Source organism: Musca vetustissima, unplaced genomic scaffold, assembly GCF_032173495.1.
Source record: "Musca vetustissima isolate MV318-11 ecotype Yass unplaced genomic scaffold, APGP_CSIRO_Mvet_v1 utg19218, whole genome shotgun sequence".
NCBI lineage: Eukaryota > Metazoa > Arthropoda > Insecta > Diptera > Muscidae > Musca > Musca vetustissima.
This window is the reverse complement of record NW_026874573.1, coordinates 39663-162309: the sequence shown is the minus strand read 5'-3', so window position 1 is coordinate 162309 and position 122647 is coordinate 39663. Positions and strand designations below refer to the sequence as shown.

The 122647-nt window shown below is 35.6% G+C and overlaps 1 protein-coding gene across 1 annotated transcript; it reads right to left on the bottom strand.

Annotated features, from left to right (window-relative positions):
* Positions 1–4742: 4742 nt before the first annotated feature.
* Positions 4743–53741, bottom strand: LOC133334593 (chloride channel protein 2). Its single transcript, XM_061542911.1, has 10 exons — positions 53409–53741; positions 18403–18510; positions 16047–16212; positions 15857–15985; positions 11635–11768; positions 11351–11507; positions 11072–11282; positions 6410–6511; positions 5976–6210; positions 4743–5915 (listed from the first exon to the last, which is right to left on the bottom strand). The coding sequence occupies exons 1-10, from the start codon at positions 53739–53741 to the stop codon at positions 4743–4745; spliced, it is 2748 nt and encodes a 915-aa protein (XP_061398895.1).
* Positions 53742–122647: the final 68906 nt, after the last annotated feature.

Below are 122647 nucleotides of genomic sequence, written 5' to 3'. Positions count from 1 at the left end.
GCCTCGAGTCCAACATCAAATAAAAGGAGCTTAAATGATAATTTATTAGCGGGACCAATTTTACAACAGGATATTGTTTTACAAGTGCTGAAATGGAGATTTTTTAGATACGTCTTCAACGCCGATGTGACAAAAATGTACCGGCAAATCTTGCTGGACCCCAATCAAACTCAATATCAAAGGATCTTATCAGACTTTTTTGCTACGATAGTCCTGGCGTGGGAGCTCAAAAAACCTCCGTGTCATTGGTCAACTTTTGTAGGAAATAGAATATCTGAGATTTTAGACAATGTGGGGAATGAAAGTTGGAATCACATCCCAATGAATTGAATAGTCACCAGCTGTGGTGGCATGGCCCGCAATGGTTAAAATTACCGAAAGCCAGGTGGCCACTAAAGGAAGTTAATGAAGAAACTAATCTAGAAGCAAAAACTGTAAAAATTCTGGCGATTAACATCGATGAAGATCCCTTGCAGAATTTTTCCTCTCTATCAAAACTTTATCGCACATATGCATATGCTTTGAGATTTTGGCGGAATGCCGGTGGAAATAGGCGACATCATCAAGTTTCTTCGTTGGAGCTTACCGCAGAGGAGATTCAAAACGGAAAACGAGCCGCTATTATACGAACCCAGAAATTCTATTTTCCCGATGAGTACGACATATTACAAAAGCGGGCTCGAATATCACCAAACAGTTCTCTGCTGACTTTAAACCCTTTTCTAGATACAAAAGGCATTTTGCGCGCAAATGGTAGACTCGTACAATCGCCGGCACTAACCTACAATGAGCGTCATCCTATTATTCTACCATATAATGCGAAGTTGGCTCAGTTGCTTGTTGAATTTTCACATAAAGTCACCCTACACGGTGGAAACCAGTTACTAACACGCATATTGAGGTCTGAATTCTGGATATTCAGATTAAAACCGTTGATCAAAAAGGTTGTCAACAACTGTAAGCCGTGTATATTGTACAAAAGTCATGCTCAAAAGCAGATAATGGCATCTCTGCCACCAGAAAGGACCATGTTATCACGGCCATTTACCACAACAGGGGTCGATTTCGCTGGACCATTCAACATAAAAAACTTTACTGGAAGAGCTTGTTTGATCACCAAAGGATATGTGTGCGTCTTCGTTTGTTTCGCTACCAAGGCTATACACTTGGAAGCAACTAGCGATTTATCAACTCAGTCGTTCCTAGCAGCATTCTCTCGATTTATTGGTCGACGAGGATGCCCATCATGCATATACTCGGATAATGGGACTAACTTCGTTGGAGCCGCAGAAATCTTGAAAAAGGATAGACTCAATTTTCTAAAAACATTACAAAATTCGGTTATCCACCAAAATATGCAACATAATCTCGCTTGGAAATTCATTCCTCCTGGCGCTCCACATATGGGCGGCCTCTGGGAGGCAGGTGTGAAATCCTTTAAAACTCATTTGCGCAAATCTGTTCCGAAAATGAACTTCACTTTTGAGGAACTTTGTACTATTTTAATACGCATTGAAGCATGCCTGAATTCCAGACCCCTCAGTCCTGCTAGTGAGGACCCTAACGATCTATCCCCATTAACACCGGGTCACTTTTTGATTGGCACGCCAATTCTTGCTCCACCTGAACCTGATTTGTCAGACAGCGATATAAACTTTGCTAACCGTTGGAAACGACTCAAGATTATTTCCCAAAATTTTTGCCAGAGATGGAAGTTAGAGTATCTTAGGGAATTACACCGTAGAACTAAATGGAAATATCAGAAGGACAATTTAAAACAAGGAGATTTGATAGTCATTAAAGACGACCGACTGCCTCCCAATGAGTGGAAACTGGGAAGAATAGAGAAAACATACCAGGGGGTAGACACCAATGTTAGAGTGGTAGATATCCGTACTACTGGAGGAACAGTGACTCGACCCATAACAAAAGTCGTCAAATTATTTTCTGACTAACTAGTCAGACCCCTTATTTGCAGAAATCTTGGTACTCGCCTCTCCCTCTTTTCAGATATGGCAGCCTACTTGGAAGAACCCAACATGGAAGTTAACCACCGAGCCCCAAGACCAGCCCAACCACGATCCCGCTCACCGAATCGCCAACACCAGCCTTCAAGAAGCCGGTCTTCGTATCGCCCCCATCGAATTGATCGCCAAGAACATCCCAGCTATTGGCAGCGAGCCTGTGGTCTTTGCCAAGAGGACCATGCCATCAGCTCATGTCAAAGATTCCTGAGCCTCTCACCCCAACAACGTTACGAGACTGTAGAGAGACGGAGCTACTGTAGAAATTGTTTAGCCAGGAGCCATTTGGCGCCGGACTGCTCATCCCTCGCAACCTGTCGCAAATGTAACGTCCGACATCACACGCTCCTTCACGATGCCCCACAGATAGAGGACCCCCAGCCACCTATGCTTGATGTGATTACCAAGTTTACCTGGGATTTGGTTTTTGTACCTACGGCTATGGTACGTGTGATGGGCACTGGCATGGAGACGTATGCCACCCTCAGATCCCTAATAAACCAAGCATCAGTGATGTCCAGGATATCATACTCGTCCTTTAGAAGACTTGGTTTGAGATCCTTCCTGCACAAGGAGCGCAGATTCACAACCTTTAAAATCATGGGGCGAAACACTAACGATACGTGGGCTTTAAAGGTGAATGCTCTCATCACGAATGAGCTCCCTTACCGGCCGTATGATGACCCCATTATCGAAGACCCAGCCCATGATATTCCTAGCAACCGACTGGCTGATGTGGACCCCAGAGGCAATACCCCAATAGAAATTGAGCTTGGTGGCGATACTTACTCAGCATTAAGGCGTGAAGGTAGATTATTTACTGGTCTTGGGGACGTCTATGCCTACGAGACTGCGGTGGGCTTTGTGCTATCTGGGCCAATTAAAAACATGCCAAGAGCTTGAGCGGAGATTTCAACACTGTGTCACTGTGGGGGGGAGAATGTATGGTCTCGGACCATATTCTTTAAAAAATATCAAGGGAAAACTTTTGTTCCCCACTGTTCCGTTTACCGAAAGTATGTTTTCTGGTTAGCGGTTTGCAACGGTGTATATATGTACACATAATATACATACATACATCAGCAACTGCTCTCATTACTTCTCGTTGCCTTCCAATATATTGGAAAACATAAGCAGGGCTTATAAGCGATTGTTGCAACGAAGTAAGTCTAGTCTTTTACCGGTGTTCTAAGCGTCCGTTCTCCCCGCAGTGACAAAATACAAACAATAATTAAACCACACAAATTCAAAAAACACAAATTGTTAAAAACATACAAAACACACAAATTGTTAAAAACATACAAAACACAAATATTGTTAAAAACACACAAAACACAAATTGTTAAAACCATACAAAACACACAAATTGTTAAAAACATACAAAACACACAAATTGTTAAAAACATACAAAACACAAATATTGTTAAAAACACACAAAACACAAATTGTTAAAAACACACAAAACGCAAATTGTTAAAAACATAAATTGAACAAACACCCAAGTTGTTAAAACACATACACACATACAATTACACAACATTACTGAATTACATATACTTACCTTGTAATTAAAAACATAAATAATATAAATAATTAAAAAAGGTTAAAATCCTTATATATATATTTTTTTGCACACCCCTCGTTGGCCTAAAATTTATTTTAACCTAAAACTAAACCTAAAAGAAATTGCACGTACCCCCCTTGAATTACAACATTACAATCCCTATAACCTATTGTACATTGTACATACCCCTTGGGAAAAAGGTATGTCAATAAACAAAGGGAATGTCGCGGAAATTGGTACTGCAGGTCCCATTACAACATTACAACCCATTGTACATACCCCCTTGAATTACAACATTACCTATAACCTATTGTACATACCACATTGAATTACATCAACAACAAATACACTACATAAAAATTAAAAATAACACTTGATTTTTTAAAAATATGTTTTCAATGTCCTTCCAAAGGCGTGGATTTTTTTAAATATTTATTCAAGGTCCTTCCATAGGCGTGGATTTTTTTAAAATATATTTTCAAGGTCCTTCCATAGGCGTGGATTTTTTAAAAATATGTTTTCAAGGTCCTTCCATAGGCGTGGATTTTTTAAAAATATGTTTTCAAGGTCCTTCCATAGGCGTGGATTTTTTAAAAATATGTTTTCAAGGTCCTTCCATAGGCGTGGATTTTTTAAAAATATGTTTTCAAGGTCCTTCCATAGGCGTGGATTTTTTAAAAATATGTTTTCAAGGTCCTTCCATAGGCGTGGATTTTTTAAAAATATGTTTTCAAGGTCCTTCCATAGGCGTGGATTTTTTTTTTTTAAATATTTGTTCAAGATCCTTCCATAGGCGTGGATTTTTTTTAAATATTTTTTCAACACCCCAACACAGGTGTGTTTTTTCAACAATAAGTCTAAGTCGGAATAAGTATATTTAGACTACCTGTCTGGGATAAAGGAGCGGTAGGACCACAGGGGATTTTTTTTTTTGGGAAAGAGGGGAGTCGAATTTTAGTGACCATGCTTCAGTTCGAATCGTGAAAGAGTTTTAAAAATGTATTACCATATTTGCATCCTCCTCAGATTGAGGTTTGTTTTGTGCATTCTTTTTGTTCGTAAATACCATGCAGAGACAAAAATTACAACAACAAAAAAAATAATTACAAAAACAACAATAGAGGTTAGGACACAAACACCAATAACAATAACAATTATTCAAACCCCATGCCAAACAAACCAACAAAAATTAAAACTTCATCACTCACCAATTGAACTTTTTTCGAGATACCCGGTGTACTGGGCGCCCTCTGGACAGTCGGTGTACCCGGTGTCATATCACCCGTACTAGCCGCCGCAGATATTGAACCCGGCTCCTGGCCATCACCGCTCGGCTGAACATCTTGTAAGGTGGTAGATTTCTTGAAAATGGTCTCGAACGCATTACGGATGCGCTGTTCGGCACCGGTTATTGTGGAATATGGCGTTATGCTAGGACTATTCAATGAGGTAGGTGTAAAGGCTTTAAGATTAAATGAGTTTGTCTTTTTGAGGATGGATTTGCGAGGCTGGAGGGTATTGTTGAGGGTTTCCTGCTTCTTCTTGGGCGGTAACATTTCATCGTTGGCAATTTGACGTAGGCTCAAAATATCGGGAGCGGGCAGAACTTCGAAACGTGACGGGCGGCGCATGCGCTGTTCGGCTTCTTGCTTTTTACGTTCCTCTTCGCGTATCCGCTCTTCGGCTTCTTTTTTCCATTTCTGGGCCACTTCCATACGCTTCTCACGGCCGATGTGTTTCTCAATCATTTTGATCAGTTCGTAACGCTGTACCGACCCGAGCAGGATCATATTTTCGGGACTATCGACCAGCGGCAGGGAACGCAGAGTCTTATTACTCTTCAGTACTTCTTTGAGACGCTGATAGGTGATGCCTTGCCAAATGTATTTGACATCGCGTACCATAAAGTCCTCCACATAGATGCTATACATACCCGAACTTGAGGGCAACAGATCGGGTAGATATGGCAACTTCTTGATAAGTATAATACTATCATACATAGAGGGCTGGAGTAGGGCTGCTATCGCATTGGCAATCAGTACAGCTATCATCACCGGCACCACATGCGTAATCTGGCCAGTCATTTCGAAGACAATCACCGCCACGGAGACGGTGTGAGTGACAGCTCCCGAAAATGCGGCAGCACCTACAACAGCATAACCGCCGGGATTGATGGGTGAGAGGCGGCCACCATAGCGCACCCCGTTGGGGAACCACAAATGCATGCTTTCACCTATCAAACGGCCCAAACCGGCACCAATTTTGAAAACGGGTATGAAGATACCCGAGGGTACGGGTATTGTGGAGGCAATAATGGAGAAGACGAACTGGAAGAGAAAGAATTTTTTAAATTTTTGAAATTCTGATTTTAATTCCGGAGAACTTACCGTAAATATAACATAGCATGTCAGATTGATAAATACATTGGTGTAGGGTGTCACCCAATGGGTAACAATGGCGGCCTGTTCCACGGTCAAATCATCGCGTGACCAGGTAAAGTTACTAAACAGCTGGGTGACCTGTTCATGGGTACCCAATTCACCGGCAATAAACTGGCCCGTGCCCAAGGGGAAGGAAATCGTCGATACCAACAAAGCCAAGAAGCCAGGATACAAAAAGCGACTGGAAAGAAAAAGCAAATGAAGAAGTCAGTACTGATTTTTTATAGAAAAATATTTTTATAAATCCACACCTCTGGAAGGATGTGGAAAAATATGTTAATAAAAACCACGCCCCAAATAAAATAATTTTAAAAACCCATGCCTACGGAAGGACCCTATTAAAATAAATTTTAAAAAATCTCCGCGGTGTAGATACTTACTTCTTTTGGAGGAACTTGTTCATTTTCTTATTCGAGCGCATAAACAGGACGTATCTTCGATGTACCCAGACATAAGCAGCACCACCAAGACCGCAAACTACCCTAAAATACAAAAGAAAATAAAATATGTTAGAACAGTTCGGTGGGGTTGGTTTTTATCAAACAGATTTAAAGCTTGTCTGAATAGTGTTCTCTGTAAGAAATCTCATATTCAGCCGAGCTGAATAGAGATTTCTATAAGAAATTTCATATTCTGCCGAACTGAATAGAATTTTCTATAAGAAATCACATATTCAGCCTGGCTGAATAGAGTTTTCTATAGGAAATCTCATATTCAGCCTGGCTGAATAGAGTTTTCTATAGGAAATCTCATATTCAGTCTGGCTGAATAGAGTTTTCTATAAGAAATCTCATATTCAGCCTGGCTGAATAGAGTTTTCTATAGGAAATCTCATATTCAGCCTGGCTGAATAGAGTTTTCTATAGGAAATCTCATATTCAGCCTGGCTGAATAGAGTTTTCTATAGGAAATCTCATATTCAGCCTGGCTGAATAGAGTTCTCTATAGGAAATCTCATATTCAGCCTGGCTGAATAGAGTTTTCTATAGGAAATCTCATATTCAGCCTGGCTGAATAGAGTTTTCTATAGGAAATCTCATATTCAGCCTGGCTGAATAGAGTTTTCTATAGGAAATCTCATATTCAGCCTGGCTGAATAGAGTTCTCTATAGGAAATCTCATATTCAGCCTGGCTGAATAGAGTTTTCTATAGGAAATCTCATATTCAGCCTGGCTGAATAGAGTTTTCTATAGGAAATCTCATATTCAGCCTGGCTGAATAGTGTCTTCTATAGGAAATCTCATATTCAGCCAGGCAGAATAGTGTCTTCTATAGGAGATCTCATATTAAGCCAGGATGAATAGAGTTTTCTATAGGAAATCTCATATTCTGCCTAGCTGAATAGAGTTTTCTATAAGAAATCTCATATTCAGCCTAGCTGAATAGAGTTTCTATAAGAAATCTCATATTCAGCCTAGCTGAATAGAGTTTTCTGTAAGAAATATCATATTCAGCTTAGCTGTATAAAGATTTTTGTAAGAAATATAATATTCAGCCTAGCTGAATAGAAATCTGATATGCAGCCTAGGAAATCTCATATTCAGCCTGGCTGAATAGAGTTTTCTATAGGAAATCTCATGTTCAGCCAGGCTGAATAGAGTTTTCTGTCGGAAATCTCTTATTCAGCCAGGCTGAATAGCGTTTTCTGTAGGAAATCTCCCATTCAGCCATGCTGAATAGCGTTTTCTGTAGGGAATCTCTTATTCAGCCAGGCTGAATAGCGTTTTCTGTAGGAAATCTCACATTCAGCCAGGCTGAATAAAGTTTTCTATAGGAAATCTCATATTCAGCCTGGCTGAATAGAGTTTTCTATAGGAAATCTCATATTCAGCCTGGCTGAAAAGAGTTTTCTATAGGAAATCTCATATTCAGCCTGGCTGAATAGTGTCTTCTATAGGAAATCTCATATTCAGCCTGGCTGAATAGTGTCTTCTATAGGAAATCTCATATTCAGCCAAGCAGAATAGAGTTTTCTATAGGAAATCTCATATTCTGCCTAGCTGAATAGAGTTTTCTATAAGAAATCTCATATTCAGCCTAGCTGAATAGAGTTTTCTATAAGAAATCTCATATTCAGCCTAGCTGAATAGAGTTTTCTGTAAGAAATCTCATATTCAGCTTAGCTGTATAAAGATTTTTGTAAGAAATATAATATTCAGCCTAGCTGAATAGAAATCTGATATGCAGCCTAGGAAATCTCATATTCAGCCTGGCTGAATAGAGTTTTCTATAGGAAATCTCATGTTCAGCCATGCTGAATAGCGTTCTCTGTAGGAAATCTCTTATTCAGCCAGGCTGAATAGCGTTTTCTGTAGGGAATCTCTTATTCAGCCAGGCTGAATAGCGTTTTCTGTAGGAAATCTCACATTCAGCCAGGCTGAATAAAGTTTTCTATAGGAAATCTCATATTCAGCCTGGCTGAATAGAGTTTTCTATAGGAAATCTCATATTCAGCCTGGCTGAATAGAGTTTTCTATAGGAAATCTCATATTCAGCCTGGCTGAATAGAGTTTTCTATAGGAAATCTCATATTCAGCCTGGCTGAATAGAGTTTTCTATAGGAAATCTCATATTCAGCCTGGCTGAATAGTGTCTTCTATAGGAAATCTCATATTCAGCCAGGCTGAATAGCGTTTTCTGTAGGAAATCTTACATTCAGCCAGGCTGAATAGCGTTTTCTGTAGGAAATCTTACATTCAGCCAGGCTGAATAAAGTTTTCTATAGGAAATCTCATATTCAGCCTGGCTGAATAGAGTTTTCTATAGGAAATCTCATATTCAGCCTGGCTGAATAGAGTTTTCTATAGGAAATCTCATGTTCAGCCAGGCTGAATAGCGTTTTCTGTAGGAAATCTCCCATTCAGCCATGCTGAATAGCGTTTTCTGTAGGAAATCTCTTATTCAGCCAGGCTGAATAGCGTTCTCTGTAGGAAATCTCATATTCAGCCTGGCTGAATAGAGTTTTCTATAGGAAATCTCATATCCAGCCTGGCTGAATAGTGTCTTCTATAGGAAATCTCATATTCAGCCAGGCTGAATAGTGTCTTGTATAGGAAATCTCATATTCAGCCTGGCTGAATAGAGTTTTCTATAGGAAATCTCATATTCAGCCTGGCTGAATAGAGTTTTCTATAGGAAATCTCATATTCAGCCTGGCTGAATAGAGTTTTCTATAGGAAATCTCATATTCAGCCTGGCTGAATAGTGTCTTCTATAGGAAATCTCATATTCAGCCAGGCAGAATAGTGTCTTCTATAGGAGATCTCATATTCAGCCAGGATGAATAGAGTTTTCTATAGGAAATCTCATATTCTGCCTAGCTGAATAGAGTTTTCTATAAGAAATCTCATATTCAGCCTAGCTGAATAGAGTTTTCTATAAGAAATCTCATATTCAGCCCAGCTGAATAGAGTTTTCTGTAAGAAATCTCATATTCAGCCCAGCTGAATAGAGTTTTCTGTAAGAAATCTCATATTCAGCTTAGCTGTATAAAGATTTTTGTAAGAAATATAATATTCAGCCTAGCTGAATAGAAATCTGATATGCAGCCTAGGAAATCTCATATTCAGCCTGGCTGAATAGAGTTTTCTATAGGAAATCTCATGTTCAGCCAGGCTGAATAGAGTTTTCTGTAGGAAATCTCTTATTCAGCCAGGCTGAATAGCGTTTTCTGTAGGAAATCTCCCATTCAGCCATGCTGAATAGCGTTTTCTGTAGGAAATCTCTTATTCAGCCAGGCTGAAAAGCGTTCTCTGTAGGAAATCTCTTATTCAGCCAGGCTGAATAGCGTTTTCTGTAGGAAATCTCACATTCAGCCAGGCTGAATAAAGTTTTCTATAGGAAATATCATATTCAGCCTAGCTGAATAGAGTTTTCTATAAGAAATCTCATATTCAGCCCAGCTGAATAGAGTTTTCTGTAAGAAATCTCATATTCAGCCCAGCTGAATAGAGTTTTCTGTAAGAAATCTCATATTCAGCTTAGCTGTATAAAGATTTTTGTAAGAAATATAATATTCAGCCTAGCTGAATAGAAATCTGATATGCAGCCTAGGAAATCTCATATTCAGCCTGGCTGAATAGAGTTTTCTATAGGAAATCTCATGTTCAGCCAGGCTGAATAGAGTTTTCTGTAGGAAATCTCTTATTCAGCCAGGCTGAATAGCGTTTTCTGTAGGAAATCTCCCATTCAGCCATGCTGAATAGCGTTTTCTGTAGGAAATCTCTTATTCAGCCAGGCTGAATAGCGTTCTCTGTAGGAAATCTCTTATTCAGCCAGGCTGAATAGCGTTTTCTGTAGGAAATCTCACATTCAGCCAGGCTGAATAAAGTTTTCTATAGGAAATATCATATTCAGCCTAGCTGAATAGAGTTTTCTATAAGAAATCTCATATTCAGCCCAGCTGAATAGAGTTTTCTGTAAGAAATCTCATATTCAGCTTAGCTGTATAAAGATTTTTGTAAGAAATATAATATTCAGCCTAGCTGAATAGAAATCTGATATGCAGCCTAGGAAATCTCATATTCAGCCTGGCTGAATAGAGTTTTCTATAGGAAATCTCATGTTCAGCCAGGCTGAATAGAGTTTTCTGTAGGAAATCTCTTATTCAGCCAGGCTGAATAGCGTTTTCTGTAGGAAATCTCCCATTCAGCCATGCTGAATAGCGTTTTCTGTAGGAAATCTCTTATTCAGCCAGGCTGAATAGCGTTCTCTGTAGGAAATCTCTTATTCAGCCAGGCTGAATAGCGTTTTCTGTAGGAAATCTCACATTCAGCCAGGCTGAATAAAGTTTTCTATAGGAAATATCATATTCAGCCGGTCTGAATAGAGTTTTCTGTAGGAAATATCATATTCAGCCAGGCTGAATAGAGTTTTCTAGATGAAATATGCTATACAGCCCATCTGAATAGTGAATACTATAGAAAATCTCACATTTATTATTTATTTTAATTATTTAGCCCATTGGAATAGAGATTTTTATAAGAATTTTTTTATGCAGCCTTGCTGAATATCTAAAAAGTTGTGTATCCTTTAAACTTACCCCATCAAGGCAAACACAAATAATTCCTGAGGATCAAATGGAAATTCCGTAGTGAAATTTGTTAAGAACACAGCCCGCACAGTATCGGCATTCTGGAACCATACGGCCAATAGACGAAACACTGTAGCACCACAAACGGCCGCAAAAAAGCCACGCCAATAGTTACGCACCGCAAAATACGTTGTTGTTACTTCTATACTAAATAATACACCTGCAGGAACGAAGAGCGAACATGAAATTTCATAATTTTAATTAAAACAGAAAAGTTCGTATACTTACCGCCAACTGGCGCCGCAAAACACGCACCCACACCCACTGCACAGGCAGCGGCCAACATTTCCGAATTGCGGGACTCATTTTCATAGATACCTTGGAATGATGTTACTAGCTTACTTAATAATTGTGCTACAATACTTGCTATATGTACGAATGGACCCTAGAGGGATACAGATGCGGATTCGGATAATGAAACGAAATAAAAATAGAGAAAATTAAAAAGTGATGTTGGCAACCCTGTCGTTCGTTTGTGCGCTTTGTTGTATTTTGACAATTTTAATACTTACTTCCTTTCCTAATGGCATACCACTGCCCAAAGTTGCCGTTAAACCAACAATTTTGGCCACTAATGTCTTAAAGGTTAAATATTCTTTTAGGGCCACCCCTCGTAGAATGGTTTTCATTTCGGGTATACCGGAACCTTAAAGATATAGGGGATAATATATTGTTTGTTGTGGTGGGTTTAATACAATTTTTTTATAATTGAAAAAGTTCAAAATTAATTTTAGGTTAGTTAGTAGGGTGGAAAGACAGAGGGGATGATAGATAATTTTAAATGTGACTTAAGTTTTTGACCAATTTTGGATTCTAAATCGATTACGTTTATCTGTTTTTGGCTCGAATCTCAGTTATAGCTCGTTTTTAGGCCTAGGTTTTTAATTGAAATAGAAGTTTTTTTAAATGACAAAATATACCTCGTGACCTAATAAACCTTTTTGATATGGTCAACCTCGGTTCGCTCCTAGACTTAAAACTTGTTCATTCATTCATTTAGTTTCATACTTCTATTAAGTTCAATCGTATATTTCGACGAATTCGGTCAATGAACGGGAAGATCGAATTTAGTACCGAAAGAATAGAACCTGGTACCGTTCGTTCCTTTTGCAGAATATTTATTTTGAACCAGTTCGTCAGTTGACAGGCTATCAATCTGTATTACACACTTATGTTCGGACCGGGGAAATTTCCCAGCGTTGAGTCAAATTAAGCCGCAGGCTCCACTCCTAAGCTACCATAACCATTCCTTGGGAACTGAAAAATTTGTTTTCCCGACTAGCGACAGAGAGAGCCATACAAGTAGCTCAATACCACTCGGCCATCGGCTGCCACCCCAGTTATATATGTTTTCTGCTTTGGGAGCAACATATGCGAAATACTTGTTCCGGATTCCTTTGGGCCGTGCCGGGATCGAACAAAACTCCGGACCGTGTTTTTGTTCGATTTGCCAGAACATCATTCACCACAGGTCGGTAAAATGTAATGGGTGCAGGGAGTGTGTGAACTTTAGGAATTGTTCCGAGTTAGCCCGGTTGCTAGACTACAGCGAGTCTTCGTCATCTTTTTCGTCGGATTACGGAACTCCACCACAGTCTCCTCAACAGCAACCCAATATGCAGCATTTAACACCGCACGTTGCTGTCCCTACTCCTGATAGTGCATTGTTTCTGCAATTTAATTGCAACAGTCTTCGAAGAAAAATATACGATATTGTGGACTTCATGAACTTGGCCGCGGCGGTGCAGGTAACCAATCTCAATGAAAATTGTAGCCTACAGCGTTGTGATGGTTACAAAGTTCTGAGGAAGGATCGCACCAGATGTGGAGGTTGGGCCTATATCACTTGAGCCTGACTTTAGTGAACCATACATTAGAGTCGTCGCTAGATCTTAACTTCCAAGTAGAAGCAGTTTGTCTTGCAAATGAGCGTGATGAGCTCCGACGATCTAACCTAGCAGATCCCAGGATCAGGGAAATTTTGTTGGAGGTCAGCAGATAAGTCATCAGGGATCAGGGAAATTATGTTGGAGGCAGCAGATAAGTCAGCGGAGCAAAAGCGGAATAGATGGTTGGAGCACCAAAAGAATTGCAACATCGGTACCGGTGTAAGTAAACTGTGGGCAAGGGTTACGTCGCTCTCGAACCCTGGCAAGAAGGATGATAGGACCTCAGTAACATTTAACGATGCAACTGAGACTGACCCAAAGAGATGCGCCAGTTATTTTAGCCGACAGTTTGTCCCTGACGTTGGGCCCTGACGGAATATCTATGTATATGCTGAAACAGCTGGACGAGCGTCAACGTGGCGTAGGGGAACAAACCAAATCCCCCTAATGTTGACGACCCCCGCAAACGTATAAAGAACCACGACCTGAGAATTTGCACTTGGAATGCAGGATAACTTTAACTGGTACAATGTCAGCAGTTAAAGTAGGAAAGGACCTCTCGGAAACCTTCAATACTGAACGAGGATTCTGGCAGGGTGACACTTTGTCGTGTGATCTTTTTAACATCCTGCTGGAAAAGGACCTCGGACCAAAGATAGAATTTAAGAAGTACAGCTTCGAGGTAGTTAAGTATTTTATATGCCTTGGTACCGCCATAAATAAAACTAATGACATGAGTTTTGAAATTCGGAGAAGGATAGTGATGGCCAACAAATGTTATTATGGTCTAAATAAACAGTTTAGAAACAAGGCCACCTCCCGCCAGACCAAACTCACACTCTACAAGACGCTGATATTACCCGTGCTGTTGTATGGATCTGAAGCATGGGTACTTGCACAAGTAGATGAGACAGCTCTTGGAGGGTTTGAGAGAAAAATTCTACGGATGATCTATGGGCCGATTTGCGTCGATGCTGAATATCGCCGTCGAATGAGTCATGAGCTATACCATATATTCTCGGACATTGACATAGTCAGGCGGATCGAGCTGCAGCGACAACGTTGGCTAGGCCATCTTGAATGGATTAAGATGTCTCAGCTCAAAAAAGCATATAAAAGCCAGCAGAAGGGGAAGGCCACGAATCCGATGGAAAGATCAAGTAGAAGACAACATCTCGGAAAATTGTCTTTCAAATTGGATGAGATGCGCACAAGACCGACGCACCTGGAAATCTTTTTTAAGTTCGGCTTATGGAACAATCGTTCTGTCATAAGCCAGCTAAGTAAGTAAGTAAGCCCATATATTATGGACTGGTAACCACGAGCTTTATAATTTGTACGCCGACATCGACATAGTCAATCGTATTGAGCTGCAGCGATTACGGTGGCTAGGCCATGTTGTGCGAACGAATGAGAATGCCCCAGCTCAAAAGGCAGCCTACTGATGGCTAGGTGGAAAGATCAAGTAGAAGACAACATCTTGGAACGTGGTCTTTCAAATTGGAGGAGATGCGCACAAGACCGACGCGCTTGTCTCAGCTCAAAAAAGCATATAAAAGCCAGCAGAAGGGGAAGGCCACGAATCCGATGGAAAGATCAAGTAGAAGACAACATCTCGGAAAATTGTCTTTCAAATTGGATGAGATGCGCACAAGACCGACGCACCTGGAAATCTTTTTTAAGTTCGGCTTATGGAACAACCGTTCTGTCATAAGCCAGCTAAGTAAGTAAGTAAGCCCATATATTATGGACTGGTAACCACGAGCTTTATAATTTGTACGCCGACATCGACATAGTCAATCGTATTGAGCTGCAGCGATTACGGTGGCTAGGCCATGTTGTGCGAACGAATGAGAATGCCCCAGCTCAAAAGGCAGCCTACTGATGGCTAGGTGGAAAGATCAAGTAGAAGACAACATCTTGGAACGTGGTCTTTCAAATTGGAGGAGATGCGCACAAGACCGACGCGCTTGGAAATCTTTTGTAAGCTCGGCTTATGGAACAACCGTTCTGTAACAAGTCAGCTAAGTAAGTAATAAAGGTATTGTCTATTCCACATTTTGTCACTTTTGTTAGTATCAGAACACGTCATGCATTTTTTCTATTAGAGGGATCTTCGAATTATTCATTTATGGCAACTCTGAGTCACAGAGGTTTGTTAGTGGGAGAGAATTTCATTCAGTTCTTTCAATAGTGTTAGTAAAAATTACAATAATTTATGTGTGTGTGAGCAACAAACCATTAAAGTAAAGTAAGTAAGTAAAAAAATTTACAAGATCTTATAATAAAAATTTTGAAAAAAATGGTTTTGAAAATAAAAATTGAATAAAGAATTACAACAATTTATGATAAAAATTGCAAAGTTTTATGAAAAAATAAAAAAATTATAAGAAATCATAAAAAAAATTGACAATTTTATGAATATTTACTTTAATTTCAAAAAATTACAATATTTAAAATTAAATTTGGATATAATTTTGAAAATAAAATTGGTTGACTACTGAATGGATTTTTATACTGCGAATTAAATATTTACTTAGCTGTACTTTAATGAAATGTTGGCAGATTAGAGAATGTTATTGATTTTCATATACAACAGTGGAACATGGTTTTAATAAATTTAGATGAGAGAAATATTTTTTGAAGAAGTAGGTGAGTATATTATAAAAAATGTTTCAGGGGTTCAAAATGTAGGTTGTTATAAGCACATATAAGTAAAATTTTCTATAACTCGTCTATGTCCCCATAAACCGATGTTATCTGTTCGGGACAATGGTGGTTCGAGTTGTGAATGTTCCAAAGCATAAAACATAAAAATTAAATTTATCCAACAAAAAAACCTTACCTATACTCTGCGGTGCTATCAGATGTACAAAACCCGCCGAGAAGAGAATCAAACAAACGGGTAATGAGACCCAGGCAAAATACTGGGCAATCGGTTGAGATGTTAGATCTCGATATAACCAAACGCGAGCTAAAACAAAATAATCCAAATGAGAAGGAAGAAGAAAATTAAAAATGCCTGTAAAACTTACCATTTGTACATATCGATATACCCTTGTCCATAATATAGGATAGTAGGGCCATTATAATACCCAGCAGGGCTAAAAATACCCAATCTTCGCCAAGGCGGGCAAATGTGTGTTTCCATATCCATGATGAGACTTTAAATGCACGTGACTCACGTTTTCCTAGGAGTTCCTGTAAATATTTCCCAGGACTGCTGCTTTATAATCAATTTGTTTTGGTAGAGTAGGGGTACATGGGTTCTAATTTAAGAGGGAGAATGGGGGAGTTAAGAGGGGAGGGTACTCGAAAAGGCAATGCAATTTAAGGGAGGCACAGTGATTCATGTGGTTGAATTTTTTTGCACAGAAACTGAGGTTGGATTCTTTTCTATAGAAAAAGTAGACTTCAGGAACTGAGGTCGAATTTTTTCTATAGAAAAAAAATAGCACCACAGGAATTGAGGTCGAATTTTTTTTCTATAGAAAAAAAGCAGGAACTGAGGTCGAAGTTTTACACCTCAGAAACTGAGGTCGGATTTTTTTTCTATAGGAAAAAAGAACACCTCAGAAACTGAGGTCAGATTTTTTTCTATAGGAAAAAAGTACACCTCAGAAACTGAGGTCGGATTTTTTTTCTATAGGAAAAAAGTACACCTCAAGAACTGAGGTCGGATTTTTTTTCTATAGGAAAAAAGAACATCTCAGAAACTGAGGTCGGATTTTTTTTTCTATAGGAAAAAAGTACACCTCAGAAACTGAGGTCGAATTTTTTTCTATAGAAAAAAATAGCACCTCAGGAACTGAGGTTGGATTTTTTTCTATAGAAAAAAATAGCACCTCAGGAACTGAGGTTGGATTTTTTTCTATAGAAAAAAATAGCACCTCAGAAACTGAGGTCGGATTTTTTTCTATAGAAAAAAGTACACCTCAGAAACTGAGGTCGGATTTTTTCCTATAGAAAAAAATAGCACCTAAGGAACTGAGGTCGGATTTTTTTCGATAGAAAAAAGTACACCTTAGGAACTGAGGTCGGATTTTTTTTCTATAGAAAAAAGTACACCTTAGGAACTGAGGTCGGATTTTTTTCTATAGGAAAAAAGTACGCCTCAGGAACTGAGGTCGGATTTTTTTCTATAGCAAAAAAGTACACCTCAGAAACCGAGGTCGAATTTTTTTCTATAGAAAAAAATAGCACCTCAGAAACTGAGGTCGAATTTTTTTCTATAGAAAAAAATAGCACCTCAGAAACTGAGGTCGAATTTTTTTCTATAGAAAAAAATAGCACCTCAGAAACTGAGGTCGAATTTTTTTCTATAGAAAAATAGCACCTCAGAAACTGAGGTCGAATTTTTTTCTATAGAAAAAAATAGCACCTCAGAAACTGAGGTCGAATTTTTTTCTATAGAAAAAATAGCACCTCAGGTACTGAGGTCGGATTGTTTTCTATAAAAAAAAGTACACCTCAAGAAATGAGGTTGGATTTTTTTCTATAGAAAAAAATAGCACCTCAGGAACTGAGGTCGAATTTTTTTCTATAGAAAAAAATAGCACCTAAGGAACTGAGGTCGGATTTTTTTCTATAAAAAAATTCCCTCACAAACTGAGGTCGATTTTTTTTCTATATAGAAAAAATAGATCAGAAACTGAGTCGGACTCAGTTCCTGAGTTGCTATTTTTTTTTCTATAGAAAAAAAATAGCAACTCAGGAAACCGATGTCGAATTTTTTCTTTAGAAAAAAAATAGCCCCTCAGGAACTGAGGTCGGATTTTTTTCTATACATAAAATAACAACTCAGGAACTGAGGTTGATTTTGTTCTATAGAAAAAATACTTCGGAGGCTTATGTCGATTTTTTTTTTCTGTAGAAAAAAATACCTCAGTAACTGAGTCGATTTTTTTTCTATGGAGATTCACTGTGCTTCGTCTATGCCAATAAATGATCGATATGATTTTCAAAAATTATTTTTAGAATATCAACGCGTTTCAGTTTAAAATTAAATGGTCGGGAAAACCACTTAAAATTTTTGGCACAATGTTTTTAAACTAAATTTTAACAAAAGCAACTACAACAAAATTTAAAAACAAATCTAAAATTACAACAACTACGTCACAAAATACAAATTTCAATGTCTTTTTTGTGATTCTTATTTCTACTTTGTTTAGCTGCCATTCTTTTTTTTTTGTGAGGTTGAGGTTCTAGGAATGTTAATTAGAAGGTTTCATTGGTTTACCTTAAAAATATGTTTCTCATATTGTAATTAGTTGTTGTTAAGCAGCATGTTTGCTCATGCATATTAGTTGGGTGTATTTTGTTGTAAATTTACAAAGAATTATTTTGCTGTCAATTCTTTTTTTTTCTTTTGAATCTGTTCTGCAAACTTACCTTATTCCTCTGTTTGTCCTCCAACTTTCGTCGTTTCTGCAGTAGCTTGAGTTTTCTGGCTTCATCTTTGGCAAATTCTCCTAAATCTTTGGTATAGCGACCATACATCTAAAGGAAATGAAGAGAAGAAGAAGAAGAAGAGAATTTGGAATTAATATTGTTTGTAAATAAAGAAATTGTTTTGGGATATTGGATCGTATGATTGATAATAATCCATTGATAGTAGTTATACGCACCCATGTTTAAAATGTAGAATTTGCTGGAGCATGATTTTTGTTTGGGGAATAAAATGCAGAATATTTGCAAATGAATCGATATTTTTTAATAGATAAAAGAAAAATGTGAAACTTTAGAGACTACAATGTTCTTCGTATAAAAAATTGTAAACTAAATATCTTACAGATTTTTTTTATGAAAAATTATAAACTTAGCAAACAAGATGTTCTTTATATAAAGCTAAGACCCAAATATTTTATAATAAAAATTAGAAGGAATTCAGGAACTAGTTGCTTTTGAAATATTAGACCTTATGGCCGGAGAGATATTAATCTAAAGAAAAAAAGTTCGACGTCAGGTTAAACTTCAAAATTTGAAACGTTATTAGAAGGAAAATAAAATGCACACATTGAAAACTTTTCCGGATCATGTATTCCATACCATAATACACAAAATTTGTTACTTTTCTCACAAGAGTTTTGGTCCATTTGATTCGTGGCTTCTAGAGCGACTAGAAAATCGGACACAAAAAATTTGACCTAAATATCATTTGATCGCCACCAAATTCTATAGATGCCGTCTTCGATAAAATTTCGTAACAATTAGTATGATATTTGTGACCTCTAGTGTAGAAATGGGAATACTAAACAATATCGGAACACATAGATCCCCATAGAAGAAAAGATATACAATTTCGTAAAAATTGCTCCTGTGCATTGTTTACAAATTGTAATGGACAGATGAACGAATCGACTTAGATAATCGAGATATGACGGTAGGTATACTAGGTCTATAACCATTATTTTGTGGCATTGCAGACTTAGGAAGCCACACAAACCTATAATTTGATTTGAATAATTTGAATAGAAACATGAGTGTTGAAAAGAAATCACTAGAGATTTTACCACTAAAAAAGGAATGATTTTCAGAAATATGGAAATCTACAATTCACTAGGGCCTAGGAAAAAATTAAAAGGATACGTCTTCTAGGGAAATATTTCTATTCCCAAGAATAATTCCTCGAAGTATAAATATGTTATCGGACTTCAGTTTCACAGTTTATATTGATCGATACTTTGGGAAATTTTTCATAAATAAAAAGTAGATTTTTCAAAAAAAAAAAAAAAAAAAAAAAACAGTAAGGAAAGTAGTAAAGTCGGACGGGGCCGACTATATGATACCCTTCACCACTGTGGGTATATTAAACAGATGAATCCTAACAGACGTCGCATTATTGAAGAACCATTAACATGAAATTAAACATGTCATTCTGCAACCTATATCGAAATATAGGTTACACTTATTTCAGTACGGTTTTTGCATTCGGCCACATTTTGAGTTCTTTATTTACTTATAAATCCAAATTTACTTATAAATCCAAAATCGGACGAAAATATATATGGGAGCTATATCTAAATCTGAACCGATTTTCACGAAATTTAACACACATCGTTCTAGACTTAGTTCAGTATGCTATGCGAAATTTCGTGCAAATCGAAGGATATATAGGGACATTGTTGCACCATTTACATAAAATCGGACGAAAATATATATGGGAGCTATATCTAAATCTGAACCTATTTTCACGAAATTTAACACACATCATTCTGGACCTAATTCAGTACGTTATGCCAAATTTCGTGCAAATCGAAAGATATATAGCGACTTTGGTGCACCATTTACATGAAATTGGACGAAACTATATATGGGAGCTATATCTAAATCTGGACCGATTTTCTCGAAACTTGGCAGACATCTCTCTAGGCTTAATTCAGTACGTTATGCCAAATTTCGTGCAAATCGAAAGATATATAGGGACTTTGGTGCACCATTTACATGAAATCGGACGAAACTATATATGGAAGCTATATCTAAATCTGGACCGATTTTCACGAAACTTGGCAGACATAATTCTAGACCTAAATGATTAGGCTGTACCAAATTTCGTGCAAATCGAAAGATATATAGGGACTGTTTACATTAAATCGGTTAAATATATATATGGGAGCTATATCTAAATCTGAACCGATTTTTCCCAATTTCAATAGGGTTCGTCCTTGGGCCGAATAAGTGACCTATGCCAAATTTCATCCAATTCGGATCATAAATGCGACCTGTACTTTGTTTACAATTTAACATGCACAGACAGACAGACAGACGGACGGACATGCATAAATGGACTTAGAAAGTGATTCTATGCATATTCTCAAAAGGAACCATGTGTCTATCTCGTTTCCTTTTGCCTGTTACAAACATATGCACAAAGACATAATACCCTGTACCACAGTGTGGTGAAGGGTATAGAAAGATTTGGGATAATTATCTAAATTCTCATTTTCCAAAAATTTTAACTATTTTGAGATGTTAGAATTTGTAATGAAAACTCTGGGATTAAGTTAATCAATTAAAACCCTTAAATTCTCTTTATATAAAAAAATAGATTCTGCGAGATCCAATTTAATTCTAGAAAAAAAAGATATAATGGGTATGGATTTTATTTATGGGATGCGAAGAGTCTGATTTTTTTTTTTGTATAAATACAAAATTGATACCTTTACGTCTTTGTATTCTTGGTGGTAAAGTTTGAGACCTTAATGAACTGTGGAATTTCTTCGATAGAAAATGGAGAAAATCATAGAAAAAACAATTTTCTTCTACGAAGAGGACATCGATGTCAAGAGAAAATTCAGTAGGAACAGGTAACCCATTGTTTTTTTACGCTCCACCTTAGTATGGAGGGTATATTAATTTTGTCATTCCGTTTGTAACTCATTGAAATATTAATTTCCGACCCTGTAAAGTATATATTCTTCATCAGGGTAAAATTCTAACACGATCTAGCATTGTCCGTCCATCTGTTATAATCACGCTATCTTCTGAAGGAATTGAGATAGATCGCCAAAATTTTACATAGAGTCGTCTTTTGTCTGCAGGCAGGTTCGAGATGCAAGTTCGAAGATGGGCTATATCGGTCCACGTTTAGGCATAGCCCCCATATTTTGGGGTTCTTGAGCACGCTTTTCAACCGACTTTTTTCAACTGAAATTTGGTACATTGGGTACCAAATGTCACCACTAAAAATTATAAATATCGGTCCACTTTTACTGGTAGCCTCCATATAACGGTACACCCCATTTACGGTATTTTGGGGGGTTTTAGCGCGTTTTTAAACCGCTTAAATTTGGTACAATGGGTTCTTATTGGGTACCAAATTTATATATAAATATAGGCCCCTTTTTTCGGGTAGCCCCCATATAAGACACCCTCAATTTTCGTTAATTTGGGATTCTTGGGCGCGTTTTTCAACCGAATTCGCTGGAATTTGGTATTTTGTAGTCGCATATAGTAAGAAATCTTCCTACCAAAAATGATTAATATAAATGGGTAGTTCGGATTAAAATAGTTATATTAAAATAGTTAGCTGATTAGTTCTGTGTGTAGTGGTTGTCCCCATATAGGCGTATTCTACCATAGTATAGAAGATAATCGTTACTCGAAATTGTCAGTTTTACCCTAAGACGAATTCTAAGACGATTTAGCCACCGGTTGTAATCATTCCGCTTTCTAAGGAAATCGTGGTAAAAAAAAGTCGAACCTGACGATAATGAAATATATCGGTCAGCATTTAGGCATCTCACCCATATAATTATACTTCCTGAAGGAAAAAATTGAGACACAAGGCAAAAATATTGGAAAATATAGGAAAAATGCATTTTTTTCGAATAGGTGAGATTTCAGAAACAAATGATCTTACACAACCACACCCGCAAAACAAAAAAAAAAAAAAAAAACCAGTAAGGAAAGTAGTAAAGTCGGACGGGGCCGACTATATGATACCCTTCACCACTATGGGTATATTAAACAGGACTATTAGCATGAAATTGGATGAAATAAAATATGTGAAATTTATCTAAATATGAATCTACGTAGATCTATCCATAAAGTATGTAAATCGACTTCAAACAAATATAAATGGGTCATCCGTTGGGCTATGTCTGTACTTCTAGAAAACGCAACTACATAATTCTATACTCAATTTTGTATGTTGTGCAAAATTTGGCGTCAAACTGACTAACATGAGGAGTTTGATGCCCAATTTACTTGAAATCGGGCGAAAATATATATGGAAGCTCTATCCAAATATTAAGCGATTTCAAACAAACTTGTCACAGGATAGGTTACACTAATTTCAGAACGTATTGTTCCTATTGGTTCTTGGTGCGTCAATTACTTAAAATCAATCTATAATAAAAGGGAGCTATATCTAAATCTGGACCGATTTTCACGAAACAACGCAGATATCACTCTAGGCTCAATTCAGTACGTTATGCCAAATTTTGTGCAAAACGAAAGATATATAGGGACTTTGATGCACCATTTACATGAAATCGGACGAAACTATATGTGGGAGCTATATAGAAATCTGGACTGATTTACTCGAAACATGGCAGACATCACTCTAGGCTCAATTCAGTACGTTATGCCAAATTTCGTGCAAATCGAAGGATATATAGGGACTTTGGTGCACCATTTACATGAAATCGGACGAAACTATATGTGGGAGCTATATAGAAATCTGGACTGATTTACTCGAAACATGGCAGACATCACTCTAGGCTCAATTCAGTACGTTATGCCAAATTTCGTGCAAATCGAAGGATATATAGGGACTTTGGTGCACCATTTACATGAAATCGGACGAAACTATATATGGGAGCTATATGTAAATCTTGACCTATTTTCACGAAACTTGGCAGACATCATTCTAGACCTAAATGATTAGGCTGTACCAAATTTCGTGCAAATCAAAAGATATATAGGGACTTTGGGGCACCATTTACATGAAATCGGACGAAACTATATATGGGAGATATATCTAAATCAGGACCGATTTTCATGAAACTTGGCAGACATCATTCTGGGCTCAGTTAAGTACGTTATGCCAAATTTCGTGCAAATCGAAGGATATATAGGGACTTTGGTGCACCATTTACATGTAATCGGACGAAACTATATATGGGAGCTATATCAAAATCTGGACCGATTTTCTCGAAACTTGGCAGACATCATTCTAGGCTCAATTCAGTACGTTATACCAAATTTCGTGCAAATCGAAAGATATATAGGGACTTTAGGGCACCATTTACATGAAATCGGACGAAACTCTATATGGGAGCTATATCTAAATCTGGATCGATTTTCACGAAAATTGGCAGACATCATTATAGGCCTAAATGACTAGCCTGTACCAAATTTCGTGCAAATCGAAAGATATATAGGGACCGTTTACATTAAATCGGTTAAATATATATATATATGGGAGCTATATCTAAATCCGAACCGATTTTTCCCAATTTCAATAGGGTTCGTCCTTGGGCCGAATAAGTGACCTATGCCAAATTTCATCCAATTCGGATCATAAATGCGACCTGTACTTTGTTTACAATTTAACATGGACAGACAGACAGACAGACGGACGGACGGACATGCATAAATCGACTTAGAAAGTGATTCTATGCATATTCTCAAAAGGAACCATGGGTCTATCTCGATTATTTTTGCCTGTTACAAACATATGCACAAAGACATAATACCCTGTACCACAGTGTGGTGAAGGGTATAAAAAAGAAAAAACGGGTAAACACGAATACTTGCGGAATTCTTTCTTTGCTTGGATAGAAATAATTTGTATTGAGACATATAGGGCTAAGCATATTTCTCTACGATAATATTTGAAAAGGGTCTGGAATGTGCGATATGATAATTTGAACAATGTAAGACTCCCGATTCCTTTACTATCTTAGAAAATAGAGGCAAGCTCGATATAATGTGTAGGTATTGCACATGGTAATTTTTAATAGTCTGAACCATTAAGTATGACCTATAATGAATATTTACTACAATTTATACCTTGAAGAAAAATTAATTTTTTTTCATTACTAGATATGTGACTCTAATTCGGATGAAGCATTTGAAATGATGAAGAAGGTAGCGCAATTGCATCAAATGAGTTATTCAGCTCGTATACAGAAAGAGTCCTATAAATGAAAACTAAGATTTTATGACCTAAACATTTTCATTTTAAATTGTTTCAAATCGCAGTTGTGAGAAAAGTTTCCTCATATTAAACATTCATTCCAACCCACATCCCATCAAGCGTTCACCTGCCATGACTTTCCATCACCAATACAAAACCAACAAGTGAAAAAGCGTTAAGTTCGGCCGGGCCGAACTTTGGATACCCTCCACCATAGTTATACTGACAGATACATGCAATGAAAATATAGGGAACATACCAAAAAGTGGGCACATACCGATAATACCGATTTATGTAAACCATTATGTACATTAAATACAAACTTCGGCAATTTTTAATGGGGATTTTTCCTAAAATCTGTATGATCCAAAAAGTGGACTGATATTTATAACGCATTGTAGAGTATGAAATCCTCAAACTACTGTAATTTAGATTACAAAGTTATATGAGGCTATGCCTAAAGAGGGACCAATATTGATTACATAGTGTAGGAAATAGTGAATATTTGGGGATATCATCATATGAGGGCTATGCCTAATTAATGACCGGTATATGCCAATTTTGAACCAAATATTTTAATTGTTTATCTCAATTCTTTCCTTCAGGAGGTATCACGATATTGAGGATATGCCTAAATGTCTGCCGATATATTTCATTATCATCATGTTTGAGTTTTTTTTTATCACAATATCTTTAGAAGGCGGAATGCTTACAACAGATGGCTAAATAGTCTTTGTAGGGTAAAAATTGACTATTCCCCGTAACGACTAACCAACCGCAACACACGGAACAAATCAGTAAACTATTTTAATATAAAAAAGGGGGTTATATGGGGACTACCCCTAAAAAGCGGTGAATATTAATAATTTTTGGTGGGGAGATTTGTTACCATATACGACTACAAATTACCAAATTTCAGCGAATTCGGTTGAAAAACGCGCTCAAGAACCTCAAAATATCGAAAATCGGGGGTACCCTTATATGGGGGCTACCCGAAAAAATTGACCTATATTTATAATTTTTTGTGAAGAGATTTGCTACCCAATAAGAACTCAAATTACTAAATTACAGTCAATTAGGTGAAAAAATCCGGTCAAAACCCCCAAAAAACTGGAAATTGGGAGGTACCCTTATATGGGGGCTAACAGAAAAAGTGGACCTATATTTATAATTTTTAGAGGGGAAATTTGGTACCCAATAAGAACCCCATGTACCAAATTTCAGCGAATTCGGTTGAAAACCGCGCTCAAGATCCCTAAAATACCGAATATTGGGGGGTACACTTATATGGGGGCTACCCGAAAAAATTGACCTATATTTATAATTTTTAGTACAAAGATTTGCTACCCAATAAGAATTCAAAGTACCGAATTTCAGCCAATTCGGTGAAAAAATACGGTCAGAACCCCCCAAAAACTGGATATGGGGAGGTACCCTTATATGGGGGCTACCAGAAAAAGTGGACCTATATATATAATTTTTAGTAGGGATATTTGGTACCCAATAAGAACCCAATGTACCAAATTTCAGCTAATTCGGTTGAAAAACGCGCTCAAAATACCGAAAATTAGGAGGTACCGTTATATGGGGGCTACCAGAAAAAGTGGACCTACACTAATAATTTTTTGTGGAGGCATTTAGTACCCAATAAGAACCCAATGTACCAAATTTCAGCGAATTCGGTTGAAAAACACGCTTAAGAACTTCAAAATACCGAAAAATGGGAGGTACCCTTATATGGGAGCTATGCCTAAACGTGGACCGATATAGCCCATCATCGAACTTGACCTGCCTGCAGACAAAAGACGACTCTATGCAAAATTTTGGGGCTCTATCTCAATTCGTTTAGACGCTAGAGTGATTACAACATACAGACGGACATGCTTAGATCGTCATAGAATTTTACGCTGATCAAGAATATATATACTTTATAGGGTCGGAAATGATTATTTCGATGCGTTACAAACGGAAAAACAAAACTAATATACCCTCCATACTATGGTGGAGGGTATAAAAAAAAACTATTTTTTAAGAAATTAATAGATGGATGGACGGATAGTTTAATGACATTGATGCTGCTAATGATGTCGTCATAGCTACTGTTGTTGTTATGAATTTTGTTGTTGTTGTAACGTTTGCCAAATAATATTTTCGCTAGACAATTTTCATTTCGAAAATTGCATTAAATTGCTAATTTGTTTTTCTATTTTTAACGAAAGGCGACAAATGAACAAAAAAAAAAACACTAACAACAAAAATATAAACACAAATAATATTAAGAAAATATTGAAATAGGTGGTGGTGGTGGCGGATGATGATGGTGATTGAACAAAAGATGAAGACAGAGACAACAATAAATACATAAGTTTTTATTTATATTTGCACTATTATATTTTTGTACACAAATAACAAAAACAACAAAACAAAACAAAAAATTTATATACTAAATAATGTTTGCATTGCTCTGTGTGCACTTGTTCAATGTATTATTATTATTTTTTTGGATCGGAATGGTTCTGTCTGCTGGCTAAGTGTCTGTATAAATAAGAAATGTATATTTCTAGCTAGCTCGAGTACATGTGTGAAAATGTGACGAATGGACATTTTTATACCCTTCACCACACTGTGGTACAGGGTATTATGTCTTTGTGCATATGTTTGTAACAGGCAAAAATAATCGAGATAGACCCATGGTTCCCTTTGAGAATATACATAGAATCACTTTCTAAGTCGATTTATGCATGTCCGTCCGGCCGTCCGTCTGTCCGTCCGTCTGTCTGTCCATGTTAAATTGTAAACAAAGCACAAGTCGCATTTATGATCCGAATTGGATGAAATTTGGCATAGGTCACTTATTCGGCCCAAGGACGAACCCTATTGAAATTGGGAAAAATCGGTTCAGATTTAGATATAGCTCCAATATATATATTTAACCGATTTAATGTAAACGGTCCCTTTATATCTTTCGATTTGCACGAAATTTGGTACAGCCTAATCATTTAGGTCTAGAATGATGTCTGCCAAGTTTCGTAAAAATCGGTCCAGATTTAGATATAGCTCCCATATATAGTTTCGTCCGATTTCATGTAAATGGTGCCCCAAAGTCCCTATATATCTTTTGATTTGCACGAAATTTGGCATAACGTACTGAATTAAGCCTAGAGTGATGTCTGCCAAGTTTCGAGAAAATCGGTCCAGATTTAGATATAGCTCCTATATATAGTTTCGTCCGATTTCATGTAAATGGTGCCCCAAAGTCGTTATATATCTTTCGATTTGCACGAAATTTGGTACAGCCTAATCATTTAGGTCTAGAATGATGTCTGCCAAGTTTCGTAAAAATCGGTCCAGATTTAGATATAGCTCCCATATATAGTTTCGTCCGATTTCATGTAAATGGTGCACCAAATTCGCTATATATCTTTCGATTTGCACGAAATTGGGCATAACGTACTGAATTGAGTCTAGAATGATGTCTACAAAGTTTCGAGAAAATCGGTCCAGATTTAGATATAGCTCCCATATATAGTTTCGTCCGATTTCATGTAAATGGTGCACCAAAATCCCTATATATATTTCGATTTGCACGAAATTCGGCATAACGTACTGAGTTGAGCCTAGAGTGATGTCTGCCAAGTTTTGAGAAAATCGGTCCAGATTTAGATACAGCTCCCATATATAGTTTCGTCCGATTTTATGTAAATGGTGCGCCAAAGTCCCTATATATCCTTCGATTTGCACGAAATTTGGCATATCGTAATGAATTACGTCTAGAATGATGTGTGTTAAGTTTACTGAAAATCGGCCCAGATGTAGATATAGCTCCCATATATAATTTTGTCCGATTTAATGTAAATGTTGCACCAAAGTCCCTATATATATTTCGATTTGCACAAAATATGGTATTGCGTAATGAATAAGGTCTAGAATTATGTGTGTTAAGTTTCGTGAAAATCGGTTCAGATTTAGATATAGCTCCTATATATTTTTTCTTCCGAGTGTGTGTAAATTGTGCACTAAAGACCCAAAGTTTGTCTGATTTCCACACAATTGGTACAATGAACTGTAGTTACTATAATACATTTCCTTTACATTGCTTTATATAATTTTGTCCCATTGTAAGAAGCAACCCTATATCTGACCAAATGAAAACTTTAGTGTAGGTTACAGAATGACATGTTTATGGATCCATTTTCATGTTAATGGTCCTTCAAAAATTCGACGTCTGTTATGATTCTTCTGTTGAATATACCCAAAGTGGTGAAGGGTATCATATAGTCGGCCCGTCCGACTTTACTGCTTTCCTTACTGGTTTTTTTTTTTTGGATCGGAATGGTTCTGTCTGCTGGCTAAGTGTCTGTATAAATAAGAAATGTATATTTCTAGCTAGCTCGAGTACATGTGTGAAAATGTGACGAAGCAACATCTTCAATAATCAATAATTTGTTTGAATACAATGGCAAATGTGTTGGAATTGTTGTTTGTTTTTTTACGGAGGAAAATATTGGAAAGTGAATCTTTTGACTAGAATTATTAAACATTTTAGAATGTATATGGTTGTATAGAAATGGTTTATTGAACTTATTTAGGTAAGGCCTAAAATTTATTAAGTTGTTCCATAAGTTTTTTCCCTATTCATACCGATTTGAATATCCCATATTGATCAAATGCCTATGTACCGCTGTCTTGGGAATGTTAGTGCCATCCACTATCTCACGCACACTATATTGCGGATTTTCAGCGAGCACAGTCCTGATAAGTTCCGCATCCGTCGTTACTGGTCGGCCGCTGCGAATCAAAATTGCCGGCTCTAAATTTCTTAAACCAAATGCGGACGGTACTGATGATCGTAGTACCACTCCCGTAAACGGTGCAAATTTCGTCTGGAGTGTCTTTTGCATTATTGCCTTTTTTTTAAGCAATGGAGTATAGCATGCCGTAAGTGCTTCTTTTGGTTCTCCATATTGAACGGGGCAGAAAAAAATTTAAAAAAGGCTTTGTCACCGACGAAACGTACTTTGAAAGAGTCTGGAACGACGGAAACCGATGCCATAAACAACTAAGAGATAAGCCTGCATGTTTATATAAGCATAGCCAGTCAGACCAATTTATAGCGTGGCTCGGAAGAAACTTATGGGACAACCTAATAAAATCATCTGCATGGCTCTTGCTTTTCGGAAAATTTTTGTACTAAAATGAAATTCCAAAATAGAGCGAAAAATTTTATAATAAAAAAACATTGAATTTATAAACGTCTCAGAATAGATAATCTGAATGCAATGTAAATCTGTATATGGGCTGAAATGTAGATACTGTTCACGTAGCCTGAGGTCTTCTGAGCTGAATGTCGATTTGAAGGCCTGTGAGTTTTTAGACACATTGAAGGCCAGGGACAAAGAGTCTTTACAGTCGATCTGATAACCGAGTCGTTTTTTTGAAAGTGGCTTTAATCTATCTTAGGTTCTGATACAAATCTTGGGTTTCTAGAAAAGTTTAAAACACTTAATACGTTATGTATTTTATAGTGTCTAAGGGCACAAAGCAAAAACTAAATTGATACAACTTAAGGGGACCCCCCATTCTCGAGTCAAGTCAAAATCTCAAGAACTCTTGAAGACATAGCCGATTTATTGTGTCAGCATCAAGTGACGGCTAAAGGGCTTCTCAAACTTTAAACGCGTTTTTCTCTTTTGTGAATGGCGGGCACGATTACTCAAAAACTAATAACCCAATCGATTCCAAATTTTTACACGTTTTTCTGTGAGTATATAGCTATCGCATGAACTAGGATAAAGCTAATCGGTGAAGATCTTCCTTATTTTTGAACTTGGGTTTTGGTCAAAAATCGGCGATTTTCCAAAAATATGTTTTCAAAGGTCCGCCATTTCGTTAATTTAAGAGCGAAGTCAATAATCCTAGTTCATACGAGAGCCAGACATGTACTCTTTCTAACACCGTTGGAATTTTCGGATTCCGATGTTCCAGTGGGGAGTTATCATGCCCGCCATCAAAAATAAGGACTTTTCTTTAATTACAAAAAAAACAACAACAATATATATGTTCCTTAAGGGGGGGTTCCCTAAACAAAACTTTTGAAACAAATTTTACCCAAGCCTTTAAATATGTCAATATAAGACAACGTGCAAAAAACAAGACTAAATTTCATCTGAAATTCATTTTCCAGGATGTCTTAATAATCCAAACGATGTCCGGAAAGTATTTTGGAATCTATGAACTGAAGAAGAGTTTGTTATGAAAAGAATATACAAAACTTTTTCTATATAAGGCCTGTAGGCTCATTTAACACTTTACTGCATTTCTTTAAGATTAGATTGAAATATTTCCATAAGAGCCTTTTATAAAAACAAGAAACCACTAGACGGGACTTTTCTATTTTAAATACTGCGAGTTTCACTTGAAATCGGGTAGAATTCCATGCTCTACGATGCCTCATGTTGGGCGCCAAATGTCTAGCTAAGATAAAAACCCATTACAAGAAAACCTTAGCATTATGCTTAATATCAAAATTTCAGCAAACGAAAATGTTTAAGTTCTCCTCCATGTTGGGCGCCAAAAATTCCAGAAATGACAAACAATGTTGGGGAAACATCAGCGATAAAACGTCAATATGAGAGTTAAGAAAATTGTATTGTTGATATGATGTTTTGTTTTTATACCCTTCACCCCACTGTGGTACAGGGTAATATGTATTTTTGTAACAAGCAAAATGAAACGAGATAGATCCATGAGAATAAGCATAGAGTCGATTTATGCATGTCCGTTCGTCTGTTGATGTTAAATTGTAAACAAAGTACAGGTCGCATTTATCGATTTGGATGCAATTTGGCACAGCTCATTTATTTGGCCCAACGGCGAATGGTGTGTGCCAAGTTTCGTGGAAATCGGTTCAGATGTAGATATAGCTCTCATATATATATTTTCATCCGATTTAATGTAAATGGTGAACGAAATTTCCTATATATATTTCGATTTGCACAAAATTTTATATAGTCTAGAATGATATGTTCCAAGGTTCGTGGAAATCAGTTCAGATGTAGATATAGCTCTCATATATATTATCGTCCGATTTAATGTAAATTGTGAACCAAATTCCCTATATATATTTCGATTTGCACAAAATTTTATATAGCGCACTGAATTAAGTCTAGAATGATGTGTGTTAAGTTTCGTGAATATCGGTTCAGTTTTCGTCCGATTTAAGGTAAATGGTGCGCCAAAGTCCCTAAATGCCTTTCGTTCAATTTCATGTCAATATTCTTTCGAAAAGGCGACGACTGTTAGGAGACTATGAAGAATATACCCAAAGTGGTGAAAGGTGTCCTTACTGTTTTTTCCTGGTGCTATGTTGGGCGCCAAATATCTAGAAATCGTCCGATTTATAGTAAATTGTGAACCAAATTCCCTATATATATTTCGATTTGCACAAAATTTTATATAGCGCAATGAATTAAGTCTAGAATGATGTGTGTTAAGTTTCGTGAATATCGGTTCAGTTTTCGTCCGATTTAAGCTAAATGGTGCGCCAAAGTCCCTAAATGTCTTTCGTTCAATTTCATGTCAATATTCTTTCGAAAAGGCGACGACTGTTAGGAGACTATGAAGAATATACCCAAAGTGGTGAAAGGTGTCCTTACTGTTTTTTCCTGGTGCTATGTTGGGCGCCAAATATCTAGAAAATAAAATAGTACTAGTATTGAAACTTAGTGCTCTATAAATATAAGAATTTATTCGTAACGTTTCGATCTACCATCATTCTCCAGAAATTCATTTCATAGAGTTCGAAGTGGCTCGGTTTATTTAGTTCCATAGTTCTTCAATCGTTCATTGGGACACGTTCATTAGTTTGACCAAGGAACGGGAAGATCTAGATAAATGAAATTAACTAGTACCGATCGTTCCGTTGACGGAATAGTTCATTTGAATTAGTTTGAATTTATATTTAAAAATAAAAAAAAAAATATTTAGCATAAAAAAATATTTTGCTACACGCCAAATAAAGAAAAATGCCTAGAGTGAGCGTTCGTACGCTGTTGCATATTTCAAAATTTATAAAAAATTACATAGAATCACATGAGACAAGGTAAAAGGGGTTCAAAGGTTTTTTTCTAATTCTCCAGCAGAAATAAAAACACCTCTTGAAACTTCCATATGTTGGGCGCCAAATATCCAAGAATATATTTCGGCATAGAAAATTATTAAAAACAACATTCAGCTTCTAATATTTCGATAGTGAAAACTATTTATATAATAAACATCAGAAAATATATATTTAAATTATTTTGGAAAATGCTGAACAGAAGAATGAAATAATTTTTGCCAGAAAAACAATAAATGTTGTTGGGCGCCATGTTAAGAACAATCAGATTAATATAAGTTAGTGCTGATCAAGAGGCAATGTAAGAAAAAAAATCACACGGCAGGAGAGAAGAGAAATTCCAGGAGAGAAGAGCAATTCCATAGGGCTTCATCTAATTCAAAAGAGTTTAAATTCTATATGACGTTGGGCGCCGAATGCTAAAGTTGATTGGAGGAAGAAAATGTTTGAATCAAAAACTGACCCCTTACCATGGGATCGGATAAACATGTATTAATACCACCACTCAAGTGTGTAAATACCAAGGAATCTAATCTATGAAAGGAGATATTTCCATTTCTTGTTTTATCTTGATTAAATAAAAAATAATTAGATTGACCATTTGACAAATCTGGCGTGAGAAAATATACGAAGAACTCCTGAGAGATTTTAAAACAGAAAAAAAAATTAGAAAGACTAAAATTTTCGTAAAAAATCATTTATATTTTACGTTGGGCGCCAAATAAAAGCGCTATAATATTTGTTACTGAATTTATTAGCTCTTATGATTTTATTCTTTAATCAGAAATATCATAATAAAATAAAGAATTCGATATACAGTCGAAATCGTTTATAACTACAACGATGTATTGGTTATAATTACTCATCCAAAAGTCCCGGGAACAGTTCTGCCCTTAATTTGATATCCTTTAAAACGACATAGCTCTTATATCGATCAATTTCGCCGGTCCCTTGAAATAAGAGATTACGACTATAAAATAGTCTAAAATTCAGCATTAGATAAGAAACATAAGCTGCTGCTTCACGTTGGGCGCCAATTACAAGAAGATTATTTTATATTTTTTTTCTTTGAAAATGATTCAAAATTGAAAAGATTTTTTTTTTTAATTTGAGATAATGTGAAATGCTTTTATTGCTAAACAGCTGATTTTGTAGAATCGAGAGAGTAACATTTCATATTACTCTCTAAAAATATGTTAGTGAGCAATTGAAACACAATATGGATATTTGATCTAAGAGAACATTGAACCAGAATTGGAAAAAATATATTATTTAAATATATTTCTTATATGTTGTTTTTTTTTAATGCATTCATGATTTATTATTTCAAAAAAAAAAATATATATATATATATATTGTGAATACATTTTGGCATTGTTCCGGATCTTTACAATGCAGGCCGCCAGACGAAATATTTTTTTTTGTTGTTGTTGACGAATCTCAGAGACTTTGCCTGCTGCTGAAAAATTGTCGTCTTTACAAACAAATTGTCCTAGGCAGATTTGTGGACAGACAGCCCGAAAAGACGACAGCAATGGCAGTGACATACAAATCCAAGAAGAAGATATACAAGAGAGAAAAAATAATAAATTTGCAAAAACAAAAAATAAATCTCATAGAACCGAAGCGATTGCCAACATTGTAGGCCAAGATCAATATAGACGCATATGTTTCTTAAAATATGCAGCAGCTACATACAACATGAATGGATGTGTGAGTATGGGTAATTTGGTGTAGATGATCGAAAATGATTAATGAAAGCTCAAGGACGTGTATTACAATTTATAGAAAGGGAAATAATGTGAATTTAATTTTAATTATATCCTCCACCAAAAAGTGTCCTTCCGTTTGTAGCTCCTTTAAATATTCACCGGAAACCCCGAAAAGTACTAATATATTTGTACTCGATCAAAATAAAATTCTATTCTATTCTATTTGGCTACCTCAGTCTGTCTGTTGAGTTCGCAATAGTTAAAATATAGTCTGTGTGGGACTGAGGAGCTGTAGAGAGGTCCGTATAGGTATTAATGAGCTCTATAGAGGTCCTTATAGGTACTGAGGAGATCTAGAGAGGTCCGTATAGGTATTAAGGAGCTCTGTAGAGGTACGAGTTGATATTAAGGTGCTCTGTAGAGGTCCGTTGTGGTATTAAAAAGCTATAAAGAGGCCTGCGTAGGTGTTACACTGAGGTCCGTCGAGGTACAGAGAAAATCTATACAGGTCCGTGTCGGTATTTATATGCTCTATAAGTTCCGAATAGTTACCTATAGAGGTCCGTTTAAGTCTTGAGGAACTCTATAGGGTCCCCTTCAGATAATGCGGAGGTCTGTAGATGCCCGTGTAGGTATTAAGGAGCTATATAGAGGTTCGTTCCGGTATTAAGGAGACCTATAGAGGTTCGTGTAGCTGTTGAATAGGTCCCTCTAGTCACTGAGGAGCACTATAGAGACACGTGTTGGTCCTAAGAAAGTAAATAGAGGTCCTTACAAATACTGAGGTCCTCTATAGAGGTCCGTGTTGTTATAAAGGAGCTCTACAGTGGTCTGTGTAGGTATTAAGCGTCTCTATAGAGGTCTTTATAGGAGCTACATATATAGGGGCCCCTGAGGAGTTCTATAGAGCTCCCTGTCGGTATTAAGACGTTCTATAGAGATCCGTGTCGGTATTAAGATGTTCTATAGAAGTCTTTATAGATACCGAGGTGCTCCAAAGAAGTCTGTGGTGTGGTAGGTATTAAGGAGTTCTATATAGGTCCGTGTCGGTATTAAGATGCTCTATAGAGGTCCGTCCAGTTACTTAGGAGCCCTATAGAGGTCCGTTTAAGTCTTGAGGAACCCCATAAAGGTCCTTATAGATACTGAGTAGGTCTGTAGATCTCCTTGTAGCCATATATAGAGGTTCATGTCGTTATTAAGGAGCTCTAAAAAGTTTCGCATAGCTATTAAGGATACTCCTCTTGTTTCGTATAGGTCCTGAGGAACTACTTAGAGTTCCTTATAAATACTCAGGACCTCTATAGAACCATATCGGTATTAAGTTGCCTAATGAGGTCCTTATAGATACTGAAGAGGTCTATAGAGGCACAGTTTTAAGGAGGTCCGTCTAGTTACTGAGGAGCTCTATAGAGGACAGTGTAGGTCCTGAAGAACTAAATAAAGGTCCCTATAGATACTGAAGAGCTCTATAGAGGTTCGTGTCGGTATTAAGATGCTCTATAGAGGTCCAATTTGTTATATAGATCTACAGGGATCTGTGTAGATATAAGGGAGCGCTATAGAAGTCCGCCTAGTTTCTGAGGAGCTCTATTGAGGTCAGTGTATGTCTTGATGAACTCTGGAGACATCCTAATACATACTAAGGAGCTCCATAGATGTCCGTTTCGTGATTAAGATGCTCTATAGAGGTCCTTTTAGATACTGTGGAACTCCAAAGAGGTCAGTGTAGGTATTAAGAAGCTCCTTATAGATACTCAGGAGCTGTATAGAGGTCCGTGACGGTATTAAGATGCTCTATAGAGGTTCAATTTGTTATAAAATTCTACAGAGGCCTGTATAGAAACTATATAGAGGATCTTATAGATACTGAGGAGCTCTATAGAGGTCCGTGTCGATATTAAGAGGTCCTTATAGGTACTGAAGAGGACGGAGTATTTACGGTAGTGCATTTTAGAGTTCATTTTATATACTTAGGAGCTTTATGGAAGTCATTATAGATACTGCGGAGCTCTATAGAAGTTATTATATGTATCTTATAGATATTGAGGAGCTCTATAGAGGTCCGTGTCGATATTAAGAGGTACTGAAAAGGACGGAGTATTTACGGTAGTGCATTTTAGAGTTCATTTTATATACTTAGGAGCTTTATGGAAGTCATTATAGATACTGCGGAGCTCTATAGAAGTTATTATATGTATTGCAGATCTCTTAAGTGGTACTTACAGAAGTTCTTATGGGTGATTACAGGAGTTACTATTCCAAAGAGGATTCCTATAGCAATACTTAAATCTCCTGAGTTTTTAGATGTCCTTACAAAAGGTTCACTGAGGAGCACTAGAAGGTGTTTTGTATACCTTCCATTATATATAGATTTCCCTACAGAGAACCTTCAATTGAAATAGGTATCCTTACAAAACACTTTTCATTGCTATAGAACATCTTCCATTACTGAACATCTTCCATCGGAGTTAGAATCCTTACAGAACACCTTCCATTGTAATATATGTCCTTGTGTCATTATAAATGTATACACATCCCTAGTTTCATTCCCTTTCTTTCCCCAAAAAAAGCCAATCCCCATGAAAGCTTCAAGCCTACAAAATGATATCCAAATTTCTCTCTAACACACACACTTACATAATAAAAAGCTTCAATCTCCACATCAACTTGACTTTTGAGTTCATTATATAGATCATGACTGGCGCGACGTGAATATGTATCATCTAAACGTGATGCTTCCGTTGAGGTAAGCAGGCCAGCGGCATGACGATGTTCGGCCTCCTGTCGCAAATAATCATCGCGATTTATCAGTAATTCCGGTTCGAATGCATATTCACGAATATATTCATCGCACTGGCCATCACATTCTTGTTCGTTTTTAAACATCGAAACGATGGCGAGGGGAGTGACGAAATGCGTGCATGCATTGCACGCATTCGACACAATTTTCAACTAAATGACACGGCACTGCACTGCACTTAACGGGTTAACAAACAATATAGTTGAGGTAATATTTCAATATTATTAGGATTCAAAGCATTGTTGCCATCTGAGCCCATACACCCTTGAGTGCTGGAGGGTGAAATCTTAGAAATGAATTTTTCTTTTGTTGTATTTTTCTGCTTTCTTATTATTCTTGTTGTTTGTTTATTTTTTCTTTATTTTCTATTTGGATTCATTTTTTGTTTTTAAATATTGATTTCCATTGTTTTCAACACTTCCGATTATTGATTATTGAGGCGTTTATTTTCGCAATGGTTTGTTTTAGATTATTTTTAATTATTTTATATAAGCCGTTTTTGAATTAAATTTTCAATTTAATTTAATTTAATTTGTATATATTTAAATTTCAAGTCGTTGTCTCATAAATTTGTACATAAATGCAGCTGCTTCGAATTATGATTTTCTGTCGTCCTGTATCATTTCTCATTGGCTTAGTCATAATTTCTTTTAAGAATACTCATTTATTATTTCCAATCATTCTTTTATGAACTCAAAATATATATATATTTTTTGTATTTCTTTTTATCTTTGTTGTTTATTACATTGTTATTACATTTTATATAAATTTTGTTTTTGTTGTTATTTATTTTTTTTCTCTGTTTTGGTATTCTACAACTGAAATTATCACGTCAATTAGTTTTTTTTTCAAATGGTCATCCGAAAAGATTTTAAAAAAAGATTATTTTTATTTATTAATAAATTTGTTGGTTTTTGATTTGACTGCATTTATTTTTATAAAAAAAAATATTATAGTCGTGAGACAGCAAACATTTTTAAAAATATTCTGATGCACTTGTTTCCTATTAAGGAAAATAAGATATTCTTAACATCAAGAACAGATATTAAGAGTACTCAGCCTGTTCTGAAAATTACTGTTTTACTATTGACAAAAAGAATGGGGTAGAGATAAATGTTATCTAAGAACGAACCTTCATCATTCCATGCAGATTCGAAGTCTCTAAAGTCGATTGGGACTTTTATATGGAGGCAGACAGGTTGGAAAATTGGGCTAGGACCTTAAACATAACGAAAATTGTGCGTGACCTTTGTGTGGCGGTTATGTGGACCAATACTGAAAATACCAAATTACTGAAATACCAAATTACAACCTAATATATAGTCACTTAAATATATAATAAGTAGAAGTGTATATAGGAAAAAGACCACTCAAATACCTATAGAGAGGCTGGACCTTTATATAAGGGCTATACTCAACAAAAAATCGACCGATATTTATTTATTGGCACAAATTTTAAATACCAAGTTAGAGCTAATTCCGTGCCCAATCTCCTCAAAAGTTGACCGATATTTATCATTTATGGTAAGTAGAAAGATCATCCAATAAGGAACCAAACAAATAAATTTGGGGACTCCGAACTTGGCCTGACGGCTGTCAACGATATGAAAAATGTCTGCCTTGCTTTCGGAAGAACTAACTGACAAACCGGAGCAAAATTGGTAATCTTCACATACATGATAATTCTTGTCCATATCCCGTTCTCCATAAAAAATTGTGGCCTTTATACCGGTAAAAATAAAAGGCAATAATAAAGTTTTTGGCCGTGAAAATATTGACGAATAATAAAAAAACACACACACACAGACAAGAACCATATCTCCTTGTCCTTTTCGGAAAATACACAGAATTTCCGTAACATTGTGTTATGTTACAAAAGGGACTGAGAGAAGTTGATTGTAGACACAGCCTTCTGTATCCAACAATAACATAGAGATCAAAGCGTCATATTCCTAAGGAGTTTCGGAACATTTCCTCCACTATTCTGGAAGCGGAAGAGATTCTCAGACCTACCCGCTTATTGAAGTTTGAACAAACCGCCTCAATATTATCATCAATAACCCAAATGAATAAATTTTACTGAACATTTAGAATACATTTACTTACAGATTGACACGAAATTTTAAATAGGTGGCCGCATTGAAACAATTTTTATACACCCTCAAAAATAAAACACGTTTCTTGATGTCCTAAAAACATATTTTTCTAAATGACCGCGCTATAATAGACCTTCAAATATATGTTTTTACGCACCTTAAAAATATTTTTGTAAAGACCCTCGCATACAATAGGCCTTTAAAGAAATTCTTCTTCTACAAGAAATATTTTTTTCTAAAAAAAAACAAGCTTAAAATAGGTCTTAAAAAATATTTTTCTATAAAAACAAGCTTAAGATAAGACCTCTAAAATAATAAACCCCTATTTGGGGTTTGAATTATTTGCTAAGGTTTTTGTTTAATTCTGGTTTTAATTTTGTCGATTTTGGGGTGGATTTTCAAATAATATGTACGCTTATCACGCGACATCTCGAAATACTGATGTTTTATCCCTTAATAAAATCTATAAAAGGCAAAAAACAACAACATCATACTCATAATGGCACATCTGTAAAAAAACACTATTTTCGAAGATTTTTTCATGATATTTCGCACTAGGCTTAGAACTTGCTATTAATTTAACCAACAATATGACAGGAAGATATTCAAAGGAAAAACAAAGAACTTTTCTTAAAACTCCATTTGGATCGGATGTCAAAGTCTCAAAATTGAGCCAATTTTTGGTATGATTATTAAATACCCCAAATCGAAAAAATTAAAACCGGGTTTAAACAAACACCTTAGCTAATAAATTAAAACCCAGCAACCGTCTTAAAGACCCTTAAAATATTTTTCTAAAAATCGACGCTCATTACAGACCTTCAAAAACTATTTTTCTAAAAATTCACAATATTGATAGGCAGGTTAATGCAGCATCAAATGCTCTAAATCTCTCTGATTGACATGGAATATTGCATAAGCCACTAAATGATGCATAGAATAGTGTTGCAAGTTTTATTCTAATATTTCGAAGAACATTGTCTCCTTCTAGAAAATAAATCTGGGAGAATTTGAAATAAGTCCAAGGTTCCAGACTTTTATTACAGATCGGGATTTTAATTTAAGGTTTAGAAAACATGTTATAACAAACCAAACATTATGCGGGACATTTGTATTGGTGGTATTTATAAAATGGACCAACACTGAAAAAAATGGGAATACGTTTTTTTCATTAGTAATCTGAAATGTCAATTGCAGGTACTTCAATGGGAAAATGCGGCTAAAACCTTAACAATGTCTTTAATATGCGGAGTATGGATGGACCTACATCGAATACATTTTTTAACCCCCCAAAATGCGGATAAGCAAAAATGGTGGCTATACCCAAACATGTACCGATAAATTCCACTTGAAATATCAAAAATCCTTTGAGAATGCATGTGCAAAATTTAAAATATTGCGATCGTTCACAAGGTACTAGTAGTATATTAAAAAGAAACATTGTAAGCTATCTACGCAATATCGGAAATTCCATTCATTGGTTTGGGAAACATTTTAAAACGGAGATAATTAAATAATTATAATAGAAACCTAATTTTGCATAAAGAATCCACAAATCTGTATATCAGGTATCAGGCGATATATACTAAGACCACTACTCAAATTTTATCAATTGATATTTTATATTTAATAATTATTTGAAACTATGTGCACCATTTAGAAATACACATTTTTACTCGTTTAGCTCTGTTTAAACATTTCTTTTCTGAGACCATTTTAATAAAACATATTTTATTATATTTTTTTGTATATATTTTTCATTTAATCCATTATTTTGTTGTGTTTAGCAGTTGCCTTTTGTTTGCACTTGGCAAATTTTTTCCTTATTTGTTTTTTCTTCTTCTTTTTCCTGTTTCTTAAGCGTTATTGACGTTATTGTATTGTGTATTGTACAGGGACGTGAAATAATTTTAATTTAATTAACGTTGTGGATATATAATATTTTGTTTAGTTCTATTTTTCTCTATTCTAATTTTTTTTTTCAATTTTTAACAATATTTGTTTTTTTTTTTGTTTGTTTTAATTTCACCATCATTTATTTAATATCTTTTTTTAGTTATAATGCTTCATTTTGATTTTATTATATTTATTAAATTAGAATTTACTATTATTTTTGTTATTTGTAATAAATTAATTTTCCAATTTTCTTCTATATTTATTTATTTTCAAAATCAAATATATTGATTAGTTTTGTAAAATTTAAGAAATTTAAATGTGTATTTTGAATATGTACCAACGTTTTTTATATTATTTATATATTTCTTTCATTTCTGTAGGAGAAATAGTTTTAAAATAAATATTATAATTTCATTTTTATTTTGAAATCTGTTATCAAAATTTCTGTGCATTTATTTTTATTTTTAATACTTATTGATTTTTATATTTGTAATTTATAAATTTATTTTTTTTAATATAGATTATTATATTTTATTTAATAAGATATATTTTTTTTATTTTTCTGTTCTTATTATTTAAATTATTTTTATTGCATTTTTTATTACATCTATAATTATTATTTTCATATTATTTTTTAATATTTTTTAATCATGATTAGTTGAAAATTGGTTTCTTTTTAATATTTTTTCTGTATAGTTCTTATATTTTTATTTACACTCATTTTAAAAAATTCAAGCTATTTTTATTCATTATATGGGTCAATATAAAACACTATCATATTCAAATATATTGTAAAGCAGAATGTAAGTTTTTTTTTTTTTTTGTAAAAACATTAATATTTAATATTTATTTGTATTTTTCAATAATTTAATTAATTCATGGATATTTTTCATAAGATGTAATTTTTATTGGAGTAAATTTGTGTACTTTTTTAAAATTTGTTTTTTTTATTTTATATAAATTTTTAAATTTATAATTAACATTCTTTAATTATTTAAATACAAATATTTTTTAATATTATTCAATTTCTTTTTTATTTTTGTGAACAATTTTTTATCATTTTTTAAATTTAAGTTTTTTATTTATTAAATATGTTACTTAAAATTAAATATATTATCTGTCTATTTTATAAGGTCCTAAGTGTTGATTATTTTAAATTATTATTACTATTATTTTTTTTAATAATAAAATGTGTAGGTTTTAATTTTATTTATTTATTATTGTATATTTTGTATTATTTATTTATATATTTAATTTTATTGCATTATTTTTAGCCTTTTGTTTGAACTTGGTTTATGCCGATTTAATTTTTAATATTTTAACTTCTGCTTATTTAAATTTGCTTTGTTCATTTTTTTAATACTTGTTAAATATTTTTTTTTTAAATGGTCTGGGTTTTTTCTTTATTTAAATTGCATTCTTATCGATTTCTGACTTTTTTAATTATATTTCAATTTTGTTTTTAAAAGTATACATTTTATAATGTTGTGTTATTTTTTTTTTTAATTTAATTTTGTATTGGATTTCAATCACACAATTAGCATTCAATATTTTACCTAAATTATTGATTTACGTTGTCATGTTATTACATAAACATTTATGACACATTTTCTTCCTTACACAAAAATTTATTTAAATTATCTTTTTTATTATTTTATTATTAAAATAAAAAACACATTTTTTATTAATTATCCTTGTTGTGACTGCACATTGTAGCTTTCTTCACATTTCACAATTTTTAGAATTTTCTTCAATTTTTAATATTTTTTTTCACTCCGGCCCTCCGCCGTTATGGGCCTAGTTTGTGAAATTGTTTTATTGCGAATGGGTTCTTCTACATATTTTTTTGTCTAATATTTGCGAAAACTTTTTGAAAACTGAAAACATTGGCAAAGCTTTTCCTACCTTCATGTGGCGAAAAAAAAAGATTGTTTCAACATTTCGTTGCCTTATTTTCCTCCACTTTTTTTGCTGTTATGTTTTACTATGTGAGTGTGTGCGTATGTATGTGTTTTTGTTCAATGTGGAATATAAATAATATAATATTATTATTTAAGAAAAAAATGAAAAACACAAAAATAAGAAAACATTAAGTTTTTTTCTTTCTTAGTCTTCTTCTGTTTATCTCGGCAGGGTAGAGGGTCGGTCAGCCAGCCAGTCTGCATTTGAAGAATTTGCACCATCAACCCAGCCAGACCAAGAACAAATTGTAGTGTGGACAGACAAACTAGCCATCAGACAACAAATACAAATCATGTGCAAGAAATGTTGTTTTTTTTTGAATATTTTGCGCGTAATTTTTATTTTGTTTATATTTCGGTGTACTTGCCCTTCTTACCCAGACCTTAGGCAAAAAATATTTCATACAAACAATCGCACACTTTAGGTGATCTTGAAATATATAGAAACAGCATTTCAATACTTAATATGTTACAGCGTGCAACAATTCAATAATGGAACCCATTATGATTTTTTTTTTGGGGTCCCAAGAACCCAGAAAAATAATATCTGGAAATATAGATTTTCAAGAATCCCAGATATTTAACAGCCATAGAAAATTATTATTAATTATATTTTTTATAGAAACAACAAACTGCGATCAAGCCTGACTATTTTGAAAAAAAAATATATATTTTTTATTCGATTACCTCTAAATCGCTTCGAGAAACTTTCAAATTCGCCATTGCCAACGAAAGTTATTAACCAAACTAAAACTGTATTCATTGTTTCCGAACATTTTATGTTCAGTCAATACTCAAAACATAAAAATTATATATATTTTTAGATTCTTTCAAAAATTTAAAACAATTGCATTAAAACAAATATTGAAAAAAAAGTTTATTTACTTTCTTTTTTTATACGCTAAACTATAAAATCTAAATATTAGTGGGTAAATACAGAAGTATTGCTCATAGGGTGCCAAAGGAGGGAAAGAAAGAAATTGTTCAATTCTTTCTTTGCCAAAAAAATCGTCATTCCATTTGCAGACCCCAGCTTTTTAGATGATTTTTCTATTTTTATATAAAAACCAGTAAGGAATGTAGTAAAGTCGGACTGGGCCGACTATATGATACCCTTCACCACTTTGGGTATAGTGTACACATGTATCCTTACACTTGCATGTCGATGTCCCCTCGAGAGGAACATACTCATGTCTTTCTGCAACCTATGATAAATTTCACTCAGGTTGGTGCACCATTTACCTTAAATCGGGCGGAACTATATATGGGAGCTATAGCTAAATCTAAACCGATTTTTACGAAACTCAGGACACATCATTCTAGGCTTAATTCAGTACGCTGCGCCAAATTTCGTGCAAATCGAAAGATATTTAGGGACTTTGGTGCACTATTTACCATAAATCGAAGAAAATATATATATGAGCTCTATCTAAATCTGAACCGATTTTCTCGAAACTTAGCAGACATCATTCTAGGCCAAATTCAGTACATTGTGCCAAATTTCGTGCAAATTGAAGAATATATAGGGTCTTTGGTGCCCCATTTACCTAAAATCGGACGAAAATATAGATGGGAGCTATATCTAAATCTGAACCGATTATCACGAAACATAACACACATCACTCAAGACTTAATTTAGTACGCTCTGCTAAATTTCGTGCAAATCGAAGAATATATAGGGAAATTCGTGCACCATTTATCTAAAATCGGATGAAACTATATATGGGAGCCATATCTAAAACTGAACCGACTTTCCCGAAACTTAGCACACATCATTCTAGGCTTAATTCAGTACACTATGCCAAATTTCGCACAAATCGAAATATACATAGGGACTTTGGTGCACCATTTATCTTAAATCGGACGAAAGTATAGATGGGAGATATATCTAAATCTTAACGGATCTGCACGAAACTTAGCACACATCATTCTAGGCTTAATTCAGTACGCTATGACAAATTTCGTGCAAATCGAAAGATATTTGGGGACTTGGGTGTACCATTTACCTAAAATCGGGCGAAACTACATATGGGAGCTATATCTAAATCTGAACCGATTTTCACGAAACTTAGCACACATAATTTTAGACTCAATTCAGTACGCTGTGCAAAATTTCGTGCAAATCGAAGCATATATAGGGTCTTTGGTGCACCATTTAAATTAAATCGGACGAAAATATATATGGGAGCTATATCTGAATCTGAACCGATTTTTCCTAATTTCAATAGGGTTCGTTCTTTTAAAAAATCCACGCCTATGTAGCAACCTTAATAAAATATTTGTAAACCAGTGAGCGGAGCAGTATAGTCGGACGGCACCGACCATACTATACCCTACACAACTTCCATGAAAATCTAACTTTCTGTGGTTCTATATTCTGAGATTGGGAAATATTTCGCAATATTTGCACACTTTTGACTGGCTAGAGGTCAGCAACTGTTACCAATAATAATCAGTACAGCACCTCTAATTACTTGTCCAGATTCTCTTCACCGTGGGTTGTGTTGTGATGTTCGGATTTCGACTCGAAAAGTACAAATAATTAAGTTTTCGTCCACTTCCTCCCAAAATATTATCTGATCATAACCTAACATTTTAGGCGTTGTTCTTGACCATAACTGGAACCTCATGGAACATTTCAAAGCGATCAGCTCTATATTTCCGCACTCCAGTGTGGAAATAGGTTACTAAATAATATATGAATACGTAAGCACCTGTAAATATTTAAATGTAACTCCCACATCCGAAGACCTACGACAATATAATTGGTATCAATTTAAAGGTCAACCACTCCTCTTGGCTATACTATCAACTACTCGGGTCTATGTCCTTCAGTGGTAAATATATACGCTATAGAATGCAAATTTTGTCATTTTTCACACAAAAGTTAGGGTCAATTTGACCCGCTAAATATTGACCGATCTTTATCAAAAAAGGCATGCTTATTCTTTGGCCCGATCGCCTTCTACATGCATTCGGTCTCTGGAGCGACCAGAAAAACCGACAAAAATAAAGTTTTTGGTCCATTTCATCCCAGATCTTTACCAAAAACAATAGGGGTCTTCATTGGCCAGAATGTAGTCTTGTTCTGGCCAATGAAGACCCCTATTGTTTTTGGCAAAATTTCGTGAAGATTGGTCCATAACTGTTGCCTGTATCGTGTTTATTGGGAGTATGAAAAAATCCACGGCAATGGTGACGATATATTTTTAAAAAATCCACGCCTTTGGAAAGACCATTAAAAAATATTTTTAAAAAATCCACGCCTTTGGAAGGACCCTAAAAACAAATTTTTAAAAAATCCACGCCTTTGTAAGGACCCTTAAAAATATTTTTAAAAAATCCACGCCTTTGGAAGGACCCTTAAAAAATATTTTTTAAAAATCCACGCCTTTGGAAGGACCCTTAAAAAATATTTTTAAAAAATCCACGCCTTGTGTAGGACCCTTAAAAAATATTTTTAAAAAATCCACGCCTTGTGTAGGACCCTTAAAAAATATTTTTAAAAAATCCACGCCTTTGGAAGGACCCTTAAAAATATTTTTAAAGAATCCACGCCTTTGGAAGGACCCTTAAAAAATATTTTTAAAAAATCCACGCCTTTGGAAGGACCCTTAAAAATATTTTTAAAAAATCCACGCCTTTGGAAGGACCCTTAAAAATATTTTTAAAAAATCCACGCCTTTGGAAGGACCCTTAAAAATATTTTTAAAAAATCCACGCCTTTGGAAGGACCCTAAAAAATATTTTTTAAAAAATCCACGCCTTTGGAAGGACCCTTAAAAAATATTTTTAAAAAATCCACGCCTTTGGAAGGACCCTTAAAAAATAGTTTTTAAAAAATCCAAGCCTTTGGAAAGACCCTTTAAAAATATTTTTAAAAAATCCAAGCCTTTGAAAATACCCAAAATTTTTTTGAAAAATCTATGCCTATTTTTAGGACCTTAATAAAGCATCTCATAAATTTGTATCTCTATTGACCAAGGTCTGAAATTTGTTTCTTTATTAACTGTCCCTTTAAAATCCATCCGCACTGTTATCATGACCACTTTGTTTCTAGCCGAACCTGGCCTGTTATCTTTCAATTATCACTTGGCGTTCTTCATAATTATGCCCTTTACCTTCATATGATTTGTTGGTTTGGTATTAACAAAGAAACTACAAAAACCAAACATGCACATAACATAAACAATGATAATTAGGAAAAACAAAAGTGAGGAGAAAAAAAACAAACGAAAAGAAAAATAAATAATTTTTCCGTTTTTTGTTTATTAGCACCAAAAGGAAAAACAACAAGAAAATTGTGCGCCCTTCTATCCATCTCTCCACTTCGTAATCGGTCGATGATGGCGTGTTGAAATCCCGTAGGCATTCTCGGTTAGACATCAAAAAACCAAAAGCTTGGTATATATATTTTTTCCGATATTATAATCGGATTATAATGGTCAAGTGGCTGCTACCAAAGCCCATTACCATGTATTGTTTGTTGTTTTTGTTCTTGTTGTTGTTGTTATTAACATTAACAATTTGCACATGGTTGTTGTCGTTGTTGTGGGCAAGCAAAAGTGTTAAAATTGCCATGTTTAAAAGTATTTTGTATTAATAATTCCAAAGACTATTCGCATGCCTCTGTTTTGTTGTGATTGTTATTCTAATCGGACAACAATGAAAGAATATTGCTCAGTGATGTGGAGGTATGTCTCCCCCACCCCCTCTCACTAGCAATGTCATTTGAGTATTAGTTGCTGGAGGAGGAATTTAGATTTTTTACAAGAGAAACTAATTGGTCGGATTTTGGTCAATAGAAGAACTCCAAACATGGTCGGATTACAGTTCATATTTTTCAAGTGAATAAAAGTATTGAATTTTGGCCAAGAAAAATTTTGGGCGTATTTTGCGTGACAGGAAATTTGTCAGGTTTTTATAAAAGTTTGAGGTATTGTGGTTGAATTTTGGTCAACCAAAAATATTGGTCGAATTTTGCTTAGCAGAAAATTGGACAGGTTTTTAAAAACTTTTTTGGGTATTATGAAAGCTATGAATTTGGTCGGTTTTAAAACGTGATATTCAAATTGGATATTGAACGGTATTCAAATAGGCAGATTCAGTAGTTTTAAAAAACGTGAAATAGTTATATATAGAAAAACCAGTAAGGAAAGCAGTAAAGCCGGACTGGGCGGACTATATGATACCCTTCACCACTTTGGGTATAGTGTACACATGTATCCTTACACTTGCATGTCGATGTTCCCTTGAAGGAACATAATCATGTCTTTCTGCAACCTATGATAAATTTAATTTCATTCAGGCAGATTTGGAGTCGATTTATCGACATGGGACAAATCTATGAACAACGATTTATAGCAAAATTGATACACGCTATTCGACCGCTTTGGCAGCATCTACATCAATTTCAACAAAACCCAATAACATTATTCAAGTCTCAATTTGATACGTTTTGCAAAAATTCGTGTTAATCGGAAAAATATTAGAAGGTGCACCATTTATGTAACATCGGACGAATATATATGTGGTACTTATATCGAAACCTCAACCGATTATTCCGAAACTTAACACACATCATTCCAGACTCATGTCAGTAAGCTATGCCAAATTTCGTGCAAATCGAAGAATATATAGGGACTTTGGTATGGGAGTTATATCGAAATCTGAACCGATTTTCCCGAAACTCACCACTCATCATTCTAGACTCAATTCAGAACGCTTTGCCAAATTTCGTGCAAATCGAAAGATATATAGGGACTTTGGTGCACCATTTACATAAAATCGGACGAATATATATATGGGAGCTATTTTGAAATCTGAACCGATTTTCCCGAAACTCACTACTCATCATTCTAGATTTAATTTCGTGCAAATCGAAGCATATATAGGGACTTTGGGCACCATTTACATAAAATCTGACGAAAATTTTTATGGGATCCATTCCTATATATGAACAGATTTTCACGAAATTCAACACACATCATTCTAGGCTAAATTCAGTACGCTATGCCAAATTTCGTTCAAATCGAAAGTTATATAGGGACTTTGGTACACCATTTACATAAAATCGGACAAAAATATATATGGGAGCTATATCTGTATTTGAACAGATATAGCTCCCATTCCCGATTTCCCCAATTTCAATAGGGTTCGTCCGTGGGCCAAATAAATGAGCTGTTCCAAATTTCATCCAATTCGAATCAAAACTGCGACCTGTACTTTGTTTACAATTTAAAATGGACAGACTGACATGCATAAATCGACTCAGATAGAGATTCTTGCACAAAGACATAATACCCTGCACTACAGTGTGGTGAATGGTATAATCATATTGGCAACCCTGCCATTGAACCCCTAAACATCTCCCAGATAATACTCCTAGCCACAGCACAACAAAATATTTAAATTGAATTCATTTTTCTTAAGTGAATTTAGTCCAAATGAAAAAAAATCTACTTAGATTATAAACGGCTAGGGAGATCACTTCGAATGAGATGAGTGAAAGGAGAGAAAACAGGGGGGGGGGGGGTGAACCAGAGACAAACGCCGGTTATCATTTACCCACAAACCAGCATGGAATCTGAATAGCTGTAGTAAAAAAATTATATCGTTAATTGAAATATAAACAAAATTTATTTATGGATGATATGATTATAAACCCCTCCACCTGATTTGTAACAAGACCCCCTTCTCCCGGGGTTTCTAAGAATATTACCATAGAATAAACTATTTTTTATTTTTCAAAAGAAAAACAAATATGAAAAAAAGTAAAGACAAGTGTTATCCAAAGAAACAAACGCCAGGGCACGTGGTGGGTAATAGTAAGTGGGGTCGATGACAGTACATAGAAAAAAATATTGAAATTAGAGGGCTCGGAATGCATTAAAAATCTCAGCATTCTTCTCCCGCTATGAAATAAAAAAAAAAAAATATGCCTAAGTTCTAGTTTCTAAGTTCTAAGTTTCAATGACAAATATTTCGATTACAGAAATCTGTCTTTCAGAGACCCCTACTGAAATTTGATTAAGAACATATTTCCCTTTGACATCAGACTCCTATAATTAACTTTCATGACAGATATTGCTTCAAGTGGAGAACGACCAAAAATTATCATAAAGAAGCATATAAATACATTTGTTGTTAGTATACCTAAATTCCTATTCTCATAATCGTGGTATATATTGTGTTTAGCGATATAGTTTATTCTGAAATTTATAGTGAAATTTTGTATAGAATAATTTATTCCTTGACGTCACTACCCTAATATACATTTTTAATTTACTTTCAGGTGCACAAATCAATGATAATATTAGAGGAAATAAATATTTCTATAGAAAAAATTCCTCATCCTCAGGACTGAGACTCAAGAACAAGAATCCTCAGCCTCAGGACTGAGGATTCTTTTTCTATAGAAAAAAATCCTCAGCCTCAGGATTCTTTTTCTATAGAAAAAAATCCTCAGCCTCAGGACTGAGGATTCTTTTTCTATAGAAAAAGAAAAAAAAATCCTCAGCCTCAGGACTGAGGATTCTTTTTCTATAGAAAAAGAAAAAAATCCTCAGCCTCAGGACTGAGGATTCTTTTTCTATAGAAAAAGAAAAAAAATCCTCAGCCTCATCCTCAGGACTGAGGATTCTTTTTCTATAGAAAAAGAAAAAAATCCTCAGCCTCAGGACTGAGGATTCTTTTTCTATAGAAAAACATTCCTCAGCATCAGGACTGAGGATTCTTTTTCTATAGAAAAACATTCCTCAGCCTCAGGACCGAGGATTCTTTTTCTATAAAAAATTCCTCAGCCTCAGCCAGCTTCATGACTGAGGTTTTTTTTCTACAGAAAAATGCCTAGCAGTAACCAGGACAGAGGATTTTTATACCCTTCACCACACTGTGGTACAGGGTATTATGTCTTTGTGCATATGTTTGTAACAGGCAAAAGGAAACGAGATGGACACATGGTTCCTTTTGAGAATATGCATAGAATCACTTTCTAAGTCGATTTATGCATGTCCGTCCGTCTGTCTGTCCATATTAAATTGTAAACAAAGTACAGGTCGCATTTATGATCCGAATTGAATGAAATTTGGCATAGGTCACTTATTCGGCCCAAGGACGAACCCTATTGAAATTGGGAAAAATCGGTTCAGATTTAGATATAGCTCCCATATATATATTTACCCGATTTAATGTAAACGGTCCCTATATATCTTTTGATTTGTACGAAATTTGGTACAGCCTAATCATTTAGGTCTAGAATGATGTCTGCCAAGTTTCGTGAAAATCGGTCCAGATTTAGATATAGCTCCCATATATAGTTTCGTCCGATTTCATGTAAATTGTGCACCAAAGTCCCTATATATCCTTCGATTTGCACGAAATTTGGCATAACGTACTTAATTGAGCCTAGAATGATGTCTGCCAAGTTTCGTGAAAATCGGTCCATATTTAGATATAGCTCCCTTTTATTATAGATTGATTTTAAGTAATTGACGTACTAAGGAACCAATAGGAACAAAACGTTCTGAAATTAGTATAACCTAACCTGTGACAAGTTTGTTTCAAATCGCTCAATATTTGGATAGAGCTTCTATATATATTTTCGCCCGATTTCAAGTAAATTGGGCATCAAACTCCTCATGTTAGTCAGATTGACATCAAATTTTGCCCAATATACAAAATTGGGCATAGAATTACGTAGTTGCGTTTTCTAGAAGTGCAGACATAGCCCAACGGATGACCTATTGATATTTGTTTGAAGTCGATTGACATACTTTGTGATAGATCTCGGTAGATTCACATTTAGATAAATCCAATTTTATGTTATAGTCCTGTTTAATATACCCATAGTGGTGAAGGGTATCATATAGTCGGTCCCGTCCGACTTTACTACTTTCCTTACTGGTTTTCTTTAGTATCTGAATAATTTTTTTCTATAGAAAACAGCACTTCTTAGACCAGGGGTCTGATGATTTTTTTGTATAGAAAATAGGCAGATCTCAGTCATGGGGTATGACGAGTTTTTTTCTATAGAAAAAGGCAGTCCTAAAACTGATGAAGTTTTTTGTATATGATTCTGGTCTGGTGATTTTTTCTATAGAAAAAAAGAAGAACCAAGGTCTACTGTTTTTTTATGGAAAACAATTACCAGACCGCAGACGTGGGGACAGTTTTTTTCCAATAGAAAAAACTTCTTCAGACCTTAAGTCAGAGGACTGCCCCTTTTCTATAGAAAAAATTCATCAGACCCCAGGTCTGGGGACTGCATTTTTTCTATAGAAAAAAAATCATCAGACCACAGGTCTGGGGACTGTCTTTTTTCTATAGAAAAAAATTTATCAGACCACCGGTCTGGGGACTGCCTTTTTTTCTATAGAAAAAAATTTCGTCAGACCACCGGTGTGGGGACTGCCTTTTTTCTATAGAAAAAAGTTCGTCAGACGCCGGTCTGGGGACTGCCCCAGGTCTGGGGACTGCTTTTTTCTATAGAAAAAAATTCATCAGACCCCAGGTCTGAGGACTTCTTTTTTTCTATAGAAAAAAATTCATCAGACCCCAGGTCTGGGGACTGCCGATTTTCTATAGAAAAAATTCATCAGACCTCAGTAGGCCTATTCTGTAAAAACAACAAAACAAACAAATGAAATTGTTGTAAAATAAGCAATGTCGAATGTTGTTAAAAAGTTACAGAATAGGCCCACAGGTCTAAGGACAAACTTTTTTCTATAGAAAAAAATCATCAGACCTCAGGTCTGAGTGCTGGCTTTTCTTATAGAAAAAAATTCATCTGAGGTTTGACGATTTTTTCTATAGACCCCTGTGCCTGAGGAACATTTTTTTTCAATAGAAAATAACTTCATCAGACCTGGGGTCTGAGGACTGCCTATTTCTTATAGAAAAACAAATTCATCAGACCCCAGGTCTGAGGACTGCCTATTTCTTATAGAAAAAAAAATTCATCAGACCCCAGGTCTGAGATTTGACGATGAGAATCTGAGAATTTTGTATAGAAAAAAATTCCACAGCCACATGACTGAAGCTTCTTTTTTGTTGGAAAAAAATATGTCACCAAATTATTTTTTGTTGTTTTTGTAGTTTACAATATCCTTCTATTTTTTCTTAAGATATTAAAGCATGCAAAGAAAAATAAAAAAAACTGGATAGCTTACTAGGGTATCGATATATCCAAAGGGATCATCATCGTCCGAAGATGAATCCGAGTCACGACTGTGTTCAGCTGGCGGTGGGCAAGGATAAAATGCCTGCGATTTAACACGTGTCGGTCGTTGGGCATGTCTTAGCTCTTCCTCCATTGAAATGGTACTGGAACGACGCTGGCGCAATTCACGTATGAATTTCTCAAAATCGGCCCATTCCGAATCGACCAATTCCACGTTTTCCTCACCGAACTCCTCGTCATGAATGATGCGTTCGACAACGGCGCCATTATTTTGATCGCGATCGCGTTCTCGATTGCGTTCTTTGTCGCGAAAATAGACCATGGCGGCGGTAACGGTGGCGGTGTGAACGGTTAATTAATTTTCGATTTTCGTTTTGGCGATCGAGGGAAAGTGGAGCGGGGCTCCCAGTTAGTTGATATAAATGACAATTTTTGTTTGTTTTGTAGTTAATAATTTTTTCTTTCGTTTTTTATTTATTTCGGAATGGAATTATTTTGCGTTCGACCTCCTTTTTTTGTGGTTGTTGTTTTTGTTTTGCCGAGCCACGAAATAATTAAAGATCACGGCAAACATTTGTTGCGAACATTTTCATCAATGAAATCGATCGACGTTTTTTTCCTCTTTTTGTTGGGTTTGATGAATAAAAATGATGTCAATTTAGAATTTTGACAGCTATTAAACGAACTGTTCGGCCGATGAATGCTCTCAAAATGGTCGTCACATTAATTTTCGTTGATCATGGGGAGAGGTTAAAAATTTCGTTACGCGTTCCGTTTTTAATTGACAAAATTTTTGCGTCACCTAATGGTGTCGATTAAATTCACAACAACAACAACACCAATTTTTATTTCAAATAATGGCTATTTTATTAAACGAACAAAAATCTTCACAAAATTTTCAAATTTCTTTTCTTTTTTTATAGTTTTTTTCTAAGAAAAAATAAATTTTCTTATTTCTTGGGAATCTTTTAATCCGCTCAACGTTTCCGACTCAACTGAGGCTTCTCTACTTATAAAAATTTGTATAACTAAATCAAGCTTAATTGTGTTTGGTCGTCACTTCGAATATGACCTCCCCCCCCACCCTGCCGCCCTTTCCTGTAAGAAATTTTGCTGCCTCAATTCCGCTACAATTCAATTTGAGTTTAAACTCAAAGAAAAAAATTCCTCAGCATCATCCATATCCACTATGGAATTGGATATGGTGGTGGTGATGGCGGCGGGATGATACTGGCGACGTAAGGGTTAGGTATAATAATTGTGGTAAAACATAAAAGCTAATAAACTGATTTTCAATAGTCAATTAGAGGGTGATAATGATATAGCAGTAAAATATTAACACTTTTCTTGTGGGGCTCATGTAGATTAGGGTGGAATGAAAATTCTAAAATTTATTTCCAAAGAAAAAATTCTACGACCCAAAAAATTCGTCTGAGGACTGGCTTTTTTCTATAGAAAAAAATTCATCAGACCCCAGGTCTGAGGACTGGCTTTTTTCTATAGAAAAAAATGCATCAGACCACAGGTCTGAGGACTGGCTTTTTTCTATAGAAAAAATGCATCAGACCACAGGTCTGATAAATTCATCAGACCACAGGTCTGTGGACTGGCTTTTTTCTATAGAAAAACATTCATCAGACCACCGGTCTGAGGACTGGCTTTTTTCTATAGATGAAAAATCATCAGACCACCGGTCTGAGGACTGGCTTTTTTCTATAGATGAAAATTCATCAGACCATAGGTCTGTGGACTGGCTTTTTTCTATAGAAAAACATTCATCAGACCACCGGTCTGAGGACTGGCTTTTTTCTATAGATGAAAATTCATCAGACCACCGGTCTGAGGACTGGCTTTTTTCTATAGATGAAAATTCATCAGACCATAGGTCTGAGGACTGCCTTTTTTCTATTGAAAAAATTCATCAGACCCCAGGTCTGAGGACTGGCTTTTTTCTATAGAAAAAAATTCGTCAGACCCCAGGTCTGAGGACAGGCTTTTTTCTATAGAAAAAAATTCGTCAGACCCAGGTCTGAGGACTGGCTTTTTTCTATAGAAAAAAATTCGTCAGACCCCAGGTCTGAGGACTGGCTTTTTTCTATAGAAAAAAATTCGTCAGACCCCAGGTCTGAGGACTGGTTTTTTTCTATAGAAAAAAGCTCGACAGACCCCAAGTCGGAGGACTGCCTTTTTCTATAGGTATGAGGACTGGCTTTTTTCTATAGGTATGAGGACTGGCTTTTTCCTAAAGAAAAAAATTCGCCAGACCCCATGACTGAGGACTGGATTTTTTCTATATAAAAAATTTCGTCAGATCCCAGGTCTAAGGTCCCCATCTTTTTTCTAAAGAAAAAAATGCATCAAACCTCTGGTCGAAGGAACTCATACCTGTGTCTGAAGTTTTGTTCTACAGAAAAAATTCTCAAACCACCTTATAAGGGTTTTTTATAGAAAAAATTCTCAGACCTGTGTCTTTGGTTTTTCCCATAGAAAAAGCCTCGCCACTGTGGCTGAGAGAATTTTTTTCTATAAAAAACTGCAATTTTCCTGCGTCTGAAGAATTTTTTTCAGAAGAAAATAATCCTCATTCCTTCGGGGTGAGGTCATTTTTTATAAAACAAATTCTCAGTTACACCCTAATATAGTGTTTTATAAATAACTGCGCTATTTAATATAATTTTGTTATTGTTAATTGACATGGTAATTGATTGAAAAAACCAAAGTTTTAAAAATAAAAAAATGGAAATTTTGTAAAGAAGATATTTAAAAAAAAAATAAAAATACAACTTAAAAAAAATATATATATATATCAATTGTTTATTTATTTACTTAGCTTATACGCAACAGATTTAGCGCCGCTCCTATTTTTATTATTGTTATTTATTTATTAAAAATTTGTTGATGTATAACTTCCAATCTTTTCTTAGTTATTAATTTGAACGACATAAAAATATGCATAATTATTTTATAATACCGTTTTGAAATATATTTATGAAATTTCTTTTCAAAGGAAAAGGATGAGTAAGTTTAGTTATTATTTTTTATTTATTATTTTTTTATTTGGGGTGGGTGTAATAAATTTGTTTATAATGTTTTTTTTAAATCAATTGATCGATTTTGAAATAAGTTTCTCTTTTTATAGCTTAATTTGAGTATAATTAACAAGTCTGATTTGTTTCAAAATATGATGAAATATGGATTAATTCTTTTCCATACATTTCCATATAGTCAGAGCCGGAATGAAATAAATATAGACTTGAAGATTGGAGAAATATTGTAGTATAAGTTCTTCTCCATTGTGAGGCATATTTTTTTATACAGGGTCACGAGCAACAAATGTATCCTGCCATAATTAAAAATTTATATAACTTCAGCCATAATCGATCTAAAGTTAGCCTCATATCCGCTGTCCGCAATTTATAGGTAATTGAAAAATGTCCCTTGGAAATTGGGGTCTATATATAAACTACAATTAGAAAAAAAGAAAGAAAGAATGAAAGCAATGCCAAGTAAATAGGAAATAAATATAAAGAGTCTAATATGCTTAAGACACGCATTTAGAATTTTTCGACAAGAAGTTTCTTTCTTTTAAGTTGAAAAAGTGGTTAAAAACTTTGATTTACAGATTTTAGGATATGCCAAAATATTGACAATATTATGCAAAGATGTGGTTCACCCTGCAAGAATCCATCGAGAAATCTGGAGTGTCAAATTACAGCCTCTTCGTTGGAAAGAAGGCGTTGAAAATCTGCAGTATACTGAAAATAGAGGCGATACTAATTGAGAGATTTTTAACAGACATAAATTTGCAAATCGATATAAAATTTTACTCTAATCAAAAATATTTACAATACTGCTCTCAAATAAATATTTTGAGGAAGTCCGCTTAAAAAAATGATTAGAAGTCTAGGCAAAAATAGTTCGACTACGCAGTTCTCTATCACGCAGCACGATTCACTCCATTTGAAGGAGTGAATCGTGATGAAAGACCTTAGTGAGTACATTAAGAACCCAAAAGGACAAATTTGCCATTAATCAAGTTTTTCAGTTATATCGTGATGAATTTTTTGTTGGTAACTCTAAATGACAATGAGGTCGGAGGTCTTCGAAATTACACACAGGTTTTATTATTCGCTTTATATATATACTCTAAGGAATTTCGGATTTGATGTTGATCAAATCGGTTATGCAATTCGCTTCAAATTAAATTTGAATGTTTATGAAATATTGACCATTTGGTACCTCCCAGAGGAGAGGCCAGACGGGTTCCATATTCGGACTTGATCTAAGCTTGGTAAAGATAATAGGTTGTACGATGTTTGGTTCAAATCGGACGTTCCATTCACCTAATATTGGATTTGTAAATATTGAAAATGTTAACCCTTTGGGGGAGAGGTACCAAAAGGAGTGGGCAAATGGGTCCCATCTTCGGAATTGGTCTAGACTTGTTAAAGATAATAGGTTGTACGAAGTTTGGTTCAAATCGGATAGTCCCTTCGCATTATACATTAAATTAAATATAAATTAAAATAAAATTAATTTGTTTGTGCAATTTTCACCATTTCCTCATTTTCGAACTTGAACTAAATTTGGAAGAAATATTACGATGTGCAAAGTTTGGATGAAATCGGTTACACCCTTCGAGTATTATCGTTCGAACCAGCCGGCCAGACAGACTGACGAACGGACTGAAATGGGATCTAAAACCAATATTTCAATGAGGCACATTTTTGCGGCTATTGCAGGTTATCATATGAGAAATATTTTTGTAAAACACATCTTTCTCCAATCTCGTAAACAAACAAAATACCACACGAATCAATTTTTTTTATCTTCAAATATTCCTCAAATATGTCGTTCATATGATTTTAGATATGGTCCTCGAAGACAAAAAATCGATATTTCTATGTTTTCCTCGTATGTTTCTAACATTTTCCAGACCAAAATTATTCGTAAGTCTAGCATAACCCAAAAGATCTTTAACCCCGCTGTAAATAAATTAACTAATATTGTCATAGATATTTTCTCAAACATTGGCGTAGATGAAACACTCAGAGGAGGGGGGGTTTAAATACTCCCTATCTCTGGCTCATATTTATCTTCAGGCCAGACTTATAAAAGTTTTTCCCTATAAACAGACTGGAATTCTGTAACTACCCCTCTGAGTTCATTTTGTCTTAGTAGGTTCGGGATGAAATCGATCTGAGCCTCAGCTCGTTTATAACCAATTTCTGAGATTCAGCTCGTTTATAAAGACTCCCTGACTAACGACCCCTCTGTGTTCGTTTTGTCTTAGTAGGTTCGGGATCAAATCGATCTGAGCCCCGGCTCGTTTATAACGAATTTCTGAGATTCAGCTCGTTTATAAAGACTCCCTGAGCATCAGCTCGTCTATAACGACTCCATGAGCCTCAGCTTGTTTATAATGATTCCTTGGCCTCAACTCGTCCATTCACCTTCAGCACAGCTATAAAACCTCTAAGGCCTTTAGCTCATCTATAAAGAATTCCTGAACTCGTATATAAAAATTGCATGGTTTTCATCTCATCTGTATAGGCTCTATGTTCCTTCAGCTCTCTATAAAGGCTATCTTTGTTCTCGTCTCGTCTACAAAGGCTTCCTGACCTTTACCTCCTCCATAAAGCTTCCATTTGTCTTTCAGCTCTTTTAATGACTTCTGGTCTTCATTTCGTTTATAAACAATCCATAAACTTCATCTCATATATAAAGACTTCCTCTGAGCTCTTCTGCACATATGTAAAAACTTCCTAATCCTTCAGTTTGTATAAGGGCTGTTCCGTTCGACTATAAAACCAGCTCCGTTCGACTATAAACCGCTTGATAACCAGCTCGATTATAAAACGCCTGACATTCAACTCATCTGCAAAACTGTATATCTTCAGGTCTATAAAGGATACCTGATTTTGATCGTCTATCTAGAGACCCTGGCCCTTGCTCACAGCGAGTGTCTGTGTATTTTATGCTCAGAACCCCATCAGCACATCTAAAAGTTATCGGCTTCAGTTCGCCTATGAAGTCTTCTTGATTATATTGTCGTCCATGTAGACTCTCAAGCTTCACCAAGGCGATTATAATATCAGAGGAATAAAGAAAAAATTCAATTATTTTATTATCTTCCATTCTCAGTTTTTGGTTTCAATAAAATCCCATTTTCCCTTTACTTATAGAATTCTTTCCCCTTCCAACAGCCTACGCCACTGCTACGCTTCATAACCAAAAAGACACAATTTGATTAAATACTTTCAAGATCTATGAGAATCATATCATCGTATTTATATGTCAGCATAATACTTCTGCTGTTCTTGTTGTTGTTAGTTTTTTCTATTTCATTACAAGTTGAATGAAATCCATTTGGAGGGTTGCAATGAGTGTAAGTCTGCGGATTTTTGTATCTAACCCTCAACTGCCAGCCAGTCACTGACTGAGTGAGTGAGTTTTTTCTAATAAATGCCGGTCTAGCTTTCCGGTCAATTTCATAAATAAATTTTTTTCTGTCGATTATAAAGAAGATGTACGGCAGCAGATCATAAGTTTGAGTGCATTTTTCACACTCTCCCCATCCTCTACATTTAGCTTTGAGTGTGAGTGTAAACAATTTACACTTCAAAAATTCCACTCCATTTGGTTTGGATAAGTGTTTATCATTTTGATGAGTATCGTCTTTATCTTGAAAATACAAGAGGGGGTGATGCTATAGTAAAGGCGCCTCGTAATATGTATGAGTGTGTGTGTGTATGTTTGTGTTTGTTGTTGGTTTGTTTGGATGTACGAGGTGTTAAGTGTTCTTCTGTACAAAATACTATGAGTAGATAATAAATAATATTAAGTTAAATTATATTGACTTCATTAACTTAACCATTTAACACGGTGTATGTAGACATTGTACACTGAGAGAAAAATTGTGGGAGGGAAATATTAGAATTTTAAAAAAAATAAATCTTGCCAAAATAGTGAATTTTATAAATGGATTGTTATAGGCTTGGATTTATAAAATTAGGACATTTAAAGGCGTAGATTAATAAAATAATTTTTAAGGGCTGTTATACATGTGTACTTATAAAATAGTTTTTAAGGACTATTATAGACTTGGATTTGTAAAAAAACCTTTTGAAGGACGTGAGAAATGTCTACATATATGTAGTCCATAAATAAAACTTAGATACAAATTCAGATTTCTGTTTTCACATATAGTGCCGATCTGTTTAGAGAATTTTACTGGCCCTGAATGTATTTTCTAACCAAAGTGGCTGACATCGCAGGTTATTGGTGGATAAAACACTTCTTTGAAGAATATTGTCAATATAGGTCTATGTTCTGACATAGTCACTACAAAAAGGTCCCCTATTTGACATAAGTCAAAAGCCTCAGAAATAGAGATTGCAAAACCTAATGACAGCAATTTACTATGACATTATTCCCATATAAAGATCCCAACCGAAGTTCTTCTTCCAGCTCCTCTATATCCTGCTCAGATCGTGTATAAAGACTCCCAGTTCTATTAGGACGCCCTGATCTTTCAGATCACAGGCTATAAAAACTCCAATGGCTACATCTAGACTATAAAGACTATCCGACCATATACAGAGACTACCTGGCCATTAGACGCCGACCTTCAAATCGCCTATTCAGCCTCAACTGACCCTACCTCTTTCATAAAGACTCCATTCCATCCTCTATATATATATTCTCTGGACCCAAGGTCGTCTTTAAAGACTCCCTGAACCTCAGCTCTTACATATAGTTTCCTCATATATAAAGCCTGACAGGTCTTCAACTAGTCTGAAAAGTACTACGTGGCCCTTCAACTCGCCTTCAAAGACTCTTTGATTATCGGCTCGCATATAAAGTCTCTCTGAACATCAGCTCATCTATAAAGACTCCAAGGGCTTCGTCTTTGTATACAAAGAAACCCCGTACAAAAGCTCATCTATAGAGACTCCCGAACCTGAGCTCGTCTATAGGGACCTGGCCATCAGATCGTTTGTAAGAACTCCCTGACCTTCAGCTCGCCTATCCCTGACCCCCACCTCTTTTATAAAGACTGCAATACCTCAATCATTTATATACAGATATCCTGGCCCTCTGCTTGTCCACAAAGACTCCTTGAGCTTTAGCTCGTATATAAAGTCTCCCTGATACTATAGCTCATCTATAAAGTCTGTCCGGTCTTCAGATGGTCTGTAAATACTCACTGGCCCTTCAGCTCGCCTATAAAGTTTACTTGCTTATCGGCTCGCATATAAAGTCTCTTTGACTTTCAGCTCGTCTATAAATTCATTCCGGTCTTCAGATGGTCTTTAAATATTCCCTGACATTTAGTCCGTGATTGAACTTCAGCTCATCTATAAAGACTATAAGGGCTATAGAGACTGCCGGACCATCAGATAGCTTAAAAAACTCCGTAACTTCACATGGTCTATATAGAATCCCTGTCCTTCAGCTCGCCTCTTCTGCCTCCCTGACCCTCCTTTCCTTCAAAAATACTCCAATACCTCCAACACATGTATACAAACTTCAGCTCGCCTATAAAGACTATCCGAAATTCAGTTCCCCTATAAAGACTTAGATCATCTATAAAGCCTCCCTGATCTTCAGCTCGTCTATTAAGGCATCATGGTCTTCATATCGGATATAAAGACTTCTTGACCTTCAACTGGACTATAAACACTCCTTGACCTTCATCTGGCCTGTGAAGACTCCCTCGCCTTCAACTGGTTTAAAACGACTCCCTGACAGTCGAGAAAGAGACACGCTAACCTTCAGTTCGTGTATAAAAATTTGCTCTCCTATAAAGACGAATCAGTTCGTCTATAAAGACTCCCTTCAGCTCCTCTATAAAGACTCTATGAATTTCAGCTCGTATATAAAGCCTCCTCGGGCTTCAGCTCGTCTACCAAGGCTCCCTGGAAATGGACCTCCCTGAACCTAAAGGCAACTTGGTCTTGTATTTCTCTAAAAATGCTCAATGACTTTCAGCTTGTCTTTAAAAACCTTACTGTCCTTCAGCTCGTGAATAAAGCCAACCTGGTCTTTAGTCCGGCTATTAAGACTACATTCAGGTCGTATATAAATACTACATTTAGACTCCCTGGGCCTCAGGTCGTCTATAAAGACTCCCTCTATAAAGACAACCTGATCGTCACCTCATCTTTGTGGACACCCTGAACCTTCAGCTCGTCTATAAAGAATCTCAAAGCATTCCGATTTCTGGCATTTCAGCCTGTCTATAAAAATGCACTATGACCCCCAGCGCGTCTATAATGATTCCCTGGTCTTCAGCTCTTCTATTTATACCCCCTGTACATTCAGTTTCCTTATTAATACTTCCTACTTCAGTTCGTTTATAAAAACTCCATATATTCCCAGTTTTCTATTATTTCACTGTAGCGCCTAAAAGTATGCACCAAAAACAATATGAGTATCTCTCATATCTCATGCAAATGTAGAAGATCCCTTCCTTAACAAACTTATCTAGGCTTTGTCTAATAACTGATGACAACAATTCGGATTTTTTTGCTAATTTATTAACATGTCATAAATTATGAAAACAAAAAAAAAAAAAAACAACAACAACCAAACCAATAATCACTCTCAATATAAACACGATTTTATGACAGTATAACTGCTGTTGATAATTTGACAATAAACGATCAATCAAACATTTTTTTTTTAATGACTTAAATTTTGTTTATATCGGGCAAGGTACAAGCAAACAAGGTGTTAACAAATAGCAAAAAATACAAAATCAAAAATATTACTCAAATCCAGATAACAGTCGAAGGAACACCATTATCCAACTCTGCCAAAAAAATATTGACGATCACAATTTGTCACAATAAATATTTATGGTGGGTCACCCGATGATCGTCATTTTCAAGTGATTTATTGGAGGATTTCTGCCTTTGATTTATAGACCCCCTCCAACTTTTATTTCAAATCAATGATGGATTACTTTGAACCCAAAGGAGGTGTTGTTGTCGTCAAAGGTGTTAACTTTTCAATTGTTTCATTGGATCACTTGACAATAGTAGTTGTCGTAGGAGCCACTTCAACAAACAGATTGTGTTGTTATACAACTGGACAACAAGAGAAAGAAGAAGAAAAGAGGAAGAAGTAGACCAAACCAGCCGGCTGACAATGCCGATTGAGGTGAAGTGTGTACGTTTTTTTTCGTAAGCGCCCAGATAACGGAAAGAGAAACAAACAAACACACAAAAGATAGGTAGTGATAAGGAAATGGAACTTTTTGTTTAGTTCGAACTAAAATAAATCAGACAAATAAACAATCGTATAAAAATTCTATTGCTCTGGGTCGATGAAAAGTGAAAAAAATTTTGTTTTTTTGAATTTAATTCAATTTAATTAACTCAGATAGTATTTTCGAATATTTGCGTATGATTTATATTATTATGTATACGCTCCGCATTCCATAAAAAAATACCTGAGAAATTATAAATCAATTATAAAAAAAAAAACATCTGAAAATCAAAAATGATTCCACAAATAAAAAGGCCAAAAGCGTTTGTACTATAAGCATGTGTGGTGCGAAAAAATTACAAAATATCTCTCAAAAATATTTAAAAAATCTCAGAATTACAAACGTTATTTGGAAAAGTGTCTATGGTACTCTGGGCGTATACGTGGCGACATTAGTCATACGCACATATTTTGAATATGAAATTTGTTTTTCATGGTATACATGAGGGATTGTAAATAAGTTGCTACGAAGACAGCATGGGATCAGGGATTTAAAATTACCTATTTTCAAAATATGTTCAGAAAGTCACTGTAGATACGTTAAAGGGAGTATCTATAAACAAGCTGAACTAAACGTCATGAAGTCTTTGTACACATTCTAAAGGACAGAGAGTCTTTAAAGACAAGCAAAACTTCAGGAAGCCTGTATAGACATGGTGAATATCAGGGAGTCTTCATAAATGAGTTGAAGGACAAAAACGTCTGTATATACCAAATATAAGTTATGGAGTTTTTAAAGACGAGCAGAAGGCCAGGTCATCCGGGGGTCAGGAAGTCTTTATAGAATAACTGAAGTTTTGGGAGTCTTTATAGACGATCTGGAGGATGTCTATACATACGAACTGAAGCAAATATGTGCTTAAGGCCAGGGAATGTTTATAAATTAGGTTAGGTACGAAATGAGTCTTTAAAGACAAATTGAAGATCAGGGAATCTTTATGGTCGGCCTGATGATTAGGATGTTCTTTCATATAACGGCTGATAACCACAAAGGTCAGTGATAACCACAAAGGCCCTGGAAATCCTTATAGATGAGTTCAAAAATCATATAGTCTTTAAATACGAATTTAAGAAGGGAGATTATAAATATAGAAGACAGTTTGTTAGAAGTCTATATAAGCTAAATGTCTAAGGTCTTTACGACCGAATGGAAACACAGAACGTTTTTATAACTTGAAATGAGCTAAAGACCAATGCAATGACTTTGAGAACTACAATGTGTATGATTGATATCGATACGTATCGGTTACCATAGCCTCACAACTTCTCATATTTTTTATTAACCTCAATAAATTTCCAGAAGTTTTTAAGGTCCTTGGATTTCCTACATAGGAAATTTTATTCTATCGAAAATCTATATCCTTGAATATGATTTTAATAAAATTCGTAAAAAAAGAAATCTGTCCATATACGGTAGTGCCCTAGGACTTCTTAAGAAAGTGTTTACTTATACATAGCATAATGAGAGTTTTTTTCATTTCAGCCTTCGAGACATTAAAATATGTGACATGTTCAAATCTCTCTCGATATAGTTTTTTTTATTTAGCCTATCATCCAAAAATTATTAAATAAAAATAGAGAAAAATGATATTAGATATGGTCACGTATGCGTATCGACATCAATCATACGCATTGTAATACTATTATATCCGATGTTCGTTTTAATTAGACAATCGAACTCACCACATCAGCGATTTTTCCACTACACTTTTTTCTTAAAAAAAAAATCATTTTTGAGACCTTTGTTAGTTCGGCATTTGGGGTAGCTTTTACCATTTTACATCGAAGAGTCTATATGGACTAGAGGAAATAATCCTTAGAGACGAACTGAATGTAATATAGTCTATATACGCCATTTAAAATACTTATAATCTGTCCTTATAGATATCCTGGTGTACGCCACTCTTCATAGAGTATTTACAAAGGAAATTGTTTATAGAAGACGATTTAATTGAAAATTGGATAGATGATCTGATGACCGAGCATTTTTTATAGACGAGTTTAGGTAAGTAGCCTTGAATAAACGAGCTGATGGGTCAATGAGCCAAATGACTTGCTTGTTTAAAGGTGCCATTATGGACGAACATAGCTTAGAGTCCACATATATCTAGGGAGATTTACCGCCCTATAAGAAAAATATCAAATTATAACCAGTTTATTGGAAATAACCAGTTTGTCGGAAATCCCATTTACAATATCAGATATCTTAGAAGTACTAGCAATGTGTGTGCACATCTTAAATCCTATCTTAAATATTGAGATCAATATCGTGATTTCAATAGGCGGATATAAAAATAAAATCTCCTACATTTGAACATTTTGGGTGATGGAAATTGGTGGCGTTTACTTAATATCCTTAATCATACGCACCAATGGTCCTTAGAATATTTTTAATTTAAGTTTGATACAGATTATTTCAAACCTGTACTTTGTCCAAATTAAAATTAATGGGTCGATTATGTATAGCAACCAAACTCAACGCCACTGAAATAAAACTTAACATTATGAATATCAACTTTCCTCTGTTGCCATCGATAATACTGTTTTGACACTTCTGCAAGAAGAAATATTGTAAACAAACAAAAAATTTAATAGAATTTTTCAGAAAAGCTTATTTTAAGTGATGGCAAGCTCTGTGGAACTAGTTTTTTTATGACGAAAATGACGTGCAAGGCGTGGCATCTATTAGAAGGCATTTAAGAGATAAATCCAATCCATTAAAACTACCATCAGTACTGTGAGTAGATGTTTGTGTTTAAAGAAATGTTCAATCAACTGCTCATTTTAGCTTAAAGGTGTATTTTCGGCTACCTAAAGATGCCGTTGTGTACTTATTTCAAGCAATAAACCCTGGTTTCCGAAAAGCCCGACGGTCAATAGCAATTCCTCCTCTCTTAAAAGTGCGTGCAGTTCAGGTTTTTTTGAGGTCCCATGGCAATGACTTTAACTATGGCTCAACCCACAATGTCAGTGGTTTTGGCCGAAGTTGTCCGGCTGATAGAGGAAAAACTGTGTAAAATTTGGATTGTTTCCAAAATGGAAGAATAAACATTTTTTTGTCATTCTAATACAAAGGGTGTTGTCGGATGTATAGATGTCACACACGTACATATCGTGGGCCCAAATGAAGATGTTCGCCACTCTCTGCCATTCATTTGGAATGTGTGTTGGTGGGTCATAGCAGTTAAGGTCCTCTGAAATGGCCTTCCACACATCACCGATAGTGGCTTTGGTTTGACCAAAAGTCCGCACGCCGCGTGCTATATTTTGTGAGCTTCCATCCGGGCAATTAAGACCTCAAATTGTTCTTTTGTAGTAATTTTAGCCATTATGGGAAGCCTACAAATTTCAGTTATTATTGTTAACTAACGACTAAAAAGCAACCAGAAATAAATGTTTGCCCAAAAAATATATTTAAAGCAACTGAAGTTGATAACAGTTTTCATCCATAATTCAAATTTTTTAAAGAATATTTTCTTCCAAGGACCAACAGAGGCTAGGCGTGGAGTTTTTAAAGAATATTTTTTGCCAAGGACCAACAGAGGCTAGGCGTGGATTTTTTAAAGAATATTTTTTGCCAAGGACCAACAGAGGCTAGGCGTGGATTTTTTAAAGAATATTTTTTGCCAAGGATCAACAGAGGATAGGCTTGGATTTTTTAAGGAATATTTTTTGCCAAGGACCAACAGAGGCTAGGCGTGGATTTTTTAAGGAATATTTTTTGCCAAGGACCAACAGAGGCTAGGCGTGGATTTTTTAAAAAATATTTTTTCAAGGATCAACAGAGCCTAGGCTTGGATTTTTTAAAGAATATTTTTTCAAGGATCAACAGAGCCTAGGCTTGGATTTTTTAAAGAATATTTTTTCAAGGATCAACAGAGCCTAGGCTTGGACTTTTTAAAGAATATTTTTTCAAGGATCAAAAGAGCCTAGGCTTGGATTTTTTAAAGAATATTTTTTCAAGGATCAACAGAGCCTAGGCTTGGATTTTTTAAGGAATATTTATTGTCCTGCCGTCTTGTAATGAATAAATCTACTTTGATCCCTATGTTCGGAAATGACTTGCAATTTATAGGCATGTCATTGGGTTGGCGGTTAGGAAATGCGTAAAACATTATTTTTCTTAGTCTGCTGTTTTTTTTTCGGCACTGAAAACAATCTTCCGCTTTAATTTCCACTGACCACCTCTCTCACCCCATACTCAACGCCAAATTCGTTTCAATAATCATTTCCACCTGTGCCAGCTATTCCAATTGTATTCCGGTCACTGCTAGTTTTCTCTGCACCCTACCGGATTGCGTGGCTTTGGTCATGGCCAACAACTTGTATCATGAAAATGTTGAAATAGGCCTAGGGCAAAATTACCTTTGATTGCCATTTAAGAGTGTAGAGGGGGTCACTATAGAGGTGTCGGTAATTTTTTCACTGGTAACTAGACTTGAGTTTTTATTATTTCCTCAATTTATTCTGCAACTATTCTATTTACAGTTCCAGTTTTTGTTTTATTTTGATATTCGTTTTATTTTCGGTAGGTCGGTAAAATTAATGATCAACTGCCTTGACTTCGAAATTGTTGACATGTCCTGTGGTCCGTTGGGATGGAAAAGGAGGCAAAAATTTGCGAAGCATTGAAAGGTGTATTTTTTGAGGGGAGGAAGAGACAAGGGAAAGTGATAAAAGTTCCACAAATATGTAAAATGTTTATAGGAATTATAGCTAGATAAAAGTTCCACAAATATGTAAAATGTTTATAGGAATTATAGCTGGGAATAACTATAGGCAAGCTGGAGTGTCGTGCTGAAGGGACCTACCCCAAAGACCGACCTGAAAGAACCTTTATATACCATTTTTTTGGAAATTCCTTATACTTACGATCAACTTTCCAAACATATGATTTGAAATTTACGATTCAAAAAAAATGAAGACACTTTTTTTTTCTTTTTTAAATAAAAAATTTCCATTTTAATATTCTGAATTTTATTGCCTCGCAATTTTTCTATTCCAACGTAATTTTTTATTTCACTAATTAAAATATAAAATTCTAATTTTTATATCACATAAAATCACAATTATGAAGATTTTTCCATTAATATCACTCATACGCATCATATCACACAATTCAATAACAATTAATATCAATCATACGTCACAAGGGATAGATACATTTTTTTCCTGCACTTCTTCAAGGATTTACTTACAATTTCCGGGCGAGAAGACATTGTTTTATTATTTTTTTTTTCGTTTTTTACTTATAAAAAAATCGAAATGCCTATCGCTTGGCTATAGGCAATGAACTTGAAATTTTATTCACAATAATTTTAGTTTTTTTTTACAAATTGCAACAACAACGACGAATAGAAAACCCCGAGCGACAAGAAGAAAATGCGTTAAGCAGCACTTCACGGTTGGTTGCCAAAATTGTTTGTGAATAAATGTCCCCATGAATGGGGGACTAAAACCACCTAGCCAAAAAAAAAACACACATCTGTAGATATTGGCGATACACAATTCCAACCAGAAGCGGCAGCAGCCAATTCGGCCAAAATCGTAACAACAACAAACAAATAAAATAATCAGCAAAACAAACAGAAAAATGAATGAAAAAAGAAAACTTTTTTCTTGTTTACGATCATCGACAATATGCAAATCTTAAGAAAACAACCAGCAATCTAATTAATAAAAAACAACAACAGCAACCGAGCAGGAGACAATTTTTTTTTAATTTCCAAAATCTATGAGGGCGGCAAAATGACAAAAAGCCAGGCAGCCAAGCGAACAACAAAAAAAAAATCGCTGCTATTGCACGTGGTTTATTAATTCGATTTTTTGTTGTTCATTTGCTAATACTTAGGGTAAATATTCGCAATCACGATCTACAGCAAGAAGGTGAAAATGAGAAGAAAACCGAGATAACCAAAGGACCAATATTACACAAAAACACACACACACTCACAGAGACATCAGATATTATTCCGAACGAAATGACGACAGTAAACAAATTGAGCAAACATTGAAAGAAAACAAAAATAACAATAAAAACAACAATTCAATAATAATAGTGAAAACAAATAATGACAATAACATTACCAGCTATTACCAAAAATAGAACACAAAATTGAGCTGTTAACAAATATTGACAAAAATCATACGCATTGGTTCAGGTTCGTTGGAGATGAATTGGAAAAAATATTCCAAAAATATTTTTTAGTGTTGGCATTAATAGGATTATAAAAAATTATGTACATGTTTTATTTTGTAATTAATTATGGTTAATAAAAAGTACAAGAAGCTAGGAAGCCATGGCAACGTATACGTGTTGACAACAATCATACGCATTGTAGTACCCAAAGACATTGAAAGGATGTTATTTTTATAATTCCTTATTTGTTATTCCTTGAAAAGAATTCAAATAAAATTTGTTGAAAATCGCAGATCATTTGATATCGTACCATGGCTGACATAGAAAATAAGTTTTCATTTATTCGTGATATATAGTTCCAGGATTAAATAAATCTGTTAACAAATATTGATAGTAATCATCAGTTCCGGCTCATTGGAAATGAATTAAAAAAAATATCCTAAAAATATTTGTATTTCATGTTGACCCTAATAGGGTTACAAAAATATTTATTTTTATTCAATTTGGTGTTAATAGGTTTACAAAAAATCTAAGAAACTGGGAAGTTATGGCAACGTATACTTGTTGACATCAATCATACGCATTGTAGTACCCAAAATATTGAAATGAAATTATTGCCATTGGAAAATTCTATCCTTTAATAGGATTTTAACAAAATTAATAAAATTTAGGATGGTCGGCATAAATGAGAAGGGTTCATATATTCACAATAGTCTCAGGAATATAGAAACTGTTAATAAATTTTGAAAATTTGTTGTCATCAATTCAGGTTCCTTAAGAATTAAAAAAAATAAAAATAAATTTATTTAATGTTGAAATTAATTTATTTATTTTTTATATTTGAATTAATAGAAATTGAAAAACAGTGAAACTATGTACACGTATACGTGTTGACATCAATCATACGCATTTTTGTACACAGAGTCATTGAAATAATGTTATTTTTATAAAAATTTCTATCCTTGCATAGAATTTAAATAAATAAAAAATCGCAGACCATCTGATATTGTATAGTGGCTGGCACAGGAAGGAAGTGTCTATTTATTCATGATATTCCAGGATATATAAATAAAAGTTCCCAATTCACTTAACTCTTTTCAGTTTAAATCGCGAGAGATTGACTGACTGATATAACGATTCATCACAGCCCAGACGAAACGGCTGAAGATAGAATCTTGAAACTTTGGGTGAGGGTCACTCTTGGTCCAAAGGTGACAGATAAGGCTGGGTTTTTATAAATTCATACTAGAACGGTACGAAAAGTACTAAAAAGTACTAACCACTATACCACTTGTATTTGGCGAACCGGTAGAACTAGAACTCTTAAATTTTAAATGAGGGTCACTGATGGAGTATAGAATAGATATAGCAAAGGGTTTTTTGGACTTTGGACGATAAGTACTACAATGTACTAAATTTGGTACAATTTCGTAGAATGTGAATGGAAATTTGAAATTTGGAATGCGCATTAAGGTTGAGAAGTATGGTCGAATTATGAAGTATCAAATATACTCATGTATACGAAAAGTACTATATGGAGGTACAAATAAAGCTGGAATCCTGAAATTTAAATAGAACCAATAGAGCTAGAACCATGAAATTTGGAGACAGGATCACTGTTGGAGTGTAAGATTGAGATATGTAGGAAGTTTTAGAAATTTGTACTTATGTGCACTAAATTTGGTACAATTTAAATTAAAGGGTGGAATTGAAACCATAAAATTTTGATTTATGATCACTGTGGAGGTGTAGGATTGGGGTAAGTATGAAGTTTTGGAAATTGGTACTACTGTGTACTAAATTTGGTATAATTTGAATTGTGGGCGAACCGATAGAGTTGGAATCCTGAAACTTGGATTTAGGATCACTGTGGGGCTGTAGGTTTGGGGAAGGTAGAAGGTTTGGAAATTCGTACTGGGGTATGTAGAAAGTTTTGGAAATTGGTACTACTATGTACAAAATTTGGTACAATTAGAATTGTGGGTGAGTCGATATAGTTGGAATCCTGAAACTTGGATCTAGGTTCTCTGTGGGGGATTGGGTTATGTAGGAAGTTTTGCAAATTCGTACTAATGCGTACCAAATGTGGTTTTGGCTGTACCGATTGAACTGGAGCACTCAAATTGGGAAATATGGTTAAGATTGGGGTATGGATGTATTTTTGGAAATTCATACGTATGGGTACTAAATTGTACTAAATTTGTTACAATTTGAATTTTGGGTGAACTGATGGAGCTGGCATCCGGAAATTTGGAGTTAGGATCACTCGTACTAATGCGTACTAAATGGTACCAATAAAATTAAATCGAACTTCTGCAAGTTGAATTTTCTTTAAGTCGAAGCACATGTAGTGACAGTGGCTCTAATGAGATAAAATATAATTAATTCCATAACTTGAAGTCCACATTAGTCGACGTTTTTTTTTTCTTTTTTGAAATAATAATGAATCGATTTACGGAACTTCCAATGTAATCACCACACCAGGGATTTTTCGAATCCCCATATTTCAAAATTCATTTTGAAGACCTTATTTAGTTCTTCATTTAGGATAGCTTTTACCTCTTTAATGGAACATGTATTTGTATACCATAAGACCATAAGAGTGTTATTCCGTTTGCAGTACGTCCATATATTCAGTGGATGCCGCATATTCTTGATCAGAATAAAAATCTATGTCGATCCCACTGTCTGTTGTAGATTGTTAATACTTCTAGAATATTTGATATTGTTAATGGGATTTATCGGTCCATGTTTTGGGTATAGCCTCCGTATATAGGAATCCCCAATATTCGGTATTTGGATCACATTTTTAAACTGAATTGTTATTTAGTAGAAATTCTTCCTACAAAAAATTTCCAATATTTTGATCGACTTTTTAGAGCTGGTGGCTGCTCATTTGCTGCAAGAGGGGCATAACTCAAAAACGTGATGTTCGAGTTAATGATGCACGATTGTTCGCTATAATAGACTTCATTTTGTGTAAAAATGTCATATGCATATCTCTTACACACTCTAATTGAGAAGTCTCTGTCCCATATAAAGTATGAGTAAATTGAAAACTTAAAACTCATTTTCTGCAAAATCGCGTTTTTTGAGTTATGCCTGTCTTGCAGCAAATGAGCGATATATTTTAGGAATTTTGGACAAATTTGTCAACCAAATTGGCTTTAATTTCGTATTTTGTATTCTGCAGTGGTGTCAAACCTTTGTACAAAATATTATCAATATAGTTTCAGGTTTTGGTATAATGTGTTCTTTGGGTGTCAAATCTTCCGATTTTAGGACATGACAATGGTCACAGGCGTATTTTCTAACTTTAGCATTACGAAATGACTCTAATTTGGTATCCCGAGACCTTAGCGAGTAAACAATTTTCCCATAGAATATTTTCAATATAAGGTAATGTTTTTACATACTAGTCAATGTTTCCATCCTGTAGCGTTGTATTTCATTTTCTTCTGGCAGCAATTTGTCATGTCATTCAAACAGCCACTCCCCGCCCCATTCTATAAAAGTTTCAATTGGGTTTGGGCATTTTGAATGTCCACCTCTTGGTTGAGGATATAAAATCTTCGGTCCGGACGAAGATAACGACATTTTAGTATTGTTTCAATTAGATTAATGGATTATAAAAACACAAAAAAGTCTAATGAAGTTGCTACGGCACAACGGCGTATACGTGTTGACATAAATCATACGCAGTTAAGTACGATATTATAGAACTCAGAGAACTTGTTTTATTGAAAAATACTTAGAAAGTATTTTCAAAAGCATACAGAGCAGACCTCATCGCACGATATCGGACGCATTTACAGTGATCTGGCAGTAGCAGTGTAGACTGGCCAACTACCTACATTCCATAAAAGCACATAACTATCTGAGTCCCAAAATTCTGTTCATTACTCCAACGGATTAGTGTGGATTACTGTCATAAATATGGGGGGGTTCTAATTGAAAAAGTAAACCGCCAACCGCCAGTAAACTCGGATAATAATATTGTCTACAAAGAAATCTTATCGCATATTTGTTGTAATGTCTAGATGTTCTTGTTATCATTCGATTCGAGAATAAATAACAACACCTAAAACAATAACAAAGTGATTGTCAATGTAAACAAATAAGTAAAGTGGCAACAAATCGTAACAAAAACAATAAGAAGAAGCAAGTAAACAATGAAAGTAGTCGACAAAGTTGGAGCGGGTGAAACACGATCTATAAATGCTCTATGAAGAAGATCATTGGGAAGAAGTTATACGAATTGTGTACTGAGCCGTTCATTGGATGACAAATCTTTTTTTCAAAAAGCATAAAAATCGGCTGATCTTTGGGTTATAAACACCCAGACATGTGTCAGTTGATCGTGGCTATATGTTAGTATTACGAAGTGGCTGTAATTTGGCATTGGTGGGTAAAACAGTTCCTCAGAGAACATTTTCAATATATGTAAGTAAATGTTCCCACATAGCCCCCATATATATAGGTCACACCTCATTTTCGGTATGTTTAAGGTCCTAGCCCAATTTTATAACCAGATTGTCTGCTGTTCGATATTTCGTTTTTTTTTTCTTCTCGGGAACAATTTACCATGACAATGCCATAATCATGGTGAAGGGGATTAACATTTTTTGGCGTAGCTTCCATATAATCCTATTCCAGATTAGGATTCATGATAAGTCATTGCTGAAATTTTTAAGCTACGTGTGTCATTTCTAAATATTCAGATTTTCTTTTATTATTGCTCACGTAGCGAACATGATTTTTTCTAATAAATATAGTGAATTAGGGTTAGGCGATTTTTCTCTCGAAGCAGTGTGATTTTTTTCGTTTAGCTCCACCAAAGGAACTAGGACATTTCTTGAGATTCATAGATCATTTTAGTTCAATCGTTCATTGATTCGAACGGGTAAGAACTAGTTGTACAAAAGTACCAGATCTAATTCCGATCGTTCCTTTTGCAGAATAGACCTAACTCTATTGTAAATGTATTGCGGTTAGGGGTCTCTTGTGTTAAGAACAAAGAAACTTTCGCAAGACAGGGATCTATTTTTGTATACCCCACTTATAGCAAGGATTCGTCCATCAACCAGCGCGTCGGGGTTTCCCCTCACTATAGCCTCGTTTATTTGTAGTAGCGCATAATAATGTATTCAAGTTTTGATGTGTCTTGGGCTCTTTGCATTTTTCACCTGCTCATAGATACGAAAGTTCTACAGCCGGTAATCGGGTGTCCTACTCCATTGCAGACCTGACCAGATTCTATTGCAGGTTTGAGTCTGTTCTCGATTCTCCTTCCTGTGTATATGACCTCTTAGACTCAATCCTTCTGGCGGCAGAACTCAGATATAAAAGCCAGACCCCACAATTGTCTATGTTGAAATCCGACCTAATTTCTTTACATCCAATGGTCTAATCCAAACATCTCATGACAATAGAAATCGGAAATCATATCTCAAGTGGACTATTTAAAAAAAAAGATCCATGTTTAACTAAATGCTCTCTACGTTGGATATGTGCCCATAGTTCCAACCCTTCTGTATGCAGATCTCAGCAATGAAAAATCCTCGGGATGGTTTTTCACTGTCACCTCAATATTCTTTGCTGAAATCTTTTTCTTACTAATCTATTGGCTTCTCTATTGTCTTCTCAATTCCAACCTCAAGCCTATTGTATTCAGATCTCAGATATGAAACTCCCTCGGGATGGATGTTCATTCAGCCTACAATCTTCTTTGTTGAATTTTCTTCTATTCTATTGGCAAAAAAATTTAATTTTCTGTGGGAAGAACTCCAACTAAATTCCAGCCTGAAATACGAAAACTAAATTTTTCTCCTCTTGAGATATGGGCTCATAGCCTCAACCCTTCTGTATTCAGATCTCAGATATGAAACTCCCTCGGGATGGCATAGAAAATTATATTTCATATTAGTATACTAACCTTCAACAATAATAAGACCTTATCTCAAGTGAACTGTCCACACAAATGGATCCCTGTCTAACTAAATGATTTCTTCTTGGTTGTAAAGCCCCCCCCCCCCCCCCCCAAAGGATGGATGTTGACGGTCACTACAATCTTCCTTTTTGAATTTTTTTCTGACTGAGCAATATTCGTATTGATTGATAAATGTATTCTCTCTGGGAACAATTCCTACTAAAATTCCGTAAATTTTCATTTTTCTCGACGTTAAGGCATATTCTTCAGCATTTATGTTGAGATTTATTTTCTCTAATAACGGTCACTGATACGGCTTGAAGGACCAATGATAAACCGGGATCAGTAATAATAAATATGGATTTATTTTCCGTGGAGTGTAATCTATAATAAATCTCTCTCATGTGTCAAAAGAAAAATCATATCTCATTTTAGTGTACTAACCTTCAACATGAAACATATTTTATCTCAAGTGGACTGTATACAAAAATAGATACCGGTTTAACTAAATTCTCTCTACTTGGGATATGATTTCTTCTTAGATATTAAGCCCCTCGGGATGGATGTTGACCGCCACTATAATCTTCTTTGTTGAAGTCTCTTTTCTGACTGGGCATTATTCCTATTGGATGTTGGGAAGAATTCTAAATTAAATTCAGCTCGTAAATTTTCCACTTTGAAAGATGATAATTTTTCTCGACGTTAAGGTCATGTGTGCGCGGAGATTAATTATCTGATCGGTCACTGATCCGTCTCGAAGGACCAATGATAAACCGGGATCAGTAGTAATAAACATGGATTTAATTTCCATATGATGTGTAATCTATAATTAATCTCAGAATCTAAGCTAAACGTACCACGTGTTACAATGGAAAACCCATATTTCATTTTAGTTTACTAACCTTAAACTAGAAAAATATCTTATCTCAAGTAGACTGTATAAAAAATAGATCCCGGTTTAACTAAATTCTCTCTCCCTGGGATATGGACCCATAGCCTCACCCATTTTGTATGCAGATTTCAAATATAAAGCCATCTCAGTATGGATGTTCATTGTAAACATAATCTTCTTAGCTGAAGCCTCTCAGCATTATTTTCATTGGCTAATAAATTTATTCTTCACGTGAAGAATTCCAGACAGTAAATTTATCCACTTAGAAGATAATTTTGAACTTACTTGACAGCATTTCATAGGCAATTACTTCAACATTTATGTGGAGACTTTCTAAACTTATATCTCTCACTGATCCGGTCACTCGAAGGACCAATATTAAAGTGGAATATATAATAATTCACTACTTATTATCTCAATTGGACTGTAAACCAGTGATGGGGATAACTAAGTGAGATTAAATGCCGGTAAACGTGACTGAGATATCATCATCAAAAATTACTGAGGATAAAAGAACAATTGAGACTGCGCTTTTTACCATTTACGCTAGGTATGATTTTGGGAAGTTTGAGCATCAATGCTGTAAACAAAAATAGATCCCTTTTTAACTAAATTCTCTCTCCTATACACAAGAAACAACCCACAGCAAGACATTCACTATGTTTTTATATGAAAATTCATTCATGTTCGCTAGATGAACAAAATGACTAAATAATTAAAAAATAGTTAAGCATTGGCATCACTGACCAGCAAGCAATTTATTTTGTTTATTTAAGAGAGCTTAACAATACCCATTCAATTAAAACAACAATACAGCCAGGAGAGTGTGCTATACCCATTCCATGAAGAGAGCATTATAGCAAAGTCACAAACCACTCGCTACTGTTTGACAAACTCACAATCTCTTATTTGATCAAACAAACAAACCAAAGAGAAAGAGAGGGAGCCCAGCATATCTGCCCCTTTAAGAGCCGAACACAATGCCCATAAATATGTTTGTAAACAAAAAAACTGAATTCGAACAAATTAACAATAATCATAAATTATTTATTTAATTTATAATATTTATTTTGGAAAAATACAACACAGCCGGCCTTTTGTGGTGGTGGGGGAATTTTTTGTTTGAAATAAAACAGAAATTAAATTAATAGAAACAACAATAAAAAACACAAATTTATAATATCTGTTTTAAATGCCTTGACAGATGATTAGGCATTTATTTACTGAATTTAACGTTTTAATGCTCGAATAAATTAATTTGGTATTATATTTTGATTTTATTTTCAAAATTTTATTTATGAGTACAACAAAAAAAAAATTGGGGGAAACATTTAACAAACAATCAAAATATAATAAATATCATTAAAATAGTTTTTAATTTATGTGGGAAATGTTTGTGATTTCTTTGGCGATTATGAATTTTTGCTGAGATTTTCTAGTGGCAATTTTTGATAAATGTTTAAATTACAACAATAATAATTGAGGATTTTATTATTGGTTCCCATTTGAGTGTTTTCTGTTTCTGGGGTGTTTATTTTTTAATATTATTTTCCCCAAATGGCTAATAAATATTTTGGGACTTAGGTGGCATTATTTCAAATCTGTAGATAAACCATTTTTTAGAATTGTATTAAATACATAAAACGGAATTTGATATTGTCCTCTAGTATGATAAGTAAATAAAATCAGGTGATAGCATTCAATATAGAGTATTCGGCATATTGATTTATAAATTGAACTAAAATGTCTATGATTATTTTGAAATGACCGTGTCTTTGATAGAATTTGATCGTTAAGTTCAGTTGGGGCGAACTTTGTATAGCCTCCAGCATAAATGCATATATGGGGGATATGGTAAATTGCTGTCAGGAAAAAACAAAAAAAAAAACACTGACACTCAGGTTGGAAAATTCGGCTATGATCTTGAACATACGGAATATATGAAGAAAATTTATATTAAAAATGTTCTGTAAAAAGGAAGAAGTTCACCTACCAATGTCCCGGAATGCCAAACTAAAGCCACTTCGTAATGCAAAAATATAATAAATTCGTTTGGAGCATGCGCAACCAACTTCAGTCTGCTGTCACATCTAAGCCACTCGTCCGACAGCTGTTAAAATTATTCCAGTGACTGCTCATTATATTGTTTACAACGTACAAAAGCATTTTGGTGAGAATTTTCCAGAACAAAATTTGTTCGTGATGTAACTCAAGCGTGATAGTGTGATTTCTTTATATTTGGTTGGAAAACCACAAGGGGCTATCGTTAGAGCACTCCAGCATTTAAATGTGAATAAATCTTTTGTGTGTCGTACCATCGCTCGTTACCGTGATACTGGTAGTGTAGCCCGACGTCAAGGAAGTGGACAGAAGAAAACAGCAACATCAGTAGTATTGGGCAATCTCGTTCAGATGAGTGATCGAACGAACTAGATCATTTTTTAAAAGTGAACTAGGTCGTTCACCTCGTTCAGTTGCTTATATCGTTCAAATGGTTACTCGGTTCAATTGGCAAGGCAGCGTATTCCAATTTAGTTCTGGCAGTTCAAACAACCGTGATTACCTTTCACAATCATTCGAAGGACATTCCTATCTATTTTCTTCAAAAACATTGAAGGTGTAGAAGAAAATCGCTCAGTGACCGACGGCGTTTATTGAGCAAAGTCGTTCGGAGACCGACTGAGTTTGGTAAACAAAATCATTCAGTGAACGACAATAATAAAAACTGAATATGTCGTTCACTCGTTCAGTGAACTGATTCGTTCAATTGAACTAGGTCGTTCACGAACGACACAAGACTGAACATCAGCTAAGATGGTTGGAAAAGTAAGGAAGCGACTTGATCGAAACCCGCGTCGCAGTTCGTGAGCTGATATTCGCAATATTCCATTCCGCAAATATTGAAAAATGTGCTCGGAGTAAAGCCATTGCAATTCCAAAGTACAAGAATCTACACCGCAACAGAAAGAAAATAGACTCAAAAGTGCTATAGAACTGAACGCCGAATTTGGTTTTCTCCGAAAGAAAACATTCATTGTCCAGCAGTTTGTAAACAAAGAAAATTATCGTGTTTACTTGCCAAAGAGGTCAGCTGAAAATGTGCACCTTCGGTTGGCCACCAGAACTCAAATGGCGGCCATGGTGATGGTGTGGGCCGCCATAACAGCCGGTGGTCGCTCTCCGCTCGTATTTATCGACCGGGGCATCAGAATAAATGCGGATATTATGGAACCAAGGGTGATTGGGTTTCACAAGTTCCTTTTGTAGCTCTTCATTTTGATTTGGCCGACCTCTTACCAATTCAACCAATTCTTATCAGTTTGAACGCCAAAAATTACGGATCTATAAATTATTAAAAATATTTGAGAATCATTACGAACTGAATCAAAAGTATTCACATCACTTGCTCGCCGATTTCTGGCCTTTATTCGTTTTGGGAAATTGTTCCAAAAGGAAATTCAGTTGATTTGACCTGTAGAATATTGGGGCTATACCTAACTGTGGATCGATATGGGTAGGAAAATTTACTACCCACCCAATTCGTTTGGCAAAGTGTGATCAAAATCCTTGAAATAGCGAGAAGGCCCATTATTTATAATATTTGATAGGGAGACTTTACATTACAACAGAATCCGAAATATCAAACTAAAAATTATTTAATTTAGAAACCATGACCAAAATACCGGAGTTTGATATTTGCCCTTTGCCTTTATATTTTTACAGTGTTGTATTTCAGTAAATTACTGCACAACGTGTCGTACGACTAGTGCCAACAGTTCCTTCATGTCACTCTGGTGAATTTACAAATCTGAGACCACTGTTCATCAGAGAAGAAGTGCTCCCTTTAATTGAATTGAATAACAAACAATAATGCGATAATATAAATTCCGGCAAAGAAGTGAATTCAGATAATGAATGTCGTCAGCCACAAATGACAGACGGACTGGATGACTATCACAATGAAAATGAATGCAGTTACAAGCCGACACATCATGCAGCCGGTCTTTGTTGTAGTTGCTGGTGGGGGAGAACGATGCTGGCAAAAAAAAATTCTTGTGCTTGTGATTTACCATCATCCACATGCAGCGTTGATGATGCATTCCCGGCAGATTATTGACCTCTAGATGCATACGCACATATGAGATAACAATAGACTAGACATGGTATCATCTACAAAGCAAACAACAATAAAATTATGCTGTGGATTAATTTATATGGGAACTCTAATGATCGTGGCATTTATTTACTGTATTTATTAATTGTTGGTGTACGTGAGGGTGGGGAATGTCGGTGGTCGCCCTGCCACCATTTTAGCTCGTGTTAGTGACCCATTATTATGTGTCACCTACTAAATATTTTTTGCCAAGACTTGTGCCCATGGAAGTTTTGTTTAATTTATGGCCTTTGATTTTTTTTTTTTTTTTGTTCGATGTTTGGCTATGAAATTTCAATGAGCTTGACCAATAGCCAATTGAAAATAATACTACAGTTGGATCCCGATAAATGCATCTGCTGAAGTAATCGATGTATTTTAGTTAATCGAAACAAAAACTGTTGTCAATTTATAACCGAGTCATAAAAAATTTGTTCGTCTCGATGGAAAAAATTAACTTCCAATTTGCATTTGAAAAGGCCTGCTTGATAACTGACTTCGGGTGAAAAAGTATGTCCGACTCCTATTCTCATCACTAGTACGTCTAGTAAAACTAACAGAAAATAAACGAACGCTGTTGATGTTGCTCGTTCCATGGTTCGAATATAATAGTTTCTTAACTCTAGTCCTTAATATCAAAACATACCAGAGAGCAATTAATTTTCGGACGGGACAGATACTCAATTACGGATAAGGAGTTCCTCCTAATTAAAAGGAACTCCAAATTCTTTCGGAAGTTCTCCAGAAACTATTTGCATGATATTGCGAGTGACTTCTTTATTGATAGAATTCCAACACCATGTGCGAAGTCCACCACGGTAGCCTCTCCAAAAGGGTAGCACAACTAGGACGATGGTGAGTAGGATTTCTGAGCCTTCAGCACCCCCAAGGGATCATTGAATGCTGAGAAATCCCAGACCCCATCCTCCACTGCAACTGAGGGTAAGGGTTTGTCGAAGTCAGCACGTAAAAGGACTCTAGAAAAGTTGATAAGGCACATCCTCCCACAAAGTAGTCGATCCGCCCACTGCCGAATTCCCGAAACCTAAATCCAAGGTTATGACAATTGAGCAGCTGTTGGTGGGATAAACCAAAGGTGTCGAACACGAAGCAGGTGCTCGCGACAGCTGAGTCAACCTCTGCGGTAAATGCAACTACTGAAAAATCTCGAACAAAACCCACGGCTGTATAGAGAATGAGGCCGCTAAGAGACCCACGCAGTCGTTAGATGCACTAAAGACTGATTTGTACACGTCGAAGCAGGAACACCAGAGACCGACACTAGCGCCTACCGTACCTGCTGCTTAATCAGAAGTACCGGAGGATCTGCAAGTAGCAATCATGAATCGTACTGACTTAGAGGGGGTTATCAGCGAAAGTACATGGTTGCTGGACGACAGTTATTTAAGGGACCTCCTTCTAATCGATGAAGTAGATCGACGGAACCTATGGTTTGGCCAGATCACCTTGTACAAAGGGGTCAATGTTATTAATTGCCGTATTAAGGAGTCTGCGGTCTTCCTTAAGAATACATTTAATAGCTGTGATACTCTTTGGGAAGGTAGTGAAATGGCAGCTATTGCGATCCACGAGATACCGTGCGGGATGGTTACCTCGGTGTGGATCTCACCCCTTTTTAAGGGACTGGAGAATAAACTGAGGGTGATTAAAGGGCAGAACAACGGACTTCAGATGAAGAAGTGGAGAATCCTTACCTCATTTGAAAACAACGGCGTATTACTGCTAAGTTTGCCATCGACTCTGCTGGAGAGCAATACATAAGGAGAAAAACGGCGAATTGTTTGATTTATTCTGCCTCCCTCCGGTAAAACAGTCAGCAGTCGCTAAACTAGGTGAAGATTACTCTGCATCATGGCAATGCGGCATATACTCTGTAGGTATCCATCGCTAAGTAGCAGAAGACACAGACAGTTTGATAATCTAGCATTCTTTTCCGAAATAGACCTCAAGAAGATCATCTTTAAACGTCCTCTATCTCTCCTTTTATCCACTTTCCTTTACTCCTTTCTTTTCAGGTACCCAGGATGAGCTCAATGGACCAATGTCGCTAAGTGAACGGCTGTAAATGGCAGTTGTACATCCTTCAACCAGCTGTCTTTATTAATTTTTGGAATATTTTCCAAGGAACCCTGCTTTCTGATTAACCTGTCAATTAAACCTTGTAGATTAATAACTTACCTAGACTTTCGAACCGACCCATTTTTTTAGAAATTTACTTTTAAGCAGAATATCGTGTAGTCCCACATTAAACACAAAATAATCTCTTTCTTTGACACCCAATTTAAAAGCACTTGTAAGCAATCCCGACTAACCATAAACAAATTGTGAACCCATCGCTCAAATTGACCAACAACAACAAAAAATCACAAACAAACAAAAAATGATGGATTAATTTATACCCTTCACACAATCGGCCATAAAACTACGCGACTTAATCAGATTTTCTTTGCCACTTCTTTTTTTGTTTGATTTACTGAAGTGTTTTTGTGGTGTGGGGAATGGGGGGACTCCTAATAGCGCTAACAGTTAGGGAGTGCGTGGTGCAGCGTATAATGAACATGTTATAAATTCCGATCACATATTTATTGGGAAAGAATTTTGGTTCGGGCAAATGTTTAAATTTTGTCGAACCTGTTCAAAATCGATTTTTGACTTTTACCGGTTAATGCAAGATCGAACTTTTATATGAATGTGTAATTTTTGAGTAAATTGGGCGTTGTGATAATAAATCAAGTATTTATGAAGAAAATCGAATGTTGATCTTGAAAAATTCAATTTGCGATTTTGATTTTTAAATACAAAAAGTCGAATTATCGATTAGTCGGAAGTCGGTTTACCTATCCCTAATTTGATCAGATCAATCTGAAAGATATTTCCAAAAAATTCTAGACCAGAATTTCTGGTGTTTGAAGCTGATAACGAGCTACATACACCGTAACATTTTTAGAAAAATATTTTATATTTTTGCTTGTTGTCATATCAGAAACATACATTTCGTTCACTTGACAGGTTACAAGTCGTCATAACCTGTGTTCCTCAAGCCTGTGGCACTGAAACGAAAAAGGATCGACGGAGGAACAGAAACCAGCTGTGAATAAATAATTTCTGACAAAAACTGTTCAGCCTTCGGTTTCGCATGTTCCGGTAGTAACCAAGTGGGATATTGGCAAGACGAAATTCGGACCTATTGAAAGGTCTTCATGGTCTACTACAAAAACTATTTCGGCTGTGGCCAAGAAGGACAATGGAAAGGCTGTCACGGGGAGTACGAAAGTCGTTCTTAGCGGTAAGTCTTCACAGAAACCTTTGAGGTATCCTGCGACGACTGAAACGATAACTCGACGGAGGGAACCAGATGACTAGAAAGTAGACATCGCCGACAAAGCTGGCCATAATCTGTGAGAATCATTGGTCGCTACTCAACCGTCATCTGAAAATCATTATCATCACGCGAGTGTTTAATCACAATTTGATAGGGTTACCCTGTAATAAAATGGCAGGTCAACGACATGTGAATATAATGAGTCTGCTGATTTTCTTATTATGGCAGTCAATGACCTTGAGCTCCATTGGTAATGGCAATAAGCAATCGGCTGTACCCGTAAATTAAATTCCGTGCAGAATGGAAACTTCAGTACGGTTCCTTTTTCCTATCTTGCAATTGGAGCAAATGCAGAGGATCGAGAAACAGAACGCAGATCTTCATATGGGCAAATGACGCAATCTGAATATATTCACGAAGAGCGTGGGATTGGTTCTCAAATACCTCACAATTCGCGTTGTGGAACCTGTGCCCCTCAACGCATGAGGATCGGTGGGAGTCTCCAATCGGTCGTCGTCTGAAGATCAACTACAATTTCATGGGTTGAAAGGGCTCAAGGTCACCAACTGCGGTTATAAGGTGTCTGCTATCTTCTTAAGACAGTCAATGATCATGAGGCTCTTTGATAGAACTTTAAGGTCTCCCATTGAAAAAGGTGATACTTATGGACCCGGATTGGCATCTACTCGGGCGTCATGTGAAGATCAGCTACAATTGATGGGGTTACTCTGTAAAAAAAGGGTAATAAGCTGTGGAAATAAGGAAACTGCTGATCATCTTATTACAACAGTCCGATAACTTGGGCCACTTTGGTATGGTAGTAAGCTACTTGCTGTACCCGTAAATTGGATCTCGTGCGGAATGTTAACTTAATTGACAAAGCTGATCCTAATGGAAGGAACAGTGAGAGCCTCTACTCGTCCGTCTTCTGAAGATCAACTACAATTTGATGGGTTTAAAGGGGACAAAGTCATCAATTGTGGTAATAAGGACTCCGCTGGCTATCTTCTTAAGACCGTCAATGACCATGCACCCCTTTGGTTGATCTTTGAGGTCACCCAATGACAAAGCTGACTCTTATGACTCCCTACTAGGGCGCCATCTGAAGATCAACTACAATTTGTAAAAAAAAAACTGTAAAAAATGAGTCAGAGTCATAAACTGCGGAAATAAGGAATCTACTGATTATCGTATTAAAACAGTCCGTGATCTTGAGCTCCTTTGGTATGGTAATAAGCTATCGACTGTACCCGTGAATTGGATCCTGTGCGGAATGTTAACATCAATATCAATATCTTGGGGATATTGGCAAGAAAAAATTCGCACCTATGGCTGCCACCGAGAATACGAAAGTAGTTTCTAGCGGCAAGTCTTCACAGCAAATTTTGAGGTCTCCCATTAACAAAGCGATCCTAATGGAAGGTTCAGTGAGAGTCTCTACTCGCCCGCCATCTGAATATCAACTACAATATGATGGGTTTAAATGGGCCAAGGGCCTTAAGACAGTCAATGACCATGAGCGCCTTCGGGGGTCTCCAATTGCTAAAGCGGTGATTATCTTGAAACAGGAGCAAATTCGTCGAGAAAGAAAACTCCGATCTTCATATGGGTAATTGAATATCTTTACGAAGAACGGAGGATTGGTTCTGTAATACTTCATGAATGAAGCTGGAAAGAAATCCCTGAGGAGCAAGAGAGATACGGTTGGAGACAATTTTGTAGTCTTAGGACTGCTGCTGGGGATCTACTCCTCAACATCTTCATCACAAAACCACGGACATCGCCTTGGTCCAGGAGTCATATATTGTTGAGAATATAGGACAAGAACTTTACGCTTTACGTCACCCTAACTGAGGATAAGCAACAGTAACATCACAACCGTGGGGTTAGATGCGAAACTATAACAAGCGCTCGTTGTTAACTCAATCTAACTGACATAAGAGGAGACTGATATTGGGATCAGAAGCAAGATCCTTCTAGGATGTGATGCAAATGCTCAACGCTTCCAATGGCGACGATGTAATAAACCTGCTAGATCTTTCTCAATCGACAACGGGTTCAAATCCCAACGGAGGAGGAAAAATGTTGGAATATTTAAAAAAAATGTGCTTACACCCTCCCCTATACATGAAATGCCAACGAAGCTCCTACCATTCTAACAATGAATATAACACAAAATAGAAATAACAGAAAATGGCGCCATCCAGAGGAAAATGGCAACACTAAAATAATATGCATTGTTTCTAGGTAGCGATAGATGGCCCCTTCATCTGCTGAGACAGATGGCGCCATCCAGGGGAAAATGGCAACACTAAATTAAAATGCATTGCTTCTAGGTAGCGATAGATGGCCCCTCAGCTCCTGAGACAGATGGCCACCTCACCACCTAAGACAGCCTGCAGCAGATCAATCATTTACCCAGAGGAAATTGACACTAAATAAGCAAGGGCCGGAAACACTACATACAATTCAAGGATACGTTGTTCCTAGGCAACGATAGATGGCAGCCTTAGTGCCTAGGATATGTTGCATCAGACCAATCATCTAATTAGCTGGTATAAAAAACAATGGAAAGATTAACGAAAGTAACCAAGGACTAATAGAGTAAATTGACAATGATTTGCGGAAGCTTGAGAAGCACCTGGGGAAACAAATACTAAAAAGTAGGTCCATAGTTAATTACATAAATGATATAACTGATATATGCCGTATAATATAGCGACTCCAATTCTAAGATAATAGTTGGCATTCTATTTGTTTATAATTACTATTTTTTATTATTCCACAAGTTGTATCTTCATTGACGTATCTGGTTAGGCATCCTCCAGTCGGATTGTCTTCGCTTGACATTAACCTATTTTCTTTTTTTGTGTCACCTGTTTTTTGTTTGTTAAATTATACAAATAATTCCTCATTGCTATTCGCACAGGTGTTATAGTCAAACATTCCCACAATTGCTCCCGTACACTCTTCTCAGCCCCCCTACCATACTCATTTTTTTCCTGACAAATTAGCAATAGCATAACATTGCAAAAAATAGCAATTATTGCCACAATATTAATTATTCAAATTGTTATGAAATATATAAATTTTTCACTTACAAGGTAATTGTCGACAATGCCAAACTCGGCCTGTGTAAAGCCATTTTTGGCTTGTAACTACTTTTGCGTATTCACGTTAAATAATATAACCCTCAATGAAGGTGAGTGAAGGTGCTATGGCCCATGAAACAAAAGTGGAATGGAATGGTTGGCAAATTATCACGCATGGAGTGTCAAAGTCAAATTGAGTGGGTGTGTTTATGTGGGTAAACAAGAGAAGAGAGAGGGAGAGAAGTAGATAATAATTTGTAATGTGTAGAAGAAGGCATGTCATAACTCCCAAGAATCCGATCGAAAGGTACTTTATATAGAAGATTCCGTTATATAGGGTTCCCTACAAAATCCGTACGAAAATAAACATCTTAATCGCTGGAGAAGTGAGTGAATATCATGGAGTACCGAAGATACTGCCTAAACAAAAAAGGTTCGTGACTGGATGATAAAGGCAGCAGATAAAGTTGAAGGGACTTCTAATGGAGCTTCTATAGAAAGACTATTGATAAGATACGTGAGTGCTGTCACGCAGAGTCTTAAAGTTACAAGGGATCAATCTGTTTAAAAATGAAATATAAGTTGTAATTATCATCCCTTTAGGTCAGCATATTGAAAATACTTTGAACAGATTTTAAGGTTTCATCGTTGGAGTATTTTTTAATTGCGAGTCTAAAATCCCGCATGTTGTTAAGATTGATGAGAAAACTCTACACAGATCAAATTCTAGACGAAAAAAGCGAAAAAAGGAGGCCGAGAAGAAACGTGGCCGATGCTACACATCAATATCACTTTGCATATACACCGGAGTAGGGATAAGAAAATTGACATTTAATTTTCAATATCGACCTTCGATTTTCTTCTTATAATCACTAAGCCCAAATTGCTCAAAAATTACCCATTTCAGAACTTTATTTTATCCGAAAAAAGAGGTTAGCTGTTTTCTTCTCGAGGCCGAGAAGAAACGTGGCCGTTGCTACACTTCAATACCACTTTGCATATACACCGAAGTAGGGATAAGTAAATCGACTTTTGACTAATCGATTAATGGGTTTTTTTGTATAGAAAAGTAGTCTTTTCGCAAAGTCGTCTTTTCAATATCGTCCTTCGATTTTCTTCTTATAATCACAAAGCCCAAATTGCTCAAAAATTACCCATTCCAAAAATTTATTTTATCCGAAAAAAGAGATTAGCTGTTTTCTTCTTGAGGCCGAGAAGAAACGTGGCCGATGCTACACATCTGTACCACTTTGCATATACACCGAAGTAGGGATAAGTAAATCGACTTTTGACTAATCGATAAATTGGTTTTTTATATAGAAAAGTTGCCTTTTCGCAAAGTCGTCTTTTCAATATCGATCTTCGATTTTCTTCTTATAATCACAAAGCCCAAATTGGCCAAAAATTACCCATTCCAGAACTTTATTTTATCCGAAAAAGGAGGTTAGCTGTTTTCTTCTCGAGGCCGAGAAGAAACGTGGCCGATGCTACATATCAAACCCTGTTTGCGTATACACCGAAGTAGGGATAAGTAAATCGACTTTTGACCAATCGACTTTTTGTATAAAAAAGTTGTATTTTCGCAAAATCTTCTTTCCAAGATCGACTTTCGATTTTCATCATAAATAATTGGTTTATAATATAATTGCACAAAAATTATCCATTCCAGAACTTTATTTTATCTGTTGACAACAATTCATATAACAAATCGATTTCACATTAGTCGGCAAAAGTCGAAAATCGATTTAGATCAGGTTTGACAAAATCGAAAGATCGAAAAGTCGACTTCTTAGTCAATGGTAAAAATCAAAAAGCCTAAAAGTAGACTTTTGTGCTCGACGAAGATGCTGCTAAGATTCGGGACAAACATTGGATATTTGATGCACGTAACTATATATGGTAGAGCTGTAAAAACATCGATATTCCAAACATTAGATAGTTCCGATATTTCATTTCAAACTATCGATTGCTATCGATATTATCGGTAATTTTCCACTACTATTTGGCGGAAGGTTTTGGGTTTGTTGACATTTTGCAGAAATATAAAGAAGATCTAAACGCGGATCCAACACCTAACAAATTCTTGAAATTCCCTGTCCTCCACAATGATAAACGGCCGGATGTTTAAACATATCATTGTCATTAAGGCGTAATCATTTTATTTCTACCGCTGCCAGGTGGGTTTGTATTTAGTTGATTTCTGGAAAAAAAGACTCAATACTTTTGCCGGTCTTGGGATTTTGCGAAGTTATGCATGATCCCTTTTAATGTGGTCCAAAATGTTAGTGGTATTGCCGCTAGCTTTATATAGTCTTGTGCACATTTGGCAAATTTGCAATCTTTCGATCTATCAAAATATGCCCACTAACCTATGTTATTTTGTCCGATAATATCGATAGCCAAAACTATCAATCGATATTTAACTTAAAAAAAAAAAGAATCGATACTATCGATATTGCCATCGATTTTTTTACAGCTCTAATATATGAACGTTATTCCATAGTCAGTTCCGTACGCAATGTAAACCTTCGTGTCAATCGGAAACATGGGATCTGCGTTGCAAAATTTATATAAAATCGAACAGAAAATATATGTATATGGGAGCTGTACAGTTTAGCAACTGTTCGTGAGGGGTTCTTTTTGGGTAGATCGTGCGCATGCTTACTAGAGTTTGGTCGTTCCGTAACGAACTAGTTTATTGAATGTATTCAAATAATTAAACTATAGGAACTAGGTCCAGTTATTTAGTTTCCATAGTTCATTTTTTGTGATCTCGTGATCCTTTTATTCCCATATTCTTAATTCGTTTTAAATTAAAGGGGCACATCAATTGAACGTTGCTTTATGAATGGTAAAGACTTTGCTCCATTTTAGAGAGATATTCTAATGAACTATCTACGAGTCGGAACTATACGGAGCAGCGAACGAGAAAGATGGATCCACTCGTAAACTAGATTGCTCAACTCTAATGAGATTCGAATGACGTAATTCGGAGTCGGGACTATATGGAGCAAATGAACTACATTCAAGAACTAGTTCATTTATAAGAAAAGGAACAAAAAAGATCGATCCGCTCCGTGAACTAGACTACCCAACGCTAATGAGATTCGAATGAACTTTCCAGGAGTAAATAAGGATCATAAATATGTCCTAATCCAAATCTATTTACACATTCGATGTTGATATTAAGGTTTAGAGCTAAGATATTAAGATTCTGAGCTCTTCTTATGAATTTAGCCGATGAGGAGCTATATCTAACTATCTAGGATTCGGAGCTATACGGAGCAGCAAAGGAACTGTATCAAGAAACAGTTGCTTTATAAAATATGAACGAGAAAGATGGATCCACTCGTGAACTAGATTGCCCAACTCAAATGACATTAGAATGACGTAATTCGGAGTCGGGACTATATGAAGCAAATGAACTACATTATGGAACTAGTTCATTTATAAAAAAAGGAACGAAAAAATCGATCCGCTCCGTGAATTAGACTACCCAACTCTAATGAGATTCGAATGAACTTTCTAGAAGTAAATAAGGATCATAAATGTGTCCTAGTCCAAATCTATTTACACATTCGATGTTGATATTAAGATTTAGAGCTAAGAAAAATACTACACATAAAACGAACTACGAATTAGAGCGGGGTCTGAGCTCTTCTTATGAATTTAGCCGATGAGCCGCTATATCTAAATCTGAAGCGATTCTCATCAATTTCAATGTCAATGTATTGTCGTACACAGGTACAGATTACCACTTGAAGCCGGTCATTAGTCAAGTTTAGGTGATCACAAATAAGGATCATAAATGTGTCTTAATCCAAATCTATTTACACATTCGATGTTGAAATTAAGGTTTAGAGTTAAGAAAAATACTATAAATAAAAAAGAAAAATGCTATAAAGTCTGTGGAGGACAATTCCCGAACAAGCGAGCTTGCAATTGTTGGCAGGGGTGAGATGCATGTTGGCTACTAATGTCGTGAGATGTTGGTGGTCACTTTTGCTTCGTATCCCCTTTCATTGATTGTTCTATTGTAGAGAGCCTGCATATTAGTTCTAATGGTAGTAGCATTGGCTATGAAGCTGGGCAGATGCTATAGTCTGTGAGTGACCAGTCTCGAACTGTTTGGAGTTCTACTGGTAATAGCTTCGGCTATGAACCTGACAGAAGGTTTCGGTAGCAGGGGTGTCAGGCCTCCTAGGTCTGCGGATATAGTTGGTGTTGGCCCTTTGGGGAGCATCGTGCTGGAGGTGGTTTATACCCAAATCGTGGGTAGAGCTGTGGCTCGGTGTGGAGTTGCATTACAACGGGTGCCTGACCCATAGAAAGGCAGGAGTTTTAGATGGGCTCCGCTCCTCATCCAATGAGGTGATCTCGTCCAAATACGTGTGATCGATTGGTACCTGCACCGTTGGGGTAAGACCGCAAGGTAGGTACCCATGTACTCTAAGCATCTCTGTGTCAAATTACTAGGTTTGAAAATTTATCACAGAAATGTTAATCGAAAATTTGTTCCCTGCTGTTAAATTCGGCACATTTTTTCACACCAGAATTAAGATGTGGTTGTTATTGTATTTGTATTTTTTCAATAGAATTTCTCATTGTCATTTGGTATTGATTGGTCTACGAACCGACGTTTTTCAATTCTTAATTAGTTTATTTAGTTTTAATTATTTATTTGCTACTTTGTCGCAGTGACTAAGGTTTGGCCGACAGTCTGGTCGGCTGGGGCACGTGAATGAATTTTCCCGTCACTGTAGTGACAAATATTATTATTATTTGTTTAATTGTTGTTGGGCGATTGTTTATTTGTCTTTCAAATCGCTGTGACAATATTAGCACACTCACAGAAAAAAGCGCCAATGTGATTTATATTAACACCTCGGGATTTTGTTAATTGTCAAATAATATGACATTTATACCGGAAGGGAACTTAATCAAAAAAACATATGTGTGTGTTTTTTTTCTTCAGAACAGTAAGTTTTGGGTTATAAAAAAATATTTTTGGGAGGCTCTAAGCATGGATTTTTAATGACTATTTTTTGAGGCTCTGTAATAAGAGTGAATTTTTAAAAAAATATTTTTGGGAGGCTCAATAATAATCGTATATAGTGCTATCCAGTGTGCTGTGTGACATCATTGAACCATACCAATGCGGCTTCAAACCTGGCAAATCCACCATTCAACAGATTTTCAAACTGTGCCAAATCCTGGAAAAGACCCACGAAAAACACATCGGCACATACCACCTCTTTGTCGACTATAAAGCCGCATTCGACAGCCCTATCCGTTCAGAGGTGTTAAAAGCCATGCTTGCGTTCGGCATTCCTCTGCAAAATTAATACGGCTATGCAGGATAACTTTAAGTGGCAAAAGGTCAGCATTTAAAGTAGGAAAAGACCTATCAGAGCCCTTCAATACCGAACGAGGTTTCAGACAAGGTAATAGTTTGTCGTGTGATCTTTTTAATATCCTGCTGGAAAAGGTCATACTACAGGCAAAGGTGAACAGAAATGGTACTCTGTACACCAAACAACACATGTGACTCGCCTACGCCGATGACATCGATATAATGGGTCGAATATTGCGAGCGGTAACAGCCACCTTTGAACAAATTGAAAAGTAGTCTGCCAAAGTGGGTCTGGCAGTAAACGGCGAGAAGACCAAGTTGAAGGTATCAAAGCGCAAGACGTCCAGTAGACTCGGACCAACTGTGAAACTCGAGAACTACAGCTTCGAGGTAGTTAAAGATTTTATATACCTTGGTACCGCCATAAAAAAACGAATGACATCCGTTTTGAAATTCGGAAAATGAAAGATTGTGAAAATTGAAAAGGATTGTGAAAATTGAAAAGGATTTTATATACCTTGGTACCGCCATAAATAAAACGAATGATATCAGTTTTGAAATTCGGAGAAAGATTATGATGGCCAACAGATGCTACTATGGTCTAAGTAAGCAGTTTAGAAACAAGGCCACCTCCCGCCAGAACAAACTCACACTCTACAAGACGCTGATACTACCCGTGCTATTATATGGATCTGAAGCAGGGGTACTTGCGCAAGCAGATGAGGCAGCTCTTGATGTGTTTGAAAGAAAAATTCTTCGAAAGATCTACGGGCCGATCTGCGTCGACGGTGAATATCGGCGTCGAATGAACCACGAGCTTTACAATTTATACGCGAACATCGACATAGTCAGTCGTATTGAACTGCAGCGACTACGGTGGCTAGGCCATGTTGTGCGGATGAATGAAAATGCCCCAGCTCTAAAGGCATATAAAAATGAGCCTACTGATGGTTCCCGTAGAAGGTTAAGGCCACGAATTAGATGGAAAGACCAAGTAGAAAACAACATCTTGGAACGTGGTCTTCCAAATTGGTGGATTTGCGCACAAGACCGCTTGGAAATCTTTTTTAAGCTCGTCTTATGGAACAAGCCAGCTAAGTTAGCAATAATAATCGTGGATTTTTTTAACCATGGATTTTTAAAGAATAGTTTTGGGAAGCTCTATAAAAAGTGTAGATTTTTAAAGAATATTTTTGTGGGGCTCTATAATAAGCGTGGATTTTTAAAGACTATTTTTGGGAGGCTCTATAATAAGCCTGGATTTTTATACCCTACACAACTATGTTGTCAGGGTATTATAGCTTTGTGCAGCCCCAAAAGTTTGTAACGCCGCGAAACATTGGTCCTAGACCCACCTTTAAGTATATCTCGACTAGCTGAGTTGATCTAGACATGTGTGTCCGTCCGTCCGTCCGTACGTCTGTCCATTATAATTTGTAAACACGATACAGGCCACAGTTATGGACCAATCTTCACGAAATTTTGCATGTAGGATGGGTTCTGGCCAATGAAGACCCCTATTGTTTTTGGAAAAAATCGGTTAATATTTAGGGGATGAAATGGACCAAAAACTAAATTTTTGTCTGATTTTCTGGTCGCTCCAGACGCCACAATTATGGCCCAAACACCGCGAATTTTTGCATTGAGAAGGGGATCGGGTCAAAGAATAAGCATGCCTGTTTTGATAAAGATCGGTCAATATTTAGCGGGTCAAATGGACCCTAACTTTTGTGTGAAAAATTACAAAATTTGTATTATATAGCGTATATATTTACGACTGAAGGACATAGATCCGAGAAGTTGATAGTATATCCAAGAGGAGTGGTTGACCTTTAAATTGATACCAATTATGTTGTCGTAGGTACACGGATGCGGGAGTTACACTTAAATATTTACAGGTACTTACGTATTCATATATTATTTAGTAACCTATTACCACACTGGAGGGCGGAAATATAGCGCTGATCGCTTTGAAATGTTCCATGAGGTTCCAGTTATGGTCAAGGACAACGCCTAAAATGTTAGGTGATGATCAGATAATAACTTTTCGGATGAAGTGGACCGAAAATTTAATTATTTGTATTTTTCGAGTCGAAAGCCGAACATCACAACACAACCCACGGCGAAGGGAATCTGGACAAGTAATTAGAGGGGCTGTACTGATTATTAGTAACATTTGCTGACCTCTAGCCAGTCAAAAGTGTGCAAAGATCGCGAAATATTGCCAAATCTCAGAATATAGAACCACAAAAAGTTAGATTTTCATGGAAGTTGTGTAGGGTATCGTATGGTCGGCCCCGTCCGACTATACTGCTCCGCTCACTGGTTAAAGAATATTTTTAGGAAGCTCTATAATACATATTAGGATTACGTCTTAACCATTTTCTTTATACCATATTTTCATTCTGAAAAAAGTTAGTTTTTTTCAAATTTTCTTTTCCGCTGTGTATTTTAAAAATATTCGATATATACAAATATATTAAACAAATATATTTCCACTTACCAAAGTATGGGTATAGCCCAAACCCTCCTCCTCATCGGAATCTGCCACATTATCAGCTGGTGTGCCATTCGGATGAACACGCACCGGTTGCAACTGGAATTTACTGGGTACAGTTAGCAGGGATTCCTTGACGCCCGGATCTTTGTCGAAATTATTATTGAGCGGTTTCATTGTGATGGAATTTTCTTAAGTTGTTTTTATCAATTTCTTTTAAATCAAATATATTTGAAATATTTTTTTTTAAGTTATTTGATTTTTATTATTTGATTATTTTTATAATTTTTTACTATTTATTCACTGGATTAATTTTTTATATATCCACTTTTTATAATATTTTATATATTTAAAAATATATATATTATATATATTTTTATAAAGTACAATTTTAATTTTATAACTTTAATTAGATTTTTCTATATTTTGTATGAGATTTTTATACATATAAATATATTTAAATTTTTCGATAATTTTTTTTATATTTTAATAAAATTTGTCTAAATCACTTTTTTATATCACAATCGTATTTTTTATATTAGAAATTTTTTTGCAGCAGGTATTCGGTCTAGGAACCAGATATTAGCACCTTATTTTTATTTAGGGATTTCACATTTAATCGGGACACTATTTTTAATTTATTTTTATTGAACTCTCGCCTTCCGAATATTTTTTTATCTAAAAAGAAGAAGAAAAAAAATTAGAAATAAATAAATATATATTTATTCTTTTATATTTTTGTACTCAAAAAAATTTATATTCTGGCAGTGTCTGCTTGAAAATGTGAGACTTTATATAGTATTTCTGTGGATATTTTGCTTTGGCCATACACGAACATTTTTTAAGGATTTACATAGAATTTGTAATGAATATTTTTTCAGGAGGAGTGGACTTTTTAAAGGATATTTTTTTGAAGGGTCTATAGGAGGCGTGGATTTTTTAAAGGATATTTTTTTTTGTTTTGAAGGGTCTATAGGAGGCGTGGATTTTTAAAGGATATTTTTTTTTGTTTTGAAGGGTCTATAGGAGGCGTGGATTTTTTAAAGGATATTTTTTTGAAGGGTCTATAGGAGGCGTGGATTTTTTAAAGGATATTTTTGAAGGGTTTACAGGAGGCGTGGATTTTTTAAAGGATATTTTTTGAAGGATCTATAGGAGGCGTGGATTTTTTTAAAGGATATTTTTTTGAAGGGTCTACAGGAGGCGTGGTTTTTTTAAAGGATATTTCTTTGAAGGGTCTATAGGAGGCGTGGATTTTTAAAGGATATTTTTTTGAAGGGTCTGCAAGAGGCGAGGATTTTTTAAAGGATATTTTTTTGAAGGCTCTACAGGAGGCGAGGATTTTTTAAAGGATTTTTTGAAGGGTCTACAGGAGGTGTGGATTTTTTAAAGGATATTTTTTTGAAGGGTCTACAGGAGGTGTGGATTTTTTAAAGGATATTTTTTGAAGGGTCTACAGGATGTGTGGATTTTTTAAAGGATATTTTTTTGAAGGCTCTACAGGAGGCGTGGATTTTTTAAAGGTTGTTTTTTTTTTTTTGAAAGGTCTACAGGAGGTGTGGATTTTTAAAGGATATTTTTTTGAAGGGTCTGCAAGAGGCGAGGATTTTTTAAAGGATATTTTTTTGAAGGCTCTACAGGAGGCGAGGATTTTTTTGATGGATTTTTTGAAGGGTCTACAGGAGGTGTGGATTTTTTAAAGGATATTTTTTTGAAGGGTCTACAGGAGGTGTGGATTTTTTAAAGGATATTTTTTGAAGGGTCTACAGGATGTGTGGATTTTTTAAAGGATATTTTTTTGAAGGCTCTACAGGAGGCGAGGATTTTTTAAAGGTTGTTTTTTTTTTTTTTTTTTTTTTTTTTTTTAAAGGTCTACAGGAGGCGTGGATTTTTTTAAAGGATATTTTTTGAAGGGTCTACAGGAGGCGTGGATTTTTTAAAGGATATTTTTTTGAGGGTCTAAAGAAGGCGTGCATTTTTTAAACGATATTTTTTTGAAGGGTCTACAGGAGGCGTGGATTTTTTAAAGGATATTTTTTTGAAGAGTCTGCAAGAGGCGAGGATTTTTTAAAGAATATTTTTTGAAGAGTTTACAGGAGGCGTGGTTTTTTTAAAGGATATTTTTTGAAGGGTCTACAGGAGGCGTGGATTTTTTAAAGGATATTTTTTTTGAAGGGTCTACAGGAGACGTGAATTTTTTAAAGGATATTTTTTTGAAGGGTCTGCAAGAGGCGAGGATTTTTTAAAGGATATTTTTTTGAGGGTCTAAAGAAGGCGTGCATTTTTTAAAGGATATTTTTTTGAAGGGTCTACAGGAGGCGTGGATTTTTTAAAGGATATTTTTTGAAGGGTCTACAGGAGGCGTGGATTTTTTAAAGGATATTTTTTTGAAGGGTCTGCAGGAGGCGTGGATTTTTAAAGGATATTTTTTTAAGGGTCTACAGGAAGCGTGGATTTTTAATAGATATTTTTTGAAGGGTCTACAGGAGACGTGAATTTTTTAAAGGATATTTTTTGAAGGGTATACAGAAATATTTTTCCAAGAGTTTCCTGGAGGTGTGGATTTTTTAAAGAATATTTTTTAAGAAGTCTACAAGGAAGTTATTTTTTTTAATATTTTTTTCTATTGTCTACGGGAGACGTAGCTTTTTTAAACAATATTCTTTCAAGTGGTTACAAAAATATTTTTCTTAGCGTTTACAGAGGCGTGTGTGTTTAATGGATATTTTTTCTAGGTTTATTTATCAGGGGTCTGCAGGAGGGGTGAAGTTTTTAAAGAATATTTTTTCAAGGTCTTGCACAGGTTACTGTATGTTGACATACCATAACCTTGGGGGTAAAAAAATTCTTCAGACAATATTGTCAATATAAGTCCATGTTTCTACATAGCCTCCATATAATGTTCATGCTGGCATCATTTTTGTTATGTTCAAGGTGCTAGCCGAACCTGAATAACAGTTGTTTGGTATCTCGTTTTCACGCTCATATATAAAGCCCAGGTCAAGTTTAGGTATTTTGAATGTTCACCTCCTGGTGGATAGAATAAAAGATCTGAGCCGGACAACATTAACGATGTTTTCGATTGTTTCTCCTAAACCTTTTGTTGGTGACTCGAAAATCAATAATCTAGAATACAAAACGCATACACTAATATACATATATATATATTTTTGTAGTGGCGCCCAAGTGAAATTTTTCCCGTAACACGAATAAACAATTTTTTTTCATAACTCGAAAAGTAACATATCATTGAACATGTATTAGTTTGGGAAAAAAGAAATCAATTTTTTCTGTAAATGGTTTAAAACAGTTATGGTCGATTTTTAGCTCCTGGGCGATGTTACGACTGCTAACACTCCGGTCAACTTCGATCATTTCTCCGATTTTATTTTTCCTCAACCTAATATATGGGTATTTTTTCAATGGCGCACAAACGGATTTTTTTAAGTTCTCACGAAACCACCCCGTTCAATCCAGAGTACTTCAAATCTAGTCGAACATATTTCTTTTTAATATAGATGAAATGGATCATATAAATGGCAATATATTTTTTAGGTATACCCTCATGGTGGAGAGTATAAAAAGTTAGACCCGGTCGAACTGGTTCAAACCAATTTTCTCAACTCAGAGGCACTTCACTTATCTCCTCTTATAACTTTTTTAAATATAGGAAAAGTGGATCGCATGATTGGCAAAATATATTTTTATGCATTTTTAATATCCACCTCATATTGAAGGATATAAAAATATTTGGGCCGTTCCGAACATAGCGACGTTTTTTACTTGTTTGAATGGCGCCCAATATGAAATTCGTCTATTTTTTCAATTCTCACACAAAAAAATTTTCAACTCAGAGCACTTCAAATTCGGTTGAACTTATCTTATTTTTATTTTAATATATGGAGAAGTGAATCACATAATTTTCAATATATTTTTTAGGTATTTTGAATATCCACTCAAGGTTATTTTTAATTCCAGATTTAATTCAAAATACAATATTTTTGGATATCTAGGATAAAACTTATCAAATTATATTTAAATGGCGCTCAATATCGAATTTTTCGGAATTTCTTTTCAGTTCTCGCACAAACAAATCAGAGCATTTTAATTCCGTTGAACTTATATTATTTTTAATTTAGTTTTTAATATGCGGAAAATTGGTTCGTTTGATTGGCAATATATTTTTTTAATTTTTTTAATATCCACCACAAGATGGAGGGTATAAAAATGTTCAGCCCGATCGAAACATAACAATGTTTTTGCTTTCTTTTTAATTATAAATTTTTTCATATACAATATTTTTGGATATCTGTAAAAGAAAGGACCTTGAATAACATTTATGAACTTATATTTGAATGGCGCCCAATATGAACATTTTCGGATTTTCCTTTCAGTTCTCACAAAACAAATTTTCTCAACACAGAGCACTTCTATTCAGTCGAACTTATCTCCTGTTTTTTGTGTTTTTCTTTTTAATATAGGTGAAGTGGATCACATGATTGGCAAATATATATTTTTAAATATGCACCTCATAGTGAAGTATCCGAACTTAATAAAGCTCGCACTTTTTTAATTCCAGATTTTTGGATATATCAAAAATCAATGATCTAGAGGAAAGGATAACTTTTCAACCTTTATTGAAAATGGCGCCCAATCAAAATGTTCGGAATTTTTCTGAAGTTTTTTAGTTCTCACAAGGCAAAATTTTCTCAATTCAAAGCACTTCATTTTAGTCGAACTTATCTCCCTTTTAAATATGGACGAAGTGGATCACATGATTGTCAATAATATAATTATGCTCAATATTTTTTTTTAGATTTTATTTTTTACAAAAAATTTATATTGTCATTATTATTTCAGTGAGATAGGAATAAATTCCACAACTTCAACGTTTTTTTCAATCATTTTTTAATTCACTTTAATATGTGTAATTTTTCTCGAACATTTTTTTTTTTTTTGTATTTTTTAATTCTTAGGGATTTAACTACCTCCTTGTTAATTTTTTTTAATTAATCTCTATATTTTAAATAAATTTATTTTCAAATAATTATCTGTATTTTTTCATATAAAATTTATTGATTTTTGTCACCCACATTTTATCGAAAAAAAATTCTTCACAGCTTGTTGCCGCAAATCTGAGGCGTAACACAACAAACACATCCAACAATGGACCCACGATTAGTTTTCCCACCCGTATAATTTCTTTTCAAATTTGTATTTCGTTTTATATTTTTTTCGCTTTATTCCGAAACGTTTTTCCGTTTTGCTTTTTTGTTTGTTTCCGCTAATCACTCGTCGCGTGCTAATCGCTGTCGCTCACTTCTCACTGACTGATCGCAACGATCGCAATGTCGTCGTGTATTTTTTTGTTTTACAGAATTTCGATGAAGTTGTTATTTGTTCACGGTTACCCCAAAGACTGACTGATATGACTGGTCGGATGGGTGGCAGGCTGTGTAACTGGCTGGCTGCCTGACTGACGACAGTTGAAATTTGTCAATGTTGGAGCTAGCCGATCGCTGGCATACCAGAGCAAAGCCACACAACCTCCCCACCCCGAAATCCACTTGTGTGTTAAGTATAAATTAGTCCGTCCATTTAGTTAGTGAGTGAGTGAGCGTAAGTGATTGGAGAGCAAGTGATAAGTGTGTAGAGCACTAAATGCCGCTGATGATTATGATGACATTGTAGGGTAGTGCCGTTCTGATTGTTAATATTTTTGCAAACATTGCTGTTATTGTTTTATAAATGCGAAAATAAAAATTCAAAACTCACTGCTCTACAAATAGGTCCAAAGAAATGGATATATCCTAAAGATGAATCTTAAAATTAGAAATTTTGGTAAAAAGTCGCTAAGTTCGTTCGGGCTAAAATTTTCATATCCTCCACCACCAGGTGGACATTAAAAATACCTAAAATCATTATCGGACTTTTAATATGGAAGGTATGTCACGGTAAATTGTGACCAGAAAAAAAAAACGAAATACCAGGACTACAGACAACGCAGGTCCGAAAATTAGGCTAGAGGACCTAGAACATATCCGAAATGTAACGAAGCCTTTGAATGAAGGCTATGCAGCAACAGGAATTTATATTGAAAATTCTCTAAAAAATTCCAAAGTCCCGGTATGCCAAAATACAGCCACTTCGTAATACTCAAAATACCGAACATTGGACCGATACCGTTATATGAAAGCTATACTACAACGTTGATTGATATAGTTAATTCTTGGTAGGACTATGTGCTTGCCGATAAGAACCTCAAATATTAAATTACAGCCAATTAGGTTGAAAAACGTATCCGAAATCCGCAAAATAACGAATATTGGCGGAACCGTTATATGAGGGGTACACGAAGAAGTGAATCGATATTGATAAATTTTGGTAGGTCGATTTTAAATTTAATGAGAACCCAAATTACCCAATTTCAGAAAATTTGGTCCCAAGCTCCCCAAAATACCGAAGTTCGTACAGTACCATTATATAGAGGCTACCCTAAAATGTAAATCTTTGGTAGAGAGACTTTCCACCATTAAGAACCCCAAATATAAAATTAGAGCTGATTCGGCTGAAAAATGTGTCCGATGTCTTCAAAATATCGAAAATTTGCGGAACCGTTATATAAAGGTCTATACCTAAATATGGATCAATATTGATAATTTTTGGTAAAGAGATTTTCTACCCAATGAGAACCCAAAATACCAAATTACAGTCAATTCGGTTAAAAAACGAGCCCAAGCTCCCCAAAATACCGAATATCGTAAGGTACCATTACATGGGGGCTACCCTAACAAGTGAACCGTTATTTACAGTTTTTGGTGGAAAGATTGGCTACCCGATGATAATCTAAAATATCAAATTACAGCCTATTCGGTTGAAAAACGTATCTGAAATCCCCAAAATATCGAATATTGGCGGAACCGTTATATGAGGGCTACACGAAAAAGTGAATCGATATTGATAAATTTTGGTAGGACGATTTTACATTTAATGAGAACTCAAATTACCAAATTTCAGAAAATTCGGTTGAAAATCGTGTCCAAGCTCCCCCAAATTACCGAAGTTCGTAAGGTACCATTATATAGGGGCTACCCTAAAAAGTGAACCGATATTTACAATTTAGGTAGAGAGGCTTTCCACCCAATAAGAACCCCAAACATAAAATTAGAGCTAATTCGGCTGAAAAATGTGTCCGATGTCTTCAAAATATCGAAAATTTGCGGAACCGTTATATAAAGGTCTATACCTAAATATGGATCAATATTGATAATTTTTGGTTGAGAGATTTTCTACCCAATGGAAACCCAAAATACTAAATTATAGTCAATTCGGTTGAAAAACGAGCCCAAGCTCCCCAAAATACCGAAGTTCGTAAGGTACCATTATATGGGGGCTACCCTAAAAAATGAAATGTTACTGACAATTTTTGGTAGAAAGATTTGCTACCCGATGGAAATCCCAAATATCAAATTACAGCCAATTCGATTAAAAAACAGGACCAAGCTCCCCCAATTACCGAATTAGGGATAAAAAGAGGCCACACCAAAACGGGGCCCGATATTTCTTATTTTTTGTAGGAAGAATTACTACCCGATGAGAATCCCAAATATCAAAATACAGCCAAATCGATTGAAAAACATGACCAAGCTCCCACAATTATCGAATTTTTAAAGGTACCACATAAAATTTTCGGAATAGTTATATGAAGCTCTATACTTAAATGTGGACCAATATTGAAAATTTTTGGTAGGGAGATTTTTTACCCAATAAAAACCCCAAATATTAAATTACAATCAATTCGGTTTAAAAATGTGCCCAAGCTTCCCAAATTACCGAATATTGGCGGAACTGTTATATGTAAGGTTATACCTAAATGTGGACCAATAATGACAATTTTTGGTTGAAAGATTTGCTACCCAAAGAGAACCCGAAATACAAAATTACAGTCAATTCGGTTGAGAAACGTATCCAAGCACCCTAAAATACCAAATATTGAAGGGTCCTGTTATATAGGTGCTACCCTAAAAAATGAACCAATATTTATAATTTTTGGTAGGGAGAATTTCTACCCCATGAGACTCCCCAATATCAAATTACAGTTGAAAAAGTATTTGAAATCCGCAAAATATCGAAAATTGTTGGAACCGTTATATGGAGGGCTACACCCAAATGTGGACCAATATTGACAATTTTTGGCAGGAATATTCCAGACTCAATGAGAACCCAAAATATCAAATTCCAGTCAATTCGGTTGGAAAACATGTCTAAAATCCTTGGAATATCGAAAATTGGCGGAACGATTACATTTTGGCAATACCTAAATGTGGATCAATATTCATAATTTTTGGTAGAAAAATTGTCTACCCAATGAGAACCCAAAATACCAAATTACAGCCAATTCGAATAAAAAACGAACCCAAGCTCACCAAAATATAGAATATTGGAGGGTACTGTTATATGGGGTGCTCCCCTAAAAATTAGATCAATATTTATAATTTTTGATAGGAGGATTTATTGCCCAATCAGAACCCAAAATGTGAAATTACATGCAATTCTGGCGAAAAATTTTCCCAAGCTCCCCCAAAATACCGAATTGTTACAGGTACCGTTATATGGGAGCTACCTATAAACTTGGACCAATAGAAATCAAAATACCGAATTACATCCAATTCGGTTGAAAATCGAACCCAAGTTCCTCCAAAATATCGAATTTTGTGAGGTACCGTTATACGGGGGCTACCTTAAGAAGGAGACCAATATTGAAAATTTTTCATAGGAAATTTTTTTACTATTGGTTGAAAGATATGCCCAAGCTCCCCAAAATATCGAATATTGAAGGGTTCTGTTTTATGAGGTCTCCCCTAAAAAGTGGACCAATATTGATAATTTTTCGTAAGGAGATTTTCCAACCAATGAGAACCGAAAATATAAAATTACAATCAGTTCGGTTGAAAATCCTGCTCAAGCTCCCCAAAATACCGAGCTACACTGAAACTTGCAACAATATCGATAATTTTTTGTACGGAGATTTGTCACCCATTGGGAACCTAAAATATCAAATTACAGCCAATTTGGTTGAAAGATATGCCCAAGCTCCCCAAAATATCGAATATTGGAGGGTACCGTTATATGGGTGCTACCCCTAAAAAGTGGACTAATATTGATAATCTTTGGTAGGGAGATTTTCCACCCAATGAGAACCTAAAATATAAAATTACAACCTATTCGGTTAAAAATCCTGCTCAAGCTCCCCAAAGTAACGAATAAAGGGTATATGGAGGCTACCCCGAAACATGAGCCCATATTGATAATTTTTGGTAGGAAAAAAATTTGTCACCGATTGGGAACCTAATATATTACATTGAAGCCTATTCAGTTAAAAAATGTGACCAAGCTCCCCAAAATATCCAAATTTAGGAGGTACCGTTATATGGGAGCTACCCCTAAAAAGTGGACCAATATTGATAATTTTTGTTAGGGAGATTTTCCACCCAATGAGAACCGAAAATATAAAATTACAACCAATTGGATTAATAATTCTGCCCCAAAAAAAACCTCCCCAAAATACCGAATAAGGGGTATGTGGGGGCTACCCTGAAACATGGGCCGATATTGACAAGTTTCGGTAAGGAGATTTTCTACCCAATGAGAATCGAAAATATAAAATTATAGCCAATTCGGTTAAAAAGTGCCAAAAAAAAACCTTCAAAATTTCGAATATTGGTGGGTTATGAGAAAAGGTGGACCAGCTAGGCTAGTATTCTCTCAAGTACATCTTAGTATTTCGAACATCAACTGGGTGTATGTTCTCTCTTCAAAAACTTACTAACGTATGTTCGGCTTCTAGACGTCACAAAAAAAGTCCCCTCAACCTGTTGAGGTTTTTTTCGCGCACATATACAGTGGAACATGGTTATAATGAACATGAAATAATTTCTTCCCAAACTTCCCATATTATTGATAGACTTGATGTGGAGACTATAGTATTCCTAAAATCTTAAAATTATAAATCCTGCTCCCATTCGGTTATCATAACCAGGTTCCACTATACATTCGCAATATTTCACGCTAACTTGTAAATCACTGCGATCGAGGTTTTTTCTTGTCGCCAATTTGGTGTACACCTGTTAGCTTGTTTGTTTGCAAATTTTTATAACCTCCTCCCTAAGGTTGGGGATATATTAAATGTGTCAATCCGCTTGCAACACCTGGAGATACTCGCCGAAGATTTGATAGGGTGTCAATTTTTTTTACCAAAAAAAATTATAAATATTGGTCCATATTTGGGAATAGGTTCACAGCATCAATAGATGCCAAATCTGTTGATAGTTCTAGGCTCATTTTCCAATCGAAGTAATTATGATTCTGCATTATGAAATGGTGGGTAAACAACTTCTTCGCAGAAGTTTTTCAATATAAGCCGATGTTTCCACATAAGTCCCATAGGAAACATGAGTGTCTGTAGTTTGGTATTTTTGGTTTTATCCTGCCCGTAATTTACCATGGCATAGCCTAGTCTATAAAAGCCCCGATTATTTTTTGTTATTTGAAAATCCAGCTGATGATGGAGGGTATTATATATTCGGCCATTCCGAATGTAGCGACTTTTGTTATTAGCTTTCATTTTTTTTTCTGCTATCTTTTGAGACAAGATAAGATTTAAACATTCCACTTCGACGGAATGATTATCGCTACAATACAGTGTCAACAACAATGCCATGTTCGGAACACCGCTGAAGATTTCGAAGACTTGGCAGAACATGATGTACATACACATATTATAAACTCTGATATGGAAGCAGAAACTGAGATTTAAGGGTACGGTGGTGCTATTGGGCTGTATAGAGACCGTAGGTCTTTATAAAGGCCAATTGGGCTGTATATAGAGACCGTAGGTCTTTATAAAGGCCAATTGGGCTGTATATAGACCGTAGGTCTTTATAAAGGCCAATTGGGCTGTATATAGAGACCGTAGGTCTTTATAAATGCCAATTGGGCTGTATAGAGACCGTAGGTCTTTATAAAGGCCAATTGGGCTGTATAGAGACCGTAGGTCTTTATAAAGGCCAATTGGGCTGTATAGAGACCGTAGGTCTTTATAAAGGCCAATTGGGCTTTATAGAGACCGTAGGTCTTTATAAAGGCCAATTGGGCCGTAGGTCTTTATAAAGGCCAATTGGGCTGTATAGAGACCGTAGGTCTTTATAAAGGCCAATTGGGCTGTATAGAGACCGTAGGTCTTTATAAAGGCCAATTGGGCTGTATAGAGACCGTAGGTCTTTATAAAGCCCAATTGGGCTGTATAGAGACCGTAGGTCTTTATAAAGCCCAATTGGGCTGTATAGAGACCGTAGGTCTTTATAAAGCCCAATTGGGCTGTATAGAGACCGTAGGTCTTTATAAAGCCCAATTGGGCTGTATAGAGACCGTAGGTCTTTATAAAGCCCAATTGGGCTGTATAGAGACCGTAGGTCTTTATAAAGCCCAATTGGGCTGTATAGAGACCGTAGGTCTTTATAAAGCCCAATTGGGCTGTATAGAGACCGTAGGTCTTTATAAAGCCCAATTGGGCTGTATAGAGACCGTAGGTCTTGGGCTCTTTATAAAGCCCAATTGGGCTGTAACCGTAGGTCTTTATAACCCCAATTGGGCTGTATAGAGACCGTAGGTCTTTATAAAGCCCAATTGGGCTGTATAGAGACCGTAGGTCTTTATAAAGCCCAATTGGGCTGTATAGAGACCGTAGGTCTTTATAAAGCCCAATTGGGCTGTATAGAGACCGTAGGTCTTTATAAAGCCCAATTGGGCTGTAGGTCTTTATAAAGCCCAATTGGGCTGTATAGAGACCGTAGGTCTTTATAAAGCCCAATTGGGCTGTATAGAGACCGTAGGTCTTGGGCTCTTTATAAAGCCCAATTGGGCTGTATAGAGACCGTAGGTCTTTATAAAGCCCAATTGGGCTGTATAGAGACCGTAGGTCTTTATAAAGCCCAATTGGGCTGTATAGAGACCGTAGGTCTTTATAAAGCCCAATTGGGCTGTATAGAGACCGTAGGTCTTTATATAGGCCAATTGGGCTGTATAGAGACCGTAGGTCTTTATATAGGCCAATTGGGCTGTATAGAGACCGTAGGTCTTTATATAGGCCAATTGGGCTGTATAGAGACCGTAGGTCTTTATAAAGGCCAATTGGGCTGTATAGAGACCGTAGGTCTTTATAAAGGCCAATTGGGCTGTATAGAGACCGTAGGTCTTTATAAAGGCCAATTGGGCTGTATAGAGACCGTAGGTCTTTATAAAGGCCAATTGGGCTGTATAGAGACCGTAGGTCTTTATAAAGGCCAATTGGGCTGTATAGAGACCGTAGGTCTTTATAAAGGCCAATTGGCTGGACACTAAAAAAAATCTACGCCTTGGCCTTGGCTGGGTCTCAGAAAAAAAATTATTTAAAAAATCTACGCCTTGGCTTTGGCTGGGTCTCAGTAAAAAATTATTTAAAAAATCTACGCCTGGTTCTCAGAAAAAAATTATTTTAAAAAAATCTACGCCTTGGCCTTGGCTGGGTCTCAGAAAAAAGTTATTTAAAAAATTTTCGCCTTGGCCATGGCTGGGTCTCAGAAAAAAGTTATTTAAAAAAGCTACGCCTTGGCCTTGGCTGGGTCTCAGAAAAAAGTTATTTAAAAAATGTTCGCCTTGGCCATGGCTGGGTCTCAGAAAAAAATTATTTAAAAAATCAACGCCTCAAAAATCTACGCCTTGGCCTTGGCTGGGTCTCAGAAAAAAATATTTAAAAAATCTACGCCTTGGCTGGACGTCAGAAAAAAATATTTAAAAAATCTACGCCTTGGCTGGACCTCAGAAAAAAATATTTAAAAAATCTACGCCTTGGCTGGACCTCAGAAAAAAATATTTAAAAAATCTACGCATTGGCTGGACCTCAGAAAAAAATATTTAAAAAATCTACGCCTTGGCTGGACCTCAGAAAAAAATATTTAAAAAATCTACGCCTTGGCTGGACCTCAGAAAAAAATATTTAAAAAATCTACGCATTTCCTAAGCCCCAAAAAATTATTTTAAAAATCTATGCCTTGGCTAAGCCTCCGAAAAAAATTATTTAAAAAAAATCTATGCCTTAGCTGGGCATAAGGAAAAAATATTAAAAGATTGTTTAAAAAAAATGTACGCCTTGGCTAAGCCTCAGAACAAAATTATTTAAAAAAATCTACGTCTTGGCTGGGCCTCAGAAAAAATTATTTATTATTATTTAAATATTGCCTGCCACAATCTCCTCGAATTTGTCACGCGTCTTTATTTGCCAAAAAGCTGCTAATAGCCAAAATAAACACACAAACATAAACCGACTACACATGTTCTTTCTTGCAGATCTGTTCATTGACCAGCCAGTCAACCGTTCTTTGGTAAACATGTCAGCTGATATGAATATGCCTTCAGGTATCTCTTCGACTGTCCGATTTAACTTCTAGTAGTTGACAAAGTTATCACGATTTTCTTAAAAAATACAACAAAAAACCGCAACTGAAACTTGTTCTCACCAGAATAAACAAACCCGAAATTGTCTGTGTCGACAGCATGACCAGCATTATCAACAAATTTTGAAGATCTGGAAACTTTTTGGTGTGTTCTCTGTTCAAATTTCAGTAGTCACATTTCGAAGATAGTTTTCGGAGGTGCTATGTGTCAACAGAGTATTGTGTTAATTTTGTCAACAAAAAGAGAATCGATTAGCAAATAAGAAATTAGGAGTGAAATACATACGGAACTATTAACATGCGTGTTAAAACGAGGGATCTGATCTTTTTGACGCGGATATTGTCCGCGGAGTGATAGCACGTCTTTAAATTTTGCTGCGAATTTACACACTATTTTTTTTTTCAATAAAAAGTGATCCTTAAGAACTAAGTATTACAATATGACTTAACCTATCTTAGACTAATGTGTAAAAGAGAGAGAGAGTGCATTTGTCATAACACATGGAGTGGACACACACAATTATTTACAGGCCAGAAAATGAATATAAAAATATAAACGATTTAAAAATCCAAATTATAATCGCCTCAAGGTACCACCGCCATCTTTCCAACCAGATTCTCATATTGGCATGAACCATTGTACATAGTCTTCATCTTCGGACTGGCCACATGGTCCATTATCTGCTCCGTACGTTCACTTCGCATCTTCATTTTCCAGGGCGGCTCATCCACCAACCTCTTCACATTGGCAATGTAACCGCTTTTTCTTGGCGGCTCCAAATCTTCGGCTGCTGTCTTCGGCCATCTTTCCAACCAGATTCTCATGTTGGCATGAACCATTGTACATAGTCTTCATCTTCGGACTGGCCACATGGTCCATTATCTGCTCCGTACGTTCACTTCGCATCTTCATTTTCCAGGGCGGCGCATCCACCAACCTCTTCACATTGGCAATGTAACCGCTTTTTCTTGGCGGCTCCAAATCTTCGGCTGCTGTCTTCGTCTTATTGGCGGTATCATCGACAAGCTTCGTCATATCCACCACTTCCTTCTTACGTTGAACGTCACATTTGTCCACGACCTTAATTTTCCCGGCCGCATCTTCAGGATTTCTAACGGTCTTTGCTTACATACCCAATCACCTTGTGTTGTCGGTTCATCGCAATTGTTCGCCTGCTTCATCTTCATATCTGCAACACAATTATCCGCTGGCGGCTCACACTTCTCAGGCATTATTTCCTGATTGATTTCATCTAGCAATATTTTCCGCATCTTTCGAAGTAGTTCCCTTTTCGTTCATTTACTTCTTTTGTCTTTTCCATAATATCTCTATTCTCCGGATAGTAAATCAAAATATGGAGCCACGCGCCTGTTAAATCTGAACTGTGGCTCTTCCAGTCGTCCACCAAACACTTCAACAAATCCACATTAGATTCGAAGCTGAATTCATTGAGAAAATTTCTGGATTTTGAACCATACAAAATTTAAAAGTCTTCTCTCCTCTTCGATCGGTGCCGAGTTTTCTATCGATTCGTCCTCCAGAGAATATGGCCACATAGCCGCATCCCTTTCTGATTTCCTTTTGCCCAGAATTGAGGCCCCCTAGACGTTTTGGCTCGCCGTCACCGCCGTCTAACTTGCCGCAGTCTCCATTTGACTCAGCATTTTATTTTTCAATTCTTTTATTGTTTATTTGGATTATCAACCAAGCTGTAAGAATTTCCTTAACCGTTAAGGTAAATTCTTCAGCATATCTTTCTTCACGATCGGTCACTGATCCGGCTCGAAGGACCACGCCTATGTTCAGACCTTGAAAAAATATTTTAAAAATATACACGCCTATGTTCAGGCCTTAAAAATATTTTAAAAAAATCCACGCCTATGTTGCAGATAAAAAATCGAATATAGTATCGATTGTTTTTTTAAAATTGAATATCGATTGCTAGTTTTGGCTATCGATATTATCGGACAAAATAACATAGGTTAGTGGGCATATTTTGATAGATCGAAAGATTGCAAATTTGCCAAATGTGCACAAGAGTATATAAAGCTAGCGGCAATACCACTAACCTTTTGGACCACATTAAAAGGGATCATGCATCACTTCGCAAAATCCCAAGACCGGCAAAAGTATCGAGTCTTTTTTCCAGAAATCAACTAAATACGAACCCACCTCGCAGCGGTAGAAATAAAATGATTACGCCTTAATGACAATGATATGTTTCAACATCCGGCCGTTTATCATTGTGTAGGACAGGGGATTTCAAGAATTTGTTAGGTGTTGGATCTTTATATTTCTGCAAAATGCCAACAAACCCAAAACCTTCCGCCAAATAGTAGTGGAAAATTACCGATAATATCGATAGTTTGAAATGAAATATCGGAACTATCTAATGTTTGGAATATCGATGTTTTTACAGCTCTAATGTTGACACCATATGGATTGTATTTAATATTTAGTGTCTAATTATTTACTTCGAGAAAATACACGATATGAATTGCTAATCATATGGCATTGAAATTCTGAGATTTTCTATATCCCCACCTTTCCACTCGCCCACAATCGTGTCTTAACAAATTGTCATTGGCGGCACGCGCTTATCTCGACAAAAAGTCAACAAAAAAGTGGAGATGTCTAAAACAATTCTGTTGTTATCTTTGCGCCTCCAGATTTGATTACAATCTCGAAATGTTTGAATGGTTGTCGGAACAGCAAAAAAATGAAAAATAAGCTGAGCAAATGAGGTATTTGTTTGCAAAGCATATTTGCTATTGTTGTTAATTTTTCACTTTTTCGGCAAAATAAAAAATATATATCACAATTATTTTTTTATTTGTTTATTTCAATGGATTAACACATACAAAAAAATATTTCAGTTTTTTTCGTGTTGTTGGTCTTGTTTATCAAATATTTAATAATTGTTTTTATTTGTGATTATTTAATTGTGGCTCTTCCTCGTATCAAGCACAAAACGCACACACATACACTCGCATTTGGCAAAATAATTAATGTTAATTAATTTTGTTGGTAATTATTTTAGTTACGGCTCTTTTTTGTTTTTATTGTGACTTCTCTGATAACTTTTATTAATTAATTTGTTTATTATATTTAGCATATATCATCATCGGGATTATTATTATCACCTGTTCTCCAAACAAAAAAAAAAAACGAAAAATTGATTTATAACCAAATAAAATTTAGTTGAAAAAATAAGTTAAATATTTTTTTCAGAATGGTAAAATTTTTCAAGGTGTCACCAAAAGTCCCACCATAGGCGTGGGTTTTTTAAAAATATTTTTTCAAAGGCTTAACATATGCGTGGAGGTGCACCTGCGATCGTTATTTTTATAAAATAACAGCAAATTACCAAATTCTCTCCTAAGGCTACCACATATTACACTGCTGGTCTTAAAAATGTTTTTAAATCTTATGCTGTTTTAAATTTTCTTCTTCACTATTTAGCATTCTTCCCTACAATTTCCAATTTTGCCTCGGCCTTTCCGGCTTTTATTTTCCAAAACCCCTTATTACGGAATCTTTTGATGATGTCTTGGACAGTAGATTTGCTTCTTCCTACCAATTAGTATATTTCTCGCACTATTTTCACTTCAAAATTCTATTTTACAATTAACTCACTTAGCTGGCTTGTGACAGAATATTTATTACATAACCCGAGCTTTAACAATATTTACAGGCGCGTCTATCTTGTGCTCTTCCAATTTAAAATACCATGTTCCGTTTTCCACTTGATATTTCCATCGAATTTGTGAACCATGCCTTTTGAGCTGGGACAACCATCATCCATTCTCACAACATGACTTACCCAACGTAGTCGCTGTAGCTCAATATGTCTGACTATGTTTATCTCCGAGAATAGATGGTACAAGTCATGGTTCTTTCGAAGGCGCAGATCGGCCCATAGATCTTTCGTAGAATTTTTCTCTCAAACACTCCAAGAGCTGTCTCATCTGCTTGCACAAGTACCCATGCTTCTGATCCATATAACAGCACGGGCAGTATCAGCGTGTGAGTTTGGTCTGGTGAGACATAGCCTTGTTTCTAAACTGCTTACTTACACCATAGTAGTATCTGTTGACCAACACTATCCTTCTCCGAATTTCAAAACTAATGTCACTAGTTTTATTATGGCGGTACCAAAGTATATAACATCTTTGACTACCTCGAAGCGGTAGTTTTCAAGTTCCACGGTTGGTAAGAGTCTACTGGACGTCTTGCGCGTTGATATCATCAGCTTTGTCTTCTCGCCATTTACTGCCACACCCACTTTGGCATACTCTTTCTCAATTTGTTCAAAAATGGGCGTTACCGCTCGCAATGTTCGATCCATTATATTAGTGCTGTGCATGCATGGGAACTGGTGCCCTTGTTTACATGTATCGATAAGCTCGTTCTCTGCATTCTCTTTTTGTAAGTCTTTTCATATTACGGTTTCCCATTTTCTCTCTCTCCGAGAAATTTCTCTCTGCACACCCTTACTTTATAACGATGTCATCGGCATTTTTGTTCACCTTTGCGTCTCGTATGACCTTTTCCAGCAGGATGTTAAAAAGATCACACGACAAACTGTCACCTTGTCTGAATCTTCGTTCTGTATTCAAGGGCTCCGATAGGTTATTTTCCGACTTTAACTGCCGAACTTGTGCCAATTAAAGTTATCCTGCATAGCCGTATTAATTTTCCAGGAATGCCGAAAGCAGACATGGCTTTAAATGCCTCTGAACGGTTGGGCTGCCGAATGCGGCTTTATAGTCGACGAATAGATGGAATGTGTCGATGTGTTTTTGGTGGGTGTTTTTTGGTCCAGAGTGAAAATCTAGTCAATGGTGGATTTGCCAGGTAAGAAGCCGCATTGGCAAATAATGTCATTGACCATTAACTTCAGGACGCTGGCTTCAGCACGCTGGATAGCACTTTAAATGCGATGGGAAGGAAACTTATTCCTATATAATTGGCACATATTGTCTTGTCTCCTTTTTTTGTGTACGGGACACAGGATGCTGAGGTTTCAATTATTGGTCAAACATTCCTCTAACCAAATTGTACTAAAAAGCTGGAGCATGCTCCTGAGCAGCATCTGATGGTCAGATGGCCTTGAATAGTTCGGCTGGTAATCCATCGGCACCTGCTGTTTTATTACTCTTCAGCTGATTGATTGCTATTCTGACCTGTTCTTGGTAAGGTGGTATACACTCTATACCGTCATATCTTATTGGTTCTGGGGTATTTTCTTCACCGCCACTATTTGATACCAGAACTTTTTCAAAATGCTCCTTCCAGATCCTCAGCACGCTGTCTGTATCGATCACGAGGTTTCCTTCTTCATCTCTACAGGAGAATGTGCCTGTACCAAAACCTTCAGTTAGGTGTTTTACTCGTTGGTAAAATTTTCGGACTTCGTTCTGACTACTGTACATGTGGATTGGGATCCATGGAATAGGGTTTGTACTGAAGGCGATCTTAATTTGCAAGAATAAATAGGGTAGGGATGACTGTTTAAATATTGTAATGGCCGGAAAGCTCTAGCATCTAAATTGGACTCAAGTAGTAGATTCGATATGTAGTTACGATTAGCGGTCGCATCCGCTGAGGCATTATGCAATAATATGGTGATGTATCAAAACAAAAACCTTTTTGTCTCGACCATCTGTCAAATTGTTCCTTATAATATTTCACATGTTTGGTAACACTGCACATCGAATTCAAGTAGAAATTAGCCACTTTGACAGTGATTCGAGACATTAGGTGCTATAAATGGACTACCTATTGATTGTGCCATGCGCTGAGGGTTGACACAAACATTCTAATATAATGTTGTGTTTAGAACCAGACTCATACAAATCAACTGAAAATTCACCAAAAACTTCGAGGCGACAAGGCCCCTCCGAGCCTTCTCCACATACCTATGAGTATTGGAATATGGTCTGAATTTTAGACCACCGTAGCTTGCCAATGTTCAGAAATCTGGAGCACCTAGCCATGAGCCTTGTGATTTCAATATGAATCGATATTAAGTTACGTTTAGCGGTATAATCCCCTGAGGGTTGGCACAAATATTCTGAAAATTCGCCGATACTTCATGGCCACAAGAAGTTGTCTTTTGAAAATCCCCGTTGATTTATCCAAAAAAATACCATAAAAAATCCCCCTTCAGCATAAAAAAGTTATTTATTTCTTGGAAATAACCAAACCACATCGTGTCTCATCGGGCAGTGCAGATTCTTCTGGAAACCCCCTCAAAACTAAACTGTTCAGCCAAAAGGCAATCAATGCGCTATTAAATCTGTGGTCAAATCTGATTAATTTTAATGAGCTCTCTGTGTTTTTTTGTTTATTCTCAACGGTTGTAAATATGGTATTTATCGTTGATTCTCTCTCCCTCACGCTCTTTGAGATACTCTCCTAAAGCAATCATATGTTTTTGTGGTATTTATTGTTTGTTGTTAGGTAGTAAAATTGCACGAACACACACACACAGCCACAATGAAATTACATTTTTGTGGAATCACGACGGCGTCATTTGCTAACAATCGTAAATTACGTTCTCCAACTCTCTCGTGCATGAATTACCAACAAACAGTGTGGAAGAGGCGTTCTGTTATTTGCAAAATTAAAGCAATGAGAGAGAGAGAGTTCTCTGTTTGATGAGAATTAAAGTATTCTGTTAAAAAAGTGGTAAAAGTAAATGCTTGGAGCCGGATTTTGGAGGGTTAGGTCAAGGTATGCATTTGGCATACTCACTCACCAACAGAGAATCAGCATTCAAACAAATAACAGCTGATCGTTACCATCAAATGTGTGAGAGAATTAACAAATGTGAGAGTTCGAAATCATTTCTCCCAATAACAACAATAGCTAACCACAAAACAATTTGCGTTTAGCAACAAACAATGGGAAAGGCATCTCAGTGAGTAAAACAACAACAACAGCTAATAATTGTAGAAAAAATCTAAGCTACAACCATAGCACATAAATAACCAATGAACGGCATGAAGCGAACGGACGGACATAAAGTAGCTTGCGGCAAATTAAAATATTTTGTAAATATTTATTCAACGATTTGCATACGAAACAAATTCACACTTGAAAATGCCGACATGCATACGTACGTACTTATTTACACAGTACCTACATCGATTCGTGCATACGTAAGTAAATTTTGTTTGTTCATGTTTATTTAGAATATTCTTGGTAATCAATATTAACCTACTCTCTATAGGGGGCCCTTTATAATTATCAGCAAATGGAAAAGATTACATTTTTTGCTTTGCGATCGTTTGAGGTTTATATGGTCCCTGTAGTACAATCGAAAGACGCGTTGGAAGCTCGAAAATGAAGGCATCGAGATTAAACTAAACCCAGCTAGCATTTGGAAGATCGTCGAAAAAATCAACCTAGGGAGTCTTTAAAGAGTCCTTTGGTGATTAAAAACTGATTGACTCACTTGGACGTCCAAAAAGGGACTAGGTAATGACTCCTTATTAGGATTAGAAAAGAGTCTAATTTTAAATACAACAACAAAATTTATAGCAGTCGTAAAACAATCATCAATGTGGTGTTTGAAAAGCGATTATAATTGTGTATTCTCTGATCACATTTTGCCCAGCTGGAAGGGAACCTGATCTAAGTCTAGCGCAGAAAAATGTTTTATAGTAACGGCAATCAAAAGTAAGTTCACATTTTTAAAACATATACGGTTTTTATTAAGACGAAAAATATATATTTCGTTTCAGATATTTGTCATCTTAAGTATACTAGCATTCATAAAACAAGGATTCATAAATCGATGGTCTAAGGAGTTTGACGACCCTTATGTGACAAGTTATTATATATCACTATGTGATATATAATAACTTGTACAATCGTATTTCCATGCCTGATCCTATACATATTATCATAAATGCTATTCTACATATAGAGCTATAGATGACAAGTAGTTGTCACATGTTTTTTTCCTCGTGTAGTTAGTTTGTCTCTGTCCTTCCTGTAGTTAAAGTAATTTAATTTATTAGCCGGCTGATGTTTTACTGTTTTTACTGTAGCTGGTGTTTCCCATCGGTCGGCAGGAGCGGGTAGTAGTGGCGTTGGGAACGATAGAAAAAAAGAAGTGAACAGTATTCCTCACGTACGTGATTTGTAAAATCGTAAACACTCCTATATGACTGATAAACGGCTCGAATTTTAAACATTAATGGATCAAAAAGGACTCCGGAAGGAATATACATACGAGTTATATACGACTATTAAAAGACTCATAAATTATGCAAATAGGACTAGTAATAGATTAAAAAACTACTTAAAAAAGACTCGAAATAGAGTCACAAATTAATAAAAAAAAATGGGTAAAAAAGTGCTTAAGAAATTATTCGAAAAAGACCCTTAAAAATATTAGAAAAACGTTAAAAATTACTCGAATCTAAAGCCGAAGAAGGCTCATATGTGATTGGTATAGAGGACTCGCGCCGGGTCGCACTTTTCTTCCGACGACTGAGTCAATTACGATCAGAAAATGCGCGTATTTTATTCTTCCAGCAGTAATAAAACAGACTTGAATGTGATTAAAATTTTCCAAAAATGTTGGCTGGGAACATGTTTATACCATGGGAGCAATTGTAGGTGTGTAGGATAATTATCCATGGCTACAACAAAAATATTGTTTGAAAAAGGACTGTTTTGGGAGTGAAGACAAAAGACGTACCTTGATATATTTGAATTTTTAAATCGTTATTCACTCAATAGAAAAAGTCTGCTTACAACCTTACACTTTACTCCATCATACACAAATTATATCATACGCTTTATTGTAGGTCGTCAAATCAATCGATGGCGTTTAAATAGTTGTAGATCTGGCAACACTGTTTAAATCGATTAGTTTATGAAAGAAAGAGCAAAATTGCGATTCCTCGCATTGTAGTTACATGAATTATTGACCAAACGCATTTTCTTCGTTCGATGTTACAGAAGTAACTATTTTAAGAAGTTCTTGATTTTTTAAAATCTATCTATAGCAACAAAATAAACGATGACGTCGAAGGAAAATAAAATAAGTCAAACTTTTCAATGAAGAAAAAACAAACATATTAAATAAGCCTCGGGAGTTTTGGGAAAAAATTAATTTCTCAGATGAGAGCAAGTTTTACGTTTTTGGAATCAAAGGGCGCCAGGTGGTATGGCAAAAAAGGGAAAACTTGGTACCGACTGTGAAACATGGCGGCGCCGGTGGAATGATATGGGGATGGCTAGCAGTGACTTGGGACAATTGATCAATTTTCAATTTATTATTCTTTGTACGCAGACTTTATTAATGAATTTTCTAGTTTTTTGAAAGTATTTATTTTTTTTATTCATTAAACAATCTAAAATTTATTATATTTTAATGAAATTTTTAAAGATGTTCTTTTATCGGATTGTACGTATTGGTATCTTGTACGCAGATTTTTTTCTACCACAGGGAAGATATGAATCCGTCCGGTTTTACATGATTCTCGCCTTGACGGCCTTAACTATAGTGCACCATTGTCGACATATACGTCGACCAACGCCAGCCCGCCAGTACCACTTCGAAGACCACTTTAACGGCTTAATTTTTACATTACTACTCCCAACCCCCATATAATGGTTATAATTTGATATTTTGAAGTTCTCAATAAGTAAAAAAAATAAGTAAATGACGAGAAGACCAAACTGATAGTAACAACGCCCAAGACATCCAGTAGATCCGGACCAACTGTGGAACTTGAGAACTATAGCTTCGAGGTAGTTAAAAAATTGTGTGTACCTTGGTACGGTCATACTCTACAAGACGCTGATCAGAAGCATGGATACTTGCGCAAGCAGCTTCTAAAGTGTTTCAGAGAAAAATTCTCCAAAAGAATATCGCCGTCGAATGAACTATGAGTTGTATCATCTATTTTCGGAAATCGACATAGTCAGACGGATCGAGCACCAGCGACTACGTTGGCTAGGCCATCTTGTGAGAATGGATGATGCCCCAGCACAAAAGGCATATAAAAGCGAGCCAACTGATTGATCACGAATTCGATGCCGAATTCGATTGCCGAAAATGGTCTTTAAAATTTTAAACTCCGCTTATTGAACAAATGTTTATGTATGTAAGTAGGGCTAAGTTTCGAATTAGCCCCCACATATCGGTATCTTTCAAAAGTCTGTATTTTGGTATAGTTTTTGAACCGAATCGGCTGTATTATAATATTTTGGGTTATAATTTGGTAGCAAATATTCTTCTTGAAAATGCTCAATATTGGTCAAATTTTAAGTTGGTATTTGGGCCCGTCTTCCAAACGCATTGGCTGCAGTTTTCTATTTTTTTTTTTTCTCATGGGGTGTCAAATTCTCCTTCCAATTAAAACTATGAATATTGAGTTCCCATTGGCTATGACCCCCTATATAAGGATGTATTTTAAAATTACGATGTGGCTGTAGGTTGACATTCCGCGATCATGCTGAGAAAACCAATTTTTCACAGAACATTTTCATTACAATGAAAGCACGCATTTATAATTTTTCCATTGTAAAAAATTGTGGATGCGTCTTTTTGAACAGTTTCTATATGAATGAGTTGCCAGATCGAAACAAAATTTAACACGTGTTCATAACCGAGATGGAAGTTTCCAAACACTTAACCTTTTTCTGTTCATACCGCGCTTTTTGTACTAGGCTAATAACTTTCCGAACTGCCCTCGTAAAAATCCCTACGTGTTCGAACTTACCGACGTTTACTTCAATGCACACACAATCTTTAAATAAAACTTTTTTTCTATTTTTCTGATCCACTTTTAAAAACAAAGACGAGGATAGAAAACAAAAAAAAATCAAAACACACAATTTTCCTTATCGCATTTTCCATTGAAATTCTTTGTGAACTGGATTTCGAATCGGGAGGGGACAACGAACGATCATCCTCCTCGACACAAACATAATACAGACGACGGAGAAATCAGCATTACATTTATTTTTTTAATGTTTTGTTTTATCAATTCATAGCACTCACTTGGTAAAGATTTTCCGGATTTCAACGAAAAAATAATTTGCACCAATATTTTATTTTTTTAATTAATTTTATTTTTCAAAATAGTCGAATTTTTTTATTTGGTTTATTTATTTTCATTTTCACAAATTTTCTCTTTTTTTTCTCCGTGCAATTTTCTATTTTCTCTAATTTCCACAATTTTCTTTTTATTTCATTTATTTTTGATCAACTATTTTTTTCTATTTGTTATTGCAAATTATTACCATGGATTTTTGCTAATATTTTCCTCGTTTGTATTCGTTATTATTTTTGTTTGTTATTTTTTTTATAACATTTCCCCTTTGTTTTATTGATAACACTTCACATTTAATGTTATTGTTGAACTAAACTAAAAATGACAGACGACACAACAACAGACAACCTTCTGGAAGAGTTTATTCCCAATGTTTGTTGTTATTATTATTATTATTTTTTATTTTAGTTCAGTCTTCTCGGCTTCCTCAATTGGTTGTTACTTTTTCTATGGATTTCTTTGTTTTGTTTCCTATTTTATTTTGCAGTGTTGTTAATCTCCGTTGGTTAGGTGTTTAAGCCTCTCTTTTAGGGGTTAAGTCACGCTCTCTCATCTCATTGATTCAAAAATCACATTTAATCTTGCATGCTCTCTCTCTCTCTCCTTACTCACTTTTCCACTGTAAACGAAATAACACCACTGTTTCATGCCAGAGATCAATTGTTCTCTCTCATATACATTTTCTCCATTTTATATTTAACGCTCTCACACTCGTTTGGTTTCCGTCACTCTCTCTCTCTCGCTCTCTAACTCACTCTCTCGCTCTGTTTCCAAGTCTTGTTTAATCCATTAACATAGTTGTTGTTAACATCGTTGTTTTGTTTTGATTTGTTATTTGCATGCCAGACGTTTTATTATTGTTTTTAATTCTTGACTGATTTTGTTCATAACTTTTGCACGCTTTTCGTCGTCGCCGTTCACTTGTGTGTGTGTGCTTCCCGCTCCAATTTCTGCTGAGACGTCAAATTTAATTTCGTCTTCTTCTTCTCAACTTCAGATAGACAGCTGATTGATTTGATGTTTTAATTTTGGCTAGAACAACAGCAACAACAAACAATAGCATCAGTTGTTGTTTCTGTTTTCATTGACTTGTCTCTGTTTGGCAATTGAGATACACTTGACAGCAGGTGTTTGGTAAATCAATAGATTCGACTATTACTCTCTCTCTCTCTTCCTCTCTCCTAACCAACAGATGTTTAGTAAAGGAATGTTAGTTAGGGGGTTTTGATTTGAAATAGTAACAAGTGAAATGTGGCCGTAGGCGAAGAAATTGAATATTTTTAATATATAATTAAAGGGGAGAAATGTCAAATATCCCAGAAATATCAGAGAATGAAGAATGACAATAGGAATTACTTTTGGGTGTTTAATTACACCCCTATTAGATATTTAGCTGGTATAACCGAACTCCCTATCTTCAGAATTTAGGATAAACTAATGGCGCAAAACAGTCAGGGCTGGAAAATTGAAAATTCTGATTAATGGAAAAGTTTTCTTTATGAGAGTCGTTCTGTTTATTTGACATATACAGTGAGCAGCAAAAGTCATGGTAACCCATACAAATAAAAAAAATATTCAGTAATTACTCAAAAAATAATTTACAAAATTTAAAACAATTATTTTTATACCCTCCACCATAGTATGGAGGGTATATTAATTTTATCATCCCGTTTGTAACTCATCGAAATATTCATTTCCGACCCCATAAAGTATATATATTCTTGATCAGGGTAAAATTCTAAGACGATCTAGCCATGTCCATCCGTCTGTTGTAATCACGCTAACTTCTGAAGGAATTGAGGTAGGGTGGTAAAATTTTGCATAGGGTTGTCTTTTGTCTGCAGGCAGGTCAAGTTTGAAAATGGGATATATCGGTCCACGTTTAGGCATTGCTCCCATATAATGAAACCCCCCAATTTTCAGTATTTTGTGGTTCTTGTGAGCGTTTTTCAATTGAATTCACTGAAATTTGGTACAGTGGGTTCTTATTGAGTACTAAATGTCTCCACAAAAAATTATAAATATAGGTCTACTTTTTCTGGTAGTCCCCATATAACGGTACCCCCAAATGTTCAGTATTTTGGGGATTTCAATCGTAATTTTCCACCGAATTGGCTGTAATTTAGTATTTTGAGTTCTTATTAGGTTCCAAATTTCTCCACAAAAAAATTATGAATATAGGTCAATTTTTTCGGGTAGCCTCCATATAAGGGTACCGACAATTTTCGGTATTTTGGGGTTCTTGAGCGCGTTTTTCAACCGAATTCGCTGCAATTTGATATTTTGTAGTCGTATATGGTAACTAATCTCCCTACCAAATACTATTAATATAAAAAACTATTATATAAAAAACTAGAACGTAAGCTTCGATAATAAACTATAAAATAGTTCGGGATAAAAAAAACTAGAACGTAAGGTTATATAATGAACTATATATGAACTATAACCCGCATTTAAGCCTAGCCCCTCTGTGGGAGGTACCAGATGGAGTGGACCGATATTCCCCATCTTCGAACTTGAACTAAGTTTGGAAGAATAAATAAGATGGGTAAAGTTTGGATGAAAAAAAAATTGGTCCAAACATGAGGCCTAGAACCAATATTTCGATCAGGCTCATTTTCACCGTGTCAAGGTGTATATATATGTCGGTATGAGTCCACTTTTTGGTATTGTCCCTATATTTTCATTTCTAGTACCTTACAGTATATATATGGTGGAGGGTATCCAAAGTTCGGCCCGACCGAACTTAACGCTTTTGACAACAATGGAAAATAATATTTCATTTATTTGTTCCAGCAAACCATAAAAAACGGGATCGTGTCAACTCTAAATTTTTGCACAGCATAAGTCATGGTAAACCTGGTCAGAGCTGATATTATGAAATGGGAAAATCCTATTCCGAAATAGGTAAAATGATAAACAGAACCAAATCAGCAGTCCAAAAAGTGGTTAATCCATACAAAAAAGAAAACATAATTGAAAA

Bases quoted from the DNA above. Each gene is read 5' to 3' on its own strand.
- LOC133334593 (XM_061542911.1), bottom strand. From the start codon at position 53,741: ATGGTCTATTTTCGCGACAAAGAACGCAATCGAGAACGCGATCGCGAT. The intron at 18,511-53,408 runs GTAAGCTATCCA...CATTTCCTTTAG, and splicing joins TTGGATATATCGATACCCTA to ATGTATGGTCGCTATACCAA. The intron at 11,769-15,856 runs GTAAGGTTTTTT...TATATCTTTAAG, and splicing joins GATAGCACCGCAGAGTATAG to GTTCCGGTATACCCGAAATG.